The sequence below is a fragment of the Sylvia atricapilla genome, chromosome 1, assembly GCF_009819655.1.
Source record: "Sylvia atricapilla isolate bSylAtr1 chromosome 1, bSylAtr1.pri, whole genome shotgun sequence".
NCBI lineage: Eukaryota > Metazoa > Chordata > Aves > Passeriformes > Sylviidae > Sylvia > Sylvia atricapilla.
This window is the reverse complement of record NC_089140.1, coordinates 66,967,441-67,111,619: the sequence shown is the minus strand read 5'-3', so window position 1 is coordinate 67,111,619 and position 144,179 is coordinate 66,967,441. Positions and strand designations below refer to the sequence as shown.

Here is a 144,179-nt window from a genome sequence, read left to right as displayed (position 1 = left end):
TAAGATCAGGCCCTATATATATAAGTTTGGGATAATAAGTAAGATTTTCCAAAATTAATAGTAATACAACAAGATTTGAGCAATTTATAATGATTGTAAAGCCTTCTGAAGGCAATCGAATTTTTGTATGTTAATTTCTAAGCAAAGTAACAGTAAAAACCCAAAGATAACCTAAAACCATTTTTGTCCTTTCAATTGCTCAGTCTCCCAGAAATATTGCCAAATTAGTGCTACCCAGTTCTTTAGAACTCGTAAAAACAAGCTTTTACAAAAATCTGAAGTATATAAAAATATTTCCTTTCACATTCAAGCAAAACTTGAATTATTAAAGTGAAATAGTCCTTTTTAACTGTTGCTACTCTAATTAAGAACCTTTCAATTGGCATCATTCCTTCAAATTGAACAAAAAGGTCGTTTTTCTATTTCTCATTTTCAAACATATTTGTATGTATAAAGAGGAGTGAGCAGGAAAAAAATGCCAAAAAATGCCTCAAAAATTTAAAGAGTTTAAATTTTGTATTATTTTTTTCTGAGAAAGGCAATTTTTTAACTGATTCTGCATATAAATACCCGAAGATATAGAAAGGACAAGACCTACAGTCCAACATGTTATGTGAAAGAGCATGAAATATTTTCACTTCACCCTGTCAAATGCTTTTTAAGATTCTTTGTAAGGTTCCCAATGTAGGCCATTACTGAAAATGGCTCTTTAATATAAGGTTGGCTATACCAAGCAGAAGTTCTACCCTGTATAAGCAAGAATATCAAAAATTATGGTACACACACTGCTCAGCTTTAGCTACAGCAAAGAGGTAAAGAGGGCTCTGACATGTGACACTTCAGAGCTGAGAGTATGGCTTGACATGAGGGAAAAGAGTGACATACTGTATTAAGGAAAGCATTTCAGGATAACGCCTGGAATGTGCCAAAACTAGAAGAGTATAAGTTGAGAAAACAGAGCCACCAGGAGAGCTAGCTGGTGAGAAGCTTTTCCCTGTGCGAGCTCCAGAAGCTCTCACACGTGACCTGGCTGAGCTCAACCTTTAAGATAAGGTTTGCATCTGCTCTTGTAAGTAGAGTGGCTTTTGAAGAAGGACCAATGCACCTTTTGAATCGTGTAGTATTAAGGTGTAAAGCCTGCTGTGGCTTGGCTGCAGCTGTGGTTAGTGCTGCACAGCCATCACTCAAAATGGATTTGAAGAGCAAAGGTTCCTTTCTTCAGGGGGGGCACACCACCACTAATACATTTTTTGAACCAGTAATGGGGTGCTGCCCAAGGACACCTGACAAATGCTGCTTAAAATTTAACACTTCAGACATGAGTGTTTCCAAAGAATTCCAGAAAATCTAAGCCACCTCATTTCAAGCACCCACTTGTTTTCTTCTAAAGCCAAACAACTTTTCTGCCTGTCTGAAATTTTATAAAAATTACTTTTGATCAGAAGAGGTTGGCAAAGGTCTAGGTATTTTGTACGGTATTCCAGCAAACCATCACACTAATTTTTCTCCAGCTGTGGAATACTGTAATATTAAGCAATGCATTCTCTCACATTGTGATGGTTGAAATTTTGCCTTGTCTTTGAAGCCTGTTATTTTCTTCACTAAAAGTCCAAGAGATGCAATTTCTTTAAAGGCAACTATTTCCATTAATAAAGTATCAGCTGGTCAGCCAGAGACCAACCCTGCAAAGCTGGCCTTAACAAGCACCATTTCTCTGAATAATCTGTAGTCTCTTACTAACAGATCACAATGATAAATTTACCCAGTGACTATTGCTCCAGTGTGCATTTACAAGAGATATGTCAAAGAAAACTCCAGTTTGACTTATTACATAAACATATTTTCCTCATGTGGACCTCCAAGTAAGATTGTGATTGCCATTACAGCCAGCATTGTTTAAAAGAGATATTTTAAGGAACACTTCAGCGGTCTGTATTGGGATTTCAGGCTGTTATTATCAAATTAAGAATTGGCCTAGTGGTGCTTCCTAACCTAGTTACAACATTCTGTAAAAATAATAAATACTTGATACAAGAAGTTGAAATTGAATGGGATATACTCAGACATTTCTGATGCAATAAATGTGTTTTTAAATTTGTCTTCTCAGAGAAAATATCTCTACTTTAAGTTGGCTGCTCTCAAAATTATTTATAACCTTCATCTTCAATAATACCAAGATCTTTAAAAGATTTGAAACTTGGTGAATCGTGGCTATTCCATGGGCTGATGCAGCGTGATGCTGCTTGACCTTCCATGGTTTGCATTACTTGGAGATACACTGCCATGGTGGAACAAGAGTTTGAGGATAGTCATTGTTTTGCTTCAGCAGTGAGAAAATGCCAGGACTGTGAAGGTATGCTTTGAAATGAGTAAAGGCTCATTGCTTCTAACTCTTTTCAAAAGCATGGCAATCCATCTTTGCATCTCTTGTCCCTTGGGACTCCACCTTGTATTCCAGTAATGGCCAGGACTCTTTACACAAGCTATTCAGGTAATCTATTAGAGATTACCAAGGAGTTCTTCATCGCAAATTCTGTTGACCAAACTGGTCAACAAAAATTATTTCAAAGAAAAATGCTGATTCTGAAAAAGAATCATCTTCCTGGTTTCTCACATGAGACTTCTTGACTACTACAGCAGCAGTTATTTGATGATTTTCCAAGATGTCATCCAAGACATAAGAGAACAACAGTGCAGGAACTTTATCATGTGTCTCCTTCATAAGCACTTTAGTCCAACAAGCTAAGTTCTTTAACTTAGCTAAGTTCTTTGACTTCAAGTCCAAGTTCTTTACCTGGAGAGCATAAGGGATGTTGGTTTCTCCTTTCCAACATGAGAAATAAATAATTTCTATCCAGCCATAACATACTTAAATAATCAATCAGTTTAATTACAGTCATGCCTCAAATGCAATCAGCTTCTCATGTAAGGTTAAAGCAAAGACCTTGGAATGCCTATCACATGCCTCAGGTTTCAAGGAAGTTTCAGACTGAGGAAATATATCTCTGACTCCTAGTAATTTGACATCTTGAGAATGAGGCCTGGGTCTGTGACTGGTGTGAACCAAAGGAGACCTGGCAACAAAAGAAGAAGACCCTGATACACTGAAGGACAGAAATCCTTCTTTTTATGACCTCTGTCATCTAGGCTTCATTTTAATAGGCACTTCTTAAGCCTTGAAGTTGTTGGCTGAACTTCAGTGTAACCCATGACTGAAGCTGAAATTAAGCCCTGAAAGTACTGACTCCACTAACTAGAATTCCTCACATTATTACAGCACTAACAGTGTCCTCCATTATGACAGCTATAAAATAATTTTATAAATTATTTATAAATTTATCAAAAAATAAAAAAATTGCATCCGCTCAGCATTGTACCATTTTGGGAAAGAAGACTGGGCAACCAAAATGGGAATTTGAACTTGGCTTGACTTGAGGTTCACCATAATAGAGAGAATTAGAAGAAGTATATGTTCTGTAAAAGAAAATACCTCTCTTCATATATCTAGCATATCATCAGATACCTCAGCAAAACTACAGATTCATATCAAGACCCAAACCACAAGTTTGTTTAGAAAGACAGGCAGTATGCCTTTTTTTTTTAATTCACCCTTTTACTCTCAAAAATAAAGTGTTTCTTTACAGAGAGAGTGTATTCCAGAGAGACTGCAATATTCTCACTGCTGAAAACCCCAGCACAGCAGATTAAAAGGAAAGCTGTGCAGAGGCAGCAATGTGTTGTACCACCTAGAGAGAGTTTGGGTACACATCAAATGAGCCCAACCTTCAGCGTGTGGGTGTGCTGAGATCTTAAAGAGGTTCCCAGTCGAGGAGAAAGGGGAGTCTCCATTTAGGCTAAGTGCTACATTCCACAAATGCTAAGGAAGGTGAATTTCTGGATATCAGGGAGCCTGCCTAAGATGAAGTTAAGGTATTCCAACAGATAAAATCCTCTCTGCGTGCTGCATTAAAACACAACTAGCTGAGAGACTGAACTCCACTCTGCCCATTGTTCTTGATATCAGTGGAACGGAGGACAGTCTGGAGACTACAAGGTGGAAAAAAAAGGAATACAGGACACAAGGCACCGTTTGTTCACAGGGTAGCTGGAACAACGGTGCTGAGAGTAATTTATGATATAGAATCATACATTATCAACCTATTTTGGCAAAAGCATGGTCTAGACAAGACAGCCCAGCACCCGTTCCAGCTGAATTCTAAAAGTGGCCAATACCAGGGAATGCACATTTTCCTGTGAAAAATCATTCCAACGGCTGTTTGCTCTCATTGTGAAAAAATTCCCTGTTTTGTCCAATTGTAATTTTCCTGAGAATAATTTGTTCCCCTTATGTTTTCCATGTTACTCCTTGTAAAAGGGAATATCCATCTTTGAAATACTAGAACATGGTGATGAGGTCTCCCTAAGCCTCTTTTCCCAAGGCTGAACACATCCATTTCTCTCTCAGCCTTTGCTCACATGACAGGCTGCCCAGACCTTAGATCGTCTTTGTGACTTTCCTCTGGACCCTCCCCAGCCTGTGCAAAACTTTTTGCTATGTGGGGACCAAAACTGAACACAGTATTCCAGGTTTAGCCCGAGAAGTGCCAATTAGAGAGGGGCAATGACTTCTCCATCTTTACTGATGATGCCCTTGTTGATGCAGCAAGCATCCTGCTGGCTTTCTTTGCTGCAGCAGCAGCACACTGCTCACCCAGACTGAGCTGTTTGTCCACCAGTTCCACCAGAACTGAACCCAAGTCTCTTTCCACAGAGCTCCTCCCCAGGTCTCATTCATTTATTAGCCTCAGGTGTAAATCATGATGCTCTGAGAAATCTGACTTTAGCATACAGCCAGAGCCATGCCCACTTTCCTCCATGGCTTCCAGAAAGCCCCCACACCCACCCACTGTGCAGCAGTTTGGACACAGTTTGTCTGCCTGCATAAATGACTGCACAGGCAGGGAAGGAAGGGGCACATGGGTACTCTCAGACCTGGCTTGCTGCCCCACGACGAAATGTTGCTCTGCCAGCTGGGACCCCACACTGCAGCAAGGCTGGGAAGATCACCCAGAGTGCATCCTGCCAGACCAAAGGGAAAATCAGTCCTATGCTGCTGGGGAGAAAATTGGCAAAGCAGGGACCTCGGCCTACTCATTTATACACTTGTAGCTGCAATGGTTTTATAGAATTATGTCACAACAAGAGACTAGGAACATTACTGACCTTAGATCTGAGAGCCAGGAAGATGCTTGATGGAAATCTTCCCTTATCTCAGGACTGCGTGAAAGATAAGACGTGTAAGTGCTTTTAAACCTTCACTGGCACACAAGTAGGGATGTAACGAGCCTATACATCTGTCAAAACTAGGAACGTTTTCTTTTTAAAACCAAACCAAATACCTTCTGAGGGCAAAATAAAGGTTAACTACTTCAGGAAGTTTAGAGAAATGAGACTGATGTTTCAGGGTAGCACAGAATGTAGTTGTGTGACTTTAAAATAAAGCTGTTGATGTAAGGTAACAGAGTCTCAGAGTCATTTCCTATAAGTATATGATCCCCTAAGCAATATTTTCCAGTTCTCATTCGTGATTAAATCAATGCATCTGATGCAAAAAATAACAGATAGAAAATGTTTCAAAATGTTTGTGGCCAAAATTTATCCGACATCTTAACATCCCACTTGACAGGCACTACAGGTCTGTTCAATGTCAGACTTTTTGCACTAATGTATCTTTGATCTCATTTTATCACAAAGAATGGGATCTGCCAGCAGCCCTGCAAACCTGTTCCAGCAAACACACAATTTCTGGGTTTTTCTTTACCTCAAAGGCTATAGATGGCCGCTGGTTTATTGGTAGGAAGATGCAGTTTTTCACAATGTTCAGGTGTGAATCCCATTAATGTTGAGCAACTTTATCATTCAGGCCTCCTCCCTGCCCCCATGGGGATGGCATGTTGGTGACGTCTTGAAAATACAGGAGAAAGAGAGGGGAAAATCCCACTCCTGTAGCAACTCCACCAACTCCTTCACTTGTCTGAGGGATTTTCTCCTTCCAGCCCAGCACTCTGATGCCTTTATGTCCATGTGCATGGAAGTCCCTGCCCACCCACCTCAGAGAAGAGTGCTGTGGTAGCAAAATGCTGTGTACTCTTTTCCGAAACCACAAGCTGAGCATGGGTCAGCACCTGAAAACATCACTTCCTCCACCTGCTGCTCCACGGGGTGACTGACACCAGGACAGACGCCTGTGTCTCAGCTTTTGCAAACATTTGCAGAAAAACTGCCCACAGAGGAAAACCCTGAACTTGGGGCACATGAAAAAACTGTGCTTTCACATGCTAATAAAAATGCACTAAAATCGTCTGAATGGAGGCACCTTGATGAACAGTAAATTGTTGTATCTTAACAGCTGTAAAAAAGAAAAGCTATTAAAAACCTTAGTCTAAGTAGTTTTAAAGAGATGAAAAAATACAGCACAGAACCCCTCCCCAATCCAATATTTGTTGCTTTACATCTTCATTTAACACTTGCTTGGAAACTTTCAAAAGTTTAGACTGTAATATGGATCTAAGCACCACTTAAAGACTTGGCTCCAGCTGAATATATCTTCATTAGGCAAATGTGTCTTATTTTGTTCTGATTAAGCAACAGTTATTGTTCTTTGCCACTGTTATTTGAAACAACACCTAGAATGGTCCCCAGTAAAGCAACCATTCCAGCTAAGCACATTCCCCTCAGAATTAACCCAGGAAGTTCAGGAACCCAGGGTTCCTTCTTTGATGCCCACTAAGTGTTTAATCTGATCCAATGATTATTTGTAAAAATCCCATACTGCCAGTGGTAACATCTCACACCCAAATTATTTGCCACAGATAAAGCAAAAGGAACTTCTTGAAATCTTTATATTGTTCTCAGTAAAGACAATAGGGTAGATCTTTTCAAGGCTGAGGAAGAGTTAATCCTCATAAGTCCTATTAAAACCAGTAGGCAAATCCCTAGGAGGCATTTGAAAATTTCAGCCCTGACTTGTTTTCTTGTTGCTCTCACACGGGACAAGCTGCAGACCATGAGGGATAGCTCACTGTCACAGACAGGCATTCTCACCAGCCAGGAGAACGCTGTTACTTGGCACAATGATATTACTCAACATGCAAATTAAATATGGGTAATATGCCACGGGATGAAGGCCCTGTAATAAACTGTCCAAGGAAAGAAACGCCTCCCGCTGTGTTTCCAGAGTACCATGTAATTTACAGTCACTGCTGTGAGTTCTGCATGAGAATATTAATGACTACATTTCTCAGCCAGAAATATTAAAATCATTATTACCATCTGAGACTGCAGACTACAGGCTGAAAAGAAAAGGGGTTCACTGAAGAGGACATTATTTCCTAGCTAGGAAAGAGAAATTATGATCTTGATCCAGAATCTGCTTTACTAGCATACCCTAAAAGTAAGAACAGAAACAACTGCTTAAGTAAAGCATAGCTAAATGTGAGTCAAGTCCTAGGACTACATTTTTTTCTTCAGTAGGGTAACACTTTCAGATTTCCACTGGCTTCTGGGAACCTCGGGCAACTTCATCAATCACAAGGGGAGTTTGTGTTTCTGTTCAGACATTTCTCTCAGTAAGCAGAATACTACCTCACAATTCAGACCATCCTTACATGATCAGCAAGTGTGATAATGGCAGCCAATTTGAGAGTGTTCTCAACAATAAACTTCTGTGCTTCTACTGTGTCACTGTTGTGAAAGGTGACAATAAGATATGCCCTCTGTGTGTCGTGCAGCAACTCCATGCTGCTGATTAACTTGGCCACACACTCCAGTGAAGAAGGAAAATTTACTTTAACATCTTAATTTCAGCTATGACCACAGAGTCATATTTTTAATCTCAGCTGTGACCACACAGTCGTAATATGGGAGAACTAATCAGCCTGGCACAGCAGCAGACCTCCGCTCTGAAGAAACTTTGCTATCTTGTTAAGTCAGCCACCAACTATACCATCAGAATTCGATATTCCCAACTACTTTAAAAAGAAAGATGTTTTAATGAGGTCTCTCTATTTTATTACGGATGCTGACATACACATGTAGTGAGCTGGGAACCCAGTAGGAAAAAGTTTTTAAGGTGATACAAACAGACAAACAAACCCCTCCAGAAATAAATGTCGCAACTAAGAACTGAAGCAGTCAACTGATATCTTTACAAAAATACACATCAGCCATATGAAATTGAAATGTGGGGACCATCCCAGTCCCAAAGCTGTTTTACATTACTGTGTTAATTTCTGTATTCTATCAGTAATGGACCAGACTATGCCAAAAACTGTGGGTCTCTCCTGTGACAAGATGCTAACAACTAGTCAGAGAATTCTGGCCCCGGAGAAATCAGACATGAAAACAGGTATTTCTAGAAAAGGGTAGAAGTAGAGAGTGAGCCTCAGGTCTTGTCTGACCAAGGTGATAAGCTGTTCTTCTGAAGAAGAATCTGGTGGAAGCAGATGGCTGAGCAAAGCTCCGTGAACTGCCAAGTGCATGCATGACCAAGGACAGTTTGTACAGTTTGTGCAGTGGGATTCAACATGTTTTACCCAAACTGTGAGGGTCAAAACTGTCTCACAAGAAGATGATATTGGGATTTCCAGAACTGCAAGAAGCCACAACTAACAACAGAAGACACATCTTCTGGACATCTAAAACCTTTAATGGAATAATGGGTCACTGAGGGGCTGACAGCAGCTTTGCAAGAGACACCCAAGCCTCAGGGGTAACTGGAAAAAGTTGAAGGGTACATGTAAACAGCCTGGCACAGACTCAGACTTTTCCCTGTTCATGCTCCATGTTGGCTGGATGTGGAGCAGTGGGGAATTTGCGTAAATCCCAGAGTGTGGGAAGAGAAGGTGAGGCTGTCAGCCTCAATTTATATAGGTGTGCCTTCAGACACTCTGCTTCATTCAACATTTTGCTCTCTGATTGCAAAAAAAATGCATTAGAAAAACAGGGCATGCTGTGGTCATCTGTCCTTTAACTAAATATACGTTCATAAATCATTCAGCTTAGAGATACTTGGTTCCTGATTCCTATGCATGTCAAAACCCATTGTAGCATTCCTGCAAGGGCGAAGGAACTTTTCTGTTGCTGATGGCACAACAAGGGCATAAAAAGGGGTCTGAGTACCAATAAGAACTGAGTCTACAGCTTTTTAAGGTTAGACTTGGTTCCTGACCTGTGATGAAGCACTCATTTTTGCTGTAGCAGTTAAAATATGAGAAAACAAATTTATAATAGGTGACGGTTGCTGTTTACAGCTCAGATTATTGAGAGAGGGGGTGGGAGGGCAGAGAAAAAGACACAACTGAAGAACCTAAAGGTAGAGTTCCATTAGCCAAGGAGTACATCCAAGCATTAATCCAAAAAGCTAACAGCCCTGATTGAGGGAGAGCAGGAGAGGAGGATTTTGATTTTTTTTATTTTCTGTGAACAAAATAGCAGAGTAGAAATCCTCAGTGACTTGCAGAAATCCCATCTGGTCCAATGGTAAAATCGAGATTCCCACCACTTACAGTGGCTGAGGGCAGGAACAGAATATAATGAGCAAGAAATGAGAAAGTTTTTGAGAATTTTTACCTCAAGCTGCCAGCATTTTGGTTGCTGTTTTGAGGGGTCCTTTGTTGTTCTCATATGGCATAAGGTACTGAACATCAAATATATTTAAAAGGACTAAAATTCAGAGGAGCTAAGGTTTATCACCCTTAATGTTCCTCTTTAAAGTGTCCCTGCAGTGCAGAAGGTGACTTTGTAAACACAGAGTTTTTGTGAGGCATTCATTTTCCCTTTCACTTTCATGACAGCTTCACTGCATTTAACACAGCTACACTTCTAGGTAGCCCTCAGCATGGCCATACCAGTGTGGCTTAAAAAATCCAACCCGTAATTTTTTCTTTTTTTTTTTTCCTGAAGTATTTTTACCTTCTTTAGAGATCATTTCAATAGCCCAAGATAATTCCTAATTCTATACCTAGCAGTTGAACTTATTTATGTACAAAAGAGCAAGGATAGACTACAAACAGCCAGTCAAGCAGTGCAGAAGGCTAAAGAAACAGTTCTGGAAAAAATGCTTCAGGAAAAAGAAGCCTCCCCTGGTAATGATATTAACCTGAACAGCCAAAGGGACATTTTGCTTAAGTATCAGGTTGCGAAACTTAATTTAGTTTTCACTCACCACTCTCATCACCTGTTGTCAAAGTCACGTGTTTGAAGCAAGTTACCTAACTCCACATCTGGGCTCACAAATAACTGGAATTAATGACAGAAGCGCTAAACCCCACCACATTTACAAAAGAACACAGAGGGTTAGATACAATAAAAGCTGTAATGATAGAGTCTTAGCTGAAATATTCAAAAGTGAGTTGAGGTACTTAATGACCATCTTTATTTTCTGTAAGTGCAGAGCATTTGCCTTAAGTAAAGCAGGCTCTTTGGAGAGCATAAGTTGAGCAGTTGATATCACAGATGGTTTTTAACATGTTGGTCCATAGCCTGAAAAATGTGGTTTATATTTTTAAAACATGGCCGTATCTAATGAACTTGTTTCAATATTAGGCAGAACGGCAAACATGAGTTGGAAGTCACGGAAGAGAATATTACAGGATGCAGACACAGGAGCCCATGGTGGGAACGTAGTACAAGCCAACTCATACATTTTGGTACGAAAGTTAGTATTGCCCCAAGCCAGAGTTTTCATTTGGCCCATTAAAAAGACGCACAATGCTAACAAATATCACAGGTAGATGTAAAGCTGTGAGAAGGGGTGAACTTGCATCAGATTTAGCGGATAACAGGATCTGGTTTTCAGCCCTGGTCTCTTACAAACAAATATATGTACAGTAAATATATATGCACTGTTACATATTCACTTTTCACAGCTTTATCTTAAAGTAGGAGTATGCTTTAAAAAATGCATTAAGCTTGACAGCTGGAAAAAAAATTAATAATAATAAGGCTGATCTATCATGTCAGAGTACAGAAGATTTTATTTCAACTTGAGAGAGATATGGAACTCATATCACCACGGAAGATCAAGACCATCAGTGCCAAGAAGTGGAAAAGCTGGTAGACAAAAGCAGAGTGTGTTTGAAATGTTGCTAGAGCATTAAAATGTTAACTATAGATGACCCACATGCTCAAATCTAGAACTTTGCATTGTGTTGCAAGAACAGCATACTTTGTTTCAAACAAGGCTTGGTGTTATTGCCCTGCCTGTGGACTGGTAAATTAGTCACACTGTTCCAGTAAGAGTTCGACCAAAAAAAAATGTTCTTGCAAAACTGAGGATTTTTTGTCTTGTCACTTATGGAATCAGAAGCTTGCTCTCCCACCACTGTGAACTATGCCAGCCACATCACTCCATCACTCCATGGAGTTCTGCCCTCAAGGTCACAGTGGTTTTTTGCTCTATTGTGGGGCAATGCATCCAGGTTTTCCTGCTGCACAGTTAAGGCCAGAACACAGAAATGTGCTGTGGCAGCACATCACAAAAGAATCACTCATTCCCTGGTTTAAGTACCAAAAAGTCTTTATCTCAGGAGTTGGGTCTACTAGGACCAAACACTGGCAAGCAAGTTATTGCCTTATTCCCCTGCAAAGCAGAGAATATGTTTAGTAGATTTGTCTCATCCCTCATCTGCTTGTCACAGAAGCTGAGCACAAGGTAGTACCCTTCAAATCTTCTGATGCTCAGACCGGAGATAAGAGGATCAGAAGCATGGCAATCCAAATTCAGAGAGACAGAGCCGGAAAATGCATGCACACAGCCTTTACCTTAGGTGCACTCCTTTCCAAAGCAAAATTTTCAATACTGCAGACACCAAACTCAAAACACACTTTGAAAACAATTCTAAATAGCAACATTATATCACTGCAGCTATTCCTGTGCTGTGAGATGCAAAAAAAGGAAACGATTCAGAAATATCACTATCAAACCTATTCATTAAAATGCCTTTTTCTTACCTCACCATGTTGTCCCACTTGGAACTCATAAAAGCAGTGAGGTTGACAGGATTAGGACACTGCCTTGGAACATGACTATTCTGTTTGAGCAAACACCATGCAGTGTTCCCTTTACCTCATGCACAGTTTCTTGGCATGTGTCTTAAGCACAAGTCAGCTGCTCTTCACATTAGTGTAGAGCAGGGACAGAAGCATTGAAATGCAGCCATTCCATTTTCAGATTTCTGATCCATACAAGACAATCAAGACAGGCTTTATATTGCTTGTGAGGCCTGCTGATTTCATGTACTACTGCAGATACATGTAGCCCAGAGATGCTCCGAACCCATCAGCCCATGTAAAGGACATGAGTTGCTCCTGTTTGCCTTCAATTTCGGCACCAAAGGAAATCACAGGTAGATGCTGAGGGTATCCCACCTGACTTCTCAGAAGGGTATCCAAAACAACACAAATGACCAAGTCCACTAGCAGGCTTTCAGGATTTTTCATCAGCCTTGGGCCAGATGGTATGACTAGGAACTGAAGTTCCATGGGTAACAGCAAATTGCCACTATGTGAAAATGAAATTCTCCTCTGACAGGGCCAGAAGAAGCAGTGCTAACTCCTGGGAATGGCCAAAGCTCAGAAATTTCACCCCTGTTACAAGAGGCAACAGCTGTGGGTGTGCTTTGGGGCAGCAGCATACCAGGATGGAGTCAGCACTCCCTAAGCTACCACCACCAGTCTGGATGGAGTCTGAATCGGTGAGAAAGCCATACCATTCACCAGAGAACTGTGTCTAACTGGAAAATTAGGTCTTATCTGTTTATGACTAGGAATGTAGACATTTTCCCTAGAAACCACCTTCTGGTGGTGGGAAGACACCTTGCTGCAGTCACCTGCACGAACTGATTTAAAATAGTGCATGGGTTCCTTCCAGTGTCACTCTGATACTTGATCCCACAGTTTTAACAGGTCTTCAAGACATGACTTCTCTGCATATCTGTAACACGCACATTCCAGTTCCACATATCTGTTTTCTTTCAGTTGCCATCAAACAGCCCTTCTCCACACCTCCAAAAAAATAAAAATAACAAAGCCAACCCCACTTATCTTAAATGGCAACTTCATGCAAGGTTTCAACCCAAGGTTATTTTTTTCTACCAGTTGTTTCTTTGAGAACAGATGGCATTTGCAATGGTTGAGGATATATCCTATTTTTAAGTGTCATATGTTTTTACTCTTCTGCAGTGGACCCCGCAAGCAGAGGAAAATGCCACAAGAGATGGGCTTTTTGCATGATATACAAACCACACTGTCTCATGCCACTCAGGAAATTATCTCCTATAATTTCCTGCAAGTGCCCAGCAGCCAGGGTGCCTGTATCCACCCTTCTGGTGCAACATTTCCTGCCAGTAATGGATAAGGAAGAACCAGCATCCGGCAGTGCCAACTCAGCAGAGCACCCAAATATTAACACAACAAAACTGGGTGTTGAGAGAGTTTAAACTTACATGCCATGCCATGCCATGATCTCTAGTACACGGTGTCCCAGAGAACAGTCCCATCTTCCACCACAAAATTCAGTATGATGAGAATACCTAATATGTTGCTTGATTTTCTTTTTGGTATTTTCTTCTGCACATATCATATTTTGACAAGGTAGAAGCCTCCCTAGAACAGAAGAAGCAACGAAAAATGGAGTTAAGACCTGGCATGCTGTTTGGGTTTGCTGTTTCTTATACTGCAAATTCGCAGGATAAAGTCAGTCTGACTTTGCAAGTAACTGCAAGATCAGTCTCCCTCTATTTTGATCCATCTGCACAAGAACCCACTCTTATAATGGAAAGCCACCTAAAAAAATCCATGCTTTAACTTTTAAAACCTGCCAGAGAGATTAGACTGTGTTTTGGACATTTCTAACATGGATAACAGCTTCTGGGTCAAAACTGTCTTCTCCCCAGCAGAGGAGAGTTCATATCAACTTGCAAAGGCCTGGGTCTACCTGAAGTTAGTATTTGAAAGCAGCCACACAAACAGGGAAAAAATGCTGCTGTGAATGCTTAAAAGGCATTTTAAGGATTTAAGTACAGCCACAGTGACTCATTCACGGAGGAAACACAAAAGTTGACATCTATAAACCTCTGCCAAAGGCCTCTGGGATGCCACTGGTACCACGAGCACCTCCACTTTGGTTCATGCTCCTGAATAATTTCCATCTTGCTTCTCTGGCAGGCTGAGCACTGAAGCAGCAGCAGCTCAAAGGCGGCGCTGCCTAAGGCGTCTCTGGCTGCCTCCCTCTCTCACTGCCACCCCCTCGGGGCTCAGCAAGCCCGGCAAGGAACTGCCAGGCAAAGGCTGGTGTCAGTGGCTTGAGGGAGTGATAGTCGATGGCACTGGGATGGATCCCCTTCCAAAAGGCTGAAATTCAGGAGAAAGGAAAATTAAATCAATCTGGAATCAAACTTCTCGTGTGAATTCAAGCATAAGGAGAATGAGGAAGGGGGACTTTCCACCTGCATGATCCACACCAAGTCAGTGAGAGTTAGGTGTGGAGAGTCTCTTACTGTATACAACTGGGCCACTGGAGACCAGGGTTCTCCTTTCTGATGAAACAGGAGCAGGATTTGATCTTTAGAGAATTTCTCACCCACAAACTATTTTGAAATCAAAAGCTAGAGGACTTTTGAGTCTCTCCTGGTTCCTCTTCTTCTAATAAATTGTGGGTGACTGTTCCCTGGCTGCTGTGATGCCAAGTTATTCTCACTGTCTTTGGCCCCATGAATATGCACTGTTTGCCAAAACCCCAAAGTGATCTTCTGCTCTGCTTTCCTGTCACATGGAACAATGACAGATTTTTAGATGCCTACAACATTTGGAAAAACAGAATGGAAACATTTCTGAGAAATTTACTGTTTGCTTACTTCTGCATAGTTTTAAATCAACAACTTCTTGTAACAGAGAAGTCTCAGAAGGAAACAAAATAATATGTATCCCTAGAAAAATGAAGCTGCTTTACCATAAATACCATAGGCAAAAAATAATCAAACCTCTTGGGAACCCTTCCAGCCAACTTAGAGAGTCCACTCCCTTAATGCCAAAGTTTAATGTCTCTGCCATTAGGCTGGGTCCTCAGAGTATGTCACAGTAAGTTTGAGTGAGCACATGTGAGACTTGCAAGTAGGATAAATGTCCTTCGGTCTCACATACATTTATTTTCTTGCTATTTTTCAACAGCACTTTAAAAGCCAGTCTTGCTAGATACTGATCTCCATACTAGTGCTATTTTGTAGCACATTGCTTTGAACTTATGAGGCTGTTTATCAAAGAAGGTGCTCAATAAAGTCAGTCTTAAGAAATCACATAACTGCAAAAAGAAAAATCTGAACAAAACTTCCCATTTCAGGCAAGTTGCAGAAGCTAGTTCCCTTCCTTCTGAAAGACCAAGAGCATGGTCCAAAACCCTCAGTTCAAAGACGAAAATTGCTGCAAATCCTATACTCAAAACAGCCAGGAGATGCCTGTAAAAACCCTGATTCTTTCCCATGACTTTTATACTCCAGGATCCAATGCCCAGTTACACAGTGTTTTCACACCGTTTCCAGCCTCCTTCAATTTATAGGATGAATTCAACTTTGGACACAAAGGGGCCATGTTAAAGCAGACTTTGGTCTGATAGGACTTACAATCACAGAAGCTGAGAGATGTGTGGTGCTTCCCTTTGATGATAAACCTGGAGATAAGATACCTAGCCAAATGAAAGGTGTCATGGACTGCTTTCCTGCATACTCACACAGATCTAGAAGCTTCATAGGATAAAGCAAGACGCCCTCCTGTTTCCCTAAATCCTTTCCTGTTAGGTCATTAGGAGAGTGCAGCAGCAGAAAGGAAAAAACACCTTTGTGCCAAGTCCTGTATATGGGAACCTCTGGAGCTGCGACTGAAGTCCACAGGGAAATTATGGAAATGCTTCAGGTTCTGTGGAGAAACTTCTCTTGTTCAGGCCCAGAGGTCCTCACCCTAGAGCTGAGCAGTGCAGAGAGGGGCTGATACTCAAAAGTGCCCATGGTCAACATCAAAGAGGGGCGACGCCAAAACAGCCGACCTGGAGAAGAGCTGTAATTCCAGCAATAAATTTGATGGAGAGATGGAGCAGTTTCCCAAATTGCCTTGAAAGGGTAGGCTTGTAGTAGTGGCAATTCTGTGCCACTCTGAAAAAAAATCTTTTACCCATCTCTGGGCTCAGCTTTTCTACATCACAGAGATGCCCCAAACCCCTTCTAATCCCGCATCCTCAATGTAATAATGTTTCATTTTCCATTTTGGGACATGTGGTACATAGACAACACAGGAATTCCCACCTTCCACTGAAGGTCAGTATGAACTGTGCTTTTAATGTGAATGCAAGAAGAGAAAAAATAATATAAGTACCTTGGTCCCCCATATCCCAGATAGAAAATCAAAGACCAGTGAGTACATCAGGCAGTAACAGCTGTAACATCTGCATCTCAGTGGCTCACATACCAGGACATCCCACATCAGGGGAGAGCTAGCTGTGGGCAGAAATCCACTTGTGTCCATGAACAGCTTACAGACTATGATCAGAGCACTTCCAGTCCCCTGAGGAAGGCCTGTATTCAGTGCAGGGTTCAGAGGATGTGTATGAAGCAATATGAAGGAGAACAAATGGGAATGAAAAAGCACAATCCACCTGGACTGAGGTGAGAAGTCCAAAGAGAGAAAATACAACCTACATGAAGACTGGTTTAATTCAAACATATATGCAGAGCAGAGGAAGAGAATGAGGGGACAAATCAGGGGTTTCAACAACTGAATTTAAACCAGGCACATCTAAACATTTACCATTTGGTCTTTAGAAGACATATAAACATACACATACCTGTACTGAAAACTGATTCAAACAACTCTTACCACTATCAAATAAAAATATATGTTTACATTTTCACAAATTTTCAGCCAGGGCTACTCTAACTTAAGCTCCTTTCCCCTGTGGACATAACTCATACGTGGTATACTTAAACAGCCCTAGGCAGTGAATTAAAAACACTGTTTTATTTACAATTCTGTAGCAAATGATTCACTGTAGATATACGTCAACCTTTCCGTTAAATATTCATCATTCGGTGCTTTGCTCCTGCTGCCATAAGGAAATGCCATGGCAGTACCAGGGCTTAGATAACAGCAACGACTTCCTTAAGATTACTTAGAGTATCCACCTCTGCAATAATGCAACCTATTTAGCAAGAACATACATTTTGAGAATGACTTGATTTTCCTTTCAAGCAGCACTTTGACCTAAAGTGCATCATCAGGTGCTGAAGCCTCCATGATGCCACAGGCATCTGGTTCACTCCTAGGATTGGTCAAGTTCAGTGGGTGGATGGGCAGAGGTCAGTTGTACAAGGTTCAACAAGGTGAAATGCCCATTCCTGCCTGTGAGTCACAACAACCTCATGCTGTGCTACAGGCTTGGGGAGTAGTGGCTGGAAAGCTGCCCAGTGGAAAAGGACCTGGGGGTGCTAGTTAACAGAAGAAGGCCAACAAGAAGGCCAATCCTGGCTTCCTGGCCAATGTGGCCAGGAATGGACCAGGAAATAGTGTGGTCAGCAAGACTAGGGCAGTGATCATCCCTCTGTACTCAGCACTGGTGAGGCTACACCTCAGGTCCTGGGCTCAGTTTTGGGGGCCTCACTACAAGAAAGACATTGAGGTGCTGGAGCACATCCAGGGATAAACCCAAAATGTTTGTAGATAATAACATATACTGCCTCAGTCACTGCTGAAGTGCCAGTGAATGCACACACATTTTATACAGTAACAATGGGAGACACTGCTTTTGTTCTGAACATGGAGTTAACTATGCAGCTGGAAAGCCTAGAAACATTTCTGCCAGGTTTCAGATTTTCTACATAGATATATTTTCCAAAGAGTCTTGCTTTTCTTTCTTTTTCCCTTGTTGGTCTTGCTCAGTCATACACAAAAGTAGGGAGGTTTATTTCAGTTGAAAACTGAACAAGATCTTATTTCAGGCACTTAAATACAAGTGATTGGAAGCAGTTGCCTCTGAAACCTCACCACAAACAGCCACATAGCTCCAATGACCTGGATTTTCTCTTAGCTGATTCTATAGCACATACATGGTTTATCACACTAATGTGTCCTCCTGAGCTGTTGGGACAGGTTACGAGAAGGCATGTGTTCAGCAGCCAGCCACACATCAGCTGACTGATGAGAGCTCTCTGGGTCAGCCACACTGAACTAGCAATTTCTAGCTGTACAGAAATATCTGCTAAAACAAATGCATAAGATGGATAAGGTTCATGCTGGCTTTAATATTGGCTTTTAGAATAACAATAAAGAAGAAACTTTTACAACTACTAGAAGAAATTCACTTATAACTGTGTATTTGCCAGTCTTTGGTACCCTGCCACCACTTTTTGTCAGTGTTAGATGACGGTTGTGGCATTATTTTGTGGAATCTGGGTTAAAAATGGTTAACATATTGCCCCATACAAATACTTCTATGAATATGTAAGAAAGGGGAATGAAGTGGTTAGAAATATCTCCACCTAAGCAAGCACTGCTCGGAATGTTTGTTCCAAGCCAGTCACACTGCCCTGTGCTTCTGCTTTCAGAAGTAATGGTATCCATCCTACAGCCAACTGCAAAATGAATTCTGGCTTTCAGACTCTCAAAGGAAATACCTTCCTTTCTGTTCCTGAAACCAGTCAATACTGCAGTACACACAATTACTTCTAACACAACTTCATGAATAGCATGTGTAGGCACTAGGTGAGGGTTACCAGAAAATTACCCCTTTCCACCTAGAACATAACATTTTTTGCCCAGAAAACTGTTTAGTTCTCTGCTGAAGGCACTGCTGGGACTGTATTTCTGCTTCAGTAAGAATCCTTAGTGAAGAAAGAAGTCATGAAATGAAATGAAATTATGAATGTTGAACACATCTTTTAGAAAGTCACGCTGAACTGATGTGTGTGTTGGGCAGAGGATTCTGTATCCAGAGGTTTCCCTAACTCTAGTTTGCTGTGCAATTCCAGCCTTGTGGAATATCATGGAAGACACCACCATTTTGTAAAGGGGAGCCAAATAGTTAATAATCAAGATTTATCTGCAGGGACAAAGAGGGTCAAAGCAAAAAGGAGCCTGTCAGCCACAAGCAACACTGACCGCAGAACATCAGGTCCATGTCTCCGGGGGCCTGAGCTTTAAATGAAGTGGGTTTTTTTTTTTCTTTTCCTCATGACAAAAATTCTATGTACTGTAATAAAATCTACTTTACTTTCTCTTTGAAATGTACAAAAAAAAAATGGAAAATATAACCACCCTGTGTTCACTGCAGAGCTGTCAGAGCTCCAAATTCCATCATCACTTGCCATCATGGGAACACCAGGCACCCAATCAAAATCCAGCTGGGAGAACAGAGGAGGATGGGGAGCCAGGCTGCAGCACAGACCAGTAGTAGGGACATAGCAGAGACTCTACCCTTGCTCACACAGGGCACAAATCTTTCAGGATTTGAAAAAGCCACCCGGGAAAAGCATGCCCTTAAACCGTAATACAGCCCATGACAGGCAGCTCCTGCTGTCAGAAGGGAGCTCGCCAGGCAGGGGCAGTGGTCGCTGAGAGCAGCTGGCCCCAATCTGCGCACACTCACCCTGATCCCTGCCCTGGCACCGCAGCAAACCTGATTTCCCCAGGCACTGGCAGAGGCAGAGCAGGCAATGAAGACATGACCATTGTGCTGTGCCCTTGGAAGGCTGCTGCTGCCCGAGGCAACAGCCCGCATCACCTATGCTCCCAGCTGGCCCTCTTTGGAAGTCCGTTCTCTGTTATGTCTTCAAATGACTCTATTAACACCTCAAAGTAAGTCATTTGGGCCCCACCCAAGGTTTGGAGAGATTTTAACAGTTGCCTTGACTCATGGATCTGCAGACTAAATGCAAGAATCATCCAGGAACAGTAAATCCCACACACAATTGTGACAACTTTGATATTATTGCTTAGAACAGTGCCCACTTGAGTCATGCTTTAATTCAGTCATTAGTGTTTTCATGGAAAAAGGCATATTTCCCCCAACCCTGTTTCACAGAGTGGAAAGCACACAGGAAGGATTTATTGCACATAAAAATAAATTCTTATTTGCATGTCAGAAAATGACTGTGGAAAACAGAAATACTTCAATTACTCAGAGCAGAAAATAAACAAAAGTGATTTTTTTCCAATTTTTAAAAATAAATAGGTTATCTGCAAGTGATAGCTCCATTTCCCCCTCACAAAACAATTGCCATGTCCTTTTCCTGTATGGAGTATAACTATCAAGTCTGACACACTGATTTGATTATTGTGAGAATGTGCAAAGCAATGAGCTTTTATAGCCAAAGAGCCTTGAATTCAATCTAACCTGGAGAGAGATACTCCACCGTGTCTTTGAAAACTTGCCCAAAAATATATTTTTTTTAAAAAAGGAGAAAAATAGTCTTTCACACTTTGTTTTGAGAGAAAAAGAGATGTTTTCCCCTTTTAATCAACGACCTGAAGATGTCAGCAACCTCTCTTACACATTACCATGCCATCAGAACACAAGGTCAGGGCAATTATCCTGCTAAATGTGACTAAATGCAATCTAAGACACCACAGTGGGAAAGAAGCCCATAAATCTCACTGTTAAATTATTTACATAGCTTTTGCAGCTAGACGTGCCTGTTGGGTGGGGATGACACTGCTGCTCTGTAGCCTGTGTGCTCGGTTTGGGAACATGGGTCAGTGTCTTGGCCTGTCTTCTCCACCACTTTTTCCCATATACAGTGGAAGGAATAATCCATCCTGCGCCTATCGATGTTCCAGCACAATTATTGCTCCCATTGAATGAATAGGGTCCAGCCTTGACTTGACCACCACTGGGAGGAGCAGCCTCCCCCACTTCCCAGACAGAATGAGCTCACTGTGGATTTAGCTCATTCTTTCTTATTCTGGCAGATTTTAATGATGATGGGAAAAAATAGCGAGCACAGATAATGAAAATGGTGTTTTGTGCTGAAAGTGAGTTTGGTATTAGTTTGATGGAAGAATAAAGCAGTAGACTCTGAATGGTGGAGTTTTCTGCTTCATCATCTATTTTTCTTAAGATAACAAACAGCTAGCCAAGTGCTCATTAATGGATAGTGACAAGTAGTTTCCTGTGGTCTTAAAACAAAACATGAGTTATAGAGAGTGTTTTCAGTTCTAGAGGCCAAAACCCGTTCAATACCATTCAGCTGGTAGCACATTTTTTGGGTGATGAGAAAATAAAGTTGGGGGGGGGAACAAACAAACAAACAAACAAACAAAAACACAACTATTGTGTTTTCTTCCCACCAGTGGGCTGCAAAATAGCCCAGACATTCAGTGTCCCTGCAAAAAAAATGGCCCTTTAAAGAGCTGTAGCCTGATATCTGACCTGGTCATCTTTGTTTGGCAGGTCAGTAAAGGCTCAGGTCCCATAGATCAAAGCATAGAGCAGCAAGAAGGCCAGGCCACAGCTTTAGTGGATACTCCCAAGAAGGTTCATTCTTATCACCTTTTCTTTCCATTTCGACCCTTCTGCACTGACAAGTCAAGGCAGAGGAGATTTCAAACTGGTTACAAAAACAATCACCTATGAAAGACAGGACTTTTCCCACCACTCGAGACTCCTAAACAGGCCCATTTTTTCCTTCACTTGAAATGATCCTAGTGAAAAAGCAGACATTGTGCTGGCAAATGTTATAAGGCTGGTTCCTCACTGTAATAGATAGAAAGAGGAACTGGTTGCACCACTGGAACATGCAAAATAACAGCAACCTAAAGCTGTATCCCACAACAGAACATTGGACATTTGGGGGCTAATAATCTGAGAAGAGCTAAGAAATCTTCCTAGATGCCCTTGCAGAAAGATTTTAGGGTTGCAGATAAAATAGTTACTGTATTTAAAATGGTCAGAGAAACACGCTGCTGAGATGTGGGCACAGAGTGGGCCCCCATAGTCTGGCTGTACAAACAAATCTACATTAGTCAGTAGATGTGAGGTTTGGAAAACTTGGTTGTAGAAAGCACAGAGTCATACCCAAGCATGTCCTGCTATTACAAGCTCCATGAAACACTTCCAGTGGAAGAACTAGTTCTGATTTGCTTTTCACAAGCAGCATGTTATAGAGATGGTCTAAGAGGCCTCTGTGTTAGGCATTAGCCACTGTCACACAGCACATCTGATTTTGTGGATCTCCAGTAGAGTGCTAGAGCACGCAAGACCCAGGGCCTCAGACATTTCCAGTGTTCCATGGGGGTTGTATCCAAAGGTCCAGTTTAGGATGAATCTCTAGTCCCTCATCCCCTCCTTCACCAACAAAGACACACCTGTACAATGGGGGAGCAGTACAACTGTATCCCAACTAACATAAAGAGGGTTCAACACACACAAAAGACCCTCCAGCATAAGCAAGAAAGCTTTCTCTGGACAAGACATATCCTTTTTAAACACGCTACATCCAGCTCCAGCAGGACAAGGGCTACCAGCCTCTTGCGCCCACTCAGGTGCTCAGAGACAAAAGTCCTGCCCTTGTTGCTCACAGCCAAGCATCAGACAGCCACTACAGACTGCTGTGCTAGCACAAAATAGTCAGTGCACACACAGCCATAGACGCTGGGCTGAGTTGTGTGCAAGGCAGCTCATTGCTCGTGAAAGCTTTCTCTGTCTCCACAATGCAACAGCAGGGTCTGATTTTGTCTTTGCATGTGTGCGCTTGTTGAACTTACAGAGAATGTGAAAACAAGAAACGCGGCAAAAGGTGGCTTTCTGTAAGTGGAAAGCTCTCTCCAGAATCCTGACTTCTCATGACAACAGAGGTGATTGTTTGCTTCTGCTGTTGTATTTCCACTGCATCCTCATATGATTCGACCCCCCTCCATCCCAGCTGTGTGGTCATGCCATGACCAATAAAATAAGTCCTGTCAAGCCATTTCAGGCTCAGACTATGCTTATTATTCACCCCTGCAGATATTGTGCCTTTTAGATAGACGGGTGGTTTCACAGGAACTGCATGGGTTATCTTGCTATAGTGTAACCACAGTGGCAACCACAAAGAAAATATTTCCGCCCACATGAATATTTAATACAAGAGTTTTCTTCATGTAGAAGGGAGGATAGCAGGGACCCCTGTGAGACTATCCTGAACCACACCAACTACAGCAGAAACACTTCACTCCAGTAAACATTGTCCACAGCTGATATCTCTCAGAGGCAAGACTTATCAATGTAAGTTTTATAACCTCATTCAGGGTATTTTTACTGAAATCAGAAATGAAATATAAAGACTCCTATTAGCGTGACCTCTCCACATCTTGGGTCAGATACCAGTGAAAAAAATGCTCTCCCTTTTCAGTCATAAATTATGTGCTTAATTATCCAAATGTCAAACCATGCTTGCAAATAACTAGGAAGGTCAGATCAGAGTGAGAAAGACCTTTGAAAGCCAGTTTCAGGAGCCAGTCCTTTTACACAGCAGACGTGAGTGCATTACAGTTAGGGCTCACTGACACTTCTTGAAAGTTGCTCCTACAAGGGCCATAAGCACAGAAAGAATCCTTCCTCCTGCCTGGAAACGTTTAGGGGCTTGGGATATCAGGATCTGTTCCATGCACTTGAAGGCAGACAGAATTTCAGTTCCAGCAGTCTCCTATGTGAGCATGTAACATATGGAGCAGGAGGTAATCAACTGTCTCTCATTGTGGAAAACTGTTTGGACTCCTCATGACTAACTACCTTTCACATTCAGGACAGTCTCAAGGGGAATAAACCCAACAGAGTGTGGAACAGAGGATGGGTTAAGGCATGGGGTGTTTTCTTTGAAGTATTAGTCACAGTAGGAAACTAAAAAATCAGTGCTGGATTGCAAAGGGCTCCACACAGGGATCACGGGCCAAATTATCCCAGCTGTACGAAGAGACTTACTGAATGAAATTTTTAATGGGAGAATTTACAGTATCAGAATTTAGGTATTGGGAGAATTAATGGGAGAATTTAGGTATTAGAGTTTAAGGGAGACTCATCCTGAATTTTGATATTTGTTGGGTGTTTTTAATTAACTGTAAACAGTCCAGGCCCATCTTCACAAACTCAAAAGAAAGCAGCAGACCTCAGCGTGATTTGGATGGAGGCCGAGGTGCTTATAGAAAACATGAGTCTTCAATACACTGACACACACATTCCCTGACTTCTTCTCCTCTTGGCATGATGTGCCTGGAAGCAACTCAGACGGAAACCACTGGCGAGATGCGTGGCCTTGGCAGCAGGCAGACAGCCGTGGTCACCACCCTGCTATAAGCTCAGGGAATCAGGACTGCTCCATACACAGGCACATAGCACAGCTGAACCGAGGAGCATCCCAGTGGGGCAGGGATCAGATGCACTGTCTGGCAAGGCTGCCAAAAAAGCCCCAGATCTTCCCCACACAGATTGCACATTTGTTTTGCCAGGTATGCCAGGCCTAAGCAAACACTGAAGACCATCGGGTAGTAAGAGGAAGGCTACAATACAAAGCTTCCGAGCCCTGATGTCACTGGAAGATGCCAGCTTCCCTGCCTGGGTAAAATCAAGCCGACAGGTGTTGCAGCAAACTGTTTTTCATCTCCAGAAAACACAGATGCAATAGCTTTTCCACCCAATGCTGTTCTTACTCTCTTTTCTCATAGTGGGGAGGCAGCACTCCTGGTTTTTATTCCATCTGCATGAGCTTCTTCTGCTCTCTCCCAAAGTAGGTCACTACATAATGTTCTCTACATCTCAAATCATCAGCTAATTTTCTGTATAACTCTCCTATCCTCTCCGGGCTGTTTTTTGCCCCAATGAAACCCCACCCTTTTGATAGTAAGACTAGCAGCAGTCCCCAGATGTGGCAGCCCCTTGGCATTCATAAAGAAGTGGCCCTTGAGTTCTGCATGCCACCACACAGAGGTGCAGAGGCTGCTTCTGCAGAGCAGAATTGGCACCCTGAACAGGACTGTGACTGCACCATTTCTCCTCCAGCATCAGCTCGACTTATCCCCACACAGAAAGAGCAAATGAGGTCTTGGTAAACCCAAATCAAACATCCCATTTCCCAGGGTGCTTTAAGGGACCATATGATTGACTGAAGGGATTTCATTGTGGCTGAAAGGAAGAATAACATCCCTTCACCAAGGAAAAATCACTACGTTCAACCATTTCATGTGTAAATAGTTGCCGCCTGTGCTTTCACTAAACCTCCAAGCTCATTAGAGCTTAAATGCTAACTCATGAGAAAAGTCTAGAACACAGAAACATGGCAAAGAGACATCACAGCTTTAATCCTTCCTAGGACTAAGTTGTTTCAATTTGATGAGATAGAAGGAAAAATAAAGGATACACATGAAAAGACACCTGGTTATATCACCTCAGCAGTTCCGTAAGTGTCTTTTCTTGTACTATTTTCTTCTCTTTCTTTTTTTAACATTTCTAGGGATCTCAAGTGAGTCAAAATGTCCTTTACTCTCACGCACAAGAGGATCTGGAAAACATGTCACAGAAGTTACATCTTTGAAGAGCCAGGCACAAAAACCAGATTCTGCTGTAGCATTAAACATAAATTACACAGCACAAACCTTGAGCTTTCACCTAGTGCTGGCACCTTGCTTTTCTTGTCTCCAAACCTGCAAGCATTGCTTGGATATGTGTTGTGCACCCCTGTCATCCATTCTCCAGGAAAAGAAAAAAAACCTCAGGGCAGAAAAGTTCATTTAGCAATTGAACAAAGAGAAGAAACTGGATGAGAAATGCTGGTGTCAGATATGGACAAATGAGAAGACAAAAGAAGCCAAAAGGGAAGTATTTTGCAAAGTGCTTTGAGTGGCTGGGAGTGGTCAAAGAAAGTTGTGCAAGACTAAAAAGCAGGAAGAAACATGTCCATGTATTGGGAGAGGAAACAGATGATCACCAAAGACACAAACATTTGTCAAATAGAACAGCTTGAACTCCTCGATATTTTTTTTTATATATAACTTTTAATTTCCCCTCCCTACCATGAGTTTCTCTACATGCTTGACTGGACCACTCAGTCCAAAACCAGACCCGAGTGCTTACAACTCACATTTCTGTATGTGACCCTTTTCTCATAGATGTCAGGCATACGACTTTTCCTAAAGATAGGCGGTAGATATTCGCTATTTGTAACCATTGCTTTTCCAATTAAACTGAATGTAAGTGTTCATCTCTGAAAGTTTAACCTAGAGGCTTTCATTCCACTCCCCACCAATAAAATGCATACAGGGAAGAGTTTCTTCAGGGATGAGTGAGCTAAAAAATAGCTGGATTTATCACATCCTTCTTCTCTTTTTAATTAGGGAAAAATTAGAAGAAAGACACTGAAAGCAAAATCAATTAGCTGCTCTTCATTTGGCTTTTTGTTTAGTGACAATTTGACTCCTAGGACCAAATTATCCCTGGGGAAATAATTTCTCTTACTTGAAGGCAATTTCTCCAATAGACAAGATGCTTACCATCCTTTCGTGTGTCTGTGTGCTTCCCTCCTTTTTTCTCTGAAATATCTTTTATTTCAGGGTGTTTCTCCATTGGCCTTTCAAATGAGATCTTCAAAGTGAGGACATTTCCTCTATACAACTAAGATTCTCTTCATACTTATAATTTTAAAGCAAATTAGAAATTATCAGCGAAACACCAGGGAAAAGACATTTTGGATTATGCAGCATTCCAATTAGAAGAAAGAGCAAGGGAGATACAGTGACTGATTTGAAGTCTATGTGACAGAAGAAGAATGACCTTTCATCAGAGCCATAATTCATTATTACAGATCCCCCCCTCCCATCTGGAAGCCAGTCATATTGCTGGGTATATTGTACATCAGCGCAACTATTCAAGTATTCTTAATCCAAATCATGATTGAAAAATCATCATTTATTTCTGGGTTGTTTTTTCTTTTTTCTTCCTTTACCCTAAAAGATCTTTAACTTTATTTGAAACTTATGTGAAAATAAATTTTGAGGGTTGTGGGTTTAGTGGAATCCAAGCTGTTTGGAATTTATGTTCTGCTTCTCATTTTCAGCCCTGATATTCCTCTATAAGATTTGCCACTAGGAACTAACCAGGAAACCATTTCCGGATTTTTGGATTTTGGGGGGCCGGGGGTGTTTGGGTTGTTGTGGTTTTTTGTTTGTTTTTTGGAGGGGAGGAAGGGGGTGGGCATTGAGGATCTTAAAAGTCATGTAAGAAAGATGAAATGACCATCAATAGTTCCCAAGGGAAGACTGGAAATAGATCTTAATGCATCAGCTTTTCCCACACATTCAAAACCCACATGAAAATGGGAACCCACGCAGTAAAAGCCCTTATGAGCTTGTGCACCACTTAAAAATTTAAACAGTCCTTTAATGGAAAAAGACAACCTATTAAAGGCAAGAGTGCCCACCTAACAACGTAATGTTCACACTGCTCAGATTGTTGCGCCTCTCTATTCTCCTATTAAAGTCCTTTCTGCTTTTTTTTCTTGTTGTGTAGCAGCAACAGAGAGGCCTAACAAAGGTGTTCTTTCCCAGGATATACCTCAGTTTCCTTGCTTGTCTGTACCAAGGGAACTGGGAGACACACAGATGTGACTGCTAGGCCATGGGGATGAAGGGCTGACAGCCTGGCAAAAGTAATTTTAAAAGGGAGCTGATCCGCTGGCATTGTATTTCACAACTCTTCAGTCCTTTGTGATTTGCATACACTAATCCAACTTTCTACTTCCAGCGTGGGCAGCTCTCTTCTTCCAAATTTTCCTTTGATTAGCATCACCTCAAGGCTAATCATGGACCAACCATTATAAAAAAAACTTCTGAAAGGACAAAATCCACACCTCTTTTTACCCTGAGAATGCCCTGAAGGAATACAATCCACAGCAAGGGAAGACACTGCTGCTGGAGAGTAGCTGCGGTAAGTGCAGCCCTCATGCTGGTGAAATGTGGCTTGAGAGACAGGGGGAACACTCGTCCCACCGAACATTCAGGAGAGGATTTCTGTGTGAGCACATCCGTCTTTCATTCTGGAGGCAGGCTGAGAGGTCACATACTGTGGGTTATGGTGGCTCAAGTGGTGAGTAACTCCAGCTTGGTGGAGAAACAGCACAAAATGACTGAACTCATCTAACATTTCTCTGCTGCTGTTGAAACATGGTAGTCCCACAGACCCTACATCACTCCTAGACACTTGCCTACCTACCACCGGTTCTGATGCTTGCTGGGAACTCCTGGGAATAGATACCATCCAGAAATCCAGCAGAAAATTATCTCAGAAAAAAAGCAATCTTGTTTTCTTCCAGGATAGAGACAAAGTTGCTTCAGTAAAAAGTTTTACCAGCTGCAGACTCAGCATGAGACTGTACAGCCAAAAGCAAGAGCAGGAGTGGAGAGAACAAGGAAGAAGAGGATCTCTCCTACTCAATAGATATAAGTTGTTTATAAAAACTTGGACAAGACAAGGAATTTCACCTTTGGCATCACATAGATAGCTTCTCCCATCACTACAAAGGCATCCAAGCCAAGTGGTGACAAAGGAAGGGTAAAAATTCTTCGGTGTAGTCTGACAGAAAAAGAGAAACATGTATTAATAGAGTTGTCCAAACATTTTTGTAGGAGAAAATTGCAGGGTGAGTATTTTAGTAAAGAGAATATTTTAAGAAGATATTTTAATCTTCTTTCTTTATTTTTTTTAAATCTTTTTTTTTTTAAAAATCTGTTTACCGGTAATCACAAACAAACATTTGGCACAAAGCATTGCCTTGTTAATGATTCAGTGCCTTGATTCTTCCAGCGATGGGAAGTACTGATATTCAGTGTTTACAGTCTGGATAACAAGCTGCCTAAGAGTAGCTAGGAAAACTCCTAACCTTTCTAGGGAGAAATAGAAAAGAGAAAGGGAAGGGGAGACGGAAAAGGAAGAAAAATTAATAGATCATTATACAGCATGAAAATAGATCACAAACCTCATTCTTTTTAGTTCTTTGCAGGTTCCTTTTCAAATAAAACACGTGACTTTTACAAAGCCTGAAACAGCACAGCTTGCGCTTCTCATAAAGACTTCTAAAAGACATTAAATTCCATGTGGCCCACAAACTTTTCCTATGGGGGAGACATCAAATGTCTATTGTGTCAGTGAAAGCTGCTCCCCCTGTAAATCTCCCCCTGTAACCAGTCACAGCTGGGTGTTTGCCCAGGAGCAGCACCCCAGGCCACCTCTTACCACTGCCATTGGCGAGGCATCAACTACAAACAGCTGCTGCCACCACACCAGTGAAGTCCTCAGCCCTCCAGTCTGGGAAGCAGGCCTGTGAGGGCAGAAATTGCATCACCCAACAGTATGTTACTCCTCATACTCAGGAAAAAAAAAAAAGAAAAAATCACAATAGCAGGTCAGAAACAGAGATGGATAGCCAAAAGTTTCCTTCTGGGTACCTAGTACAACATTGAACGATTTCCTCCTCCCATGGACCAAAGACTCGCTATGCAGCAGCACTCAAAATGCCCACGGTGGCCTGCAGGTATTTATTATTTACTGCAGTCTCAGGAGGTCCACACTAAAAGCAGCCCGGGGAAGCAGGCAATGTTTTATCCACCACATGACCCACTTTCCAGCAGCTCTGTCAGGCACTTCTGTCACCAGCGACAGGGCTGACTAATGCTCAGTGAAGTAGGTGATGAGTTACGTGGAACTAGCTTCCAGAGGAAATTAATTTCCACGGAGAGGCTCTGGCTACTTGAACTTTGTTTCAAGAAGGCTGTGCTTTATTGCAGTCTAAGTTAATGAAGAAAGGTAGCTGTCAGGCTGCTGCACTGTCGGTGTTATGTCCCAGCCACCTTTCTTGCAGCAGCAGAAGCAGTGGAATGTGAACAACCACTGAAATGAGCTTCCATTTGTACTCATTTTAATGTTTCTCTTCCTACTGCCACATCTACTGCTCTACTATTACCATGGGAAATAATCAAACCTACTTTTAATACAATGCTGTGCATATGGCATCTCTGCCATATGCAGAGATTCTTGAGCAGAGGAACAAATTGCAAAAAGTACCACATGCTCAGCCTTCTGCCTGGGAACTTAGGTAGGAGATAACATCCATGTAATGCTCAGCACTCCTTAGGAGCACCCAGTATCAAAAAAACCCTTATTTTTTTCCTGCTTTTATTCTGCCAGACTTGCTACAAAGGATCACCCTCCAGGGTTTCCATGTCTTTGCTCCATGCTTAATCTAGTCTTTGCATGCTTGAAGATATTGGAGGCCTTCAGTTGAAATTTTAATCCAGAGAGAAAGATAAAGACAGTATTAAGTGCATCAATCTGAAGAATATGTTCTCCATACTACATCAATACTACAAAATGTACCCTAAAATTTAGGATAAATTGCTTTGTGTGTGCCTGTGTACCTCAACCCCTGCATTCACACCCAGGTAGGTTCCTGCTTCTTATAGCAATTACCTCAAATATCTCAGTTACAACATCTTTCGGCTCTCAACATGTTCAAAAGTATGACTTTCTACATTTCAGTCATGTGGATAATGTGGGAAAAATGCAAAAAGAATCTTTTACTGTGCAGTGGCTGTTATTCCACACTGTTAATCTTGGCACAGAAAATCAGGAACACACAGCTCTGCTCGGGATCCTTTGCATGAACATTGCTGGAAAACACACTTTGGTGCAATCAGATCCTTCGCAGTAGTTCTTCACCAAATGAGTTAAAAAGCAGCACGAGTTAAAGCAGACTACACAAGATGGAATTTTCTTGTGGTATTTTAGGTTGTTTCAAAGGAAAAAATGATGAAAGACAAGAAGAACTTGAAGATGCTTTAGTTTACATTAGTTTATATTTAGTTTGCATCTCTTTGAGGCCCCACATGTTTGCAAAGAATCAGGTAAAAGCACATACAAACTGTAAAAATAATTGTAAAACCAATGCTTAAAAATACCAGAAACTGAGACATGTTTAGGCATATGGCTAGTCACAGGCCAGAACAAAAAAAAAAAAAAAAAAAATCTCCCAGGTACCTTTCAGCTGGTCTAGGAAATGTAGACACAAGACTAACAACTTCTCAGTCTTTATCTATCTTTACCTTCCTCCTTCATAAAGTATTTTACCTGTTTGGCTAGATGCCGTGAAGATATGCCATGAAGAGATGCCATGCACTTCATTACCTGAAAAGCTTCTCAATAGTGCAATGGCAGGAGTTTCTACAGTAAAACCTAAATGTGCAGCTGCTTTCCTTAACATTTCAAGATCCTCTTATCAGTATTAAACTCAGCCATGTATGGTTCATTGAAGCGTGTACCCAGCCTCCTCACCAGTACTCCCTAACTCCTAGCATTCAAAATTAATGACTCAGTTTCTCATCAGACTGCTGTAGAAATAAAGTAGGTTTTTTTAAACAATTATGAATTTTAGGGATATTTGTCTTCAGATTTGTGATGTTGATGATTTTTGCTTCTCAGATTTTCTATGTGATCACCATTATCTTACTTTTTAAAAACAGACACATGAAGATCGTGTGAAATAACATGATTCTAGAAGTCCATGATATAATCAAAATAAATTTTTTATTTGTTAGCTTCACAGACTTTGTACACAATCTAGAGCAAAGGAGTCTGGACTAGACAAAGGCAGTCCTTGTTTACTGGAGGGAAAAGAGGAAGTGGGGTGAGAGATTGCTGCCCTCAGGAGCAGGGAAACCAGCAGGTAAGAGCAGAACTGTGACTTCACACGAGCAACCCATGGAGGTGCAGGAGATGAGCTGCACCTTTTGCAGCAGTGGCATGAGGTAAATAAACAACACACATGGTCCTTAAATTTCAATTGCAATGAAATTAAAAGCAAGAGCCAGAAGCTGCTAAGGGAGGGACAAAATTTTGATCGTCTCCTTTGAGTGTAAGTGGAAATGTGCACACAGACCTAAGTCTTGATGTTTCACAAAACACAGCAGATGCACACATAGTAAAACTCTACTACACAAAACTACCTTCAGACCTTGGGGTAGTATTCTTCCAAGAATATAAGTATGCCAAGTCATTTTTTCCTCCTAAAATATTTTGCCTGCTAGAAAGTCAAAGGGCAGAAGAGAGCAAAACTTGTTTCATAAAACAAAGAGAAGTTTTTCTTCTCCTTTCCACTTCTAACTAGAAACATTTGACCACTGTTGCTCAAAATAGACTATACTTAGTTCCAAGAAAAAGATCAAGTGAGATTTTCACTGGCAGCATAAATGATCTCAGAAAAATACATATATGACAAAAACAAATTAAAAACCTGAAAAGACACAGAGGACTAGAATCAAAATGCTTATGTTGCTTCAGCCTTCAAAGGTTTTGCTTTCCTTCTGTGGGCTCATCTCAATTTTCTCAGCATTTCACTGGAATTGCCATGAAGAGGGGATCTGTTCTGCGGGAGAATGGTGTCACGGCAAAAAAGATTCCTAAGAATTTTACATCTGATGTGACAAGAGGTGCTATTCTCCAGGTGCAATGGGCACCAGGCTGTAGTCCTGCTGCCTGCCCTGTTCATCTACAGAACAGTGGTGGGCAAGACAGCTCCAAAAAACCAACGTAATTCCAGCTGGGAACTGTAACCAGGCAGGATGCTACAACAAAACAGCAGCCCAAAGTAGAGGAGGGAATGAAAACTGTACTGTTACGTGGGTAGATCAGGGGGCCTTTTGTGTCAGAAGGAAGTGGAAGCCCATTGTGTGCAGGCATGTGTATAGCCATCAGAAATGAACTTATGCCCCAAAAATGAATCCCCTGTCATAGTGAAACAAAGTGGAAGTTCTTGTGCGTGTCTATGTGCTTATTTCCATGATCTTAACCACACTCTTGTGCTGTGCATTGACTCTGGTCTGCACAGTGGGGGCAGGTCACACAAATAAAATCCCTGACATTTTACTGCTCCTTTTAAAAGTCTGCATCCATGCAGGGATCGTGACAGCTGCTGGACAGACAACCCTGAAGCAGCACACTGCTGCAGGTTGGAGCAGCTGTGGCACAGTGGGCAGTGCTGTGTGTCCCCTCTGCGCCAGCCTGATGCAAAGGGGCCACAGCAGGGGGGAGTCAGACTTCGAGCCAGTGCTTTAGCTTCTTTGGTGAAAGGTGCCAAGTTTACAGTCATCAATTAATTTTATTCAGGGTCTCCCACCCGGGGAGGGGCAGGAGTCACCACCTCATGTCACCAGCTGGTGAGCAGGCACTGCGAATTTGTACCAACAGTCAAGACGTGCAAGGGCAGATTCTGCTCTCCGCTGCACGAGTAGAGGACAGCTCTGATCTGCAAAGCAGCCTCCGCCTGTCCCTCCCATTCAAGTAGTTCAGAGCCTTTTTTCCAAGGAGACAAATGTTTCATTTGCATTTCCCTTTCCCACGTTGGGTACTAGGAACAAATCGCTGATGGCAATCACACAGACTGTACATCACACAGCACTTCTGAAATCTCCTTTTGTGTGTTTCACAATAAAAATACTACAAAAATCCACAGTGGCACAGGTCATCCTCCAAGTCACAGTATCTGCTAAGTGAAGAGAAACAGGCAGGGCTCAAAGTTGTGTCATCTGACTGCATGTTGGAAGCTTCCTCAGCACAGTAATTGCTAACACTTGAGTTCTTTTACAAAGTATTGCAACTGCAGTTTAAGTGAAACACATCTGCTAGCAAAGATACAAGCCATTTCTGAAAACTCCAGATATATTATAGAGCTAGAATTTACCACCGCTGTACTCCTACCCTTCTTTGAAAGGTAGGTAAAGGAAAGGGTCATACTTCCAGATATAGCCACAGAGTGAAATCTTCATTTTTCGTGTACCAATCTCCTATTGCTTGATCTGCCTCCCTCAGCCAGGACCTCATCCTCAAACACCTCCATGTCTGAAAGCCTGGATCCATCCCCAAACCTCTCTGTACCCAAGGGCCTGGAGCACCCCAGCCCTGCCACAGGTCTCACCCAAGGTTCTGTCTGCCCCTCTGAGAGCAGACAGCAGCCACACTTTGCTCTCCCTCACAGAAGACTCTTCTCCCTCCTTTGCTGGGCAGAAGAGCTACATATCAATGACTTGAACTCCCTGGAATCCCTGATGTAGCTTCTTGCCCACCTGGAGACTGGATAGCATTAACAATAGGCACAGACTGTCTTTCTTTTTATAAATGCACGGGTTTGAATCTTGTCATCTTTTCATTTGCTTCCAACTCAAAAATTACCCCATTACTTTGAAAGCTAATGGAGAAAGAGTGAAAGAGTGCAAATATCATACAACCCCTAACATCGCCCATGAGCAGCCAGTTGGAAAGGAATACGAGTAAAATAGATCTTCTGGGCCTGGGAATCTGTGTCCAAGCAAGCCGTTTCCCAAAGGGCCCTTTGCATGCAAGTTTAAAAGGATGGGGCTGAAAATCAGCATAGGCAAAGGAATCTTTTTGACAGAATAGTCCCTCAGGTCTGGAGGACTAGGGATACTCTTCTCTGACTTAATTTTCCTGAATTCCATTTCACAGGAGCACCCTGCATTTTTTTAAGGAGATTTCATAGACTGTTGAGCTTAATATAATCTCCCACAAATGTTTATAGGGAGAGTTTTATTTAACACAGTCTGTGATCTGTATAAACATCACCATGGTTTTAGGTCAGCCAAAGTCTGAGCTGATCTGGAAGTCGTGTGGGAGCTTTATTTGGTATACTAAAGTAGCACAGTTCAAAGTATGATCTTGCTTGCAGTAGACTTTTGGGAATTGGAGATTAGTCATATGAGGATTTTTACAGTTGTGTAGTTATGAGAGGTGGACTCAATGGCTTTTGTCTTGTCACCAAGCTGTCTTGTTACTTCAAATTACAAGATTAAGTAGTTAAATACTTAAATCCCCAAAGAAAGATTTGAAGTTTTGGGATGGGGATGGCAGGAGAAAAGTCAAAAAGTACCTGCAAAGAAAATCCCCACAAAGAAATTCACTGTTCTTACAACTAGAAAAATGGCACTATAGCTTCCAAATGTAATTTGCTCTCATGACCCTGTGTCAGATTCATTCAGTTTACAAGTCAATTTTCTATTATTAATTGTCAGCCTTGAAAACTCCACTTGGGATCCACAAATCAAGTTGCATCTCTTCATGCCTCCTACATCACCAGTAATAAAGATTCTGCCCTTTGTAATTTACCTGTCAGTGCTTTGGAGATCTAGACTCAAATCCATCTTACTCCTGTAGTGCCTGCATGTGCTGGCTCCGGATTTTTTTCTAAAGAAGCACTTTTGTTTCAGCATGGAGGAGACCAAGACAGACATTTCCTAGATTGCCTCACGGTTTTTTTCCCCTCTACTGTCTGCAAACAACATATATGGTTTTTATGCATGTTTCTGAGATGCTCAGAATATTTGCAGAAGATAGGTCTTTAAATATTGGAAAAGACAAACTAAGTGAAGGGGAAGTTGTGAATATCTGTTCTGTTGCCCTAATGTATTTGCTACTGATATCAGTAGAAGAACAGGCAGAAAAGGAAAACAAAAAATGATAGGGACAACTGGACCACTATGCCAGAGTTTCAGTATGCCCTGCATTCACTAGGTTTTATTTCATGTGCACACAAGAACACAGGTTTTTCAGACATCAAACTCCTGGACATTTTGGCACCAGTATCAGCAGGGAGCAGAGTCCTAGAGTGATTTTATGATGCTTGTATCCTCAATCGTCTGTTCTGTTTGTGCTGTATATTGAGTTCTGTGCCTTCAAGACTGGTTCTGAGACCAAAGGGGGAGCAAGAAGAAGAGTAGAATTTGTTTCAAAAACAGCATTCACTCCTTGCATTCCTTCTCCAGAGTGTGTTCAGCAGAGGCTCAGACAGACTGCAGCACAGAGATCTGCTTTGCTTTCAGTTTAAGCTAGCCGAGACAGAAAAGCTCTCTGGACTGTTTTTTTCTTTTTTTCTTAGGACTGTTTAAACCTGCTCTAGACTAAAAGACCCAAAAGAGCACCAAGAGCTTACACCTGCAGTCCACCAGGGCCTGGACTTTGGCATTTTCCAGCAGCACTGGAGGGACTGAAACTAATAAGAGACTGAGAGAGCCAAACTACACCCACAGCAAGGACTTTCTCAATTTACCATCTCACTCCAAAACAAAAAGTTTTATTGTTTCATATTATTCATTCTTTATTCTTTTGAGCACTTTGTTTGTTAGATAAATAGTTTTTTCCACTTTTTCTCCAAAGAAGTTCTTTCCCAAACCAATTAGGGGAAGGGGCCATTTAAGTTTGCTCCCCAAAGGGACCCTATTTAAGAGTTTCTCCCAAATTTACCCTAAACGAGAACAAGCACTTGTCCTATTAAAAGTCCATCCTTCTTCACTTTACAGACTTGGCATTGATTTAATTTGCCCCATCATGCCATTTATTTAAGCTTGTACTTTTAGGAAAAAGTGATAGTGCTTTAGATGAGGAAGTGTCACTTGCTAGATTCACATATGGCAATTGCATGGTGAGTTGAAAAAGAAGCAATCAAGGGCTGTGTGTGGGAGTTTCTGATTTGTGCCTTGGAATTACTGCCTCTCTGCCAGGTATAAAGGCAGAGACAGAACAAACTCTTCTAGCAAAAATATCACTATTTTTGACTTATCTCACATAACCAAGATCAGAGACCAATCATGATGTCTCAGCTAACTCTAGACCCAGTGTACTTAGACCTGTGTTATTCTGTCTGCAGTCCAGTTTCTGCTGACCTAGAATGAATCTCCAGATGGGCAGAGGTAATCTGATCACATACTTACTCCCCCAAAGATCAAACCAACTCCAAAATCCATATAAGCTTAAATTTTTGTATCATATTGCTTTGGAGGATAGAAAAGTGCCAATGGTCCATGACTTAATTCCATTCATTCATCAAATTCTTAGGGTGGTGGAGCCAGGAGGAAGAGAATCACCATGCAGACATCAAACAAATGCCATGGAAAGCTACTACCTGTTAAGAAAAGTCGGCTATACAAGACTTCAGCAAGTATTAAATGTAGTTTATTCTCTACTGAAGAGTGTCCTTGCAAAACCACCTTTACCTTAATATGTTGCTTGAAAGTGAACCAAATACAGGGTATTTAAATAGTTGCAGAACTGAGGCCTCATATATATTCTTACCATCTTGTCTGCATCTCATTTTTTCCCTACTCTTGTTTCCAATTTACAGGGCCCTAAAATAGCCACTATACTTAAGTAGAACAAGACTTGTGTATCTTCCATCTCAGGAATTCCCAAAGAACATGACTTAAAGGATGCAGGGAAAGCATGTCAGGATAGGCATCAACCTCTGACACACCATGGCAGTTTTCATTTTCTCAGTCTTTTCAAACAGGTAGAGTTATGATGACGGTCTTCCTCTATGATAAAATACACCTCAGCCAGTAGCATATTGGGTCTTTCTCCCTTGATCTTCAAAGCTTATCTTAAGAATTTACATTGTGTAGAATGGTAGATTTGCAGTCACAGGTAAGATTACTAAGTCACAGGTAAGTTACTAAGAGACATCTTAGTAACTACAATTACCTAGTGGGTCATCCAGTGATGCCACAACTACTCCTAGAAACACCAATAATAATAATTTGTTATTCTTTCCTTGAGAGGAATAACCCAGCCTTACTTTCCTGATTTCCCTTCATCACTGATGAACAACCATCAAAGGAATCCTTGTCTTTATTTTAACTCTTTTAAAATATTTGAGCTTGCCCATGCACTGTCCCACTGCTTATCAGCCACTGAGAGGAGGCTTCTTCCTTGAAGGCTTCCAAACCTATTCCTTCAGAGAATTTCACCCTATTTTGTAACACAATAGCAGCCCTTAGCAGTTCCTTACTCGCCTTCTCCATGCTGTTCACAGCAGACCTCTATGGCAGCCCTCCACCATCTCCCCACAGACTGGAGAATGTGACTTACTCTCATGCTATATAACCCACAACATCTATCATCCTTGCCCTTTCCTGAGCATTTTCCAGTCCTACTGTGTCTTATTTGAGATAGTGTGATCAGAACTGCACAGATTTATGAAGGAACATAATTATGTTAGATCTCTATTCCTTTTCTGATTGTGTCTAGCCTTCTATCATGAGGTCACGAGGGAACTGAAATGATCGGTTTTATAATATAGAGGCAGTATCTTCTGTGCCCAGCTGAAACAACTTTTGGTTACAGGGGATCTGGGCTCTGATGAATGAGAGGATGCTGCCAATAAAAGCAAAAAAAATAAAATTACATAAAATTAGGTAGTCAGGTTACAATTTATTTTGAAAGAGATGATAGTGAGATAATAAAAAAGGAAAATGTATGCAAGATTTCCTAGCACAGTGATCTGGAGGGGTGAAAAAACCTCATATTTTATTTTCAAGCCGTTATTTGAAAAAACATCACCGAGGAAACCATAACAGAAATTTAGGATATATCTTATGCTGCACAATGCTAATTTACCTAGCTGAGCTCTGGGCTAATGCAGCTATATTGTTTACTGTGCTTACAGCTAAATAGTTTAGGGCTCTCTCTGAAATCTCTTCACCAAATTGCCCTGTGCAATGGAGAAATACTCTTTCTAGTCTTCACCACTGCAGGGCACCTTGAAAAGCCACATGTCACATTACTGTGTCCTTTACACAAGTAGAATAGTGGTTTTGCTACCCCTGCAGACTTAACATATTAAACATACCTTGCAGTAAGACCCCAGCCAAGACAACCCACGTAATTTAAATGTGCCTAGATGAACATGCCTACAAATTTCAACAGAAATGCTCTCAGGCACTAAATCAAATCCAGAGGTCTTCTGCAACAAGAGAGCCCAAGACCTGTATCCCCCAGCTCCATGAAAATCAGCCCTTCAGCAGAGCCTGTAGAAGACACTGTGCTATCGAGGTGACAGTGCCACACACAAATGAGGGTTTTACCTTGGATACAGCACCTACCACACACTTTATTGCACCTTACTCTACACAGGCTCAAAATGAACAGCTGGACTGTGTCTTGCCCAGTCAAAAATGCCCCTGGAACAGGGAGACTTACTGCTTTAAGTCTGATCTAGAGTTAAAGCTCTTTCTGCCCATAACAGCACAGCAACACGAAGTTGTGCAGAGGTTGGTACTCACTGAGACCAAAGGTCTTTTTCCAGAGAGGAGTCCCATGCTGTAACAGCCTCGTTGCTGCTTTTACCTACAGCCCTTAGCCACACACAAGCCCATAGAGGCAGCTCCACTGCCTCGTGTACAGATGTTTGGTGTGCCCCCAAGCCCACAGAGAACAAAAAATCCTCAGGCCACCAAGCCCCTTCTGACAACACCCAGCAACACTCAGCACTCAGTGGTGCTTGGAGGGGACAGACACAAACATTTCCAAGTAGCTCTTCACTGAAACAGGCACCAAAGAATCTTAACTCTTGGACACCAGAGTAGCTATCTCCAAGGATCTCCTGGTCTGGGAGAAATGTAATACTAAATTAACAGCTACCCATGAAACACACAACTGACATGATGGCTGATGTATTTTTGGCCTCATTCCTGTCTGCCAGCACCCTTTCATGAATTTTCTCCTCAGCTAATTTTAACCAGATTTGAAAGAAGGGCTGGACTATCACAGATAATTATATTTATATAAGTTTCAGGGATCTGACAGCTGGAGAGAGAATTAAGACCAAAATTAGTGCTTTCTATTAAGGGAAAGCAGGCAAAATTCAGCCACTATATATTCTAGCAAACCTGAGGCAGCCATCAGACTTGTACACATTTGGTAGCAGAGTAGCATTGCTGGCATTTGCTCTTGCCAGAGCTGGTAGTTTTGCAGTAATGCATGGTTTAGGACACAAACTCTTAAATGTCCATGTTTAATTATTTCTGATATTGTCATAACAGTTTCTATAATTCTGTTGAGGTATTTGTAATAGCAGAGCATCAACTGCAATTAGGCTAATTTGTGAAGGAGCAGTCAAAAATATCTATTTTATTGTAGGAAAAAAAATGCAATTACAACACCTCAGAAATTACTTTTATTCCTCTTGAACAGCCCATTGTTCACCTTTAATCTTCCAGTTACTAGAAAGTAAGATTGGACAGTGAAATTTGTATTTATTAGAAAAGGAATCCAAGGCATGTCAGGCCAATCTTCTGTTATGTGTCAAATTAAGGGAAATTGTGTTTTGCCTCCAAATTAGAAAAGAAAAACATTTCTTGAGGAATAAAAATGTCATTGTTCAAGGAAGAGTAATAAAGTATGAATGCCTTTCCTTCAGCTGACTCTCTTTGTAAATGAGCAAGAACACAGAGGTCAATAAGTTGTCATTGCCCAAGCTTCATAAATTCTCAGTGGTTGGATTTGACCGCATAGTTTAAGTTACAAGACCTTAAAAGAGGCCAAGAAAGATTCATTTGGAGTATTTATAGGCAAAGACGAGGTCTCCAAACTTTGTGGTTGTTACTTGCAGTGTCAACATGGGAAAAGCTGCTTGTCTTGGAAACTGTTGGTTCTAAAACACATATCTCTGCACATGAAACCATTAATAGAGGACTATGGCCACTGAGTAGAATCAGAGAGTTTACCTGTTCATTATAAAGCACAGCTTTTGGTAGCAAATCAGTTGCAAAAGAGAACCTAATTTCCTATTGCTTTTTTGGTTAAAAGTAGGGCCAGCACAGATACAAATAGCAAATATCCCTGAAACTTGAAGCACAACACAGACAGGAAAAAGCAGGAAAGTTAATTAGAACAGGAGGTAAAATATGACCACCTGTGCACTAAGTTGCATGAATCTTACGGGGAACTACCCAAGGACTGCAGATGGGTTCCTCTCATAAGGATTCAGTCCCTACACCGAACAATATATTGAGCTGTAAAGGATATATAGCAGCACAGTTTGAAAGGGAAAAGCAGAAAAAACCTCCACAGAACGTCTAGTATACACTCCAAAATTAAAAGACTGATGAAAAGCACTTTCTGCCTTGTGGAAAACAAGTCTCAACTTATCTGAATTGTTCTGTGACTAAAGTGTGAAGGAAATGTGTATATTTGAGTACAACATCCTGAAGAAAATCTGAGGGTGTATATTCAATTAACTATGAGTAAAATTTAGGCTTCTGGGTACCCTAATCTGCTTAAATTTGAAGCTTGTGTTACTTGCACTTTTCAGATGATTTTTACCCCTTCACTCCCATTGAGTGAAGCTCAGCATGTCAGGCCCTGTCTTACATGTTTCTCTCTGTAATGATCCCAAAATACAAGCCATAGCTTGCCATGCTTCTCTAGCAGGACAAAGAGAGAGGCCTCTGTGGCAGTGTACAAATGTGAGAAAGCCACCACGACTGAGCTTTGAGCCAGACCAGAGGGGGACAAGGGACCATAGGAAAGCTGTTAATTAGGCACTACTTCTACAGTGAATAGGCTGATGGAGGGCATCATTATCAAAAGGAAACATGCATCACTTCAAACAAGCTGTTTCTTGTCCTTGCTTAGTTAACAAAGAAGCCATTTGAGTATGTCAGGTTAAGATTACTATTACACACTGCCATGGGAAGTCCTTGAAAGCAACCTACGAACCTAACAAGAGACAGCATGTGATCACATTCAGAGCACAGCTTTTACTGCTCCCATGCCTTTGTGCAGCTCTTGGTGACCTTGGGTACTCTGAGCAGGGACACAGGAAGTATATTATGAAGGAATTATTAAACATTGATTTTTTTTTTTCCTGGCATTGGGTATCAAAATAAATGCCAGAAATTCATCTGTCCTGTTGAAACTGACCCAGAAACGATGCTTCATCAAGTCCGTGGAAAAGGAAACAGGGACAATGAAGCAAGAAACTTTCCATCTTACCCTCATAGATCGCTCATGAGAACTCATGAAAGTGGCCTGAATATTGAGATCATATCTGGCAGAAGGGACTTTGCAAGTGCTCAGGTTGTATATACCTCACAGTTGTCTGTCTTCCCACATAGTTCTTCATAGTTCCCACATAGGCCATAATCTCTCAGTCAGGAATTCCTTGGACATACTCAGTAACCTGTGCCATCTTTCTGCTCAGCTGCCATACACTGCCATTTACCCAGGCTGTAGCTGCCTCTGCAAAGAAGACTAAGTACCATATAATTGTATCAGATCTTAGCCAGAGACCCTGAACTGTCTTCATTAACATCTAATAACGGAGTACCCTTCAGCAACTGTTTTTCTCATTCACACCAAATTAACAAAAAACCCCATGTTTCTTCCGGAGTTCAGCACTGGATTTTAAGGCCGGTGTGACTTTGTCCAGAACTGGATGAGTTCCAGGGCTGAAGGCAAGGAAGGTGCCAGCACTAATGATGGCATTGAAGCTCAGCTGCAACTCGAACCAGGATACAGTCTTTCTGGCAGCTCCAGTGCCACCAGATCCACTTTACTAAGGGAAGGCTGGAGGACATTTAATGACTTATTCAGGCCGTAGTCAGGTTGTTCTCTGCTGACAATGCAACATGCTCCTTTGAACTAGGGCTTCAGCTTACCAGTGTTTTTCCACAAAATTTGGAGCAATTGACCTCTTTGGAAGAGTCATAGCCCAAGGGGGTTATGAAGTTTTTGTCCTTGAGGACCTGACTGAGTAAAATCCTTAGTAACCTGGTCTAACCTCTCTGCCTATCCTACTTTCAGCAAGAGGTGGGACTACAGATTTCCCAAGTTCAATTCCAACCTGAACTGTCCTATAATCCTGAAAAAACATAGAAAACTTGTGGATAAATAGTCTTCTGAAATTTTTTTTTTCTCACTTAGAGTAAGAGATTAATTTTTTTCAAAACTTAACTTATAGAAAAATTCCTGTGTACCTTGTGTCTTACTCGGAATTGCTGGTATGGACTAAACAACATTTGGGTGATCCAAAGCCTCGATCCTCATTTCAACCTCTTGAAACTGAAACCAATTTCTCAGTTTCATTTTGCATGTTGATATAGTGCTTATTTGCAGTCTGTTTAGGCCTGGTAGCCTGGAACTTTAGGGGGGAACAAGAGGAGAGAGCTCAATTAAATTCATATCCAAAAAGAGAAGAACTCTCTCATACAAATCCCCCCTTAGCAACATCTGCCAGAGAAAGAAACTTTCCATGGGAATCTGCTGAGAAGCACAGGGAGATGCCTAGAAAGCTGTTTGGCTGAAGTAAGCCTAATTTTTTGGTGTGTTTTCATGTACATTTCAGTTTATCATTAAAGCAGATGTTTTCAGTCAAAGATGGGTCTAAAAGCCATTTTCACATACAGGAAGATAAAGGCAAAACCGAAGTTAATTGTGCTTGGGGTGAGGGGTGGCAGCCTGCAAAGCTGTAGAAAATTGATCGTGATATGGAGAGTCTTGAGGGAGTTTTGTTTCTGAAAGGGGTACAAGATACTTGCCTGGGAGTCTTTCTGGTGCCTTACACAGCCAATATGGATTGTGTAAGACCCTTGCTCCAAACTCTTACACAAAATCAGGGAAGCACAGAATAACCAGCACAAAAGAACCTCTGGAGGTCATCTAATCTCACTTCCAAAAATGAGATATCACAGTGTTTCTGAACAACTTCTTCCAGCGTTTGGCCATCTTACCTGTGAAAATTTTCTTCCTTATATCCAGCTGTAATTTCTCACACTGCGACTTGTGCCTGTTGCCTCCTGTCCTTCCTCTGCTACACCAAAATCTAAACTATACTTGATGGTTCTCACAGTCCAAGCTTCCTTAAGAGATGGACAAGCAAAGACATCAGCTGGCAGAACATATAGTAACCATGTCTGGTGACAAAAGTGACTAATGGGTGACACAGAGAGGTGCAGCAACTACTTTTTAAGTAAAAAAGTGAAATCTGCTATATTTACTCTTTCATGCAAAGTCTGAACTTACTTAACTCATGGCTGAATTACTGTAAAATCATAGTGTGAAATACTGGGAAATGTCAGCTATGGTGCTGAGAAAACCTACCCTGAACCAAAATTTAGACACTGCCTTAAATAGCAATTTCCATTGTAATTGCCCTCCCTTCACCAAGCTGATCTAGAACGGCAAACATTGTTCTCCTAGATCCTAATACAAGTTCATTAATTTGCTCTCCACTTTGGAAACTAACCAAGTGCTACTAAAAATGACCATTCAGGTACAATTTCTGTAATTTGCATTTGTAGCAAGTCATGTTTTGCCCTATGACTAGTCCTGTTTATTTCTGGGTTGACAGAAGTGGCAAATCTAGCCCATAATATCTGTGCCTCAAAAATAGAGAATGGAAGAGAGACAGTGAGAAGAGATTAGAGTACCATGTATGCTCAGTAACCACCCACACATGCCTGCACCCCCACAGAAAAGAAATCTCACTCTGCAAAAAGTTATTAATTGTATTTTAAAGATCGACAGGTTAATTGAGCTGTTTTGGAAAAACTGACTACATAATCAGTTTCATTCTGTCATTACATTTTGTCAAATTAAAAATCCAAGTATATTTTTTTAAAAATCTACTATAAAGCCCAATAAAGACTATCATGGAGCCTAGGACACCCTCACATTCTTTTCCACACTGCCTGCTTTGATTGCATATCATGAATATTGGCATCAAGTTCCCATACATCTAACTTCCAGACATTATCCTCCTTTTTACAAGCTGGCTTTCACTTTGTATTGTAGGGTATGAGCCTGAAAAAACATGAAGAGATGAGTCAAGTTTAAAGAGAATAAAACACAAACAAAACCCTTCCAAAACATATTCACAAAAAATAGAGATGAAGAACAGAGGGGTTTAAGGAGTCAAAAAGATTTATTTTCCCAGACATATAAGTGAAGGGTCTGGCAGAATAGTGATTAAAGTTTGCAGTCACAAAAAAAAATACATCCTACCTGACCCTATTTTTTCAGTAAATGCCTTCACAGTGTTTGGGCCCTTTTGAGGGGAATGAACCAAAGGACAGCTATGAGATTGTGCCTCAGAAAACCAGAGCTCTCTGGGGGTTCTTCCAAAACATGCAATAATAGAAGGCATACTGTACATCTATACATACACAAGCAGCTATGAATAGCACAGTGGTGGGCTGTCCATGCTCTACAGACTTCTAGTCTCTACAGACTTCACAAAATCTTATAAAGAAAAGGGAAAAAAAAAAAAAAAAAAACCAAAAACAAAAAAAAAACCACCACCAACAACAACCACCACCAAACCCTGAAGCAAAAACCCTACTGATCATTAAAGCTAGTTCCAGGTAGTTTGGTGCTGTGAGCTAGTGTGTATACCAAAAGTACATAGGATACCTCTTTGAATAGCAGTCTAGACAGTGTCACCAGCACAAAACTCGCCCTGTCTCAAAAATTTCCCACCTCTGTTCTGCACAGTGTGTGTCAAGAGCTTCACACAAAGCAGAGCATTCAGGTTTGCAAGACCTGGCTGCTGCAGTGCAGCATCAGGTGGCCTGTTGCACAGGCACACACTGTGCCAGGCAAACTGCAATATTGACATATTAACATCAATATTGATATATTAAGATTGACAAGCTGAGATGAAAAAGTGTAAAGATGAGAGTCTATCTCATTTTTCACTCAGAGGAACTGTGGAGCTTGGTTCCAAACAACCAGCTTTTCTCCTCTGCATATGTCAAGATGACCCCCTACTTCCCACACAGCTACCAAATTTTGTCTATTCACAACTTCTCTCCTTCACTCTAGCTCAGAAGCAGCAGAAAACCATCCAGCATTAAATAAAGAACAGGCAGATTTTGCAGCCCATCCCTGGGGTCTGGGCACCAGAGAGAGGGTTCTGAGTGTACAGGGATGTAGACAGCTTTCAGGTACACATGGCCTCTTTTCCCCGTGCAGTATCTGACAGTCACAATAACATTTGTTCCTTTAGACCCCCAGGGTTGCCACCAACAGCACCAAAGGAGAGGGCTGAAGAAGCATGGATGGTTACAGGGCCCTGTTGGCTGGATTATTTTCTCACTAGTGAAACACAGTGCTTCACAGCCCTGGTTATCAGTGTGGGACTTCAATCACCATGAACACCACACAATCCAGAAAATCCAGGAGTGCGGTACTGGTTTACACTGGTGTAAACACCACCATTACAGACGACACCTTCCCACTGGCTTTTCCTCAGCCAGCAGGTGAGGAGGGAGGCACTGCCACCAGCACATCTGCGTCATGCAGCTGGGACATTCTGCTGCCACTCCATCAACAGAACAAGATACTCCCTCTCAGCTGCAGGGAACTAAAAAATCTAAACTACCTTTACAGACCCCGCTGTCAACCTTGGTACTCTATCCCAGACTGATTTTTTCAGTTGGTTCAGCAATAAAACACCTAATGATGCTGGTGCCTGAATCATCGTTGGTCTCTGAGACAAACAGCTTGGGTATCCCTCTGCAGAACGATTGCTCCAGGCTCTTTACAGTCTCAAGCAGGCATTAATACGGGCATGTGTCCCCTGCACACTGTGCCCTGCTTCCATTAGAATGTTTTGCAGCAAGATAAATTGGTCTCACCACCTCCTCTGCTGCAAGTGCCTATTCTAAAGAGGGAGTCTCTGATTCCAGCAGAGCCTCCCTCCCGGAGGTGTGGCACTGCGGGAAGGAAAGGAAGACCGGGTACTGCACTCACAGTGAATGGGATTAGATTGCTGCTCTTGCTATTTCATCGAAAGAGCCCTTTCCCCAAGCAACACTGATTCCACGGATATTTAAGTAGAATCAAGGTGAGATAAAGAGTGTTGTATTAATACATATACGTATTCCTCCCTCTTCCAAACGTCAGCAGTTAGCATGCCTGATGAGAGATGCTGCAACGAAATGATTTCAGGTTGACTGCATCACATACTTACTCACTGCCATGAAGCTCTACACTTCAACAGAATTCCTGGTGAACGATGATGAAATATTCATCAGTTCATATTTGTAAATGGCCCAGCAGCATACTGAGTAAATGACCTCCGACGAAGTGCCTCACATTAAAATGGAACAGCAACCAGCTGAAATGAGGGAACTACAAACTATGCATGTGTTTTGTCAGCACAAACAAGCAGCAAACACAAACAGAAAGAAATCTAGTTGGACTCATCATCCTGACAGCAAGAAACAAATGAGAAGCCAGCCTGTTCGCTTCAGCAAGACCCACTGGTGGTGCTGCCTGTGGCAGGAGTGAGTAGGGCAACCTGGGCTAAGCATTTCTTCCTGCCCTCTGTCACAAGCAGAAAGTGAACCAGGCAAGGCAGGAGGTTGAGCTGCTTGTTCTCCCCACATGCTGGCCCTGATTGTTCCTCACCTCAAGCCCTTAACTGCAGGTCTTAGTCCCTAAAATGGAAAACACAAGCCGATACTCTCCAGAGGAACTGGGGAGCCTGGCACCCCCAAATAGATACGCGATGCTGGGCAGGAGCATCCCCACAGTTTGCATTTCTTGCCTTGCCTGAGTGCTTTGATGGGAGCCCCTGTAGAGAGTGAGCCAGGTTTGCAAGGGGGGGCAGGCTGTGGGAACGGGAGTGCCACCCAGCACTGCTCTTTGTCTGGGGCGCCGCTAGCCAGTGCTGATTTAAGGAGCAGAAGGGTGGATTTTCTGTCCTGCTTTCAGCAGTCATCATTATTCAGGATGCGTGTTTTCCAGGGAGGTTGCCAGAGCTGCACTGCACCGCTTGTGATGGTTAATCCTTGTAGGGGGAAAGCTCCACAATGGAAACTGTGAGGAGAATGCAAAATAAATTAGGAGAACCTAGCGAGCCATCGTCAGCCTTTATAAAATGCAGAGACACCCAGGCCTGGCCTCCCCCAGACCTTTTCCAAGGTACTTTCTTGACACTGAGCTTAAAAAACCCATCTGTTGTTGCCCCAGGGCCTCACAGAGAGGTGAACTCCCCCTGCCAGAGCCAGGTGGGCGATGCAGCCCTTTTTTTACCATTTATTTATTAATTAAACGCCCTGTGATAAGGCAGATCTACATGCAGGTCCACACACAGCTCTGCAGGCTCGGAGGGGCCGCGGCGGCCGGGAACTTGAACAAACAGCACCATCAGGTGGCTCTCCGGGAAATAGATGAGTGGGAGCACCCAGGACATCTCCAGGCGGACCTGGCCATCCCTCCGCTCTCCTCTTCCAGCCCTCCCAGCACAGAGGGCTCACAGCCCTTCCTGGCAAAATCTACCTCCAAAATTGTTAAAGAAAGCTCCAACGGCAGCAAGACACGTCCAGAAAAAGTGTTAAGAGAAAACTTTCCATTCCCTTCCTTTCCCCCTGGCGTGCAAGTCTCTTTCGTCCCGTTGTTTCCATTGCTGTCAGCTGTGTGTATCCTAGCTGTAAAGACGTGGTTTAATTGACTCCTTAACAGACCACCCAGAGCACTCCTCTGAGCATGGTACAAGTCTTAATTCTCTCCTTTAGCTTCTTCAGTTTTTGAGGGCACTGGCAAATCTATGCTTTCACCTTGAAAATCATTCCTGGTGTACAAACCCCCTCTTTGGGGCACTGCTAGCTAGCACCCACCTCCCCCAGCCAGCATAGGGAAGGAGGAGGGGGAGGATGCCTCCCTCTTTCAGCCTCATGCAGGTGCCCTTTCACCAAAGACTGCCTTTGAAATAAGTTGGCTCCTGCAGCCTCTTTGCTGCTTTGTCCTGCTGCTCACATATTTGGTCAGTGCAAAGTGGGAGCAGAAGCCTTCCCCAGTAACTAACCACAGCAGCTTCGATCCCCTGGGAATTGCAGAGCAGATATAACCCCAACACCCGTAAAGACAACAGATTCAGCTTCTAGAATCCAGACCTCAGCCATTTCACAAACTCTGCTCTCAGGCTCCTGCTTGTCACCTTTACCTATCCCCCCAAAGAGAGGAGAGCACTGGATAAGACAATCTGAAGGAAAGCAAAATGCTGTTGCACCCACAGTGCTGCAGTGGCTGCAGCCATACCCACTCTATTTCCATGATTACCAAGGGAGGGATCAATGCCATCAGTCTCAGTTGCTTTTCTCATGCCTGGATTTTAAAAGAATTTTCTTCAGGTTGTTCTCCACTTCAGTGAATAATCGGATATTTCTATTTGTTTCCTAGCAGAACTAAGGTAATTTAAACATAAATGTATATAAAGAACACGTTTAGTTGTCTGTATATTTATTTGTTTATACATACATGTCTTCTAAAAGTAAATATATGTATGCCTTACATTTATATAAGATATAGAAATCAATAGGCACATAAACACATACACAGTCACATTCACAAACCTAAAGGAAAATTATTCAGAAGTGTAGTTATTCAGTTCCTCTAGAAAACACCTCTGTTCACAGTTTCAGTCTTGAGTGCCCACAGTTACATCTTACAGCACAGCTCTGAAAATCAGGACCTTCCATTGTTATGTTTGTGCCTATGTATACAGAAGGACTGATTTACATATCTAATTTCAGGCCTCTGATTTTCAAAAATTTGTGGCCTGAAGAGACAATCCAGTGTTCCCAGTTATACTGTCCCCAGGGGCACTTCTGTACCAAGCACATCATCCAGTCACCTTGAAGGGATGTCAAAGCATTGCAAGTTGTTGACAGCCCATCTCAAAAACCTCTGCTTTCTGTAATAAAGAGACCTCCCAATTCCCAAATATGCTCAATGCAATAAAATTTTTGAACATCCCATATAAAGTTGATGATAGAGTACCTATCACAAAAGACAAAAAAAAAAAGAGGAAATGAGATTATATTTCCCATCATGGCATCTGCATTAAGCTCAATAGCTGCTTGTTTCTGCTATAATTGTGCCAAAGTCACTTTGAATTTCATTTTCTTTATGCACCTTGCTCTGAAGCCGAGATATTTTGGAAAAACAATGTACAAGACAGTACTTAAATGCAACGACAACATCTCACCAGTTGCAACTAATGATGTCAGAGGAGGTCAGGTGGGCACAGAAGTATGAATTGTCCCTACATTTGTACACTTTTTGAGTGGCTAAATAGCACCCAGGAGAACTGAGGTCTTCCTAGGACAGTAGGAACATAGAACACTAAGACAAAGGGATGTGTTTCTCCTGCCACCTTAATTCTCTTTACTTGCAAGCTCTTTCTCAGCCCTTGCCTTTTCTTTTTCTGTAAAAGGAGAATGCAGCGCTAGGGGAAGTCAGCTTGCAGCAGCACTGGAACATGGGAGAGCCTGCACAAGCCACCTCCAGGCACTTCTATAAGTACCTCTTTTCTACACTGGGCTGTCAGTTGTGCTGCTCTATTCTTGTAGAGCCATGGAGCAAGATGCTTGGGGTGGATTTGTTGGCAGATCAGTAGGGAATCATAATATTCCTGCCAAATTCATTTTCTCATGTGACCTGAGCTTGACTTAGAACATGGATTTCCTACAGAGACAAGTTTGAGCAGTGCCAGGAATTTGAAAGCCAGGTGGTCTGCAAAGCTTCTCCCCAGGCTCTGAGATCCTATTTCCTTGCGTCATTCTTTCCAGACAGCATAGAGTGCGGGCTGGGGTGCTCACAGCAAACTGAGTCCTCAAAACCAATGCAACTGCTCCTTCCCACCACCATAATCCTCTGCAATGAGACTGTTACAGAAGTGGGAGGAAAGATGAGCACGTTTTCTGCTAGGAAACAGATTCAGACAGGCTTTGACCAAGAATGCTAGTGAAAGTTTTCTCTGCCAGAGGAAACTCTAAAAAAAAAAAAAAATCCCACTTTTTCATCTCGGCAGTATCCAAATCTGGCTTAGCTAGTCCAAACTGTCATGTCCTTGCTAACTCAGAAAGCCTTTATTTGCCTATTTGGAAAGGAAAGCTACCACACAAAAGCAGATAGGCTTTTCTGAAGAAAGCTATCCATAGGCTCACTGATCTCTTGGGACAAGAAGGTCCATACATTAATTTTAGATTTCTGGAAATCTGCATACTAGAAATACCGTATGGCTCTGATCCATCGTGACTACTATTAAGGAAACAAAAGCTAGAATGAGCTGGAAATTCTCCCAGATGATGATCTCTGAATATCCATTGAGAAAAAGCAGCCTACCCTAATATATTACTCGCCCCATCCCTAAGAAACTCTCATTAAAGAAAGTATGTTTGGCTCCTTGAGGAGGCACAATAGCGGTGTTAGCATTGTAATGGGATATCAAACCAGGACCTGCACCAAATCTCACAGTCACAGAATTGTTAAGGCTGCAAGGCAGCACTGGAGATCATCTAGTCCAACCTGCCTAGTCAAACATAACTCCCCACAGCACATTATTCAGGATTCTGTCCAGATGGCTTTTGAGTGTCTACAGAGAAAGAGACTCTTCAGCTTCTATGGGCGATCTGTCCTAATGCCCAGTCACTTAAAAAGTAAAGAAGTTTTTACTCATGCTCAGGTGAAACTTCCTGTACATCAGTTTCTGCCCATTGCCTCTGTCCTACTGCTTGGCACAACTGAGAGAATCTGCTTTTCTCACTGTTTTGTCTCAGCACGAACCAGGAGTAATGCACAGATTACAGCTGTTTGCTCCTGGACTTCTTAATCTTCTTGCACAGCTACAGAAGGATCCCTGGCACAGAGCAAGGAGGTGCAGCCTCATCTTAAAATGGCTCCTGTCATTCTCTCCAGAAACATTACAGAAGTGGCAATGGCCCATCACACATATAATCCCATATCTATAATTGCTGCCTTGTTGGCAAATTTCTGTCACAGATTGCACTCAGTTCTATCCCACCCTCACATCAGATGCAATCCACACCAACCTGTGCCTGCTGGAGCGCCTGGCTGAGGTAGCAGGATGGAGAACAGCTCTCTGCACTGGCACTCTTGGGAGACAGTGAACTCAGACTTGGGCAAGTCTGAACCCTTGCTGAAGCCACCTCTGCTGAAGCCACCCCTGTACCCTGAGGGCCCAAGGAAGGGATGCATGTAGCATCCTCTACTCTCTCCACTCTCTCCCACTCCCCCACTCCTTTCTGTCTGCCTTAGATGCAGTCACAGAAGCCAAGCTCTCCATGCACAATCACAAAAATGCTCGACGTGGAGGGAGTGATGTCTTCCATTGAAGCAGCATTTGAAACAGCACAAGTCACTGAGAAAGCAAAGTCCCTGTTGGCATTGCATTGATGGCTAGGGGACAGTCAGAAAACCTCTGTTTCTACAGTCAGAGAACAGCTGGATAAACTCAAGAATATCTTTGCTGAGAGCAACTGCAAACTCCCTTAGCATACTTCAGGAAGAACGTAGCTGGGAGAGTGTCAGCAGAAACTATGAAATTCATTTGCATCAGACTCACAACTTTCTGGCATTAGGCTGACCAGTTTGAAATTCATTCCTTAAACCCATGAGAATCTAGTTTAAACTCAGTTTTTCTTCAGCTTTAGTTCCTCTTCCTCCTTTTTCTAGTGTGCATCCAACCAAACCCAACATCCCCACACATCAGTCAGAAAGGAGAGGAGAAACACAGGCTAGGGAACACTCATATACCAAAAGGGAACAAATGGAGTAGTAGGTCAAAGAAATCCCAAATTACTGCCTAATTTAAGCCCTGCTTTCTTGCCTGGAAGGGCTGAGCTGCTTGTTCACAATGTCTGTTACTGGTAAGAGAATTCCACTTTCAATTGCTCTCCTTTTTACAGTTCTGTCTCTGAACCAGCACTTCTTTACATATCTCCCAGCACACAATTATGAGACCATTTTTAAAGATTTAGCATCAGGCCTCTGTGGAAATCAATTGGATCATTTTAGGGAAGGAAGACTATCAGTGCCAGGTGATCCAGGAGCAGAAGGGCAGCTATTTTGGACATTTATCCCTGCTTGCAGATGACTGGTCAATCCAAAACCCTGCTGAGTTGCCAAGTTCCCCCAACATAATTCTTGTGCGACTACAAAATTCCATACTACTGCACTGTGTGCATTGGCTGTAGATACTTGATACTCATAGGTATCACTTCCTGCCCTGTTGAGTCACCTGCAAACAGAATTTGTCTGAAGAGCCAGGAACTCTGCTCCTTAGATCAAACATTAACTAGCCCTTGGCTGAGTCTGCTCTGTCACAAGATCCCAGGGCATATTATGAAAGGAGTGTCTGGACACTGCTGAACATTTCCCAGGCAGGAAACTGAGCTTATTCTACAGAGTCACTTCCCCATGAACACAGAGGAAACTGTATTAGCCAAGATGGAGAAGCACTTCCACCAGGAATGGAGAAACAATTGCACCAGGTTGCAAAACTAGACGGATACCACGTGACTCAATGCAACTGTCCTTGTGTGCTGTTCCTTACTGCCTAACGTGCACTGATCTGCATTGATCCAAAATTACACTCCGGCACCTCAGTGTTGGCAAACACATTCAGTCTGTCCAGGAAGGCCACTGGGTTTTGACAGAGGCCATTGATCCACCCTGATCCTGATTCAACATCAATTTAAACACATATTGCCTGGCTGAAGACCTGCTCACGAGCACTGTCATGAGGTAACACAGGAGAGACTGGCTTCTGACATAATGACACCTGCCAAGTTCATGTTAAACCAAAGGCTGTCTCCATACCTAATTGAAGGTGCCTCACCAAAGCCATGCACTGAGAGGCAGTTTGTGGAAGGGAGAATACAGCAGTGTGAAACACCTTTTCTCACTCCTTTAAGGTCGAGGTTTCAAAGCTTAAGTTCAGAAACTCCCATTCTGAGCTTAATCTGAAGAGGAAGCCACCTCCAAGGCAGGTCAGAGCTCTTAGCCCTGGAGAAGTCCCCACATTTTGAGCTCCAGCTCTTAAGAAGTAAAAAAGTCCCTTAACCTATAGAGGCCATTCTGTAAGTGAAGCTTTCTTCTAATTGCAGTGCTTGGTCCTGGTGCTGAGAAAATTCCTCTTCTGGTAAGGCACATTTCCACAATATTGTACCAGCGCTTTCATAAGAAGCTTTGAATTTGAAGGGAAGTGGTATTTTCTAAGGAGAACAGTATCCACTAGAAAATTCCCACCCACCTTAAAACCTAACTGCTGCAGCAATAATTCTGCACAGCTACTGAGACTGGTTGGCGGAACTGAGGAGACGAGAGGCAGAAATAAATGAATACTTTTTCTTTGCAGCAAAGCTGTTTTTGCCACTATTATCCTGACTATGATTTTGTAGCCCACATGACTCGAAGGCCAGAATTCCTTTTCAGTCCTAGACCACGTACATTTGCATCATGAACATGCATGTAAACCCCAAATAAATGTATGCCTGTGTCATGTCTCTGCTCTGTGTTACTAAGTCTGCTTTCCTCCTCCCTGTGCCCTTATGCAAAGGTGCACACTGAGGACAAGTTGACAAACATGACAACACTAGTCCAAGAATAACATCTAAAACTCTCAGTCAATCTCACTTTTCATGGACATATGTCACCTTAGGTGCATCACAAGCATGGCTGTCCTCTCCAGACAGCACCAGAACAAACTTATCCTACATTTTCTCCTTGCATGCAAACAAATGGCAAAGGCAATTGCATATAAAACTTACCTTCCTGCTCTAGGATCATGAAATGGTTTGGGGACAGTTTAAAGTCATCCAGTCCAACCCCTTGCAATAGGCAGGTACATCTTCAACTGGATCAGGTTGCTCAGAGCCGGATCTAACCTGGCCTTAAATGTTTCCAGGCTCTTCAGGCCACCTGATCCAGTGTTTCATCAACCTCATCATAGAAAACTTCTTCCTTATACTTAATCTAAACTTACTCTTACAGTTCTCAAGCAATAATTGTCATCTTATTCCTACAGATGTAATTAAAAACCCTGCCCCCATATTTCTTGTAAGCTCTCTTTAACCATTGACAAGATTCTGCAATAAGATGTCCCTGGAACTTTTTCTTCTCCAGGCTGAACAATCCCCACTCTGTCAGCCTTTCTTCACAGGAGAGGTCTTCTATCCCTCTGATCATTTCTGTGGCTCTCCTCTGAACATGAGAAGCATAGCTGCTCCATGACAGCAGCCTAATTTCACCATTTTTTCCATGACTGCCCACCAGTTTATTCCAGGAAAGACTAGTTTTTAACAAGAGGGAAAGGCATTACATTGCACACATCAATTACAGCTGCACAGCCTAAGGTGTGTATGTTGGTGCAAGCACACACCCTCTCCATTTGGCAGCAGATGAACCAAGAAACTTTAGGCTGTTGCACAGGCTGTAGACTCCAGATGGAATCCTGAAAAGTTATAACAACACAAAAACTTCATTTTCTGAATGTTTAATATAAACAATAAAGAGAAGAAAGTTCTTTCCTTTTCTCCACACTACATTCCCTTTTCCTTAAAGCTTTTATTTTAAAATGAGCTGTTAAAATTAAAAAAGTAGCTAACAGAGTAGTCTGCTACTATATAAGGTGTCAAAGTGAAATTAAAACCTTTATAAAATCATGTAGACTTACACTACATATTCCAAACAGCATCAGTGTTCCATGAAGAGCAGACAGGTCTAAAAAGCAATTCAGTCCCAGGCAGCCACTAAGGGCTTGTGCTGGGAGCATGCCAGGGCTCAGCAAAGCTCAGCTTTACAGTGGTTACAAAAATCACAGAATATCAGCCCCCTCTGCAAGTCCTGCTTGCATCAAATTTTGTCACTTTGCAACGCTCTCCACCCCTTGGTTTGGTCTTGGAGCTCTTAAAATGGCAAGAGATGATTGGAGTAGCTGGGCTCCCACCCCAGGTGCTGGGTTGGCAGCTAAGGGCCAGTGCATCCCAGGAACTTTCGTGCCCTGTGGAAGGAAGAAGCCTTGAGAGCCCCAGGCTCCAGTGGTCTCTGCTCCTGGCAGGGCTCAGAAGGTGCATGAGCCCCATCAAGCATGCTGCTAAGCACCTCAAATATCACCACTGGAAATCTCAAAAACCAAAACTCACCTTCCCTCAGACACAGCTGGAAAGAGGGTAAGGGGGTGGCACATTAGCTTGTATTGCATTTCTGGGTCCTGTTCTTTTTGAACTAAAATATTAAATACACTATTACAGGCACAGTAGGAAAATTTTACTTTTATGGAGAGAAAAGGTATCAGCTTCGGAAAGTCTTGTCTGTTTGCTGAGAAATTTTCACTCATTGTTTTTGTCTAGAAGGAGATCCATGCTGAGAAACATGAGGCAGAAAGCTTTTGTTCAGAGCAAATTGCAAGAGAAAGAAAGATAAACCAGTGAAGCTTTTAATATGAAGTTTTCCCTCTGGCAACATTTCATTGTATGATACAGGCATGCAAAGATGCCAATGGCAAGAACAAAAGATTTTGGCTTGAAAGAACGAACTTAAACTTTGGTTAGGGCCCACCTGATACTGGACTTGCTCATTAGAGGAAAAAAAATCCTTAAATAAAACACACTCTTGAGAGCAAAACCCACTGCTGAGGTGAAGCACTATACAGGTCTACATTTAAAAAGTTTTGCAAACACAAGTAACTTGCCTAGGAGGACAGGAAAAACAACGTACCTATAACTAACTTGGCAAAAGTCACAGTGTAGGTGCAGCTGCATGAGTGCAAGCAAGAGGCCCCCTCTAGACCCCCAAGCCCTATGACTAGCTAAGCCTCTGTGGGGAGCCCAGAGTAATTAAGCCATTCTAGGCCAAGGATGGTGTGTGAGCACAAACCATCCATTTGGAGGTGGGGTGATTTTCTGTATCAGCAATCTTTTTTCAGACAGCCCAAGAAGTCACAGACATTAATGTAACCTTATCTGCTTACCAATGTGCCTTTTACCTCTTTACTCTTCCCAATTACATTACAGATAAAATAATCTTCTTGACAGGGAACAAGAGATCCAATCAAGGTCAAGAGTCCTCTAGGTATATGAAGCCATTGCCCCCTAGGTAAATAACTTTCTTTGCAGACATTTTTGACCTGTTTATCGCCATGGTCAAAACCTTCAGTCAGGCAGATAAAGAAATATGCTTGTTGGTCAGATAAGCAATGTGCCAAAACAGAATTCCCCCTGCCAGAATTGATACCACTTCATTTAGATGTAGTTTCTCATCCCACAGGCTTTGGCTGTTTGAAAGGAAAGTAGTTCTCGGAACATATGGAGTTGGTAATAAAGCTCTTTCTAGGAGATACAAGGATTACACAGAGAATAAATGGAGAAACAGTATTTGCAGTACATGCTGTAAAACTTGAACCACTCCAAGTAAAATTCCCTTCCCGCTGAGAAAGAACAACATGGTGGGACAAAGTGGAAGCGGCAACATGGCTCTCCAAAACATTAGCTATTATCATGGCTGTTTCCCCTCAGAACATTGGCTACCCAAAACCTACTTGAGACACACATTCCAACCTCGCATTCACAAAAAAAAAAAAAAAAAAAATCTTGTGACTTGTCATTTTGAGTCAGTGTCAGGAGCACTGCCAAAAAAAAAAAAGGAATGAAAGAGCAAGAAAGAGCCTATGCACCAGACGGGGAAACAGTGCCTGTGTATATCAGAGCTCCCAAGCTCAGCTACAAAGTCCTATTTGGTTTCTGCTAGATCTACCCCTGGCATCCTACTTCCAGTGAAGCAGGAAGACTTGCATCCCACAAGTCCAGTGTTGTTCCATGTTCCCAGGCTGTCTACTTGTTCTGAGACTAAAATGTCTACAAGGCAAGGCAAAGACACTGAGATATGTGGAGAGAAGCTGCCTTCTGCCAAGAGGACAGCTTGGAGTCAGACTGCAAAATCCACAATCAGTGGCAACACTGTTCCAGTCAGATGGGGCAGGCAGAGGGCATGCTGGTAAAGAAAAGCCCATTGTCCAGGAAAACCATTCTAGTCCAGATCAAAGTGCCATTTAACCCAGTGAATTGTTCCCAGAGGTGTGGACAAGCAGGCATGCAGAGAAGAGTAAAAGCAGGCCAAGCAAGCTTGCTTTCTCCAATGTATTTTTGCAACTTCCAGTGTTTTCACCACAGGGAGAGTCCAAATCCTGATTTGGTTTGTTTATTGAATGATCCTCAGTGGGTCTCTCTTTGAAGCATTTATCCTATCTTTTCGTTTGCTTTGTTCATTGCTATTGAGCATTAGCCTAACATTTTAAGTGAAAGACCATGATGATGTCTTTCCTAAAAAAACCCCAACCAACTAACCAACCAACCTGGAAGTTACGTTCCCAAGGTCCTGATCTGAAGTACTTTATGCTTTGTAATATATTGCTATATACAATTTTCACTATCTTTCTAGAGCTTTGTGGGAAGAGGCTTTCATTTTCGGCGATTTTAGTTTAAATGTATTACAGTAATTGTAGTCATTATCTCTCCCTATTATTCCCTTTTCAATTGCTCTTGCTTTTGTCAACTATCTGCAGGGTACAACCCAAGTCCAGTCAAATCAGATCTGCAATTCAGATCTCATTATGTGACTCATATATGTTCCATGCCTAAGGACAGTTGCCTGGGTTCTTACTCTGGCCCTGGACATAAAATTTACCATTAGGATAACATCCAAAAATATGAAGCAAGCCTTAACCTCATTATTTAAAGCAAGGTCTCTTGGATTGCACTGAACTGAACTGGCTTTCAAATCTAATACATCACGGTTGAAATCTTGGCTGCCTCTTTAATCTGTGGGGTTACTTTTACTACCGTCATTGAGGCCAGGTTATTGCCTGAAGAATAGCTCAACCATTTAGGATTATTTCATAATTACCTTGTTAGGTGCTTTCCTGTTTACTAAACAACATAAGTTTTCCCCTGTTCAGCTTTACTCAGTGGCAGAGCAAATGACACTTGCAGCCTTCAGAGCAAGAAAGACTGAGATGGCCAAAGGGATCTTTTACCCAACTCTGTTACAGTACAGAGCCAATTTCTCCTTGTCTTGAGCTCAGAGAAGACTATTGCAGACATTTGCTTTAGGGTTGAATTCAGCTTGTAGAATTTTTCCAGTTGGTGCTCTGTCCAGAAAAAGACCTTTCTGGCAACTACAGTTTCAAATTCTATTCCAGCCCTGGATTTTAAACTGAATGAGAGAATTTTACTGGAGGAATTCTCCCTCCTTCCCTTACTGATAAATCCCTGCCATCTGCACCAGTCACTAATTTCTGCATAAACCACAGCTTTAAAAGAGCTAGTGCAAATAACAAATGCACATTTTCACTAGAGGGCCATTAAGTAACCAGGAAGACAGGAGGAAAAAATTAAGTCTAGGTTTACCCGACTGGCTATACTGCTAAATTGTATATTCCCAAAAAACACTGAACAAAATCAATGTAGTGAAGGATTTAGCATAGTGAAGCAGAAAGAATTCGTTCCCAAAAGTTTCAAGACTTGCTTATGTGGTGTCAGCTTTATCAGACACACCTCCTTTCCCTCCAGATGACAGATTTGTTACTAGGAAAAACAGAGAGATCAAACTGTTCATCTTCCAAAATTTGGGCTGACTTTGTGTGATTAAGATGGGGCAATTTGGATTGCAACTTTTTTCAGCCAGAAGGCTGCCAAACAAGGCTGTCTGAAGTCTTGTCCCAAATGCTTTGACTTCAAGAGGAGAAACTGGCAGCAAGAGGAGAAATAAACACATTGCTGCATTGTTCCAGCAGGCACCAAGGCAGGGCTATGCCGGGCAGTGAGTAGGTGTGATTAGCTCATTTGTCATTAGTTTAACACCAAGCAGAAAGCAGAAGTCTAAGTACACGGAAATAACACCCTCCGATTCTGATTAGCCACTTGTTTATACCACATCGTGGGAAGCTGAGGCTGCACTGGCTCAGTGAACCCTTCCGCAGGCACAAATGCTCTAAGTCCTGTGTCCCTCGGAGAAAGGAAGGAACATCTCCCTCCAGACTGTCAGCAAGAGACAGACGTGACCCTGCAAGCTACCACCACCACCATGAAGACATCAAATGCTCTTCTTTTCATCTTAGTCCTGGTTTACATCAATGCTAGCACAGAATGGCCTACACACACAGTCTGCAAAGAGGACAACTTGGAAATATATTACAAAAGCTGTGGTGAGATTTTTTACATTTCCATTTTCCTTTCAGCTGCTCAATAGAGTTGTTCTTGTGCAGTGAATGATGCTTATGAACTAGGCAGTGAATGGAAGGGTTACACTCCCAAACCTGCACTGGGTTTCACATCTAAAATATTTTTTGTGATTAAAGTACAGCTGGTTTTGGTTCACACACACACATCTCTAACTGTATTTGGAAGATAATAAAGAGGAAATAATGTAACTTAATTCAGAATAGTAAACCGCTGTGAAAAACCCAGTTTAGCATGAAAGAGATGACTAAGATTTTTATCTTGAAGTTAGATTAAAGAAAAAAATAGGAAGACCCTAGATCTTTAACTTTTTAACCCCTGGGATGAAACAGGCTCTTCAAAGCACTGTTCTGCTGCTTTCCTAATGTGCGATGAGGCTGTGGTGATGCGCTTTTCTGTCCTCCCACTTGGAATGACAGGGGACCCAGTGTGACAGTGGGAAGGATTCATGTTCTCTGCCATTACCACCGTGCTTAGTGAGACTTCAGCAGCGGCCCTTACCAGAGGCATTTCCCAGGGATCACAGGGTTTTGTTTGTTCTTTAAATCTGTAGAGAAGAAAAGGAGCAAGCGACACTGGAATTAACTGAAAATGAATTCACTGAATGGTGCCTGCTTTCCACCTCTTGCCTTGCTGGCCGTGTGCCTCGCCTATTGTGCTGATCTTCTTTACAACTGGGACAAAGGGAATTAGATTCACAGACGCCTCATTCATTTTCCGCACGTGATTTGAAAAGCTATTCATGGCAAATGAGCACCCTAGAGTTTGTTTTTCCAATTCATCCAGTTACAAAGGGTTTTCCCGGGGGCTTTTCCTCGCCTGTAGCTTTCATGCGTTTTTGCACACCCATTAAAATAAAGCCAGTGAGGGACAAGAGAAGTAAATAAATATTTGTAATGCTATTCTTTACTGGCCTGCTCCCAGGGGACTAAAGTCAGGCTTCACAATCTATAAATGGGTATAATGCATTAAGAAAATATTTAATTGGATATTGAATACAGACTTCGATATTGCCTTCATTTTAGTCAGAATTTATTGCATAAGTGAATTCTGTTCCCTCAACAGGTCTCAGTCAGCATGAGATGCCTTGACACAGAGGCACAGGCTACAGTCTGAGTGAATTCAAAGTATGATGAATTTGTCTGCTGGCATGTGCCAGTTTAATGTTGCTTCTTACTGTGCACATCACTGACCTAGCTAACCATATGCATTTGTTTAGAGTCATTTGTTTCTGCCACTTCCTTTGGTTTGCCATGAACAGAAAGATAAGAGGTATAGTCATTCAAGGGGAATTCACAGCATGAGAAGCACGAGCCAGAGATCATAAAGGTCAGGTCCCATCACTTAGAGTGGTCTTCTGTCCTCCTGGGCACAGCTATGGGAGATGAAAAGATTACACAGATGTGGAAACAATGCAAGAATTAAACGAGATTCCTTGTTTGAAGTCCAGGTTCCTTTCTCCCTTACTGCTCAGATTAGGGTTGAGGCAACTCACAACTGCCATCACAATGTCCTGCTTTGCCTTTTTCCAGGGGCTACCACACGTGTAGCATCAGCCCAGGATACACCACCTTCATTGCTACTGATGCAGTTCATAATCCATCAGTTTGCAAAAAGGAGAAGAATAAAAGGTGTTTGGGGTCAAGCCCAAAATCTATAGGTCAGGAGGATTAGTCCAAATTCACTAATCCACATTTGCTTCGGAGCTACTGAGCTCACTGGCAAGCTCATAGTGGTGCCCAAGGTGCTGATCACCCTTTCAGGAGAAAGGACCTTTGTCCCTACTTCATTTCATTGTAAATCATAACTAGATGGGCAGAACATAACTGTTTTTCATCTGTGTCCTGCCAACTGTTCTCACCCAGGAGGGCACAGACCTAAGTGTTTGACAAGACCCTTTCCCAACAAACCTCCTCATTACAAATTTATAATGGCAACAAACTCAGAGCTGATATTAGGCAACTGCCCATTCGCTTTAGCTGCTTCAGAGGAACACTGCCTCCTATGTCCCTCCAGTCTGAGAAATTCCTTTGGTATTTCCTGCTCCAATGAAGATATCAGAGGATGTTCCATTTGAGGGATAACAGGAGCCACAGTGAGGTAATAAGTACAAAATCCTGGGTAAAGGATTGTCTGTTGGCTTCAAGAGGGTGAGGATTTCACCTCTAATGTTGTTACTATAGACTCTAAGATGTTATCAGTGAATTAGGATTGAATCAAGTAAAATACAAGGATGTTAAAAGAATTTTAACTAAGTATTTCACAACTTGTTTCTGGAGCTTAATGTCCTCTCTCAACAAATTATTAGAAGTCAGTTTAAGCATTTAAGGAGGAGCCAAGTACTCATTTTTGCTTTGCTGTTTATCAGATTCTCTCCTATAATGCAGTAAAAATCTGACTAAAGTAAAAAATATTGGCTGATATAACTGTGATTAATGCAACAAAGAAGTTTAGGTAGATAACTGAGAAAGTGTAACCATCTCCTGTACCCAGGAGTAAATTGCAATTGCTGGTCACTAGCAATTGTTCTAGCTGCATCCTCCTCCTATAGCAGGTAAAAGATACAGGTGTGCATCAGGCCTTCAGCCTCAGCCCATGCTCTGAATCCTATAGAGAGCATCCCCATCCCACTCAGCCACATCAGACTAAATGTTCTGTAACCAGGACTCCAAGTCATGCATCAAACGAACGGGCTAGATTAGATCCTAGTGATCAGTACAATGCAACTGTAAAAATGTAGTCTAAAAGAAATCAGACAAAAATTCTCAGCACCAAGTCCATGGTAAGAAAATCAAGCTGAGAGACAGGTGGTCTAAAAGTAGAGTAAATAGATAGTGTGCTGCCTCCTCTATGTAACCACAGGAGACATAACACTGAGACAGTCTATAAATAGCAAGACATTTCCTATTAGGGCCACTCTTCCTCCCAGGAACAAGTGACAAAAATGAAGGAATATCTCAAATGACCACAAATCACTTTAGAAACCTGGGCAGAGATCCTGAAATAAAAGCAGCACAGGTTAACATCTCTGACTGAGAAAAGAGAACCGTAATTGGCAAGTCTATGCACAGACATGAAAAGAACCGGCTACATAAATGGCCAATTTCTACCCCTTTTAATTTGACCGTAATAATGCTTTTGATCTTTCCACCTACATTTTAAAAGGCAATTGTCTGGGAAGGGAAGGGCAGGTAGGCAATGGTAACAAAGTGCCCTGGGCAGATTCCAGTGTTATTTGAGTAACAGGCATCCACTTGGAAGTGCAAAGTGCAATGCAGTCAGAAACAACAGAACATGACTCCTGAACACGCACCTGCTTCTAGATCATTCAAGTAAAGCCTAATTGTCTTAATTAGCCATGAAAACATTCTTACTATGTTGTGTTCAAATGGGACCCCCTTCATAGGGAAAAGCAGGTGATTGTTCCTGCAGACACATGAAAAATATTTTCCAACTATTTTTACAGCTCCTTCTTGAAATGTTAGGTGGGCCTGTATTAATACTTTAGTGCTTCAGAGTGCCTGCTTTTGTCTTGACCAGCAACTTTGATGATTATTTAATTAAATTATTTAAATTAGAACCTGGGAGATTTCAGAGCTGCCCACTGCCTGGAACTGTGGGTTTCTTTACAGTGCAGAAATGAACACTGAGAAGGCAGAAGGTTCTAAAAAAGGAAATGGACATCATCAACCATTAAGGACTTCATTTTCTGTGCACTGGAGTGAATAACAGGGAATTTCAGGGAGATCTTCAAAAGGGTCCAAGCAGTAGAATTCCAAGATGACATCTTCAGAAACACTCCCAAGACTATATAAAACACTGCTTGGACCACATGATATTTTTAAATACAGACAAACATATTTCCCCAATTTGTATCTGATTTTGTTTTCTTTTCCTTCTGTTTTTCATCTGAAGCAAGGTTAATAGCCATTAAAGTTTCAGAAGAAGGAGCAAACAATCAGTATTCATTTCAACCTTCTGAATTAAATATGAAATTGGCTGCACACCTCATAAGTTTTCTATCTGTATATCTACAAATTTTAAAATAATAAAACATATATAGGGATATGGGTAAACATCTGCCATAATCCACATCTTCTGCTAGACAAAGAAACAGGGCAATCTGGTCATGTAGAAAATTATTTTTACGTGACAGTGCCTCTTCCAAAAGAGAGGAAAGTCATGCTGAACTTATGTCAAATGAGCTCCATGTTTGCTTGCATAGTTCTATGTCACACTTGAAGCAGTGTCATTTATATAAACCTTTTTCCTGGCCTCCAGTGGCACAAGAAGAGAGAGCAGCACTGCCCACTGCAGTACACACTTGCATTAAATTGCATTCGTAGATAGAGAAACTCTCATTTTTATGGCTTTACTTTAAATGTGTGAGCCCAGATTTGTATCTCTGTTAAAACGGCCCCTTGAAATCAGCACAGTGTAGAACCTGCTCTGGTCAGATAGTGCACGATAGACACGCTCTTGTTAAACTCTGTACTGAGGGAACTTTTTTAGGGCTTAAAACAAGTGGAGACAGAGAGCAATTTGCTACAATTTCCTGATGATTTGTCTGTCCTTTCCGAAGGATTTCAGGCTTACTAGGGACCCTCTCACGCACTCATTATACTTTCTCCTACATACTGAGATCAAAGATACTACTTGCTTAAATTCCACTTGTTCCTTTTTTAAAAATACACCTGTAACATGCAGCCCTGATCAATCACCAACACCTGCTTGTAAAAACTACAGTTAAATTGGCATCGCTGCAGCACTAATTTTACAGCATATCACCTTTTGTTCTCTGCGTCAACCAGTGTAACTAGTCCTTTTCCCTCCCTGACCACACACTTATCTTCTTTATTTAAAGGATATAAGTAATCTGATAGCTTCAGCTGGGAAAGAAAGGTCTGCAAAAAAGTTCTCACTCATGCCTCTTCAGGGCAAAAATTCTTTTAGACACTTGGTAAAAAGAGGTTCTTTTTCCACTGTTCTTTGGGGTTTTGGCAGACAGATTGAGCCAGATGCTTCTCTTGGACTTATTTATTTATTTCTCTCAGTCTCCAGCAATTGCTTCTGCTTCTAAATTATTTAAAGCCACACGACACCAACTCCCTTCTGATCTTTTGTTGCACAGATTGCTAATGGGCAAACAATCAAAGAACTGAAGAATTCCACTTGAAAACAATTTTTTTTTGTTTGTTTACTCTGTCCAAGCCATCTTACTGTCATAGCTTTGCTGTTGTACTCATCTGGTATAACTTACTTATTCCAAAGAGAAGACCAGATGTGTACATGTATATTTCTGGCACCAGATCCTAACAAACTGAAGCTATCATCAGAATCAAGGTGGCATAGTTATGAGTGCACAAGCAAATCTTCTTTTAAAATTTTGGTCCCGTCATGAATTAAAACTATCCCATCTATTTCATTCTCCACATCTCATTTATACTTTCTTTTTTCTATGTGAACTCTTGAGGTGATCCTGAACATCATTTTACCCTTCTTTCAGGAGGGGGAGAGTACTTAGTAAGTTTTAAAATGTAAATGGCATAACGGAGCAGGAGACGATGTCATACCTCCAAGGTACTCTGGCAGAAACATTAGATTCTGTACCTAGACTTTAAATTTTCAGTAAAATCAATATTAATGTTTTCAGTGAGACTAGCAGTGGAGAGAATTAACCTCAGCTGAACTTCTCCCACCAGGCTCTAAATTTTCCCATCTAATTTAGTTCTCAGTGGTTTCCTCACAGAGCCAAATTCTTCACCAAATCAATTAAGGTCCTGCACCATGGACTGCAAAAGAGGGTTGTTTATGTGTGACAGCCTCTCCTGCTCTGTCTCCAGCTGATAAATCTAAACTGTTCGGCATGTTTTTCACCTACTCACTTTTGCCACATTTTTTGTTGCAGTAGCCACTGAGTCACTAAGGTAAATGTAAGGATGAGTGGTAACAGTTCAGAAGGCAAGCCGTAGAAAAAATATGTTCTCTCCTTTGGAAACATAGAGGAGAGACATACCTAAAAAATGGTATATTACATTACAGTCAAAAAATACTGTGGGCAAGGTAATACAATCATTTGCTATTGAATGATAGCTGAAGTGGAGCCTGTGAAGGGAGCACTTTAATACATTAAACAGGTGAGTCACAGCCATTTTAACAATTGATAAAAATTTGAGATTAGGTCCTGTATTACATAAAGCAGGAATTATCAAAAGGCACATTAACTACATAAAGTCAGGAGCAAGAACAAGCCACAGTTGATGATTATTGTTCCTATGCAAAGCTTTCTCTGTAAGCCTCTGAACAATAAAGCATTGCTACACTTTCTTGATATTGCCACATCATCTCATCTAGAGCTGTCATCAAGGCTCAAAATATCTCTGGGTCCTACTATGCTTGCATCTTAGCAGAGAAAATAGAGGCAGGAGATCAGATGCTCACAGCAAATTAATATCCATCAGAAAAAACATCCAAAGTATTCTAAGAAATATTAACACCTCAAAAGGAAAAAACTATGTCAGCATTATTGTGTGTTGGTGTCACTGAATCAACTTTAAGGAGGCAACCTAAAACTAGGGAGGAACATTGGCCATCAGGGACAAGATGTCCAAATGCCCTTTACAGATTCACCACGTACCGAATCAAAACCCTTTGATCTGTTCCAGATGCTGTCTTTAGACTCAAGAGAGCTTCTAGCTGCCAAAAGCTAGCATTTTGAGAACTACCACAAATTAATTCAATGCTTCAGTTTCCTCTTCATCTGAGGATGGATGGCTCCTGTCAAATGATGCAGCAGTGATCAGGCAGGTGGGAACCCAGCTAGTTTCCTCAGCAGAGGGAGCATGCCATTCCAACTGTAGCTTACTGCCATGCTCCTGTAGTGGATTTAAACCCATCCTGGGAAAACAGGAGCATTTAGCCCATTTATATGCTGCTGATTACTGTTCTGTATAATCAGCGGTATAGCTGCTATCCCAGAGCATGGCATGTGTCTGACAGCAGGGCAGTTTCCAGCAACGTTTGCTTCTATTTCTGACACGAGTCTGAAAGTCTCCTGTGAATCCCCAGTTATTCTGGCAAGCACTGATGTCCAGAGATCTCAGTCTCAAATAGGGCACTATGAAAAAATTATTAAAAAAAAAACCCCACCACACTGAAGAGGGAAGAGACAGCTCTGATTAGGAATACAGGCAGTTACTGTAAGCATCTTATTCATCCAGTGCATGGTGTTTTCTTACCAACAGAAGAACAAAGACTTTCTCTCTCTAATACAGTCCCTGCTGGGCCCAAATTAATGCAGTATTTTCTTGTTACACTGCTGTAGTTGAAGCCTGGCCTGCCTGCCTTTCTCTCTCAAGCTAACTAGGACAAATCAGGATTATCAAGTACAGATCTATATGTGCTGTCTCTCAAAGCCTGTATCTTTCAGCTTTGTCCTCTTAAACACACTTGGATAAAACTGTCATACCACACAAAGCACAGAAACCCCTCTTTCCAAATACCACCTCTGGCAAAAGTAAGGAAGGAGTCCAAGAGCCTTCAGATACTGAGCCTCCCCTCAAGCCTCAGCCAACAGCTTTAACAAGCCTGCTCTCAGGAAATGTGGTTCAGGCAGGAAAAGGCAGGGAGACTCAGGGCATGTCTTTGACAAGGCTGCTTTATGCATGCTAGTGACAGCCCCATCTCCAAATATGGCCTTGCAGCTGCAGAAAGCCCCTCACACCTTCTGTCTTCACAGGGCCTTCCCTCCACCTAATCACATCAGCCTAGTGCCAAAAAATCTCTTCTCTCTTCTCCACCTGGCATTTGGAGAAGCCTTCTAAGTCACTGTTTCTTAATATTTGCACATTTGGACATCAGTTATACTCTGCAATGAGTTTTATTTGAAATAGCAGGCGACAAAATCCTTGTCTTTTATTTAAACTGATTTTGTAAGATACTGAAATCACCTTCCTCCAAAACTAAGGCCATAAGCATAAGCACCATCCAGTAATGCCTGTGCCTTAATTTAACCAAGAAATATATACCTGCTCTGTGCATTACTAATGTTCAGTATTATTGGGAGATGACTAGAAATTATTTAACTTGCACAAACTTTTTTTTTTTTTTAATCATGTTTTAAGTTTCTTTTATTAGTGTCATGGGCTTTTTAGTTTATAGATTATACTGAAATCAAATCTTCAGGCTTCCCTCTACAGCCATGTAGCTTTATCAGAAAGAAAAGAGTTATTCTCTGCATTGGACATCTCCAAAAGCTCCGGAAGTTTGGGTTTAAGCAACCTCAAAGACCACAAGTTGGTAACACAGTTTGCAAAAGGGAACTCCCACAATCTGTAACCCCAGGACATGAAGGATACATGAACTGTAATCTTCCCTATTCCCTCTCCTCTATGTTGCCTAAGCAAGCCAGAAAAGTTCAGGGGATAAAACAAACAGTGACTTCTGCAAATGGGGCCAGAGTGACTGAACTAAACTAGGCCAGAGTTCCAGTCTGAATTAGGCAGAATCCTGGAGCTGGTCAAATGGTCAAACGGCTAAGGCAAATGTCTTATGATGAAGAAGCATTCTCATGGTAAAGTAGGCACAGCCAGTGCAAGTCTCACGATTTATTCTGCTCTCCTCTGAACAGAGGGTCACTCTGCCCCTCCCAGACACGTCTGGATGTGGCAGTAGCATGCAGGGAAAGCAGCCCCAAAGGGAAGTTCATTGAACCGAAGGTGCTCAGGGAAATGCAGATGCATAACCAGAGAGCTGCTAATTCACCTGATGCTTCTTCTTCATCAGCTTATAAGTAGATTCCAGTGTCAAATATAACCTTGAGCATTCAGGTTAATTTATTTAAATAGACATTAAAGGGAAATTGTTGAACGAATACATAAAATCTGAAATCCCAAACAGTTCCTCATTCTTTCCCTCTCCTTTTATCACCTTGAATGTTGTAAAGACTAATGATTTAATTTTATTAAGAGCTTTGAAGGTGAGGAGTATTGGGTAATTGCTAAATGTTTCTTCCTTGTGCTAATTTCCATCTCCTCTAGCACCAGCTTGTCCTTATATGACCCTAGCCAAGTGCAGTTGTGCCATTTCATTCCATTCTGTGGCATATTTGCTCCTAAAAGTATTATTTTGAAACACTCAAAGCTTACCAGTTTGGAGAGTCTTCTTACCACTCCAAGGCTTATACATGTGGACTTTTACGAGCAAAGCTCATCTCCTCACTGCTGCTATTCACTCATACCACTGATTTTCATGCTCATATGGAAACAATGTGATTTTAGAGCAGAGTCAGAAGAGAAGGAAGCCAATACAGGATAGTTAAAATGATGGGGGGGTGGGGAAGGGGGAGAGAGGGGAGACGGGGGAGGGAAGAATAAAAGACAGAGGCTGTTGTACACCAGCACAGCAAAATTCCTAGAACAGGTGCTTCCCATCTGGCCAAGCAGTTTCTGTAATGCCCAGTTAGTCATCTAGCAGCTCAGGCTCTGAGGGACACTGCCACAGTGGGTTGGCACATTATCATTCCCAGCTGTCCACTCCATCCTGTGCTCTGGGGATCCCCTCCCAAGAGGGATGCAAAGGCAGCCCCAGCCCACAGCCCTGTGCCTTTGGGCACACCCATGTTCAGCAGGGGCAGGAGACACTGGCCCCACAGCTGCAGTACCCAGACCACAGAAGGGAGTTCCCATTTGTTGTCCTTGTCACTGAGGTTACACTGCTGTAAATATGTCTGAGCTAATTTACCTAAGACCCTTCTGCCAAGAACAAAAGCCGGGGGTGGGGGGGAAACTCCAGAAAGAAAAGTTCAGGAACTCCGCTGAGCCTCTAGGCTGTACTACACACACCTGCTCAGTGTTCTAAGAAAAACCCAGCCAAACTCATCACTGTGAGCACCTCGAAATAGTAAGTCAGGCTGAAATCTTGCACTGTGGTGCCAGTGCACATGGAAAACCACACCCCAAGTCAATACAGGAACAGATCTCTATCAGGGTACTTGGGTAAGGGGGAAATGGGCAGTCGGATGCATGAGCTCAGCTGACACTAAGCCACGTAAGGGGTGATTGGTAGCAAGATGCCAGGTACATCCCAAATTGACCTCTCACAAAGCAGGATTGTACTACAGAAGACAGTCTTCAGCGAAAGTTGGACATTCAGTGCTAGATACAGTTGGGAGCTCAGCATCAGCCACAGCATCAGGTTCAAATAACAGGTCTGAAAGATCTTGGAGTGCATTGATTGTTTACAAAAGCCAAAGATTTTCCCATTTCGCAGAGCAGTTGCCCAAAATTTAGTACTGCCTAGAGAGAAACTTGAGTCAAAACTCTGCTTCCAGACACCTTTCATGCTAGCTGTAAATATGTTGCAGCCCAAGTCCTTCTCACTAGATACACAAAAAGTGCCCTTTTCCCCCTCAGTAAGCAGATTTTCACTGATAAACCTCAATGTGTTTGCAAAATTTCCAACAACATTATGAGTGTTGGTGATATATCAAAGCTGAACTGGAAAAGCAAAATTCTGCAACCAGTTAAAGAGTTTCTAGCTTTAATTATGGTAGAGGGACCAGATTGAAGGGAGTAGGTGGAGGGAAGTCTGGGAACATACAGTACTGTGCACCATGAAATGTTGGAGGGAAGTGGAAGGCTGAAGGGCAGCCCCACGTATTTTAGAGATCTAACAGTAAATGTTATTGCTCTGCACATGTGAAAGACATAACATGTATTTTTTTTCAGTCTAACCAGCTCACTTCAGACTGAGGCAAACAAGGAAGAATAAGTATTAAACCCCCATAGGAGACACACAGTGACTCACAGTTGTACATCTAAGATGAAAAACAAAAACGGCGATTGCCTTGAGTTGCCTTGGCCACAGGAGGGACTCCCCACAATTTAAGGCAAGAGGGCTATGGTACAATCCCTTAGTGCATAAAGCCCAGCTGAATTTACAGACTCCTTCACTTCTCATGTGGCTAAACCCCACCAATTTCATTAATTTCCTTGTAGTAGCAATGTTTCTCTCTACACGTTTGGGAAACTAGACTCCCTGGCACCAAAGCTTTAGCAACACCACCGTTCTTTCAGTTGATTTCAGCAGGAGGCATCCATATATACCACAGTAGCTAAGATTGCAAAGTTGAATTGCTAAATCTGAGCAGGAATTAACAAAGGGATGGTCTGAAAATTAATTTGGGTGCTTTTGGTAGTGGAAAATTTCACATTTCTCAGCAACAGAATAACAACACAAAATCCAGGTGCTCCAATTCTCTATTTTTTCTGGAATTTCTCATGTGAGTTCTTCCACATTCTTCTTCTCTGAGGACCCAACAACACTTCCTGCATATGTCAGGATCCTGTGCTGCATCACTAGCAGTGCAGTAAAAGACATCCATGGCTACAATGCCCTATGAAATCTGTCATCTGTCAAAGGAGCTCAACCCATAGAAATAAACAGACATCCAAACTAAAATAACCGTGAGATCAGGGTTTTGTAAGAAGCCCAAGCTTTCCAAAAAAGCTTGGTTTCATAAACATATGCTTTCCACTCAGTTACTGATGAGAAATTCTAAACTAAAAGTTGAAATTTTAACCCTAACACCACGATTTAATTTGTTAATTAAAGCCTAGTCTCTTTGAAAAGAGAAGAGCATCATATATGTTCTCTTGTCATGTTTGACCATAACACCCCCTTGAAAATGCAGAACGAACAATTTTAGTAACTTGACAACCAGCACTATTTGTAGGCATCAATGCCCAAATTGCTCTGAATCTGAGCAGCTGCTTCCTGAACCTTATCATCACACCATACACCAAACAGAAACAAGAGGGGCTGTAGCAGAAGTCCAGAGGAAAGCGGAAACCAAGCCCTAGAGACGGTAGAAACCAGAGGGGAAGCAGGAGTAAACGGTCCTGGAGAAAAGAGAAGTTTGACATGCTTTCCAACCGATTCCAACAGCTTCTGAAGCTGCAAAAGCAAAGCTGGAACTGAGAGGCATAAGAAAAAAAACCAAAAAACTCTCTGATTGTGGTCACAGTTGTTAAACAACTCCAGGCACTAACTTTTTGTCCCAAGAAGATTATGCAACTGCAGAGACTGTTTAGTGGTGTGGAGGTGTCCTGGTTTAGGGCAAATTTGGGAGGGAACTTCCAAAGGGGTCCCTCTAGAAGGCAGATTCAAGCGGCCCCTCTCCCAGCTGGTTCAGGAAAATATTTCCTTGAAGAGAAGTGGACAAAATCCAGCACAAGGACACAGAGCTTTGGAAAAAAACAGTGCTTTTTATTTATCTCTCTCCTTTGAACAGTAATTTTAATTTACTGGAATTTAGGGCTCGAGTACTCCTGTTAAACTACACTGATAATCTGTGGGCTCACAAAACCTGGCTTAGTTAAAGCCCTCCAGGTTCTTTCAACATTGTCATTCATTCTGTGATCCCCTCTAAGCAATCAGGTTTTGCTCACACAGGTTTGCTGATTGCCAGCAGCTGCAGATGTGGGGCCCTGCTGCAAAAACAGGGTTAGACTTTGGGGATGCTGACTCGGCCTCACAGAGGACACTTGTGACTCAAATTTCACCACAGCATCAAAGGAAAATTCTCTCAGCCTGTTATTTTCAACTCAGTGAGAAGGTTAGCTCAAGCAACAATAACTCAGAAACAGAACTCAGTTCCCAAGTCTATATTTGTCACTACTGGATCTGTGTAAACCAAGGAGCCTATGGCTGCTTCTGCACATGCCACCGTTGCTCCTCTTCTCCTCTTTTTTCCACAGTGAATGATGTTGGATGTACAGGCTGGCTGGAAAGCCATAATGAGGGACAAAACTATGCCTAAAGCAAGCTTGAGGCTCAAGATACTTTTCCAAATTGGCCAAATCTTTCCCTTCCTGCCACATCTTTGGAAAACAAACGCACATACTATTGGTTGTGGCAGCTGAGCTGTCAGAGGTTGCTGCTGCTTGTCATCAGAGAGTGACGTGTCAGCAAGCCTTCAGGCACAGCATCAAGTCTCATGGAGGCTAGCAAGGAAGAATGTAGAAGTGGAAGGAAAACAATTATGGTTTTGCAAGAGTTTTAGAGCTTTTTGCAGAGAAAGGCATACTGCAGGAATTGGAAAGAATCACATTCATGACAATTATCAGGCAAAGAGCTCCCTTTGGCCCCACAGCTCTGCTAAAGTCTCCCAGAAAAGGAGAAATGTAGAATATTTTCTGGTTTAGAAATATCACAAGATGGTGGACTCAGAAAAAAAGTGCTGCAGTATCTCAGTTAACACAATTTTTTTTCAGTTTTGGACTTTCCACCCCACTCCAGAATTCAGTTTCCTAATCAGTTTCACCAAGCCATCTTGGGATTCAAATTAGTTAATAAACATCTTCATAACCAATTGCTCATCAGTGCTGAGGGAGGAATGGCAATAGGCAGAGTCTGGGAAGAGCAGTTGTGATGAGACTTCACCATTGCATAAGTATTGGCGACTCATCATTTTGGGGAACTTGCTTTCTTTGAACTTGGCTAATTTTCCTACACAATAGATTCTAGCCTCACACAGGTTATCATCTGAGTGTGCTTCAGACTGAAGGAGCAGGAAGGACAGAAGTAGCTATTGAATGCAGAGTATGGGAGCTTTGAGCACTTCTTGGAGAACTTTTAAGGAATATGTAATTTGTTTTTTATAAAACATCTGTATTTTATTTTGTTCTGCAGTCAGTATATCACTAAAGATCCAACTTGTAACCCACTGCTTTGTGTCTTCAAACAGATCCCCAGCAAGATTTTGCTTTCAGCATTGACCATTGTTCCGACATTGCAACCTATACCTTTAACATCAGAGCTGCAATGGTCCTAAGTAAGTGAATTGCTATTTTCTCATGTGTAGGTGCTGATATTAAGAAGGAAGCAAGGGTGACAATCACCTATAAAATACGAATGGACTTCATTTCTTAAAAATTTCAAAACCTGTGCAGGATTACAAAAATGTCAGTTCTGTTACCAGCTCCGCCTTGGACTACATATGTCACCCTAAACAGGTCATATCAGCCTTTAACCCCTATTCGGCTCCTACTCTTCATTTGTACACATGGACAGCCAAGGGTGGGGGAGCTGCTCTAGAGCTTCATAGCTAAGTCTTCTGGGGACAGTCTTGTTGAATGAGACAGCTGCAGCACCTGCACTCTTCTGTCAGTACCTCACCAAATTTCCGGAGCTGTGACCCTTGCAGGTAGGGGACTGAATGGACTCCCAGAGAGCAACGTGGGGTCACTCCTCTCTCCCTCCTGGGAATACAGAGAACCATGCTGGGAGAGTGCTGGCCTCAGGCAACAGTCATGCCATCAGTTTTCCACCTGCACTAGCCAAAATTATACCCTTCAGCATTTGACTAATCAGCAATAAAAGGCAAAAATTTGGTGCACAATTTAATATTAGCCATAGCTTGCTTTGTGATTCTCTCACAGGAAAGCCACCTCTTGCAAACCTGAGCCCCAAGCCCATCTAGATCCTGTACTACCACAGCATAAATATGAAAGTGCTTCTGTATGCTCTTGGTGCTGAAAATAAATTTGTGTGCCAAGTGTCTTTTAGCACCTGGGAATGCTTCCTCGAATGCTAAAGGTCTCCCTTCCTGTGAGACATGCAGCCTATTTGTCCAGAGAGCATCAGTTTTCAGGTGGCTGCAAAGGTAAACAAGCCTGAAAAAATCACACTACAGACATTTGGAAGTATCTTTCTCACAAGTCAAAGTACAGGACCTCGGTCTAAATTCAGTAGCCTCACTGGCTCTGCCTGTGTCAGCAAGCCAGGCATAAGCAGACAACCTCCTAGCACTGCCAAGCTGCTGTGCTGTTCCATGGCACATTTGGCTCAGGCCAGTTACTGATTTCCCAGGCAGCAGTAACCGGTCACAGGCTGCTCCCAGGGGGCCATTGGATATGATCCCTCTGCTAAGAACACAAGAAAAGTTTAGATGTAAGGACGCGAGATTTGCTACACCATTTGACCCCAGAGTCAAAGAATGGTCACGGGCATAGTTTATTTAGCAATCAAGATAACTGTTATCATGTCCCCTGTCATGTACCTTGAGGGGCCTAGAGACTTGTTCCTGAAGCACAGATTTCTATGCATCAGGAGTCCTCTGTGAAGAGAAAATGTCTAATGGTTCAAACTGCAAGGAGGAAAAAATAGAATCTTTTTTTAAAATAAAGTAATAAACCTGTTTATCCTTGCACTTTCTCTGAGCTCTCTTTCTGTTTTGTGTGCAGGACACAGCATCAAGGAACTCTATGTCAAGCTGGACATGATCATAAACGGAAAGACTGTCTTAACTTACTCAGAGACGCTTTGTGGGCCTGGTCATTCTAAGCTTATTTTCTGTGGAAAGAAGAAAGGAGGTAATTTAGGTAGCACTCTAAGTGTTTGATGGCTACTGAATACTCCAAGCAGGATGCACCCGCTGTGCTGTTGACTGCACCAATAGATCGTAATGTTCTGTTTACTTCACCAGCATGTTAATGGGTGACAGGAACACAGTAGGACAGAGACATTTTAATTTAAGGGCCTGCTTTTCGCCCCAACCCATTTGTTTGCTTTACTTTTAATCACAGATCATTGCACTCACATGGGATTAAAAATAACTGTGGTTATGTGACCCCCATCCACCAGCAGAATGGTTCATAAGCCCTATTTAGAGGCACGTGCTTGTCATGTGAGCAAAAAGTATGACAAAAATAAAGGCTAGTTCTGTAAAAGAAATGGCTAAGCAAACAACCATTCTGAACATGCTCTTCACTATTAAGCAAGTCACATTTCCTGTCCTTAAAGGCAATTCTTTAATCACTTTATGAGAACATACACTTGAATAAGGATATTTAGAACAAGATACTATTTGCTACCATCTATGGTTTGCATCTTGTTTCTGTTCAACATGTGCCTATGAAGCAGTCAGATACAATTCAGCTCGTATCAGTCACACTGCCAGCTGGTGAAGACTCACTCCAGTTGGTTTAGAGTGCCTTTTCTTGCCCTCAGAAAACAGGCATCTTTGGGCCCAGGTGAGCCTGGACACCTCAAGGTCCCTTCTGCCACCACCCAGGCCAGGTCGTCCCAGGTTAGCTGTGCCATTTCTGGAAGAGCTAGGGTCATGCTTCTGGACTGCTGTAGCCACGTATCCAGTAATTTTCAAATCCCTCTTATATCATGATCTATTTAGGCTGATTTTATATAAAACAGGTAAAGCCATAGAGAAGTTTGAGTTGTCAGAGGACCAGTTAGTTACAGAAGCTCTACTTTCCTTCCATTCACTTGCATCTACAAGCTGATAACACTGCAATAAGTCATGTGCAAGGGCCATGAGTTTAAAGACCATTCACAGCACTACTGTTAAGACAGCCCCTGGAAAATTACTAAGGCATTTCCCACTGCACAAAACTATCACAAAGAATAATAGAGAAATGCTGCATGAGCAACCAATTATGTAAATCCTGTAAGCCAGATAGACAAAAAAATTAAATTCAGAAGTTTCTTCAATTGTGTATTAAATTACAAGAGGAGAAAACCCACCCACAGACCTAATGAAAAACTATCTTATTCTGATGAAGTACTTAATAACATCCTTTAGTGAATACATTAGGGAGAAGTAGAGTCAGTCCCAAGCTGAGCACAATAATCTACAAAGCCAAAACCTCCTGGGGTTTCCAAGTTTCTTAATCTTAAACTGACAGGCGATTGTTTCTGCTAATTGAAGCACATTATGAAATAAACACGTAGTTGGTTGTTTAAATAATACTATATATCTTCATTTAGAAGTATCCCTACTTTAGTGCAATGACGTCTGTCATGCACTTTTTAATACACACCCTCTCAATTCAGTAGCTGTTTTTATTTAGTCGTTAAGTCACAGCGGGAAAGAAGTGAACTTTCTCAGACAGGTTCAAACCAAAAATGGAGTATTTCTTAATTAGTTGGCAGTTGAATCTACCCCATGTTTTAGGACAGAGGATTGAGCTGAAGACCAATTTAAGGGAGTTCAGGCATAATTTACCATATTAGCACAGCTGTAAATCTGACATAATGCTGGTGCAGGAAGGACAACTTGTGAATGCCCAAGTATGCAGACTGCTAAGACGCAGGAGAGCAGAGACTCCTTTCAACTGAAGCTTTTCATGGAGAGCCTGTTTTTCCCTGTTTTATGGGCAACATTTCCAACATCTGGCCAGACCTGACCTGAGTTTAAACATAGTTTCACACAGAATTTGCTTGCCTTCCACAAGGAGGCCAAAAATTGCCTGCTCCTCCCTCTCCCAAAATTAGACAGAACATCATCCTTCGACAGGTTTTGCTGATCCACTTACTTGTGGGGAAAAGCAGAGCAGAAGTTACAAGAAAAAGAGACTCTTAAGAGACGGATGTGGCAAAGTCTTACTTATTTGAGGGAAGTCTTTTTTTCTTTATTTATATTTGCTCTCCTATAAGGCTACAGTTTTTTCATGACTGGAAATGCTCTCTGTGCTGAAAAGACTTAATATAGCTGGAGACTTCATGTTCATCATAATAATATAGTATTTACTATATTTGTTAACCAAAGGTCATGTCTGGCACTGCTCACTCAGACTCATAAATAGGATTCCAAGATTTTTTTTTTTTTCTTTGAGCTGTGTATCTGTTGTGAAGTTGTTAGCTCAAAGCTTACAAGGAAATTTGCCATTATCTATTTAGAACAATAGCAACGAATTGCTAAATTCTTGGTGGCATAACATGAACTCAGGCCTTCCTCTTTTTTAGTAGGAAGTGCTGGTTATTCCCCATTTCATCGAAAGAAAAGAGTTACATAAGATTTAACAGATTTCCCAATACAATCACTAAAATCGGAGTGGAAGATCTACCAGGGTAATATTAAGTAACATGCCAACCACAGCTTGCAGGCTTAAGCAAAGCTACCTGACAAAAACACAGCTGCATCCTCTGCAAGTTTTCTTTCAGGCCCAACTGACAGGGGCACCATCAGAGCACTTGCACAATTCCTTGCGCACACTTCCCAAACCATAGAGAAACCTCCACCTTGCTTCAGACCTCTATTCTTTTACATTATCGTCCCTTTCAATAGGTGTTACAGTGAGCAAGTTTCTAAAATTGTATTTGTGAATAAAAGTAGAGAACATAACATGAATTAAAAGACTGGCTATCACATTGAGAATGTAAGTAGCTGTTTCTGAGAAAGCTGCTATATCACAAAGCTGGGTCTTTGGGCTGACACAGTGCCATTTTGCTTAACTCCTTCATCTCACCTTTTCCCCACCTGTAAAAAGAGTGAATCTCTCTCACTTGGCCATATATTTACATATAAAAAAAACCATATATATATGTTTTTTCCCACTCAACTATACATCTATATCTGGCAGTTATTCACATCATTCCTACATCCATAGCACCCACAGAAGCTGTGTGTCAGTTGCAAGATTGTGTCCTAGAAGAACTCCAACATGGAGCATTGAAGTTCTAAAAATATTTAAAACATAGAAAAAGGAAGAGGTGGGTGCAGATGTACAGGGCCTTTATATAGTACAAGAGTGTGAGAACATATAAAGATTTTCAGTGAAAGGAAGATTTGAGAAAGAGGAATGAGAATTTCATTATAGGTGTTTAGTCAGGAAGGAGAGGCATCTTCATGACAAATGACAACTAGTAATTTGAAGTAATCTCAGGAAGCTATTACTTACACATTTGAAAGCTCTGCCTCAGACTGGAAGCTACTAAAGGTATGCTCACTAGCAGTGCAAAGGACTAAGTCACTTTTGGTAGAAACAATAGCAAAAAGCTGTGACAAAAATACAGAAGTATCACCTTGATTCAGTGGTCCATTAGAAATATTTTCTAGGAGCTCTACAAAAATCACTTTCAGATAAATCTGTATGAAAAAGGGCTGGAAGAACATCACTGATTACAGAATGCTTGACAGGTACCATAAATTACCAGCAGACCAAAAAAAAAAAAAAAAGGGGGGGAGTATCTAAATGGAAAAATGCACTCGTGGTTTATGTTCTTCCAAATGTGTGAGCATTTTTTGCAACTATGTTTGGGCTTTTCTCTAGGAAGACCACAGAATTCTTTCAATGAGATAGGCTCAGTGTTTGTGACAGCTACACTTACTGCAGCAGATGTGTTCATCCTCTTTCAATGGAGGAATGTAAAAATGTATGAATATGTGGAGAAAAAAGTCATATTAAGGATGCTGTGATAACTGCAGTCCTTCAAGCCTTGGAGGATGTTTACAATTCTGGATTTTAGCAGAAATCCCCATGCAACTGGAGCACTGAATGCTCTTTGAAAAGCCTGATCCACTGAGGAGGTTCCCATGGTCCAAAGTGAATATGAATTATAAAATTCAGCAGATTTATTAATCCATAGTATTTCCTGACAGGTCTCAACTAGCTGAAAATGAAAGCTACCCTTGCTTTCCTATAAGGACATACTTTCAAAAGCAGCATAGTTTTGCCCTCCCCATTGAAGCAAGGAAGGTCACAGGAGTTTTCCAAAGGACTGGTTGCAGAGCCACAGAATTGTTGAGGTTGGAAAGGGCATTTGAAGGTCATCTAATCCAGTTCCACCTACTTCAAACAGGGCCATATGACAGTCAGTTGCCCAGAACCATGTCCAGGCCAAGGTTTTTAAATATATCCAAGCCTGGATGCTCTACAACACCTCTGGGCAATCTCTGCCAGTGGTCAGATACCCTCACAGTAAAAAAGTCTTTCCTGATGTTCAGGACAAACCTTCTGTGTTTTAGTTTGTGCCCATTGTCTCTTTGCCCTGCCACTAGGCACCAGTAGAGAGAACCTGGCTCCATCCTCTCATACAGCCCTACTTCATGTATTTGTACATATTGATATGCTGACCCCTAAAGCTTTTGCTCTCTAGGCTGAACCATCCCAGCCCTTCAGTCTCCTCTTCAGAAAGATGTTCTAGTCCCTTAATATAGTCCCTATATCAGTGGCCTTTCACTGGACTCTCTCCAATAGCTCCACATGATTCAGCTGTGAACCTGGTTAAAAAGAGCTAAATTAGGCTAAAGCTGAAGCATAAAGCAGTAAATGTGAACTTCAAACTGGACAAGCAGCACCTGCTGCTTTGCATGTGAAGGCTCCCTAAAAGATAATATGCTCCATGACAGTGATTTCTTTGATAACTGAGCAAAGACATAGCTACAACACATCAGAGCAATCAAGGAAAACTTCTCAGAGTGGGCTGAGGCAGAGCCCTGAGACTGCATTCATCTAGTTACTTTATCGCAGTGAAGTGTGTGGGGAAAAATAGCTTCTACCTACACTAGATGAGAGATTAGCATTGCCATCATTTCAGAAGCAAATTTATGGCCTGATGACACCTACTTCATTTTAAAATACAGGCTTTGCAGAGCCTGAATGCTGCATCTATGTTTTTTAATTCTGGATAGCTTTCTGAGAGCCTAGATGAGATCCTAACAAGCCACACAATCCAAAAGAAACTTTCATGTCCCTGTGCAGAAGGACTTTGGTGTTTGTTCACAGCCCAGTTTCCTCTCCACTCTCCTCTGCTGTCATCCAAGATTTGCTAGGCTGTGAGTTGACTGAAGAAAAGGTAGGCCTAGAGGGGTCTCTGCTGAACAAAAGGAGAGGCAAAGCATGAGCCTAACCACTGCATGGTCCACACTGCCCTGTGGGGGCAGCTCCCAATATGCCTTAGATCACATCACACACAGAGCTCAAGTCCCAGGGGAGTCACTCATCACCTATGTTACGCAGTCTTCAGTGCCTTTAATTCCCATTTAGAGCCTATTAAAGCTGTGAACCGAGAGGTGGGCTGTACTGTATTTTTAAAAGATTTGAGTCACCACTCTCTGCAGTGGAGATGTGTCAGACTCCTGGGCTCTTGCTTCATGCACAGAAGCGAGTGGTGATGTTGACTTCTCTCCGAAAACAACAAGACTTCTTGCTGTCCACATGAATTAGCCAGGGATGCAGAAGGGAATTAGTACAGTACAATTGCTGTAGCATAGTTGGATCAGTTTGAGATTGACAAGCCAGGACATACTTATTCTGTTCTCTGTTTTGGGATTAGATTTTTCAGAGCAATGCTGAGTTGTTTTGCATCTTCTCTACCTCCCAGGATCATCAGGGCATTACATTAAACAAACTTCTCATTAATGCAGAAGTGTAGAACATTGGTGATATCTCATGTTTCTCATTTTCCTAGTTTATTTTATTGTCGTGATTCTTTCATATAATTTTGTTACAAGACTAACATTTCATATCATGTGTGGGAAGAACTTTTGTGGACTGTTTTCCAAGTCCGTGCATGGTGAGATGAACCATATTATCTAAAGATGTTACAAAGGTTTTATCCAACCTTTCACAAGAAACAGTTTAAACCAACAGTGAGACTAGACTAAAACAACTCTCTAGAAGTGACAAGCATCAAAATGCCAGCACACACTCATATAAACATGATGAAACACTTACTCCTCTGTCACTGTCAAAGTAAGGAATATCTCATGACACCTACAAAAAAGAATCCTTAAACAGTTCTTAGACTTTTCCATGACTTGTGTGGGGCAAGTTGTGCAAGAAATTCTGAAATACTGAAACATCTACAAGTTTTATTTTCAGTCAAGTCTGCACAGTTTGGCCCAGTAAGCTATGAAAAAGTAGGAGGAACTGCAGAACAGCTTGCTAATTCTCTCCATTAATGCCAAAGTTGCCCTTTCTTCAACAGCCAAGAGCAGGCATGCCTTATATGATTAGGGAGATGAGGATTGGAAGGTGGAACTCCCAGGCTCTATTCCAGTAACCAACACAGTTGTAATGACTTTAATCCCTCATGTAACTTCTTGATGAACGCTCCCTCAGCAGAGAGACAGACATGTTCTTATTACTTTAAAGTCATGTTCAGCAAGCAGTCAGAAGTCCACACCTACACAAACACTCAGCTCAGACTGGTTTTTCTGAAAGTTACCGAAACAGTACAGTTTGACTACTGAAGCTGCAGGACATGCTAAAGGACTTGAGTCCAGCAGGCCCCCGTCCCCTTTCATTTTCAGGATGTGTGATGACATAGGAATGCCCACCTGGTTGTGCAAAGACATGTCCCCCTTTTCTATTCACATGGGCTGCAGATGCTTCTTGAGCCCAAGCTCTGCCTTGCTTTCCCCATAAGGCAGTATACATCCTGATATTTCCCTCAAGAGGGCTGTCGCAGGACTGTGTATGGAGCATTTTGCAGTTCCATAATACTTGTCACTGGAGGCTTTGAAATGCCATTACCAAAAGAGCACCTATGATCAGCTGACTTTTTTCTTCATGTGCTGCATGTCTAACTATCCATCACCATTGTTATTTTTCCAGAACATCTCTATTATGAGGGACCAGTCACACTGGGAATCAAAGAAATCCCTCAGGTAAGTTGGTCACAGCTGTGTTCCCAAGCAGAAGGGCTTTCTGGATGAGGTATGGTCAGTGTTCTACCAGCAATTCCACCAGCACATTCCACACTTCTCCAGCTGGCACACTGGATCTGATAGTGTTTTATATGAATAATCCTTTTCAATATGAAATTAAGTGGCTTTGTTTATGAAGGGTCACAGAGGCGCCACTATCCAGAGGCGAAGTTTTTTTCAGGATAGCAGATGTCTGTACCAGCATTGTCAGACAGCCATAGAGTTCTTTAGTAGGCTCTCCCTCCCTTACTCTTAAAACAGCAAGAAAAGAAGCAGTTCCAGAGGACTCCCAAGAGACCAAAGCTGCAATTTTGCTCAGTCCTTAGTGAACTGAACAATTTGGAGAAGCTCATTCATCCTCTCTGGCTATAAAGGCAATTGAGATAGCTACTGCAATTGAACGTGTTCCACTGTACATACATGGTGTCAGGCAGAGAGACCAAGGTCATCTAGGTGGCAACTGAAGGTACAAGTCATTAGGCCAAGAACACTTTCTCTGGATTTATGGAGCCTTAAAATAAGAAAATAATTTCTTAGGAAGGTGAGAAAACAGGCAGTATTCCAGGCACTGCTCTGAATTTCCTAGTCATCCAGTACAGATGCTTTTTACTGGCGGCCTTCTCCAGACACAGCTAAGCCTCCTTCTAGAAGTTCAACCAAACCACACTGCAAAAAAAGGTAGATCTCAAATGCTGAATGCAACAGTCTCTTAACTGGGCACAGCATGAAGATATATTTGATCAGTACATAACAAAGGATTTTTGAGACATACAACGAAGAGATTGGATTGAAGGGAAGAAGGCAAAGTCTTTGATTATCAAGGCATCTTGTTGAGAATGTGGCAAAGAAAGGATCACAGTCACCACTGCAAAAGGATAGAGTTCAGGTGGTCAGTCAAATACTCCTTAGATTTACTCAGAGAGGCACAGCATGAGCTCTCAGTTCTTCAGCAGCAGACATAAAACGTATGTCAGAGGCTCAAAGATGAGGTCTGGGATCAGCTCAGCACTGGATTGCTCCAGGCAGGAAAAGAAAACAGGATCAGAACAGGGAGACAGAACAAAGACATGAGTCCCAAAAGAAGTGGGCTTGCCAAGATACCTGCAGAGGTGATAACAAGGATAGCTGACTTCTGGGAGGATCAAGCCTCCCTTCGTAAGCGTTACCATCTCATATGTCTCAATCCTCCTTTGGTGATAGCAGCAACCAGCATCTTCATTTTCCCAAGGCTTTCACATAGGAAGCTGGACTCCCTTTATACAGGCTGTTATCCCACCCTAACCAGCCTGCTTCCCTAAAGGCTATACCTACAGAGGCTGTATTGGGTATTGCCTTTTGATGTCTCACACAGGAGTAGTGCTTGAGCTCACAACAATCGGCGTCCTGCTCCAGGAGCAGCTTTACTAACATACTTATGTAGTAAAGCCCCAAGACAAACTGAAGAATAGGTATTTAAACCAAAAAAAAAAAAAAAAAGCCATAGAAATGTGCACACAGATCAGTAAAACTCCAACTCCAGTTCTGGGAAAATTAGCTGAATTTTCAACTAGTTTCTGGAGCCAGAATCTCCAAGACTGATCACAAGCCTCTTTTAATAACATTTTTCACCACAAGCAAAAAATTATTCAGAAGGAGAAAAAAGAAATCTAATCCCTAAGAAGCAATGGAAATTTGGTACTGTGAAGTCTCTTCCATGAATTAAACTATAAGCTTTTAGAGAATTAACGTTCTTATGGAAAAAGGAATAGGAAGCCTCTTTTGCTAATTAATAAATCAGGCAAATAACACCATCTTCCCATGATGACAAAAAGAAATTATTCCATACATCAATCATCTTCTGCTCATTGCAAAGAACAGCCTCATCTGAGAAACCTGAGAGATATTTGCACAGCCCACTCAGGAATTACAACCAGGCTCTATTTTCAAGAGTATGTTGCCATTGGGCTTCTCTCTAAACTGAGATTTTACTCTTAACTTGAACCTCTCTGTGAGGACACAGACCAGATATTGCTCTAAAAATCCCATTGTAAAAGGGAAATGCCAAGAAACCTGACTCATTCTAGCCACACCTCCTTCTACTCCAGAATCAGAAGGGCTCTAAATGGGACAAGAGCATCCTGTGGTTCAAAGCGAGGAGGTCACTGCTGCCAACCTCTCCTACTCCACATTTTGCTCCCCTGTGTGCTACAGTAAAAAAAACCAGAAATAATTACTGCAGTGCCAGCAACATAAAGTGAATAAAATCTAGTTCACCTCTTCATCCAAATCTGTTAAATCTGCCTTGGTCACCTCCATGCACAGTGCTTCTCCTAGTGCCTGGAGAGAGCCATTTTGACCAATACAAGAGAGCCATGGCTTCTTTAAGGTTCAGATTTTTTTTTTTACTGTAATGACATAAGTTCTCCTCAAAGCCTGAATTCATCCTTTTAACTACACAATTGGAAATTAGACTACTTCTTGTTTCATTATATAGGAATTTGTTAGAGATTGAGTCATCTATACACACACTTCCCCCAGTGTGCTGTTATAAAAATTCATATCAATAACACTGAACAACAAGATCCATGTAAGAGAACAGCCAGAGAGCTGAGCACCTTCTTTCCCAGTTACTGGACAGCACAGGCCGTACTGTGCTTGCTTATAAGAATAATGAGAATCTACACAGATTTGAAGGGATTTTTTTAATGCAGCAAAACATGTTTAATTTTCAATTGTGCTGTCAGCATTGATATCCCTGAGGAGAGCGTTTTGGCAGAAAATATGGGCATGTCCTTTACCACCTCCAAAACATTTGGACCAGGAAGGTTTTGGAGGAACTTGATGGGAAAGGCATTGTTCTGTTTCTAGAATGAGGAGTCAAACTTAAGCAGTTGTATAGTACTGATGGGCTAATCTCTTGGTTTGCATTTGTCTCATACAGGGAGATTACACTCTTTCAGCAAAGCTGACTAATGAAGATCACGTCACTGTTGCTTGTGCTGATTTCACTGTGAAAAATTATTTAGACTATTATTAGCAACAAACCAATTTCATGAAAGCTACAGACTACCAACACTATCCAAGACAAGTAGGCTGCTTGCATGCTACAATGATTCTGAAGAAAATAATCCTCATATGGTGATTCTTATGCTGTTCCTCTCTATAATTTGCTATTTTCAAGAAGTTACTAGATCCTCTAGGGGTAATTTTATCTCTAAATGCACACTGTAGCCTACTTTTTTCTTCTAATATATACAGCTGTAAGAAGAAAGTATCCAATACCAACACTCTCATCCTAGGATAAAAATAGCAAGAAGCAGAACAGGCGAGAGCCTAAACACTTTTTTGCAGTAAGTTATGGAGGTATCCATTTCTAACACAGGCTAGAAGATGACTTTCACATATATCACATATTATGCAGTTACAGAACTCAACATCTTAAATCTTCTCTGGAGCCTGTCTGGAGATTCCACTAGCACAGCTTTTGTTATAACCACAGCACAAAAGCAAATAGGATGAACGTGCCTTTTTTCTAGTGATCGATGTCCTGTCACTGGATTAATATCATTCTAGTCTTCTGGAGTCTACCTGGAATTTTTTGTTTTGTAATGTCTTTTAAGTGATGTGCGAATCATTCTGTACCTAGGCTATGTGCTCTTCTTGCTTCTCAATAAATTCATAATGAAAGACTGGGTTTTTTCTCATGTTTTGTCATGATTCTAGGATCTCTCCAAAGCTTAATGGGGGAAGGTGAAGGTGATGATGAGTGAAATAAGTTCAAAGAGCACATTTTAAATATGAAGAATCAGTCATGTTTACGCATGTTTTATATTCACAAAGGACAAACTGTTCTTTGCTTTGAAGCCCCAGGAGAAGTAACACAAATTATATTCCAAGTGCAGCACATCCCCAAACCATCTCATTCCAGGAGCCTTTGTAGCTGGCATAGCTGATGGGTAGATAGATAACCAAGCACAGGGCAGCACATGGGATTAGGATCTTGGGTTGGAGAGTGTAGGGACCTGTTTGGGATCCTGCCCTGGAGTAGGGTTGAGTTATGGTTTGAAAAGGTATGGGCAGGAATCAGAGACACAGGAGGCTCCTGAAGCTGAGCACAAGTTTACAAAGGCAGGTCACAAACAATGAGCTGCACGCCTCATGTTGGAGGGGTTCAGCATGTACAGCTACAGCAGCTGAGGCTCACATCTGGCCACCCAAGAGCTCTGACATATGGCCTGCATCCTACACAGTCACATTCTGCAGCTCAAATTCCTGAGCAGCCAAAGAATCCCCAGTGCACAGATGACCAACACCTCAGAGCAGCCAAAAGCTAGCAGCAAGGGAGAATCTCTTGTTTTCTTCTTGTGCAGCAAAACTCTCACCTGCTATCCCAGCCACAGAGACCAGGTCCGAGACCTGCTACACAGGGAGGCTTACCACAGCTGATTGTGAGCCAGCAGGCACAGAAGATGGGATAGAGCACATCAAATACACTGCACTTTCAGCCCATTTCTATTACACCTTGGTTTGAAGAGGGGGGGAAAAAAGAAAAGAGAAAAGAGAGAAGGCCAAGGTGTTCATCACAGCTTTGACCACATCTCCCCAAATCAAGTTTCAAATTATGCTGTTTTGGGAACAATTCATCCAAGACACCATCACTGCTGCATTTAAGGTCCACATAAACAATAAAATAGTATCACTATACAGACACAGGAACTGTTTTTCTCCTCATGCCAGCAGCTTTTCAAATTCATCTGGCTCCCGTGATTCCCATGAGATATCAGAAGAGCCACACCTTGAGGAGAAACTAACAAAACTCCAGCAGCAGCATTCACAAAAGAGTCCACTTGCTCAGCTCTGTTTCACTGCAATCACACAATAAAAGGAGGACTAAAACCCAAATTCTTGCCACCAAGCTTCTTGGTCTGTTATCTGATGAAAGACTCAGCAGATTAAAAACAGACACAGTGCTAGTCCAAGCAGCTGTATTTGAAACTGATCCCATAATAGCCAAGATCCTCTTAGCCAAATTCACCAGGCTCCCTATAGCCTTGGGCACATTCTGAAGGGGCCCCCAGGCCCACCACAGCAAAGAAGCCAGCCTTCACCGCCCAGTAGAGAGGCTCCCTCAGAGTGTCTGTAGCAGAACCTGCTGTAAGATATCTCAGCTGACCAAAAAATAGGAATTCAATCTCTAAAGCATCAGACTTCTGGCCCTTGAGATTTTCTGACCCTTCACTGTCCACCTCACACATGAACGCTGTGGAGCCTCACTCCCAACACCAGCTGAACAGCATTTGGTTTCCTAACACAGAAACTGCTTGCCTTTTTTCTATGGGCATTAAACTGAAAAACCAAGACTACATCTTAAACCCACATTCCACCACTTAACCTGGAGCTTTCTCCATAGCAGGAGAAAGGTATGTTTGTCATACCACAGCGACAGAGAGTTTTGTGGTCTAAAGACCATTCAGGGGTTGGCAGCTCAAGATCTTTGCTGTCCTCTAAATTAAAAAGGGCTTTACTCCTTCAGCCTAAAAATTGCCTTGGTTTCTTCCTTGAATTAGTGTTTCTAATCAGACACCTTTTTGGCATGGTCAAGCAACAAAATCAGAGTTCCTCTTTACTGATCCCAGCACAGCAAAAGAACACCTTGCTGTCCCAGATCTGTGGTATATTCACACCATCACATCTGAATTCTAGTACATCTCGTAACTACTGCAGTTACCTTTCTGAAGGAGCCTAAAAAAGCTTCATAAGGGCTCTCTACCTACAGCCAGGGTCTGAACACAGCTCAGCTGTTCACAGGTGAGAGCAATATCCTCCAGGGATGTGCAGCCTGAGCAAGAAGGTGGTGGGGTTTTGCTAAAACAAAGATCTCCACATTTCCACACCAATCTCCTTGAAGTGAGGGGTATGAGGCACAACTGAACCTCATGGTCAGATTCTGGGCCAGATTCTCAGCCCTTTCTGGCAAAATTGACTGGATTGGAAGTGTCTTTATGCTGTTACTTCTGTTATGTTGAGAGAGACTTCTCTTTCCATAAAGATCCATTGCTTAAATTTCTCGTCTACTATCTCCTACGCTCTCCAGAGCAGCCCTAAAATAATCCCAGTGTGGCTGCATTTTGTTATTTTGATAGTGTTCTGCAGCATGAGAATAGAGTATGGGGAGCAGGATCATCTAAATGGTGTTATTCTAAGTGAAATCAAGCTTTTGTCCCAAAAGACACAGAGAAAGTAAAGCATGAGCTTATCTTTACCTTCAGCTCTCATGTAATGGACTGTGATGAAGAATCCACCTAGAGCACAAACTCCAATCTCTTTCGTGGATCATTCTGAAGTAACCTTCCCAGGACTGACAAATGCTTCAGTGAGACAGATGGGATAAGAGTCTGCTCCTCAGGAGCTCCCACAGGGCTCAGGCAAACACAATGATCAGTGTGATACAAATACACTCACTGATCAGCTAAAGCTGAGATAAAACAGCTACTACTATGTTTCTACCAAGTCATGCACACTCCAGTCACAGTGACTTCTGTGTCCCAGCAGGCAAAGTCCCAGACTGCCAGACATGAACAGATCTCTCACCACTCCTTCATACCAGCACATCCCTGGTTCAGTGTGAAGGTCCCCCCACAAAGGCAGCTCTCACCCAGCCTCCTTACAGGGCTGTGACTGCTGAGACCCTCATTTCTGTGCAGCAGCAGGATGCAGCAGCATATGCTACAGGGATCAACCAGCCAGAACAGGAAAGCCTTCCCAGACCTCACATATGGATGCAGGACCTTCCTCATGCAGTGCAAGAATGCTGACTGTGGCAGATATGAGGGCAGAAAGTCACACATTCTACCCTGGGAGAGCAAGGGGGAAGTCTTACTTGAATTGCTCTCTCAGCCTTACAGATTGCTTCCATTTCCCCTCAACACCCACACCTCCAGGAGGCCTCAAAAACAAGTACTCTGGCCTCACATTGGCTGGATAATGTGGAGCTATTTAAAAATTAGAATTGTAAAAAAAAATATATGAAGCAATCCTTTGCAGTCTAACACCCACAGGGTTAACTTCCTGCTGCCTGGTCTCTTCCCTTGCTGCTCAGCCCAGTCTCCTCTTGGAGGCAGGGACTCTGGTACTTCAGCACTGCCCTGACCCAGGAAGAAGAGCTGTTCACATCATGAGAGCTACATTCAAGATCAGCTTCCCTTTTGCCTCTCTAGTCCAAACATATTATGAGTTGGCCTTAAAATGAATCTGAACTCAAGCATGCAGGTGTCTACAACAATCCTCCCAACAGAGTACAAAATAAATAAAAGAAATACAGAATGGACAAAACAGGCAAGGATGAAAAAAAAAAAAAAAAAAAACCACCATGGAAAGAAAGTTAGAGGTAAACCTGCCTTTGTTCTGCCCTTAACATAAAATGAGATGGAAGATATTTGCAGAGCAAGATGCCATTCCTGAGGACTTAAAAACCTTCTCTTCCATTTCTCTTATGAGACTACTCTGTTTCTCACCCCTGTACTTCCTCCCAGAGGCTCTTTATGTATTTCCCCATCCAGCGAGACTGAACAAGAACACCACATTCACCAAGTGAGCCCCCACCACTAGACATCAACCACGGAGCCTGACACGATCAGAGGGGAGATGTTTGTTTCAGCCAAGAGACTCATTGCCAAGAGGGATTCAAGCAGCTCTTGTTGGAGGAGAAAGGGGGAACCCTGAACAAAGGGATCAGTCAGAGAAGAGGCTCCAGAAGGGAAGAGCCTGGGGCTCAAGGTGATTTCTGCCAGAGGGCTATTTTGTTGATAAGGATTACACAGCTACTCAGTCTGCCAGACATGAGCCTGCAAATGGTAAAGCATTCCCTCTTGGCCCTGTGATAATACCTATGCCATCTAGTTATACAATAAGCCTAAGGTTGTTTTCCTAAACCAGGCAGTTGCTCGCAAAGCTAAAATAAGATACTGTTGTCTCACACTGCAGTAAAGCAGCCTCACACAATTTCCCTCTCCCTCCTGATACTTTCCTTCTTCCACACAGCTGCACAGACGATACTGATGCCATCAATGCAAGATCAGGGCACTCCCAGTCCAAGCAAGGAACAACTTAAAAGAGGTTCAAACTCCAACTGCTTTGATCAGGGGAGTGGCTCCACCAGAGCCAAAATAAATGTTTGCTGATAATCCCATGCCCTCTGTTTGCTTGTATGGCTCCCATTTTATTAGCCTTCCTATGGTAAATTTTACAGCTGGGGTTAGCAGAGTGATAAAATGCACAGATTATATTCTCCACTGTTGCCGGTCTGCTTCTCCCCAATTTAACACAGCTTTAGCTTGAAAAAAACAAACACTTTGATCCAGGATTCTCTCTTGCCCCTTGCAAACCTTCACCTCCTTCTACTACTTGACAGCCATCAGTTCAGAGAACAACAGCTTGCTCCAGGGTGGGAGGAGAGCAAGTCACAATCAGATTTCCCTACCAAATGCTTGAGATGCTCTTTACAAGAGCACTCAAATCAGAGATCTTCCTCAATCACTGCACCACTGACAGTGATTTACCCCTTCCCTCCCTGCAATGCTCTGCCTGGGCTCCAACATGACCCCTCAGATGTTGAAATACAAATAAACACAGGATCCAGACCATACAAACATATTGGCATCTTATGATTTGACTTCTCACACCATCATCACTGAAGCAGAAACTTCAGTGTCTATGCAGTAAGTTTTGATTCAGCCCTAAACACAATACCATAACTTTCAGCTCCTCCTTCTTGATTTATTCAAGTTATGCCCCAGCTATTTCTCATTCTGAAAGCCAAGAGAGAAGCCAGCAGAAGAAAGGCACTTGCTTTGCCTTTATTTTTCCAAGTTCAAACTCCTCAGATTGGAAACTACACTAACTTGCATCACTTAGCTGGAGACACCTTTGTTCTATCTACATAAAAATCAAACATGAACCAGTTTATTAACTGTGGCACAGCAAAAGCTGAAGAAGCTGTCAGTAGTCCCAACATGGATTTCCTATCGCTTGGCAGCAAGCTAAGAAATTACTGTTCAGTCTTTAATGCTGAATTTTATGAATGGAAAATGGTTTTGCCCCAGAGCTTTTATTTATTATTCATAACTTGGTCTGCTCCCTAAAAACAGGAAAGCAACATCAAATTCAAGGCCTCCCTGGATTCCTAGGGAACTACAAGCCTAGATCAGGAACGCGCAATATTTTTTCATTCCTAAATCTTTTGTCAGCATCTCCAAGGGTAAACACATAACAAGAAGCATAAGAGTTCAGGAAAACATTGGTACCTTGTGGATGATGAGTACAAACAAACAGGCCTAGAGCCACTACTACAATGAGCTTTGGTACTGCAATTGCAGAAGGTGGGAAGCAAATAACACTACAGGATTCTTTCATGTCCAAGTCACTGCTGCTTGCTCACACAGTCCTCTTCTACAGTGTTGTCTACAATAGCAAACTGCTCCCACTGGCCAACAAAAAAAAAGCAATATGAACAAAAACCCCAAGAACAGCCAAGCTAAGAAAAAGATTAAAGTAGACTCTTGGGTATATCTGGATTTAACCTCATCAGAGTATTCTGTAGGGGGAGAAAAAAATTTTAAAAGATCACTCTTAGTCCAACAGCGGTAACAATTCAGGGAAATTCTTCTATGTCGGCTTGACTGACATAAACTCTGTGCAGACCTTCATATAACTGATCTCAGCCTCAGTATTGAGAGCTATTTTCTCTACTAATTTTCTGGGGTTTACATTCCCCTAAGGATGAAACCCCCAAACACAGGTAAAACTGAGCTAACAGACAAATATTAAATTTTGAAGACTTTCTGCTTGAAGTCAGGAGATGCAACCAGATGCAACTAGATCCAGCAAAGCACTTTTGTCTGGAAAGAGCAGTGACTAAAGTGGATTAAATGAAGGAACCTTCCAGACACAGGCTAGGACCACACAGCAGAGAGGACTGGTAAGACAAAGACTCACCACAAGCTATTTGAAAGAAAGTCTAAACTATAAAGTTTTGTCTTGACAATATGAGGTCTTCAGCAGCAAAATTAGCTGAAGGAATTCCTGGTTGTGTCAAGACACTGGACTTGTGTTGTAGTTGTCTTTATTTATTTTAGGCTCAGAAAATTCTCTGGCTTGGCTCATACCACAAAACCTTCAGCTGGGCTGAAGGATCAAGGTCCTGGGGCACAGCATTGCTCACATCAAAATCACTGCTAAAGTTTCTGCGTTGCCCCACCACAGTGCTGCTCAGGAGGCACTACCACACTGCCAGGTTTTTCCACCACAGTGATTTCAAGATGTTCCTGCCTCCTCTTCTTCAATAGTAATTATACCCATAGAAACACCATAGAATGAGATGAAAGCAAGGAGGATGGGGAACACCGTGAAATACAGATATAAATCCAAAGTACTTGCCAAAGTGGTACATCAGAGGGAAGCTTAGGAAGCCAGTCTGCTGGATTGCGTAAGTGATTACATTTTGAACCATCTAGAGAAAATAAAACCGAACACTCATGCTGTTACTGAAACGCCTGCAATCGTTTCCTTAGAGAGGGAAATGCTGCCTGTACCTATAAGGTCCTGAACATTTCTAAGTGCTCTTGAGACTATGTTGAAGAAGCTGATGTGCCTCAGGAGGTGCACCCTGCTTATGAAGGCTTGCCCCAGCTGCACTGGGAGCCATAGCAAACACAGCATTCACATACAGAATCACTAGGCTGGAAGAGACCTTCAAGATTGTTGAGTCCAACCCAGCCCTAACACCTCAACTAGATCATGGCACCAAGTGCCATACCCAGTCTTTCTCTAAACATATCCAGGGACAGTGACTCCGCCACCTCCCCGGGCAGACTATTCCAGCATTTAATCACTCTTCTGGTGAAAAACTTTTTCCTAATATCCAACCTATATTTCCCTTGGTGCAGCTTAAGGCTGTGTCCTCCCACTCCATCAGTTGCTGCCTGGAGAAAGAGACCAACCTCCAGCTGACTACAGCCACCTTTCAGGAAGTTGTAGAGACTGATAAGGTCACCTCTGAGTCTCCTTTTCTCCAGGCTAAACACCCCCAGGTCTCTCACAGGTTTGTGTTCCAAGCCCCTCACTAGCGTTGTTGCCTCCTCTGGATGTGCTCAAGCATCTCAACATCCTTCCTAAACTGAGGGCCCAGAACTGGAAACAGCACTCAAGGTGAGGCCTCACCAGAGCTGAGCATAGGAGAAGAATGACCTCCCTGCTCCTGCTGGCCACACCATTCCTGATACTGGCCAGGATGCCATTGGCCTTCTTGGTCACCAGGGCACACTGCTGGCTCATGTTCAGCTGCTGTCACCAGAACCCCCAGGTCCCTTTCTGCCTTGGCACTGTCCAGCCACACCGCCCCCAGTCTATAGTATTGCAGGAGGTTATTGCGGCCAAAATGCAGGACTCAGCACTTGGACTTATTAAACTTCATCCTATTGGACTCTGCCCAGCCATCCAACTGTTCCAGGTCTCTCTGCAGAGCCCTCCTACCTTCCAACATATTGACATACGCTCCCAGCTTAGCGTCATCTGCAAATTTACTAATGAAAGTCTCAATACCCTCATCCATGTCATCAATAAAATATTGAACAGAACTGGCCCCAATATAGACACCTGAGGGACACCCCTTGTGACTGTCCCCAGCTGGATGCAGCACTGTTTACCATCACTCTCTGGGCCCAGCCATCCAGCCAGTTCTTAACCCAGCAAAGAGTGCTCCTGTCCAAACCATGGGCGGCCAGCTTTTCCAGGAGTGTGCTGTGGGAGACAGTGTCATAGGCTTTGCTGTAGTCCAGGTACACAGCATGCACAGCCTTTCCCACATCCACCAGGCAGGTCACCTGGTCATAAAAGGAGATCAAGTTGGTCAAACACGACCTACCCCTTCTAAACCCGTGCTGGCTGGGTCTGATACCCTGGCTATCCTGAAAGTACTGAGTGATGACACTTAGTATAAACTGCTCCATTATCAGGTACTGAGGTGAGGCTGACTGGCCTTTAATTACCAGGATCCTCCTTCCCACCCTTTTTGTGGATGGATGTCACATTGGCCAGTTTCCAACCATCCAGAACCTGACCAGTGAGCCAGGACTGATTGTAAATTATGCTGAATGTGTTTGCGAGCTCCCTCATCTTCCAGCTCCATCATCACCCTGGGATGGATCCCATCTGGGCCCAGAGATTTATGAACATCCAAGTGGCCCAGCAGTTCTCTGACAGCCTTCTCCTGGATAACAGGGGGACTATTCTGCTCCCTGACACCATCTACCAACCCAGGAGGACAGTTGTCCTGAGGACAAGCTGTCTTCCCACTAAAGACTGAGGCAAAGAACGTATTAAGCTCTTCTGCTTTCTCCTCATCTGCACTTACTAAGTTCCCTCCTGCATCCAGTAGAGAACAAAGGTTGGTCTTACCCTTCCTTTTACAATTAACATATTTGTAAAAACATCTTTTATTATCCTTTGCAAAAGTTGCCAAATTCAGTTCAAACTGAGCTTTGGCCTCCTAAATTTTTTTCCTACATATCCTAGCAACCCCCTTAAATACTTTTTGAGAAACCTGACCCTCCTTCCAAAGATGATACATCCTCTTTTTATTCCTAAGTTCCTTCAAAATTTTGTTGCCCATCCAGGCTGGATGCTTGCCTCATCGACTCATCTTTCAGCACACAGGGTCAGTCTGTTCCTGCGCCCTCAAGATCCCTGTTTTGAAGCACACCCACCTTTCCTGGACTCCTTTGTTTTTAAGGGCTGCTTCCCAAGGAACTCTCTGAATAAGTCTCCTAAACAGAACAAAGTCTGCCCTCTAGAAGTCCAACGTAAGAGTCTTATTGTTGTTCCTCCTGATTTAACCAAATATTGAGAACTCTATAATTTCGTGATCACTGTGCCTCAAGTGGTCTCCTACCACCACATCTCCTACCAGCCCATCTCTATTTGCAAACAACAGGTCTAACATAGTCCCTCCCCTCGTGGGACTATGACAAAGTTGTCCTCCTCCACACTCTAAAAATTTCCTGGACAGCTCTTTTCTGCTTTATTAAATTCCCAGCAGATGTCTGGTAGTTAAAGTCACTTACAAGAACAAGGGCTGGCGATCCTGAAACATTCTCTAGCTGCTCATAGAATAAATTGACCGCCTCTTCTTCCTGTTTGGGTGGACAACAACAGACTCCCAGTAGGATGTCAGCCTTGTTGGCCTTCCCCTTAATTCATAACTATAGGCATTCAACCTCATTTTCATTAGTTTCAATACCCATGGCATCAAAAGCCTCCCTAATATAAAGGGCCACACCTCCATCTTTTCTCTCTTTCCTGTCTCTTCTGAAGAGCTTGTAGCCATTGAGTGCAGCACCCCAGCTATGTGAGTCATTCCACCACGCTTCTGTGATGGTGACTACATCATAGCTCTGCTATTGTACCATGGCCTCCAGATCCTCTTGTGTCACAGCAGAGCAGAGCATCGAGGCCCCTGGGGCTGTGCTCACGCCTGTGCCATCTCAGCTGTGCACTGCCCTTCCCTCCCTTGCACCCACACAAGGTTCATTCTGCTCTGCTGCACACCTGCTCACAAACCACACCAGCAGAAAGCTGCTCATCCCTGCCTTGGCCTTTCTTCTTGGACTGGCTCTGCAAGGGTCATAGAACTTCTGTAGCCACGAGTGGGGAAACAAGGTGGGAGGTTAAGAGATTCCTAAACCGCTGTGGGACTGCTGCTCACATGCAGGGCAGTCCTGAATCCTGCTCACCAACATGGAAACTGCAATGCAACAGCAAAAATAATTTTGTGAACCCATTTCTCTAGGGAAACCAAGGTGCCCTCCAAAGCTGAGGCCCTGTTCTACTGGCATCCCTAAAGGCACCCTTCTCCACCGTACCCAAGCTACAGCTCCTCAGTCCCAGGCAAGTCCTAGCTCTCCAGCTGATCCCCTCCCCATCTCGAGGAGGAGCCGAGCTATGTCATCCTCAACTCATCCTGGCTGAGGAGGTGTTTGCAGCAGTACTCAGTGCAGTCCCAGCCCGGCTGCCTGCCTACATCCATGCTGCCTTGTCCTGTGCAGCAGCCCAGGTCCTGTGCTAATTGATGCCAATGGATCACACACCAAGAGGATGGGACAATGGCTACTCCCTTAAACTGGGAAAAGCCGACCTGTTATAAGGAGAAATCTTTACAAGAATGCCACAAAAAAGGTGACTTCATTTCAAAGTACCTTCTTAATTTTTTTTGCCTTTAATTAACATGAGATTTAAATATCAGCTTTAGGAGAATTGATCCGACCTTACCAGAGAGGATCTGCCCTGCCATGCCCACCCCACTGTGAATCAAAACATTTTATATCCTGCTCCCCCTAATCTGGGGGTGGAGGTGAGATGGGGACTTCTTTTCAGCAATGCAAAAGCAAGCAAACAAACCAAAAAAAAGGGTGTTTGCATGAAGTTGAAAAATCCTGTTTGGCCAGCCTTTAGAAGACCGTTCCTGGCTGCTGCACTGACCAGGCCTAAAGCTGCAGCTGATTTCTCCCTTTGCAGCCCCGCAGCGTCCCTCGCTTGGCGAGAAATCCGTGCGTGGGACTCCACGGCTGCAGCTGACCGCGAGTAGGTGTGGGACACGTCAGTGGGGACCCGGGACATCCCTCCCTGCCAGGGCCAGCCAGGAGGTGGCACTGTTAAACTGCTGAGCCTTCCCACTGCACTGGATTTGTGTCGGGTTGGGGTTTTTTCCGCTCCTACCTCCCCCCAGTAATCTATTTTCCTGCCTTGAGGCTGGCGATACAGCATAGCAAAAACTCGTCTAAAAAAAAAAAAAAAAGGCAATGGCTTTGTGATTTCACGACTGGTTCCCTCTCACAAAAAGGGCTGGCCGGCTGAGAGGAAGAGGTTTACTCGGTGTAAGGTGATGTTATACAACTTTCTCCCTCTAGCAAGTGCCGGAACTGTTCTGGTTTAACCCTCTGACACCTTGACCCAGCCCATTCAAAGTCCCTTTTTTAATTTCTTTTAAGCGGTCTACACCCTTAACGCACAGCAATGCAGAACACCTACCGAGCCCTGACCCAGCACGCAAACAACAAAAGCGCTTTATCTCGAGGGACGCCTTATCGCCCAACTCCCGCTCCCTGAGCAAACAGCAGCGATGGCCGGGGACAGCCAGGCTCCTCTGCCCGGTGCCCGGGCTGCTGGACACTGAAACAGCCCTGACCTGCCCCTCCCAGCAGTCTGTACCACGCTTTCCTGAGCTGGGGGAGCACTCTTTCCTCATCGGGCTCAACAAGTCCCTAATCCCCAGGGAGGAGGCAGCGATGCTGCAAGGTTTTCCAGAATGCGTGTCGGCACTTTCATGTCCCAGCAAGGCCCCGCGGGAGCACGGCTTGTTCACTGAAGGGAGATGACTGAACAAGCTGCTGCAGTTCACAGCAGTGCTTCCAGTCTCTGTGAATCTGTAATAAAGTTCCAAATGGGAAAAACATTGTCAGAACGTCCTGAAAATATCTCCACTCACACTTTGATAAGGCAGACACCCGCTTTCCTCATAGACGCTCGATCAGCAACGCTCACTACAGAGCAAAGCCCCATCATCCAGGAATTATTGATATTGCAGCAACTATTTCATCATCTGTTTTCAAGAGAGAAGAATGAGAATATATATGCTGGATTTTTACATCTCAAACTGGTTTAGCAGCAGTGGGAGCAACAGGTGGGAAGTAACCAGCCAGCCGTGACCTGCTAGCTCTCCCTAAGCTGCATCTGGCCGTGGTTGGAGGGAAATCAGTGGTCGGAGGCTCAGCATGGGAACTGCTCACCTACACCATTTCTACTTTCAGGGCTTCAGAGAGTTCACAAATGAGTGCTGCTCCCTTGAGTAAGGAGGTCCTCACCTGCTCAGCCTGCCTTTTTCAAGTAACAGCCCAGATGAGTCATAGCAAAGATTGCAGTGTCTGTGTCTTTTTTTAGTGAGTTATAAGTTCTCATGGCCACTCTTTTCCTCCCTGAAACTTGTCCCTTCTCTACCACAACTGCAGAAACTACCAGCAAATGTGGCTTTGTGAGCCTGGTACTCCATGACAGCAGTGCCCCAGTTGCTGGCTAGACAGGCCACAGGTTCTTCTTGCCACACGAGTATTACACACCTCACCTTTCCTGAACGTCACACGCAGATGGAAGAGCCACCCTGTGTACGTGCAGACAGCTCAACACTTCTCAGAAACACTGCCTCTGTTGCAGGCACTCAGGCAAGCCTGTGCCCACCCTGCTTTCCAGTAAGGCCATCAGAAGGATGATGCTGAGCTGGTGGTACCAGAGAAAATAATTTTCCAAGAGCTCCTGGGATTCATTATAGAAACTACCCACAAGCACTGATTTTTCTGGAAACCAAGCCAATTGCCAGCTTTCCTGAGGGCCTGGCAGCCTCTCCTCTCCCACTGAGAGAGCTCACACCTGGCCTCCTGGTACAGAAAAGACCATCATAAAACACAGATGGGGCTGCAGTGCCTCAGCTGCGAGGGCACTGACAGGACCAGCATTGAGGAGTAGCCCACTGCCTGCTTTGAAGGGCTCTTTAAACAGGCGACAAGGACCAAGCCAGACGCCTTAGAAATTGCCCCACTGGGGCCTTACTTGCCAGAGTAAATCTAGTGTCATACACCAACACAGTCTAAGTGCCTTGAAAATAGAAAGTTTCCAGTTGACAACGATCTTGATTTTTATCAAAGCCACTTTTCTAGGACTTTACTAAATGAGGAGATATTTATCACTAAAGTGTTAATGGCTTAAATATAATTTGTGTCCACAGTAAGAGATTATTTCAGCCTACATTGACAAGACAAAATTTCCTCCTCAGAAGCAGCGCAACAGTAACCCCAGCACAGTACTACTGTTACCCCTTCTGACCTCTGCAGCCAGCCAAAAATGTAGGGAGTGGTAGGCTTCCATTACAAGCAGATTTGGTAGCTGAATGGGGTGTTCCCGCCATTCCTTGCAAAGAATGCACAAATTCCTTTTTTCAACCCCCCAACGATGAACACAGGAGAGATCAAACAAGCAATGTATTTGCTCACATTCTCATGTCACCTTTTGAAATTCATTTTAACTCTGTTTAAAAGCCTCTTCAAACTTTGACAGTGGCCCTGGCTATTCCTGCTGCAGGACTCAAGGACACTGCCAGTTGTGGGCCACTGACCCTTTCTGTGCCAGAAATTACTGCCCTGCAGAGTGGACAGCTGAGCACAGCATACATTGCTCCCAAGCCACCTCCAGCAACAAGCTGGTGTGCTAGCAAGCCTGACACTACCAGGCATTAACAGATCTGCTCAGTTCCTGCAGCAGATACACAGCCCCTTCATTAACTGCTTCAGCTGCCAACACAAGAGTCAGCAGATTTTGTCTCCCTGAGAATCACCCTCAGATCACTGGCTCTTACATCCTCACAACCCCTGTATGCAGCTGAGCTTCTCCCTCAGGCCAGCCCGACCATCCCTGCTATGCCAGTTCAAGCTCATACTACTGGGGGTAAAAGAAAAAGAAGGGAAAGAAAAATGAGGGAATGACAGAGACAGGCAAAAAGGGGAAAAGGGGGGTGAGGGGAAAGTGGAAAAAAAAAAAAAAGGAAAAAGGGAAGGGAGGGAGGAAAAACAAGGAAAAAGAGGAGGAAAGGGGGTGGGGGGAAGAGGGGGAGGGAAAGGAATGACTGTCAGGGGAAATGAAGGATACTGGGTTTGTGTCTCCTCAGGCAGCTCACTTCAGAGTCAGGAAGGAGGTACAGAGGAAAGGGGAGAGCTGGAAAGCATGTTCAGTAGCAGCTAGCCATTAGGACAGACTTCTTCAATCATTAGAAGAACATCATAATTTTTCCTTCCTCGATGTTTTCGCACTTGAAAGGTCAATAGCCAGCTGAAGCCCCTACTGTCCATCGTTTGTGAGGGAGGCGTTCCAGTATTTCCACCTTCAGGTAGCATTAAGGGACCTAACTCTTTCCTACTTCTGCCACTAAAGGGGAGCAGTGTGTGCAGATTCTCCCTCCACTACCAGTTTCAGTGAGGTTTAGTCTGTTTGCAGTCTGACCTCAGTCTATTCGTGTCTGCAGCAGCCCTCGCTGAAATCGATAGAAAAGATCCCCAATTAAGGTGGGAATTAAATTCCTTCTCTTTCCAAGCAGCCTTGAAATATTTCTTTCTGTTCTTTAACACTGCTGCATCCTTCCTGCAAGGAGAGGGCTGAAATGGCCCCTTCTACTTCTACTCATTTTCGCCAAAGTGAAAATCGAGGAGGATGAGCCTGATCTGAAAATTGTACTCCAATCTGTGTTGCCCCAAATAAGACCAAGAGATGTTTTCAAGAGGTTTAATTGTCTTCTTTTGTTGGGATTTTAAGGCTGCTAACAAAAGTATCATAATTAAGTAGGGTTTCTGGTTTTTTACAGGGTAGATGCTTGTGGCTTGAGAAATACTTGATCTTTTCCCATGAAGGGGAGAAATTAGGTGCTCTTCCTTCAGGTATGGGATAGGATTAGCCCCCCTGCCACCCCAGCTCTAGGAATACAAACTAAAAATGGCCTTATCTGGTTTTGCAGAGATCAAGATGTTTTCAAGGCTGAGTACCACGTGCTGTCATGACTTTCGTGAAAAAGAAGAGTACTGAATGCTTAGGAAAGCAATGCTCCTAAATACTCTTAAACACTTGGGCTCTAAAAGTACTTACTGCATTGGTTTCTTCATTTTTATGATGCCTTTTAGGCTGGTTAAAACCTCTCTGTTAAGACATAATATAAGGACTTGTTTAGTGTAATCTAACAAAAAAGAGAACTCTCTCTTTCTTTTTCCCCCTACATTACAGTACTTTTTAAAAATCTTAATCATGCTTGCTTTTACACTGCACTAACAGCTGACTCAGAAGACCCTGAACTATTTTGCTTGTTGGCTGGGCTCAGTAAAGGAAAAAGCAAACGGCTACATTATGAAGAGTCTGTTAGATACCCAGATTATTCTCATTTTTGCCAGTGTTGCTAATAAAAACACAAAAGTGATAGGCCCATGAATACTCCCTTAAGTAATGTTCAGTATTCCAGGGTCTGAAATCCATGACAGAGTAATTATTATCTCTGTTTTGTTTCCCAGGGAAGCTGAGGCCAGTAGCACAGCTGGGAATCTCCTACACTTCCAGACTGCCAGCCCAGCATCCCCACTAGAATCTGTCCCTTTCCTGTCTCCGACATGCCTCTGGATCCTCAAGCAAGAGGCTGCCTCAGGAGGAAGCAAGGAGCCAGCCCATGACTCACCTGCTCCCAGACTGGTTTCAGCCATCTCTCTCCTCCAGCAGGGAGGGAGAGGGGCTGTGCCGGCTCCCCACCCGCACAGGCTGGGGCAGTGCGAGACCCCAAAGCCTTGTGAGCGCACAGGGCTGGTTCGGCTGCAGCCGGGGTCAGCCAGAGGCACGGTGTGAGGGGCTGTGCCGGCACACACCAGTGTCTTCCCAAGCCCTGCTGAAGCGGACAGCACCAGGTGTGCTCCTGAACCAGAGCGGGCGCGGCTCTGGCCCATTAGAGCCAGTCTCCAGGAGCCTCCACCTTGAGTCAGCCGCTGGCAGCGCTCCCGGAGAGGCAGTCTGCTTTGCGTCTTCTGTCCCAGGGCAGCCTTGGCAGCTGGGAGAGGATGGGCACACAGGGCTACGCCTCTGTTCTAGGACAGCATTACAAATCCTTTTGGCTAGTCTACACTTCTATAGGAGGGAATAAACAGTGTCTAGAAGCCATTGAATCAAAACAGGGTTTGAACTGCTGGGATAAACATGCACCAATCCATATGAACGCACTGCTATGAGCTGACAACCGGGTTTTATCTGGTTAGCACTGCGCTCTTCAATTAATTACAGACCAGCATGTCCACACCATGGTTTCTCTGTGATTTAGTCAAGTCAATTTTCCAAAACACTTTTAACGAACCCAGTCACAACCGAATATGTAGAAACATATTTCATGATCAGGGACAGCAGAGTACAGTCAGGACTCTCAGGCACACAGTGCACATAAACCCTTCCAAATGCATTACAGACACTCGCTGGGGCTGCTTACACTACCCATGCCCACCCCACCCCTCTTGAAGGGGCTGCTGCACTCCCCAGTGCTGCTGAGGGAAAGGGGTACATGCCTGGGTCTCTTATTTGCCTTCTGTTAGAAAGGGTAACATTAAGTCTAAACTGCTGAGGAAGGTTTGTGTTCAGCCTCCAGCCTGCAAAAGGAAGGTAACAAACAGCTGAGGAGCAGTAGCATCTTAAACAGCTGCAGCTGTTTCCCCAGTGAACGTGATTCAGAGCCACAGTGTTCAAGAGCTAAAGCTCAGAACATAGCAACGATTCTTGCAAAATATTTTGCTTCTTGTCTTTTTTTTTTCTTTTTTTTTTTTTTTTAATTTCTTCTCCCCCACACAACTTTTTAACCTCTTGGTGCCTATGCTGAGTTCCTCCCAAAAATAGGTTTCAGGGTGGAACATACTTGCCACTTGATCCATAGCTTGCTAAATTTAGCCAAACACAGACTGCCTGTATAAGATGGGTCTCTTGAAATGTCAGTAGCCACAAGTAAAGTTGCCAATGTCATCCAGGAAGTGGGAGACCACGGCAGTTTTATTTTTTACTTAAAATAATAATAAAAAGAAACTTTCATACTCTGTGGAGATGCAACCATAAATTTGATTCCAAAAAGGAGAGAGAGTAAAGAAAAGACAGACTTCAACAAAGCAACACTTGAGCCAGGAGAAAACCTTTGTTTTAACATATGTAGAAGAGATTAACTCTTCGTATTTGACTAGAATCACTAAAAGCTGAGAAAGAGAACAACCCATCTCAACTGGCTTTTGGCATTACAGAATTAAAGTAGAAAACACACTGATAGTCTAGAGGAAGGAAGGACTTGGAAGGAAAAGAATACACCAACATAATACACAATTCCACCTTCTTAAGTTATTAAGTGTTTGAGGTCAACCACTAACTTTATAAATACGTGACTTCTGAAAAAATGTCAAATACCCAAATGGTCCTTCATTCAACAAGGCAGTGTGATCCACAAAAACAGTTTTCCCAGGAGAAACATGGAAAATTTAGCAGGGGTAACACCACAGGGCTGCTAAAGAGCCTTTCTTTTGCAATCCCTAGGCAGTTTTTCTCCCTCTGCTCCTTGCAGTATCTCAGAGAGCCAAGTTCTGACACTCAGCATCAGCCTAACTATGAGTATTCCCACAGTAGCTTTAAAAAAAAGTATGTATATGTATATATATATATATATATGTATATATATATGTATATATATAAAGGGACAGTTATCCATGAACTTAAGCCAATGGCTAAGGAATTAAAAATAAACAATATACTTCTTTAAAAATTATCTGGCAACAGTACCTTTAGAACCAGAGAACCTCCTGTACATGGAGAGTCAGATTAGTTTATCTCTCCATGAAGGAGAAGGCAGGAACCTGAAGCAGGAATAATGCTTCCAGCCTCTTCTTCTCCCACTTCCATCCTTCCTAAAGGGAAAGTAAGAGCTACTAGTGAGGTAAAGTCAGTCAAGGGTCAGACCCTAAGGCAAGCAAGTTCTGAACGAATACCTTCAGCTCTGTTTCCAAATTCCCTCCTGCTTCCACAGACAGCACCACCTAGGCTCTGTTAGGTCTCACAGCTTAGAAACTACCCTCGTGGTAAATAAGCCCCTCTGTATCAGCATGTAACACTGGTCACCTGCTACACATTCAGAAACATGAACCACTTGCTGCAGCACAGCTCAGCTCAGCAGGAATCTAAACACAGGTACAATGACTTCTTAACACGCAAAATCATCATGGTCCTCACCCAAAGTATATAGAAAAGATAAGCAACAGCAGAGCTCAGTTTGCCCAGGGCTGCTGAGGTTCCCATACCAGGATGTACAAACAAATGAGGGCCTAAAACCTGGAGGAGGTTAGGAAGCATGTCTGAATGTGGGGCTCTGAGAGGAGGCTGGGGCATGGGTACATCCAGGCTCAAGAACTGTCTTGTGTTGGCAGAAGTGATGTCTCATATGTCAGCCAGTAAAATGTGATATTGCACTCTCTTGGCAAACAGAGACCCTAGCCTTTAAGATGTCTTTGGGGAATAACCTGTTGCATGTCAAATTTAGCTTACTGTCTGGGTGACACAGAGCTATTTTCAGTAGGAAGATGCCTGAACTCATCCTCCCAAAGACTGAGGCAAAGGAACGAGAGATTAACTGTGAAAAATGTATGCATATGGAGAAATAGAGCTGTTATTCAATATCATGCAACATTTTCCCATTTGAAGAGCTGCCTGACTCTTCAGATAGATAAGCTTCTGGCTGCGATGGGATAGTTGTGGGAAGGGAAAATGCAGGGCTCCAGACAGCTGTGGGACAAGAAAGTGTTCACTATGCAACCAGTGGTAGAGATGCTTCAGTGTTTTGTCATCAGTGTTTTGCAGAACGCTCCATAAACTGTTGACCTATTTGCCCAAAGTCACAGGTCATTTATCTTCATATCCAATATAAATTTGTAAGATGTGTGTGTCACTGATACTGTGACAGTGTAACTTGCATCCTTTCTGGCCTTCAGTGATCAGTAAAACAATCCTAACTATGTGCACAGAATGATTATGGCAGGAAAAAGGGGAAAATGCATTATTAAAACTGGTGGGTGGAGTCAACATCCTCAAAACTTTGCTGATTCGTCTTCACCTTATTTTATATTTTAAATTTGAGCTGTTTTCCTCCCTCTGCTAAATATCTCTAGGGTCAACTGAAGATCCAGCAGGTATATAGTTTCACAGTCCCCAAGGCAGCAACATAAAAACATTCACCTTTTTTTTCAGCTTGCTTAGAACATTTGGAGTCCTGATGACTGCAGCACAAATCAGAAAACTCAACAGAATTGCTTGGAGATGCTCACCAGCGTAAAAGCTGCAAGCTAAAAGGGAAGCAGGGCCTTTACTCCTAAATAATTCTTATTTAATTCTAATATCTAGCAATCAGTTGGATGAAAATCTCTCTTTGTTTAACATTCAAGAGCTTCTGTTCTATTAATGCCTCCATAAACTACTAATCTGGGTTCCCCAAGGAAAACCTCCAGCAAGAAAACTCTGAAAGAAATATCAGATCTTAAAAACTGTGGGTCTTTTTTCTGTAAAACATGGGAGAAGGGGATGGAGAAGAGGGTTCAGAATCACTTCCCAAAGTTTTCAGAGGCTTTGCACAGTTGCACACTCTCTTTGGTTTCAGAGTTCCTGCCCAGCAACTTCCACTTTACACTGCAGCTACAAGGCTGTGCAGGTGCATAAACTCCCCAAGCAGCATGAGGAGGACAAACCCAGCAGGGAAATGCAGGGCATAGTTTGAGCAGATCCTGTCAGATTTGTACACCTGCAAACTTCCAATCATAAGAAACAGAGCTGAAGCATCATACTAGGCCGGAGTTCCTCTGGGTGCTAATGGCTTCAGAACCTGAGGCAGAGCCTTTGACTGCAAAGGCTCTTCCTGTTTGTTGTGTAAATGTCACTGTCTGTTAAGAAGAGATAGAACTGCCCAAGCCATGGCAGCATCACTCAGGTTACACTACTGTCTTGGCCGGCAGTGGGGTAAAACAACCATCATTTAGTCCAGTGCAAATGTTATTCTCATTAAGCTTGTGCCAAGTGATTTGCTAGTTCAGCTAATCTGAATTGGCTGTGGGTACCCGAATGCCAAATAAGCACTTTCCCCTCTTTAATTATAGTCTTCATGTTTCATGATTTAGGTTGCTCCTGTCATTGTTTGCAAGGAGGATGGGGTTGCATAACAGTGTGAAACACGATACAGCTGCAGACGGGGCTGCTCAACCAGCACAAGCCCAAATAGAGAACAGCTTCTTCTGTTAACCAGCAGCTGAACAACAGCAGGGAAATCTCACCCATCCCTTTTCCACTGGTAGGGGAACGGGAAGGCCTGTGGGCTGTCTCTTTAGTCTGTTTATGTCCAGCTCATTACAGCCATCAGCATATCAGTGACATTCAACATAATTCTCTCTGCTGAGTTCTGCCTAGGAAAAAAACCCAAACTGTTTCTGTGTGGAGAGTGCTTTTAGTGAGAGTTTTACCAACTTTATTTGAAGAAAATGGGAAAGCCACCCCAACAATTTCACTTTTTACTCACCAAGTGTCAAAGCTAGTAGGTCTCCCTCAGGGAAAAATCCAACCTGTGTCAGCAGGACATTTTTTGTTTTGTTTTGTTTTGTTTTGTTTTGTTTTGTTTTGTTTTGTACGAGGCCTGTAGGATCAAGTCCAGCAACTCTTCAGCCATCATGTTTGGGTCCAGGATTAGTCCTAACTTGACCAGATCTTTGTACTTCTGAGGGAAAATCTCTGGGAAGGAGGGACAGTATTACTTTACACTCTTCTGTGGCCTACAGGAGGATCTGAGATCAGAGCCTGGGACCAAATTTTTTCCTTGCATTCTTCAACGTAGTCCCTCTGAAGTCACTGTGACCAGATAAGCTATGGAGCATAGCACAGCCTTATGTGGACGCTTGGACAGAGCAACTTATTTTTAGCTCAAAGCTCTACCTTAAGGGTTGTCTGTTTTAACAATCCAGAATAGCCCTTGCTGGTACATGGGAAAAAAAATGAGTTTGAAATCATACAACCACTTTAGAGTGTTGCAGATGTGTGTGGATGTTCGTCTTAGTTTCTAAGGCATCTTGCATGCCAGTGTTTTAACAAAGGAAGTGCACAGATGTTGCCATTCTAAAATCAGTGCAGTTTCTGAGGTAAAAACTACGCTGCAACTTAGTGGTTGCACTGTTCTACTCAAAATAGAAATTTTAAGTATGTTCACTGTGATTCTGGAACATAAGGTGTAGGATTTGTCAAATGAAATGAACAGCTGCACATGCTCTTTGCTGTACAGACACAGACTGAGGAATTTAGAAGCTGATGAGTGCTACTAGATTTAGAAAGACCACCTGAAAACCCCACGAGTGCAAATGCTCAGCAACAGAGATGTGACCTAGAAATCCTTTTCACACATGGCCCCTAGTCCAGTGTGTTGCACTGACCTATAATGGCAGCTTAGGAAAAGCAACCCATGTAACAGAGCAGTTTTTTAACTTGGTGCGTGCCCAAACCTGATCCAAGCACATCCCATAACACTTTGGCTACCGAGTGCAGATTGCTATTAAACAGACTGCTGCCTACATTAGTCAGGAACATTGCTTACTAAGTATGTTCAGACTTCTGGTTGTCTTGCACCAGCCTATTATCTGATCTTAAAAAGCTACCCGGCATTCCCCTGCTGGTGAAGGCTTTGCAGATGGCTACGTGTCAGAACTGCAGCCATCTGCAGATCAGGTTGGTCTGCAGCTCATCATTCGCAGCTCAGGCAGCGAGAGAGGAGATGGAGAGCACAACAAAAGCATCCAAAACACGGCCAGCTAAACATGACTTCTATGCCAGTTCAATTTCCTTGGGACTTTCCCAGCATTCTTACCCCAACTGTTCGCAGCAGTGTTAAGATTCAAGATTTCTTTTTCTGGCCCAGGCATCTTAAGGGTTCTTCAGCCTGGCTGCAAAACTATATAAACAAGGATGAAATTCTGGCCCATGTAAATCATGGCAAAACTCCCACTGATTTGAATGAAGCCAGGCTTTCCCCCCACCACCCCCCTCCACCTTCCAAAATGTATGAACCCAGATTTTAAATATATTACATAAATAGAGCACTAAAACTGTACTTTCCAGACTGAATAGAAAAGAGAATAACAAAGATTGTAGCCTTGCTGTTTTCATTAAAATTTCAATGAGGATGATTAACTGTGATGGAACAACTGTTGTGATCCTGTATTCTCACTGAGATTGTTATCAAAATTAGCAAAAGTAGTTAAGTCAAAAGAGAGAATGCTGTGAACAAAGTCAGGCCCCAGCTCCTGGAACTTTCTTCCAAGTGTTCTCAGAGATCCTGTTTGTGTGCTTAACTGCAATTCATCTTTCATTCTCCCCCGTTGCTTATGGACTCCAGCCCTCAGTAGGATGCTAGATTCTTTGGCAAAGAGATGCAGGCTGTGTCGGTACCATTCTTCAAACTTCACTGATCATTAACTCATCTGCAAAATTCCTTCCAGATATCTTACTGCTTCCCCAGCGCTGCTCCAATCAGCTTACCTCCAGGCAGCCTTAAAGATTTTGGTTCTGAGGAAAGAAACAGAACTCCACAACACTCAATGAGCACCAAGCTTTTCAGAGAAAAGCCCTGTGTTGATTCAGGGAATGCTCCCAAGGGAACAACATGTTGTACCTTGCCCGCTGATATCAGCAGCAAGCCGTTCAGCAGGGAACTGCATGGTCCCACTTCCCAAGAAATGTAATCCCTCTAAGTCAACAAGGCAGGCAGGGCACCGATAATTTTTCTCCAAACAGAGCAGACATTATTACGGGTCTAGTAGTGAGCGAGCAGAAGTTGACGCTATGTGTCTTCGTTACTACAGAAAAACTTTTCACAAACAGAACTGTTGGAACTCTCTCCAGGTGTTTGGGCAAAGTCCAGAGCAGTGTCTTACTGACCAGGTCTCCTGTGGTCTGCAGAAAGCTGATGGAGTTCAAGGGCTACACTATTGCTATTCTTTGTCCACCCTCTAAATCACATCTAAAGCTGTTAGGAAAGGCACGTACTTCCCTAACAGGAGCCAAAGCAGAACAGAATAGGGCAGAAGCAAGGAGCAAACGATGGGGTTTGCGCCAAGTGCAGGGAAGAAGTGCATTAAACCATAGAGTCGTGAAGAGAGCTCACCACACTTTCTCTCCAGAGATTTGTCCCATGCTATAAAAACACTGGGTAAAGTTCTGAACTAAGCAGATTTTTCACTGAATGCACAAAATCCGTGCTGTCCCGAGGCTCACGGGGACCGACAGCCATTAGAGGGCAGCAGGTATCTAACACATGCATTGATGGATCCTTTTTGATACAGGATATCCCAGCCTACAGAACTCACTGGGCAAAACAAGACAAAAGATATTTACCTTGAAAAAAAAAATCTCCTTAAAGAAGCACAGTCAGCCAAGCACCTTGCCACAGGCAGTACAGCCACATGCCATCCTATGCCAGGAATAAAAGTGTTGTAATGTCTCATCCTGAATGAGCCATCCACCATCCTACCCAGCTATTATCCTGGAGATATAAGAAAGAATTGCATTTCTGGCAAACATCCTGATTTAACAGCTGAATGGAAGTCTGGAGTGAAATATTCATCCCATGGGCTGCCCTCAGCTTCCAGCAATGAAAATAGAATGGGGAGGAAGGGAAAGCCCCAAACAAAAGGCCCGAAATACTTGAGCTCTGATACTTGTGGGTTGAACTGAGTTACTTGTGACTCGGACCTTATTTGTTTCGCAAGGAGCAATAAAAGCTGACCCTGCCACATAGGTACAATCCCCATTGCCTTATGCCACCTGTCCTCAGGTGAGTGGCCTGGCCACTGAAGGCAGGGTGTGCTCAGAAGACTCTGCCAGCACAGCATCCCAAGAGCAAGCAGCAGCAGATGCCTGGGAAGGAGACGCAGGCTCTCTCCTTTGCTGAGCACTTTTCAGCATGAGGCACAGTTTCACTGGCAGCTCCTCTCCATCCCACTGATCCAAAGGTGAAGCCTCTCAGCAAGCATATGGCATGGAGTGGAAACAAAACTGGCCTCGCACGGCAGCAGCCACTCAACTCTCATCACTGAGAACAACTCACTCATCTGCTCCCATTGCCAACACTGAGGTAGCAAGGGCTGAAGCCCAAGTCAGAGACTTGAAGCACAACATGATGCCAGTGATTTCAAGCGACAGACACACCCAGAGAGCTCCTCGGCCATGGACTAACTCCAGCAGCCAGACACGCACAGGCACAAAATGTCTGCAGGGCCCTGGGGAGCCCTGAGCTGCTGCAGCACCGCCCTGGGGAGCCAACCACACTCCCGGGCCCCAGCCCCAGAGCCAGCAGCCACCGGGGAGCTGCCTCCTTACATGCCCTGAGGTTACCCTGGTTAGAACAGGGGAAACTTCTCCTCCCCTGGCCACAAAACAAAATGGGTGCCCTGTCTCCATGGTGCCTCCTTGCTCTCCAGGAGGGCAAACTGAGACTGCTATGGCTGCTGTAACCTGTGGGCTGGTGAGAGCCCTGAGCAGAGATCAGGAGGGCCCTGCCAGCAGGGCGAACATGGTTCAGGGGGGTTTGCCCACGACAGCTGTGCCAGCCCCAGGCGTCTCCTGTCAGGCAGGCAGGGCAGGGCTGTGCGGAGACGGAGACAGGCCCTGCTGCCAGTTGTTTGGGTCAGAGCTGATGGCTCTGGGAGCTGACACAGGGTTCTGGCTGTGAGGGAGCCCTGGTCAGCCAGGCGGGACCTCAGGGCTGGCGCTGCCCTCAGGGTCCGAGCGGAGCTTTGGTCCGCTGGGCATCCTGCCCAGCACGGCACAGAACGGGCTTGGGCAGATGTCTCCTGCGCGACCTGGCAAGGCCACGGCTGCTGTGCCCTGTCTCCTTGCACAGGCAGTGACAGCCATGCACCCTTCCCAAGAGCTGCCCGAGCCCCCTGCCCACAGCCTGCCAGCAGCAATGCCTGACATCGACCCCACTTCCCATCTCGGTTTCTGCGTGCCAGGTTTATGATGGCCATTTGCCTTTGTGTCAGCATTGTCCTTTAACTGAAATAGCTCCTCTTCCTCCTTAGCATTAGCCTCCAGGATGTATTTATAGAGAGCGATCATATCCCTCTCTCAGCCTTTGTGGTGCTGGACTAAATAAGCCAGACTCTTTCAGTCTACTTTTATAACCTCAGCTCTCCAACATGCTAATCCTCCTGCTGCCTTTCTTTGCACCTGTTCCAGCATGAATCAATCTTTTTGAACATGAATGACCATAACTACCCCTCATTGTGCACATGGCATGTCACATTGCTTTCTACAACAGAATTAGTATTTCCCTCTCTTGAGCACCAGAGCTCTGCATCAGGCAGCTGGGGACCTTGCCTGCCTTCCTTCCTCATGGATGCAGAGTCATCCGGAATAACAAACTAAGTTCTGAGAAGACCACGATATGCTGGGGCAAAATACCACTTGGGTAACAATGAGACAGGGAAGCACATGATATAAACCCAGGAGCATCATATTTTAACAACTAGGAAAAAATACTTTGGAGCAATGCTGTGGACAAAGATTTTTTTATAAGTTCAGGAGATGGAAAAATCCAAAAGTCTTCCTGTGACAATCTCACACTTTAAAAACCTATTAAACATATTAACCAAGATTAATACGGAACAAAATATTGTGAAAGGCCTGCATGGAACAGGACTGTCATAAAAACCATTCACAGGTGGTAAAATTATCCTTACAACAGAAGAACTAACCAAGTAAAATGTGTCCTATAGAAAGCAAATTATGGCCACTGTCCCACATGTTTTTTGCAGCATCTCTGAGTGCTTGTATTACTGTTCCTGTGCAGCTGCTGTGCTCCTTTATCTCCCAGCATCCCCTTTGATACCCATGACAATCAATCCCAGTATTTCTATCTTTAATCCTTCCACATCCTGACTGCTTAAAGGAGACATTTTGATCTCTGTATGTGCAAGATTCTGAAAACCCATTAATTAGAGCAACTCCAGGGCTTTTCTGTACTCCAGTCTCCTGTAGTGACCAGCTAAGGATCCCAGTCACAGCCCAGATGCGCCACACTAGAGCCCATATCACATCTGACCACACAGCTCCATTCCTTTCTGAGCCTCCCAAACACCAGATGCCTCTACTGATAAAGGACGATGACCGTTCCGTGTGCTTTCAGCTGCTGTCTTTATGCCATCCATCAGGATGTTTTCAAAGTCATGCAACACATGGACTTTGTTCTCCAACAGTTCTGGGGAGGAAATGGGGCAAGGGAACTTCTGCCCAGCCTCCTGGAGACCTCCTTGCACCAGGAAATGGCCTTAGTGCCACCAAAAGCATTTAAAGGTAAAGAAAAAAGCCACAAATCTTCAGGCTCTTCAGTTGAATAATCAACCCTTGTGTTTCACTTCTCCTATTTGTTTTCTGTGCTCCGTTTACAGAAGGTGACCCCAGGGAGCGGGCACTGACCTCCCGAGGGGAGGCCGGTGTCCCGCCGTGTGGCCATCCGTGCCCAATGCACTCTGCTGCTGGGCACTAGGGGCCACTCTCAGAGCTGCTGAGCGCGGCCAGCAGCTGTGTCTTGTCACTGTCCTCCCCTCCCGCCCCTGCCTGCTGCCCTGCTCACTGGAGCTTAGCTGGGAACGGAGGGGAGAGCTAGGAGGGAGACAGAGACAACTGGCAGGAATGAGGAGCCGGGCTGGTACTGGCTGGGAGCGGTGGGAGGGGGGAAAGGAGATGAGCTGAGCCTGGGAGAGGAAGAAGAAAAACATGCTGCTGCAAGTCCTTCCCCTGTGGAGTCTGAAGAGAAGAAAGCTGATTGCTGACAGAGAAGATTAGGAAGCCCTCCCTTGCTCATGCCAGCCCATCCCTATGAAAAGCTGCCACTTGGGTCCTGCCCTGGGACTTGGTGTCAGAACACAGAGCTGGACCAGAGCGTGGGAATAGAGGGGCCTCCAGCTAGCTTGAAACAGATGGGGCACAACTTCATACACCCAGGATTCATCTTCCCCGAGATTCCAGCTGGAGGTAGCACTCCTTGGGCTTTGCATTACCCCACAGCTTCCTCGGTGAGGGGAAGACGAAGGGATAGAAGAAGAGGAGGTGCCGGGGAAGGCAGAGAGCAAGTGAGGCCAAGACGGACCCTTGTGCCTGGAGAATCCCAGCAGACAGCTCTGAGATGCTCTCCCCTTAATATAGCACCATCTGCCCAGCTATTTTCTCCTCTGGCTTGCTCACAGGGATCTCCACATTGCAATCGGTGTGCCTGGCATACTTGAGCTAGCTGCAGCCCAGCAGGGTCAGGCAGGGAGCGATCGCAGCAGGGACACAGCAGCCAGCCCTTCAGCCTGCTCTCACAAAGGCAGCCAGTTCTCCGGGTCCCTGAACTGGTTTTTGCTGAAGGCCATGTTGCTCCCTCTCCCCTGCTTTGACCTGTACTGACTAGACCAGCCAGTATGTGCTGCCTTGCAACAATTTCAGAGCAGCCTGGTCCCTGGGGAGCATGGCTCCATGCAGCAGGGGGCTGGTATGCTGGATAAAGAAGGAGAATAGGTGCACCTGGGCACTGGTCTGAGAAACAGTTGGGCAGGTCTCATGATTTTGTCACAAGTCACATTATTCCGTATTTTTTCATCACACCTCAGAGACAAGAGCTTCATTCTTCAACACAAACCTGACCTTGCATAAGAAACCAGTAAGAATACCACTTTTGTACTCACTGCTTGTTTGCTTCTCTGATCCTTGCAGTTTGGAAGATAAATTCATTTTTCTCTGGATCAGGATGGTGGTAGAAGGAATTTTAAGAGTCTACACATTTGTTCTCAAAGGATGTGCTTGCCTACATCTTTTTTCATCTTTTTGTGGTTTTTACCTACACAGACTTTGTGGTCTCTGTTGCAGAACTAGATTCCATTTTTCACAAAGTTTGAGCTGCCATGCAAATAATAAGTTCAATAATTTATATGGCTGAGCAAAAGCCTTATTTTTTTCTTTTCCCTGAAATGGGTGTGACACAGGGGACAGACTGGGCAAAGTTTGCGAAACATTTTGTACTCTATGCTGATTGCTCCATCTTTTAGACCAAGTTAAGGCTCCCGAGCAGAGAGGGAATTTGCCAGGGAAGATCCAGCAAGGACCAGTGGCTTGCTTGGCACAGTAGAGACTTGTGCTTTCCCTGAAAAGATAGCATGATGTCCATCTACGTACCCTGAAACCAAACCCAATGATAAATTTCCTCCCCTATGAAGCAATCCTACAGCACAAATCAAGATAAATTGACATCCTCGTGCCTTCCACAGCTGCACAAAGGGTTGGTACAGCACAAGTGAGGCCTGTTCGCTAATCGTGAAGTAGCTAAGAGCAGACCTTGGATTACTGTGGTCTATAGTAATATATCACTTTCCATAAAAAGAAAAGAACATTGTGCTCTCTTTCCCAACACTCTTTCACCCCAGCCCATCAGTTGCCCAGCAATCACTCTCCTCTCCCAACACTTGCATAGCAGACAGTGGCTTTTAATCCTGGAGAAGTTCTGCTGTGCTGAACTAAAGTAAAAGAAGCAGGGAGAAGCAGCTGGGTGCAGGGGGAGGAGTTTTTTTGACAAGAGCAAAAAGAATGCAGTACTAGAGGAGTTTTCAGGTTAACAGAAGTCTAAAGGCCACCCTGCCTTTCCTAATGGCCCCAAAGTGCTGAACTGCTACAGGAAAAGGGAAAATATCTGGTGGAAGCAGCAGACTCCTCTCTCTTCAGACTAATTCCATCTCTCACTGCACAATCAAAGGTGCTGTTGAGTTATGCTCTGTTTCAGTTGCAGGAGCCTCCTAAGGCACATACATTATGTTTTCTGTTGTGAAACCTGTCATTTCGCAAACTGGCTGAAGTTTTCAGTCATTTTGCAAAATGCCAGGAGATGATAGGTATGCACATGAAATCCTCACCCTCTGGCTATTACTAACTCCCTAACTCAAAGAGATGCAAAACTATTCTTATGTTCATTTCTACAACCAGGCAATCTTTTGTAATTACTTTTAAAGCCAGTCAGCAACACCCATCCCCTGACAAAGCTAACTAGTATTTTCACAACTCAGTATTGTAACATCAGCCATTACATTTCAGTCTTGACAGTACCATCTGCCTCTGACTCCCAGTGCTCTGGCCCACCACAACTCTATCACCCAAGGCAGCCTCCCTCAAATGAATATTGATCAACTATTTGAGTTCAATAATAAAAGTTTCTTTCCATTAACCAAAGGAAAAAAATAAAGAAATGGTCACAGATACAATTTCAAGTGGCACAGCACTATATGCTATGGGAAATATATCAGTTCCCAGATCCAGGATTGTGACACCACTGTCTCAGTACACATTCTGCAGAGAAAGATCAGGGTCATATGCAGAAAGTCAGTGAACAGTGAACACCATTAGGAAAAAGGCAAACAACATGCTGGATGTATAAACAGGAGAAAAACCCTCAGGACGAGTGAAGTAATTATTCCATCCAGGACTATCCAGGCTGGAGCTGGACTGCTTTCTGGTTTTGGAGGCAATTCTTCAACACCAACCAACTGGAAAAAGTCTGGAAGAGAGGTGTGAGATAGACAAGAAGCCTAGAAAACATGATTAGGGACAAAGGACCAGAAGAACTCTGTCTGTCTGAGAGCATCCCAGTCAATACAAAGTTCATGCAAGCACAACTGCCCTCAGACTAACCTATTTCTGATAGCTGTAACAGCTGTAGAGCACCAGGGTGCCCAGGATGCCAATTTTAGCAAAGCAGTGCAACAGCAGTGCCAGGCAGATGGAGAAGAGAAAGAAGGCAGTGAGGTAAAATGTCTGCAATTCCTATTCCAAAAAGACTAAACTTTTAGTCACCGTGTGAATAAAACATGTTGGGAAAAAAAAAAAAAAAAAAAAAAAAAAAAAAAAAAAAAAAAAAAAAAAAAAAAACCAAACACCCACACCTGCAGTTATTCCATGAAATATTTTTAAAAATCATTCTAACCAATTGGGCCACACTGTCATAATACCTGAACAGTGTGCAGTCTCAGGCCCCTATAGATTACAAAGGGCTGCTCACTTCTTCTGAAAAAGGGCAGAAGGCTCCAGGAATGGTTTACATTATTTGACCTCAGAACCCACAGGAGTCTTTGGCTGAAAACAAGGTCTTATAAGTCCAAGGCCATAGGCCTGTCTGTGCATTCCCCATTTTTCATGCTGGTTTTGCTCTTGGTCACCCATTAGTACAAGTAGAGCTATAACTATATACTAACTAGCACAGCAAACTACTTGAATCCTATGGCAAGTAACACAGTTTATTCACAAAAAATGGGGCTAAACCTAGTCACTTTTGATCTTGCAGGGAAATTCAGATTCAGAATCCAGGCTTGTGGCTGAAATGACCTCCCAAGCTAGGCCCTGTAAGGCTGAAGTCACCTGCCACTCCATAAAGTCTGCATCAGATCATGGAAAGCCTTTTCCCTCTGTAAACAGATAGGCAGAAACTAAGCATGGAAATATCAAGAAATATCAAGCAGAAATACCAGTTATCACAGTCCTTGTTGTACAGGGCAGAGAAGGCCTGGCTGCTTTCTGTAAAAATCCTTGTTTGGCTCAAGGCCTGTGTGCACACAACTTTCACTTCCTCTCCTCCATCTTTGTGCTCACTCAAGCTCACATTTCCCTGGAACAAGGCTGCCTGGCACTCCTTGTAGTTGTTTTATGATTACCACAAGCAGCTTCTCCTATACAAAAAGGGTAGGACTGGAGTCAGACTTTTCCTAGCAGCTCTCCTCTGGTGCCAGCTGGACCCTCTGATCAGAACTCCTTCTCCGTGCTGCTGGCACTACACTGCGGTGCAGCAGTACCCAGGTCATGTGTGAGAGGTGTCAGGGAGGTGTAGCTGCCGTGGCACAGGGCAGCAAGAGCTGCAAAACCCTGTCTGGAAAGTCAGGTGAATGCCCTGGCAGCAGGTCCTCACCCCAGTGCTGTGCTGCCCTGGCTGTGCTGGCAGCTGAGCGTGTTCTGGGGAGGATGAAGTTCACTCCCTTGGCACAGTGGCATAGACTGCCGTGCAAACGCAGCCCAAATTTCTAAGCCTGCTGGTCAGCCTCAGGACTTGGCACTGATGCATCCCCAGAGAAATCCGAAAAAATAACTGATTCCATAAAAGTAGCCTATCAGTGTTAACTTCTCAAAGGCTTTTTCCTCCAGTTTCCTCCATTTGCTGACAAATCTGAAGATTCTTCCCCCTCAGCTATTGCAACGGCCTTGTGCAGTCAGGACCCTCAGCTGCTGAGGCAGAGATGTGGATTTATAGCACTGGCTTTTGCATACTATAATGCTGAGCCTCAGGGATCAAGGGTTATGACATTTTTATGGCTTCTCTTCTCCTCCCTCATATGAATATGAAGCAACTGTAAGGAAAAACATCTGGTTTCACTTTTCTTTTCTCCACCACTGTTCCCATCTGACAAAACCTTAAAAACTTGCCAGTGTTCTAGCAAGCTGTGTGTGCCAGCAGCCTGCAAGGAGCCAAGGATTTTTTTGTGTCATCACAAGCGAGAGTACACTGGTCTGGAAGTACTGGCTCCATCATTGCTAGAAGGCAAGACTACCCAGATCTTGTCCCACTGACAGATGCACTGGCAGCCCTCCTCCTTTGCTAGAGCAGGCTGAAGGGTTGCTAAAAGACTGTCCCTCCATCTTGATCTCATTACAAGCAGCATCTCCAGGGGGAAATGTGGGCCACTGTGGAGAACACTGTGAGAGGCACCAACCCCTGCTAAGGGCAGGGAAAATGAGATGCAAGGAGTTCTGCCTCACCTCAGAGTCTTCAGAGGGATTCTTCTGGGGTACAAAACCAGTCTTGCTTCATTTCTCAACAGTGTCATGCTGAGAAAGGCTTGTGCCTGTCTCTGTGCTCAGGGCTAGTCTGCACCAGAAAAGAAAGATGAGCCCAAAAATCCCAGAGGCACTTAGGTCCAGGTGAGACTCACACTGTCAGTAGGAGGAGAAGAACAAAATACTACAGACTCCGAGGCCAGTCTGGCAAAGGTGGCCAATAGCTGGCCAATAGGCTGTTCCCACAGCTGGACACTAAGAAATATAATCAGTTCCCTCATGTTATCTTATTTATCCAAGGAAACACAAAATTAAACTATTTCCAGGAATTTGAAAGCATTTCTCTTTTATCTATAGCAAAGGAAGGCATCTCTGCAGTGTTGTGGCTCTGGATAACCTCCAGAAATAATCTCTTCTCAGGATCCCCCATCTTCAGACCTCCAGAGGAAACCAAGTGGACTGTTTGGACACATCTTACAAAAGACGGACAACTGCTGAGTGCTGGCCCCAGGGATATGCTGCTGAGTACTACTGCCATGGAGGCCATGAGATGTGAAGGTGCTTCACAGGGATGAAGTGTCAGGATTCTGTGGCAAACAGGGTCATATTTTAGGCATCCTAAGACCAAAGCACCCAAATAAACAACACTGGCCTCCAAGAAAGGTCTCTGAGGGACAGGAACCAAAAGTGCTCATGGCAAAGGATATTGGACATGTAGGAACACAAAGAAAATGTTCTGTGCTCTGGGCTGCAAGAGAAGACCCACGGTATTGTTTTCCAGTTTCTTCCTCCTTTTTGACTGTCCTTCTTGACTATGCCAATAAAAAAAAAAAAAAAAAAACCACTCCCTCCTCTTATTCTTTTTCTTTGTTTACTTAACTTCTTTTCCTCATAGCAACTGCATAAAGCTGAAGCCATCTGATATTTCCAAGTAACCAAGACCATTATTCACTGAAGGCACTGGCCTGGATCCTAATTGCTGCTGGTTTCATACTCAACACAAGCCTTGCAAACAGCTGTAAATATCTCTATACAGTACTCCTCTCATGTCAAGCTGACCCTAATTCTTACAAGTCCCCTGAGATGCAAATAAAAGTGCTGCCAGAGAAAATAGGTGTGCTAGGTAGACTTTGGAAGGACAAACAGCAGCAAAAGAGGAGACACTGTAGAAATACCATTTTACACCCTTTTCCAAGGCATGCAAAAGAGAAGCAGGTGAAAGGAGTTGGTGGTGACCGGTATTTGCAGGCCATGTGACGGGATGAAGAGGCCTTACATCTGTGTGAAACTAGGACAATGAGGACTTTCTGGATCATGTCCCAGCACCCAGAGGATGTTTGAGAAGGAAGCTGGAGCATCCCCTTCCCACTTACCCTTCCAAGCCTTTGTTCCAGGCATGCTATTATTCTGGCATTACCCAATTTCTTCATCTTATTTCCCTCTGTTCACACAAAAGGCCTCTGTTTCATGTGAACCTTTGTTTAAGGTTAAAGAGCATCATAACTGCCAGGTAGCAACATTGCATTACATGGGTGAAAAGGTCAGGGTAAAACCCCTGCTAAGGAAGAGAAGAAGTCTGTGCTTTGCACCTCTCCTTGCCAAAGTCACAGAAAGGAGAAAAGGACAGGTCAGCAAAGCATGTGACAAAAGTGCAAAATATGGTACTTTTGGTTTGGTGTAAAAAAAAAAAAAACCAAAAACAAACCAACCCCCCCAAAAAAAAAACCAAAAACAAAAACAAACAAACAAACAAAAACACCAAACACACACACACACACACACATACACCAAAAAAAAAAAACACCACACACCACCATGGTGCAACAACCTAATTATTTCACTATCCCCCCCCCCCCCCCCCAAAAAAAAAAAAATCACTAAGTTTCTTTTGGGTCTCTTTTCCTTTGAAAATACAGTTCAGATCCAGTCTTTTACAAGCTCCTGAGAGTTAGGTACTTATAACACTCCCTCACCTTTTATTGCCCCTGTTCCTCAAATCCTGCCCATCCCCTGTGTGATTTTATGCTGCCCTTCTGCTCTCCTTCCCATCTATCACACAGTATCTCCCTTTTCCGCTCATTTCCTCCTCTTCTCTGATCCACTCATACATTCCAGCTTCCCTCAGTCATCCTAAAGTTTGTCATAACATCCTCCAGTGCCTTCAGCCCCTCATCCCACATGGCTGGTTGCATCCTGCCAAGGGGCTCCTCTCCTGGCAGCAGGGCTGCAGGGGGCTAAATCTGCTGCTCCTCATGGCCAAGCAAGTTCCACCACAAAGAGCAAAAACTGTGGGGAGAAAACTGGGGGAGGCGAAGAAGGCACAGTGTGAAAGTCCACAGCTACATACCAGGAGATGTAAATCAGTACAGCTGGTACTGTGTGTTCAGCTCGCAGCCAAAGTCCTTTCTCTCAAGGTTGTGCTGACAGACTACAAAAACAACGGCTGAAAGCACAGCATGAAAGCCAGCAATGGAGAACTTGCCCCAGCAGAAAGAAACCGTGAAGAGGGAGGTTAAACATCCTTGTTTAGATGTCAAGGCCTTGGCAGGGACTTGTCAGGAGAGGTAACGAAAGGTGTTCATCCAATGCACACCTAGTGCTTCTTGATGCATATGTGTATTTCTCCCAGCCTTTCCACCTAAGTGCTTTCCTTAAGACTCAGCCCTTTCAGAGTGATATTTAAGAAGGACACTGCTCCAAGACATGAGATATGCTGCAAATGAAGACATGTAGCAAGCAAATTTTTACCAGGAACAAATATTTGCCATCATTCTGTATGGCTGTTAGGCCACACTACATTCCTCCTGGCACACTAGAGTGGACAAATATTCTTGGAAAAGTAGATTTCTGCCATCAGAAAGGGCTGACAAACACTTCAGGCCACTGCACCCTGAGTCTTCATCTCTTGTCAAGTTGGGGGCCTGTGCACACAGCTGGCTTCTCTCATGTGCTGGCAAGATGAAAGAGCCAGGAGGTCAGGTAAATACTAATTTTTAGAAAGATGTGGACACCCAGCACAGTGAAAACTGCACAAAGGGTTGCAGATACATGCCCTGTGCTAACCAGCCACCTCTTAAGATCTCTCAAGATTTCTACTGCCATTTCATTTATCCTCTTGCTCAAGTGCCACGTCTACCTTGCAAACGAATTCCCTCTATTCCTTTATGCCAAGTTTCACTCCAGCATGTCAAAACCACTGCCCTACACTGCAGCATTCCTTTCCAAGTGAACTATTCCCCCCCTCCCTCCCACAGGTCCTGCTGATGGCAGCTCGAGGTTGTATAACTGCACGCTCCCTTCTTGATAATAGCGAGAACCAGGATTTCCTGGTATGCCAGAAATGGTTTTGCCACTCCTGCCTGTGTGAAAGGGGTGGGACAGGAGGCGAAGCAGCCATTGTGTGTCACAGCTCTGGGTCGTGTCTGTGCACCTTGACATCCCGCCAGGCTATAATAAGAGAGACCTGCAGGGAGCAACATATGTCAAAGTTGGTAATTTTCCTTCCTGCCTTCACTCCTCGAAACCGCCTCAGCTGGATCAATGCCCGCCCAGTTCCTTCTTTGGACAGCCAACGAAGCATGCACACTGCAGGAGCAGCTGCCAGCTCTGCTGGAAAATGTACAGACCAAAAGATCACCTGTGAGAGTGCAGCCTTGGTGTGAGCTGTTCTGCACGTCTGCAGCTCAACAATGCTGCTGTGGCTTTGGGAGGCAGCAGCAGCCGACCGCAGTGCTGGCCGACCACTCACAATCCACAGCCAGAGGCACCTCTGAAAACATGCTCCCTGCAGCAGGGAAACCTCGCAGAAGCCTCACAAACCTCCCCTCATTTTTCAGCTGAACCAGGTTAATAGTCCTCCCCCTCTCCCTCCCCCAGCAATTTTCAGCTTCCCTGGACTGCCACAGTGTTAGTACACATCTGGAAAGGGCATCGCTGGGCCATTTACAGCTGGCTTGGAGCCAGCTGCAAGAAAATATTTTAAAGAAATCAAAAGATTTGCACTGTCTTCCTTCAAGATTTCCTTGGTGCTGTAACACCAAGACCACTAGTGACTTCAAGCGGTGCCTGCCTGTGCTCCCTGCCATGCCAGGCATTCGGCTGAGATGCAGCCCTGGCACTGGGCAGCCAGGCTTGGAGAACTAAATGGGGCCTACAAAGCTGGCCTCCCTCACAAGAAGAATCATCAAAATATGAAGAGAAAAAAAAAAAAAAAAAAAAAAAGCCCCAGTTTGCAGAGGTTTTGATAACTTTTAAAGCAGCCAGGTTTTTAACTGCTTCTGTGAACATAATTCAGATGCTGCATTGATTGAGGCTGTCCCATCCCTCATCAGGGTGAATCTGGTTTAAGATCCTTGCTGAAGAAAAACTGTAAACTCACCTGACCAGTGATCTTTGAGCTCCCAGAATTGCTAAAGTAGTTCTGCTTTGCCTTTCCTCCTTCCTCCTGCCTCCCTTCCCCCCAGCTATTTCACAGATGCATGTGCCCCACTTCACACTTTCTAAACCCCTACCTGAATATGGGATTTGCAGGCTGTTTATTTTTGTGACATTCGTTTCAGGGAAAATGGGAGCATCAGTGTCATCACATTACCAAACTCACCACATTTTCTGCATTGAATGCAACCAGGCTGGCAGCACTGCTAGACACTGGGGCACTCCTTTGACAGGAGCAGGAAAGACCATGTACTCACACCAACTAATTCAGCTGATTTATTTTTAGATGCTGTAATAAGGCAGGCACTGAGTGAATGGAGAAGTGCAAACCCACTGAGATCTAGAAGGCTCTCAGAGCTGTGTGTTGCTTTATGCCTCTGCCTGCCTCTCAGTTGTCTCTGGGAATGATTCAGAAAACCCTGTTTAATCAGATTCAGCTCCTGCCATCTGTTAAGTGAGACACTATAGGGACTGAGTATTGTAACAAACTGCATATCAGAATTGCCCTTGATTTAGCACACTTTGTGCAACATGTCCCCTTGCCCTCATTCACAGCAATCAGAGCAAGGCTTTAAGGCTCCTTTTCTCTTTGGGGTGTAATGACTCACTGCAGTGGGTGAGCAGACCACATCGACCCTCTGCATCCCCCCAGCTCTGAGTCACAGGCTGGGATTAGAGGGACATTTTAGGATTACAGACAAGCACTCTCCCAGAAATCTCCTTCTCTTCCACCTTTGCCAGTACCTTGCTTAACAGAGGCTGTGTATGCTCTCTGATGTGGCAGAAAGGATGGAAATTCAGGGAATTCCCGGGCAGCTTGTGATTGTATCAGGTGTCTGATCAAAGGTACATATCGATCAGCTTGGTCAGTGACACCCAGCACACATAAAGATGGGATCGCTTAAATCCATCCATCCTTGTGCCAGGAAGTCTCTTAACAGTGAAACGAAAGTGTGTATTGGCAGCTGGCAGAGATGGGTGTTTTGCAGGATACCTGGTACTTCTGAGTGGCCGCTCCAGATGGCATTGGAGCAGGGGATTAATTTTGCACACCTTTGAGATGATGTGCTTTGTGCTTTTTCAAGCAGTCACAGGTGTGTTGTGGTGGGACAGCAACTTTATTTCTTGAAGACAACCCAGCAAGATGCATTACAATGCCATGGGAACAGAGCTGAATATCTCCTTTTGGTAAGGTGGTTTAGCTTTGCCTCTCACAAAATCCCTGGCTAGGCAGTACCTGCCATTTTGGAAGAACATCTGCAGCAGCTGGAGGGGGATGCATATCCCACTGTGCTTGGGAAACACCTTCCCACATGCATTAGTGTGTCGCTCAGGCTGCTGAAATATCTGACCTGGTTTTTAAGGGATGGATACAGACACGAACATCAATGTTTGGAGAGTGACTCAGAGAGTCAGGGACTTTAATGAAATACATTTAAAAAAAAAAAAAAAAAAAGAAGAAGAAGAAAGAAGAAAATGAAAGAGGTGCAGCTGACATCAAAGTGAGCAACAGAGGACACAGAAATTGATGGATTTCACACTCGGTCGATTGTTGCAATTAATTACATAGAAGGAGTTGTGACAGTGTGTATCAAACTGCTCCCCCCACACAGCTGGAAACTCCACAGTTAGTGAGGCCAGGGGAATCAGATGTTGCAGAGGATCCAGTTGCACCATGTATTTCCACATCTTGCTCAAGCTCCCCAGGTAAGTGTCTGGATTTGGTTTCTGCGGTACCACACCATGTGCCCAAATTCGTCAGGACGAGCGTGTTTATGCCTGCTACCAGCCTGCTGGGTTTGCCTCCCCGCGGGGGAAGCAGGGAGGAAGCAGAGAAATTGTTGGGTTTGCATTTCACAACCGCCTGCATAATCCAGGTTGCTGTGCACATCCAGTGGCTCAGCCTTTCAGGCCCAGTGTGATGGGAAGCGGGAGGGAGTGTTTACACAGCCCGCTGGCCGCTCTGCAGTCGCTATAGCAACCCCAAGGGTCAGTTTATAGTAGGAGAGGAAGTTCACTTTTGGGGAGTTCAGCTTTCCAACACCAGCATCAAGCATGGCTGAAAAACAAAAGGCCAGGCTGTGGGAGGAAACACATTTAAAGAGCTTCCTATGTGCAAAACCACCCGAGCTTTCTCAGTCACAGGGAGATGCTGCATTCCTTTCCTCTTGGTCAAAAGCACGCTTGCCATCCGGCTGATGCCTGAGCCAGAGGGGTACCTCCCCTCTCCCGCAGATGCCTGTGTGTGTTTGAGAGCAGGGCAGCTGTGGAAGACTGCAGCCTGGTGCCCCACTTTCAGAAACACCCCTGTGCTGGCAGCCTCAAGCTGAGAGCCACAGGACTGATGTCCCAAGTGTACTTGCTGCCAGCTCTGGCTCTGCAGAGGCTGCTTGTAGACCTTCACAATATCTCCTGTGGCAGGAAGAATTAACAGGCACTGTCTTTTCTGGCCTGGATGTAAACCAGCAAAAGTCTGTGCGTGCAGACTTTTGAGCTTTGAGCTTATCATGCTGAGACTTAGTCTGTGTCAGTGCTGCCAGTGGTACCATGATTAAATCTGAAAAAAAATTACAGTCATCTCTGAGGTGATGCCTAGGGAAACACCCTCTTTCCAAACACTGCCATCTACCCCAGAAAGTTTTCTTGGACCTGTACAGCTCCTTGCTCTGTTGTACCTCGTGACTAAAATGACCTGAATACTGACCAAGAGCTAAAAGAGCATCTCTCAGCCACTGTTAAAACAGTGGGACAGTGTCAGAGTGCAGTCACCCTGGGGAATTGTGTTTTCTCAGGGAAAGAGGTAATAAACACAGCATCCCCTCAGCCACAAGGGAAAACAGCCTGCAGCCTGAATTCTTCTCTCTCCCAGCAGTTTCCGTCGCCTGGATCTGAAGCAGCAGAAGATAAAGAGTTCATTGTGGCATGGGGGCAGGGGGCTACTTTAAAGAAAGGCCCACCCCTAGATGAACAAGTCCAACACTAGATGGGAGAACAGGCCACAAACTTGTTGAGCTCCCAGCTGAGCTCCCCACTGTGCATCATACTCCAGGGTTTCACAGCAGGGTGTCGGTTTACCTACCCTGCAGCTAGCTCTCTGTGGTGGATATAAGGTTATAAAAGGACCCCTGCACTCAGCAGCTGCTGGAAAAAGAGCCCTGAGTAGTCTTGTGCTTGATCAACAACTGAGGACATGCAATGGGTACTGCTGTGCCTGGTCTGGGCTGCAGTGTGGAACACAGGGAGAAGAAAGCCTGGTGAATCCCAGGGAGGTGAACTGACTGCAGAGTGTCAGAGCGAGCATTCCAAGGCCTGTTTTCCCTTCTAACATGACAATTTACATCAGTGAAGTATCATTCCAATAAAGCTCCTTCTGTCCATGAAGATCTGACCACTAGTAGTTGGCTGCTGGCTGGCTGGGAGGTAAACAAGGTAATGGCAATGTTAATGGTTGTGCTGGAGCCTGCTGTGCAGGCAGAGCTTGGGCCAGCTCCATTTTCCCAAAGAATGGAGTTCAACAAAAAGGCAGCAAGCCATGGCCCAGAGGAAGAGAGAGGAGTAAAGAGAGGATATGGGAAGGAGAGACTGCAAAACTCTGTGTGTAGGAAGACTGGGAATTGTGATACATTATGCCAGAGAAAATATGCAGAAAGACACAGCATCATGGAGAGACACAGGTTCCAAGGAGATGAGAGGAGAGAATTATACCATGGGGCACTGTACAGGAAAATTAAGGACCACATGGATGGGAAGGAATGACCCATAGCTGAGGCCTTCAAAACCAAAGTGATAAAAAGAGAGGAAAGATGATGAAAATGAGTGTGGGTACTTCAGGGGTGGAATGGCAATGAAAGCTACATAGATGAGAGAGGTGGCTGACTGAGGGGAAGGAATTCATCTGGCAATACAAAAATGTCAGATTCACTTGAGAAACAGATATATTGAAGATGCTACTCATCCCAAAGCAGATGTCAAATATATCATGCATCTACTTCTCTCTGAAAAGGGGGAGCTACAGTAATGATTCCAGAAGAAGACATCTACCCCAAACAGGTCAGATTTCAATGAAAGAAACCTTCATGCCTAATAATCGTCTGCTCTTGGGTGGCAAGCGGAAGGGCAGAGCTTTGGGATGAGGGCTGTATGTGTGTGTGTGTGTTTGAGGGTGATCTCCTGGGAGATTTTCCCCAGGGCTGGGTGTTACCTAGGGAAATATGAGTCGGTTTCAGTGCTGCTTCACTGCTGAACTCCTCAGCAGAGAGGACTTTCCCAAGGAGCTCCACAGGTGGGTTTCCCTTTTGCTGGCAACACCCTTCTCGCACATTTAACCCCATAGGCTTTGAGCGGGGAGATGCATCTAGGGCCAGCAAGCAACAATATGTCCAGGAGGAATGAGCCAGCCTGCAGGACAAACTGCAAGAGATGAAGGAACAGCTTGTGCACTGGCATGGCCCCTCACCCTGCCCGTGGCTATGGCACGGCAAGGATGCCCACAGGATTAGGCCTCTGTGTGTCCACAGCAAGCAGGCTTTGGCATCTTTCAAACAGGCTGCAGTTCAGGCCCTAGCCTGGGAAGCCCTTTCTCCATTGTCCTCTCCTTCCTGCCCAGCATGTGGATGAGTCAAAGCAACCCCTGATGTCTCAGGGTCACCACACAGCCTGCTATCCTGTAGCCCTGGTTACAGGATAGACCTGCCTGATCTCCTTACAGTAATTAACAACAGCCCTTCAGAAGGTTTAATGTCACCAGGAGTCTTTCCACAAGCTCAGTTCATGTCCTAGAACAGTGCTTCCCACTCCTTTTTCCATGTCAGTGAGCAAAGAGGGCTCTGCCCTGGGTTCCATCCTGCAGCACACCCAACAGCTCCCTGCATCTGCCTCACTGAACAGCCCACGCACAGCACCCGAGGATGCTGCAATATCAGCTGAACTGGGCCACAGAGCATGGAAAAAGCAGGGCACCCAGGTGACTGAGACACCAGCAGCACACACAATAATGGCTCAAAACCTTGGCATGGCTCTTTGGAAATATTACTCGTGGGCAGGGGGGACAGGGAGGTGGAGGAAGTGTTGTCAGCATTCTTTTATTCATACTGCATGAAGAAAAATACCCTGAAACAATGCAGTTGGGATTGGCAGCAGTTGTGAGTCACTTGCCACAGAGGCAGAGGTCTGTGTGAAGCCCCAAGCAGGGCAGGAATTTAATCCAGCTCCCCAGATGCTGCATAAAGGTGTAAAAATGTGAGCTTTGGTACTGGTTCACCATCTGCTCCAAGGTACATGTAACAACACAGTAAATACCATTTGCATGTATTTGCAGATTTACTGGTCAGATAAGTGGTAAGGGTGGTATGAAAAAGGCCCTGCTTGAAAACAAGGAAGGTTAAAAAGAGGTGTCTTCATCTTTGTTGCTACCACTACTTTGTATGAAAATAATGCTTATATTCATTAGACTGGAAGTGGTCATCACAGAGGGTAAAAATAATTAGGGAGGAAATAATAGGAAGGATGTTATTTAACACTGTAAATGTTTCTATATCCTCACCTGTGCCTGCATATTGCCACTGCACACACCTCAAAGGGAGTTTATTCAAAGAGAAAGAAAAAATTAGTGATAGAGAAGACAAAAATTGTATTGAAAGGGGTTGAAAAGTCAAATGGGAAAACTTTGTACCCCATAAAATCCTCCGGCTTGTTAGAAAATGTTTATCCCCCTTAAGTCTAAAGGAAACAAAAACTTCCAGTTCTAAAAAAAAAAAAAAGGGAAAATATTTCTATTTGCCCACTCTCACCACTTCTGCCCCAGGGACATCCTCACCATTTTAAGCTGATTTTCTAACCCTGCAGTGGTAACCTCCCCCAAAGCACACATGTCTGGTGATCAGCTTCGAATCACAGAAGGACAAAAAATCCACTTCACTTCTCCCTCATCGCTGTCCCACTCAGTCTCCTCTGAAGACAAAACCTAAGGGGGCTATTTCTGTTTTCTCTGAGATGCTGATCCTGGGGAAACAATGAAGTCAACTTTCCACAAACATCTCAAGCCTAAGACAGCTTTTAGAAAGGAGATCAGGCACCACCAACACACCTGAATGAGGGACCTGACCTTCTGAAAGGCTGGGAGGCAGGTCACCAGCATCCCAGTGGGAGGTGACATAGGTGAATCCTTGTGAAAATGCAGCATCCTCAGTTCCTTCAGCTTACTCTAAAAGGCAGAGCTTCAAAATGAGTCATGTTCGAGACTCCAAGTGGGAGATGGAGAGAGTCATGTTTTAATGTCTTTGATGCAGGACCCAGACAGCACTTCCTTGTGATGACGAGGTCTTGTACTAGGCTTTTTTCTTAACATATGATCAAGAGAAATGGAGTCATATACCAGGAGAGAGAGATTTATCTACACTAATAACTGCAATAATTCCTGTTCACTTTTGTCTTCTTTTGCAAAGCTGCCCTGCATACAGAAAGGCTTCCTTATGCAATATGTCTGATAGAGCCTACAATTTCAAAATGCACTTCTCTGCATCTAGTCAAATCATCAGAGAAGTCATTTTTTGCTCATCTTTTATATCACACTGAAGGTTCTAACTGCTGCCTGGCTCCTCCTGCCCTCTGAAGCAGTCACATTTCCCCTAGGAAAATTGCAGTGAGGCCAATCCCAGGCACATCCCTTACGGCTGAAGTGCTCTAGAGCAGAGGAGATGCTTTAACTTTTGCATTTTTTTCCAGCTTTCTTATGACTGTTCTCTTTATGCTTGCCTGAGCCCGTTTTCTAAATAGGCAGGACCACTTCCCTTCTTGTTTGGGGACAGTGCCACTTTCTCACTCTCATCTGCTGGCATGCTGTTGGTGTACTGAGGTGTTTAGCTCTCTCCAGGAGAGAGGTTTAACAATCATAAGATGTCCCTGTGGAAAATGCACCAGTTTTCAAGCATGTCAATATTCACAGAAGGCAGGAAAACCCTTACTAAAAGAGAAGAATTTACTACATTTTTGTTCATTCTTCCTGAGGGTGTCCCTTCAACAGCACTCAACAGCTGTTAAATGGGATAATCTCCTGCTATCCTCACGTCACTAATTCAAATGCTAATGGCTCTCAGTGCATGAGAGGTTATTCAGCCATCCGGCACTCCAGGTACATTTTGCATGAGGAGGATGATGAAGGGATTAAGGTCCCTTATGAGATTCTAGAAACATTGGAAAGAAATGCTTTCAGATTAATTTGGAGAGGAGGTGATGTCCAAGACAGTGTACTTGGTTTGTATGGCAAGGTTTTTGTAGGGGAGTGCTCTAAGGGTGACCTCTGTCAGAGGCTGCCAGAAGTTTCTCCCATGTCCAATAGAACCATTGCCAGCTAGACCTAAGATGGACCTGAAGCTGGCCAAAGCTGAACCCATCACTGATGGTGTTAGCCGCTCTGAGATAATGCGTTTAAGGAGAAAAAGTTGCCGCACAAGAGCAATTGCAGCTGGAGAGAGGAGTGAGAATATGTGAGAGAAACAGCCCTGCAGACACCAAGGTCAGGGAAGGAGGAGGGGGAGGAGGACCTCCAGATGCCAGAGCAGAGATTCCCGTGCTGCTGGCCCAGGAGGTTCACAGCGGAGCAGAGATCCACCTGCAGCCCACGGAGGATCAGGTGGAAGTGCACAAAGGAGGATGTGACCCCATGGGAAGCACATGCTGCAGCAGGCTCCTGGCAGGATCTGCGGCCCTGTGGAGAGAGGAGCCCACCCTGGAACAGGTTTGCTGGCAGGACTTGTGACCCTGTGGGAGACCCACACTGGAGCAGGCTGTTCCTGAAGGACTGCACCCTGTGGAAGGGACCCATGGCGGGGAAGATCATCAAGAACTTCAGCCTGTCGGAAGGACTCACCTTGCAGAAATTCATGGAGAATTGTATTCCATGGGAGAGTCCCTTGGCTAGAACAGAGAAAGAATGTGAGGAGTCCCCTCCCTGAGGAAGGAGCAGCAGATGTGTGATGAACTGACCACAGCTCCAGCTCCCTGTCGCCCCTGCACTGTAGCCCCAGTTCCCCATCCCCCTGCCCCATGGGGAGCAGGTAAAAAATCTGGAAGTGAAGTCAAGTCCAGGAAGAATGAAGGAGTGGGTGGAAGATGTTTTCAAGGTTTTATTTCTCATTATCATACTCTGATTTGATTGATCATAAATTCAACTAATTCCCTCAAGTCTAGTCTGTTTTGCCCATGACTGTAATTGTTGAGTGATCTCTACCTGACCTTATCTCAATCAAGGAGCCTTTTCTCTCTCCTGTCCACCTAAGGAGGGGAGTGATAGAGCAGGTTGGGTGGGCACCTTGCATCCAGACAGGGTCAAAGACAGGAAAACCAGGCAGGGATGAGGCCAGCAGGAAGGATTTGCATGTTTTGATGCCTCAGAGGGACTCCAACATTGAAAGACCCTGAGCCCAGCCCAGCCGACAGAGCCAGGGCTTTTTTGATCTCAGAAAAGTGCTGCTTGTGCAATGGTAGTGCTCAGCAAGCACAGGTCATCATTCTGTTGCCATGGCTAAACCACTGTCCCAGCAGTGGCTACCTGCAGAGAAACAGAGGCACCTTTTCCAAAGGCTCGGGGTCACTGCCACAACTCTGCTTCTGGCCAGGTAATGCCAGGCTCAGTGACCCTCCAGCCATACAGTGCAAAGTGCCAAGCTGTCAGTGCCCCGTGGGGCAAACCCTCTTGTGCTCCTTGCCTCTGTGACAGGAAAAGGGCTGCAAAAGGCAGCATCAAAACCTTCAAAATCATCACCACTTTTATGGAGCAAACTTCGCAGTTTGATCCATGATTTTGTGTGTGTGCATGTGTGTGTGTGTGTACAAAAGTCAGGCAGTTCAGTGCAGCAATTTATATTTCACATGGGTAATTCCCCAAAAATCTCCTGATCTCTACAAAAGTATGTATTTTCTTTTACATGGAAATAACCACAGAGTCACACTATTAAACAGGTCACACCATTACCTGTCAGTGGTATCTACAAAAAAGCAGAGCTGGAGATAAGCCTAAAACTACTCCGTTATGAAACTGCTGATAATACATGACCAATGGGAGGACCATCCATGTGGTGCTTCCATCTGTGTCTGTCCTTCTGCACAGAATTATGGTGATGACAAAAGAGAGGAACAACGGTGACCTTGGCTTCCACTGCAGGGACTGTTTGATGTGCCTTACCCGTCCCTTCTTTTCTTCAAGGAGGGTACCCAGATTCCTGGACTTCTGACTCACAAGTGGCAAGTAGGAAGAGAAAAGGAGAATTAACAGATCGATATAATTGATACTGAGGAGGATAACATAGACAGTGAGGTGGGTAAAAGGCTGGAACAAAAGGATAGATCTTCCACAGTTCTCAGCAATGCTCCCCTGAAACACTTGTGACCATATTTTCCAAAGGGATCAATAATCAATGAACATGCACTTTTATCAGTTGAAAAACCTTCTTTGACGTGAAACCAATGATGTGTTTCATAGCTGGTCTTGAGTCTATGGAGGAGGACACAATAACAAGGAATTGTACTGGCCAAAGCACTTTCTTAGCCTCACCATTCATCCTTGACTTTCTTTCTAATTTTGAAATGATCCTGTATTCAGTTCTACTGGCTTGATATCTCCAGTCCCCTCAGTATGTTATTCCTAATTCTAGTTTCTCAGCATCTTCTCAGAAGAGTTACTTATGCACCAGAAAATCTGCTCTCATTTCATGTTCCAAAAAAAATGTGCCATGTATCTGTTGCCATGGCAGTGGTGTGGGGTTCCAACCAACCATTTTAGCCACACTAACTTTAAAATGGTAACCAAGTTTGAAACTCTTTGGTTTCTGCCCAGAAAATGCAGAACCAGTGCAGTCAGCCCAGTAATGAGAGCTGGAACACATCTGGGCCTGTGAGTGACCACCAGGCAGCCATGACTGGTCCCCTCCACTGGCTGCAGGGCTGACCCAGTTTCTCCTTGGAGCTGTCATGGCAACCTCCATAGTCACTTTTGTCGCTTTGCATGGAGCAACTGGCTATGGAAAAGCAAGAACTCAATGCCAGTGGCAGTGCAAAGTGTGAAAGCCGCTCAGCCCTTCAGCCTAGGTCCTGATCCTTAACAAAACTCATGTCATGTAGTAGCAAAGAAGTTGGACACAGAAGGAAAAGCAACCTGTCTCTTTTCCATTCTGGTGCTGCTCTGTTCCTCATCAGGAAGCACATTCAGGCTGGCTTGATAAAGAAATGAGGCACATGGAGACATTTCATGTATGCACACCATGAGGCAGAGCCTGCCCCTCCCTGAACTCAAGGTCATTGCCCACACAGACCTACCTCAGCAGAGGTTTAATATCCTCAGACCCACAAAATCCATGAGAAGAGTGCAAACAAGGGAGAGTGATCATGACTCTACACAGAGGAAGGCAACAGTGGGAGCTCAGTCTGTAGTGGAGAGTTTGCATGAGCATGGCACAGGTGGAGAGGCACCTGTCTGGGCTGCTCCCAGGACCTCTGGTTGTGCATTTACCTGTTCCCGGCCATTCATTACTCTGAGAGGGAGCTGCTCACAGCAACAAAGAAATGTCAGCACTTTATATTAAAACTGTTGCCAGTGAAAGTAGAGAGAAAAATGTTCTGAATCATGGGGCAGACACCCAAAAATCCCTCCTGTATGGGGGGGAGAAGGGAAAAGAAGAAGGAAAAAAGAAAGAAAAAAAAAAAGTAAAAGAAAGAACTAGAAAAAAAATAGGAAAATGCCTGGGAGGTTTGATTTATAAAGGGAAATGAGCTGTAAGATAATGTGCTTGGACTGGCCAAGCTGAGGCGGGTGCGAGAAAAGTGGGTGACAGCCAGCAAGCACCAGAAAGAGCCCAGGCAGTGGAGAGGGAAAAGCACAGCCTGCTCAGAGGGAGTGAGACACACAGAAAGTGCATTCTAAGTAGGAGTGCCAGGATGACATTTGAAAAGGGGAAAATTTAGGCTGAGTGTCAGGAAAAGCTTCCTGACAGTGAGATGCATGCATTGGAGCCATCCCGTGGGAGAAGCCCTGGAAGCCTCATCACTTGGCTTGCAAGGGCTGAGCTGGAGGAAAGCTGCAAGTCCTGGAAAGGCCTTGCAGAAATCCAGAGCTTGCAGAAAGTCAAGAGCAAGGCTTGCTTTAATTATGGGAGGCCTGACTCAGAGATGAGCTCCAAAGCCAGGAAGATTGTCCTGGAAGAAGGGAACTCCCAGCAGGTGACTGAGAGGCAGCAGGTCCCAGGCACAAGCATCGCTCTCCCCAGGGGAGCCTAGAAACAAACGGGTGAGCAAGATAGGGAAACAGATAGGGAAATAAAAAATCCCTTCTCCTTTAAGGCAACATTATCTCTCAGCAAAGAGTTGTTCTGCTCTGGCCAAGGCACAGTCAGTCAGGGCTCAGGCTTCTGTTAGTCTGGGCCCCTGGGAAGGCCAGCTGCCAAAAAAAGAGGGAAATTTTGCTTTAGTCAGGGGGTAGGGCATGGGTGTATTGGGAGGGGAATTAGGGAGAGAGTGAGGGAACTCACACAAGAGAGAGAGGGAGAGATGGGGCACATATGTATTCACTGTATCTCTGGATGTGCAGCAAGGCAAGAAGCCCAGCAGGATGGCTTGGGAGAAGGCTGCAGGCAGAAGCCAAGGCAGAGAAACTCCAGGAATTATGCTCTTTCTCTCCTATTAAGAAGGGGCTTTGTCCATAGAAATCCGTGTTAAAAACAGCCAGGGCATGGACTCTGTCCCCAGAGCTCCCTGAGCCATCAGCCTTCCCCATCACAGAAGGAGGAGTAACTTCTTCAGGGCACTATCCCTGTGCCACATCCCTGGGCACGCTGCTGGGCCAGCTGTGCCCAGCCTGGCCAGGAGGAGCCTCTCCATCGTGGCACATGAAGACCTAGAGCACACAGCTCCAGAGCTGTGAGCCAAGTTCACAAGCAGCCTGGTGTGAGCTGAACATCATGCCACCAATTCCAGTGGCCATACTGGGAGGTGAGATCACAATGTCACTTTCACAGCATAAAACCGAATTTGGAACTCTGACTCCTTGTGAGCTCCTTCACTCCCCAAGGAAATCATCTCTGTGCCAAAGGTAGCCACACATTGATGCAGGACATAGTCAGGCATGGGCAGTTATAGCAATAAGTGAGCTGTGGCACAGCTGCCCTGGGAGTGCCATCCCCCTCCCATCCCAGCTTTTACTGCTGTATTCCTTTATTCGGATACACCGCCCTCTCCATTTAACAGCAAACCCAGCAGGGCAGGAAATGACAGCCCATGCTCTTGCCGAGCCAACAGAAACGGAGCTAAAGTGGAAAGCCTATTTTAAGAGTGAAGTACAATATAAAGAGGTTGCATTTATTTCCAGACCAGACATTACAAACCCAGGGAATTCAGAGTTAAAGTTATGCTTAAAATAAATTCAAACTTGTTGAAGTGTGGCAGTGTGCTACCAAGGCATACAAATAGCCTTAATTCTGCCCTGCAGTGACACACAGCCGTATGACTGTGATTAAAATGTTTTAGTACTTGTGCTCCTAAACTAGATTACCCTGATAAATACAATATTTTTTCCATATTCCCTTGTTTTTCTCCTCCTCCAACAACCCTGTGACCCAGATATAGCCACTAGCACAGATTTCACTGCCTACCAGGGGAAAAAAAAAAATATATATATATATATATATGTATCACAGGTCCTTCACATCTGTAACGGGAGCCCCGGGCTAAGTGTTGTCTTGGAAATACCCTCCCTCTCGTTGTCAGATCCGCAGCCGCCCCTGCCCAAGGCTCTGGAGAGCACAGCTGAAGTGTGCACCAAGTGATCATTTAGCCCTGCTGAGAAGAAGGGAAGGGCTTTCCTCACACTTTTGATACCACGTATTTATGTATTAATAGTAAAATAAATCATGTATTTATTTCACAAGCCCATTAAAACCTGGGGTTTAAAGTGTAGAGAAAATAAAAGAGAGAGAAAGAAACATCATCTGGATAAACAATTATGGCTTTTTGTCAAGGCTTCAGGAGCTAATCGAGTCCAGATCTGTTCCACATTCACATTTACATGTGAAATTGTACTTACTGAGCTAGAAAAAGTCAGATTAGCATCGAGAGTCAGCTCTGCCCTTCAGCTACATAGTGCAAACTCTGGAGAGAATGGGGGCTCCCAGGGTGCAACAGAAGGCAAAGTTTGGCCCCAAATACTTAAGGACCATTTGGCCGAGATGCACATGAAAGTGACTGCTCTGCACTTCAGCCCAGTTTGAAATGATTCTCCAGAAGTTGTATTTACTTAAGAGAGTGGGTGGCCTGAATTGTCACGATGTGTTCAAATATTTGGCACTAAATCACAGCTGTCCACTTATTTGCACTTTTGCTGCTGGGCAGCAGGAACACCCCTGGAATTAGTCAGCATCAGATGCATTAATGAGCAAACAGATGTATTATGGTTTACAGTTTGGACTTCTTTTGTTCACATAAATACACACCTCCTCTCCGCTTGTTTCCCAGAACAGCATATCTTCTTGAACATGTTGACTTTCCAAGCTTTATTTTATCTGGCCTCTATTAATGAGCTTGCAGAGCTTTCTGTTAGACACAGAAAAGCACCTTGCCCCTAAGCAGTCTTTCTGAGCATCACAATCTTGGAGAGACTCAGGAGTGTGAGGGGAAAGGGTCCAGCCTCTGAGAAGTTCCTCTTCACAAACCAAAAGCCATCCTCTGCATGCAAAGATCCCAAGTAAATATGGAATCAATAACAACCAGGAGCAAAGACCTTTACATAAGGAAAATATTTACAAAGTCCGTGTTACAAGTCACATCATCTGGAGGAGAATGCTTGCACCTTTGCTCTACAGAAAGCAAGTAATTTGTTGCACCAAAGGAAAGAAAATCTCGTTATCTGGTTTAACACTCCCATGATTGATTCATCCCACTTCTCCACTGCCAGAAACCTTTTATAAATCACGGATATAGCATAGGTCATGATATAATAACTTGCCAAGAAAATTTATCCCATTCAAGAGGACTTCAGGACTGGTATCAATTCTTTGCAACTTATACGCCTAATAGATGCTAATAGCAAACCACAATATGTTTTATTAAACAAATCAACAGAGTTTTTAGCAGGGTAATGCTCTAGCCTGGAATCAGTGGGAGCCAGGTTTTTGTGTGTGTGAATAAAATAGGTTTTTCAGGAAAAAAAATGCTTATTTGCTGACATTGAACTTTCTTGTGGGAATACATCACTTTTATGATTAAATTTTCATCTGGAAGATTTTTCAGGTCAAAAATGGAATTTCTGGTCAGAATCATAGCAGCGAGGAGCACACAGGAAGCCAGGCTCTCAACCGAGCACAGCCAAGCCTCTTGCATCCCCAGCACTTGGCTTAATTACGGAGCCAGCAGCTCATCTGCCATATGGCTGCTCCTTACCTGGGCTTGACCATTTTTGGCTATACTTTTCCTACAGCATTTCCTGGTTCTTCTTCCAGCCCCTCCCAGGAGCAGGAAGTGCAAAGCTTCTGGACATAAAGCATCTGCTCACTGTACAATTGTATTTTCCGGGAAGCATCCCCAAATGGGTGCTTGCCTCCAGCCGGAGGAGCACAAAGGAGCAACCCCTCTGCCAGCAGCCGCTCTCACCCACGCAACATGATCTGGGAGAGGATGTCTGGCCATATCTGCCTTCCCCTCCATGTGCAGGAACACACCATATCAACAGAAAACACCTTTGGTAAGGGCATGAATGCACCTCCCTCCCCGGGAGGCTGCACGGCGTTATCTGCAGCAGTGGAAGGAAGCAGGAGAGCCGAGCTGCTGGCACGCCTCCCTGCCCTCACAGCCTGATTCACCAGAACAGCCCGGCTGCTTTTTGCCACCATAATGACCACACACACCAGAGCTGCAAGCCTGGTTTCACCAGCCAGTTGGTGACACTCTTTGTGCCCACAGAGTGTTAATGAATAGCTGGAAGGAGCTGGTGAGCCCCTCCACGAACTCCTCTGCATTGCATACCTCAGGCAGGCTGCTGCAGCAGAGGTTGAAACCGAATTGTCACCAGCACCACCGCACAGCCTTGTCCTCCGTTCACCTTCAGGAGGGCAAGTCAGAAGTGGTTCGGCTCAGCCACCACAGTCAAATGAGTCTGAAACACTGCTAGGAGGGATTAAAATCACATGTGAGTGTGTGTGTGTGTGTGTGGTTTCACAACACCTCCCTCTCCCCACCGCCAGCCACACCAGTTTCCTCAAAGAAAAGCAGAACAGCAGAGCACAGACCCAAAGTTATGCCGTGATGCATTAAAGCCTTGTTTTCCCACTGCTTAAAGAACTGACCCAACCCCCTCAAATGTTCCCAGCATACTTGAATTGTGAGTCAGAGACCACAATGGAGATACTTGCCTAGCTTGACAATGTATCTCCTGCCAAATAGCAATCACTGATTTTTTTGCTCTGTCACTCATGAGTCCTGTTCCTGCTGCTCTAACCATACAAAACACACTGCCTCATTGTGGAAGCCAGGATTACTGTTTGGATGCTTACCTGTAGCATCTCCAACTTTTCATAATCCCCTTCATGAGGAGTGCTGCTAACAAACCAGATGGAAATTTGCAGGTATTGAAAACTCTTGTCTCTGTACCCTCTTTGGAACCAATAGAGGATGGAAAGAACAGCAATACTGAAAAGTGAGGCCAGGAAACATTTCATCTTTGCAGGTGGGGTCTAATATTTAAAAGGAATCATAATTCAAGAACAAGATTTCTGCAGACTGGTCTGGCACCTCACTTAGCAAAACACCCTAAGGCTTAGGAGTTAATCTGTGATGGACCTTTCCTTGGGCTTCATTCACCATAGCTAAAGCAATTGCCAGTCATGAGTTAACATCCAGAGTGGCAAAATAAGTTTTGACTCTTTCACTTGCAGTGGCAAAAGGCCTGCAGCACTGAGAAGGGCTTCATTTTCTTCCACACCCCTGCTCCGCCACATGTCATCCAAACAGCTCATACAGCCCTGCTCAGGGCAAAAAGATTATTATTTTACTCACTGTAGGTCACACTCATTTCCTATTTGTTAATTTTCCTACACAACCCTGAGTGCCAGAAACATTTTTTCTAAATTAGTTCCCCCCCCACTCCCCGCCCCTTTTTCTCCCACCAAAAGGCACAGCTCTCACACAATCTGAGCACTCTGGCAGAGAGGCAGGAGGGCTTCAAGGAAATCCCCCAGTAACAGAGTGCAAGGCTTAATCTGCAGTGAGGAGAGCTGGCAGCCCTGCAGTGCACCTCAGCACACCAGCTGTTCCTCCAGTGGTGGAACCACACTGGGAGGAGTTCAAGGACCAGCAGCTGAGAAAGAAAGTCAGACACAACCAAACCCTCAAACGTTACATGAGGTCGAGGTTGTATGTGTGCACGTGTACATTTGCTTTATTTTTCTTTTTTTTTTTTTTTTTTTTTTCCCACCGCAACTAGACTTCGTATTTCTTCAGAGGATTCATGCTTGTACTTGTACCAAGAAATCATTCCCATTATCTCCTTCATCGCCTGGGCTGCAGTGCAGAGAGCAGCCTGCTGTTATCCATCCCTGGGCTGTCTGGGGTTTGGGACAGCTGGGCTGCAAGGCTGGAGAGATGAGGGAGTTTCTGGGCTCTGGGGTGCACAAGGAGGAGAGAGATCATTTTGCACACTGCTAATCTGCCTCTACAGAAGTGCTGGTTTTTGCCTCTGTAGAACCTGCCATGAGGCACCCAGGGGTGGGACACAGGAGCAGAAAGAAAAATAAGTTCAAGCAAGATTTATTCCCTTCCTTATTAGTTAATGCTTGCCAAAAAAAAGTTATGTAGAGGCAGGGGGTTGAATAGGTCTGGGAGGACCTCACTTAACTGATGTAAACATTACACTTGGACACCTCTCTCCTTTCAGGAAGGGAGAATCTTTGACTGAAGCTGCGTCCAAAGTCTTAGACAGAAACCCAAGAGCTCTAGGATGTTCTTCCCAGCTCTGCCTCAGGCTTGAAATTTCAGGACCATGGTGTTTTGCTGACAAACCTGAGCCATGCTAAACTGAAGATAAAATACCAGTGACGGTTTCAAACCTCCCATCCCGCCCACCCCCATCCGAGCACAGTACACATTGCTCCGAGCTGTGCGCATGTACTGACCTCTCCCAGCTTGGTCCTGGTGACAGGGTGATACACGGCCCAGACCTGCTCTCCTTGAACTCCCCACAGGCTCTCATCTAGCACAGAGACAGGCACTGGAGGTGCCTAACAGGGAACAAGGAAGAAAAAGAAGTTGTTTCACTGTGCAACTAATACAGATCTTAATATGAATCTCATCTGAGCTGAATGAAAAACCCTGTTGTATGGTCACAGTAGGTCGGACCAGCTAGTGCAGGGGGATGCAGTGCATTTTTAGAGCACACTATTCTGGACAACAAGCTTTGGAAAGTGTTTCTGGAGGTTGAGCCAACCTCACAGGGCTGTCCCAAAAAATATTTAATGTGTGCTCTTCTCAAAAAAGGCATTTCAAAAGAGTCTGGATTGCAATCTGAATGCAAGCAGCTTCTGTCAGCTTTCCATCCTCAGAGACAGTGCAAGTAAATCAGGCAATTCAGGAGGCAAAAGTCTCAGCCCTAGCCTGCTCCTTAGGCCAAAAATAAAGAATATGTTGGCAAAACCATTGCATATTCACCTGGTAAGTTTCTAGTGCTGTTTGTCGAGCAGTGGCTGCCACCAGTGCACACCACAGCCCTCTCCCTGGTTTCGTGCCACCACCAAGCCATCAGCTGGGCTGTCAGAGTGTCAGCTGCTGCTTGCATTACAAAATCTGGAAGGGATGGACCCTGAAACCAGAGAAGCAGCAAACAAGAACCTCAGCAGAGCAGGACAGGCCGTTCACCAGAAGTATCTCCAGCACTTAGATGTCAGATTTTCTGGGCACTCAGAAAACCTACATAAGCACATACATTTGCACAATGTGCAATGAACCACTGGCTCTGCTCTTTTGACAAGGGCATGTAGTGATGGGACAAGAGGTAATGCCTTTAACTGGAAGTAGATTTAGATTAGATACAAGGAAGAAATTCTTTACTGTAAGCATGGTGAGACACTGGAACTGGTTGTTCAGACAAGCTGTAGATGCTCCATTCCTGGAAGTGTTCAAGGCCAGGGCTTTGAGTAACCTTGTCTGGTGGCAGGTGTCCCTGCCTATGGCAAGGGGCTTGGAATTTGATGATCCTTAAGGTCCCTTCCAACCCAAACCATTCTGTAATTCTATGATGGCACATGAGACTATGAGAGCACCATCTCCTCACATCTGACATTCAGACCTGAGGACTTCAGAGGCCTAAAACAAGGGGTGCACCTCTCCCTTGCCCCTGGTAACTCACAGCAGTTGCAAGGGAGGCAGCAGCACATGTCCTCACTCCAACCCACTGGTGGAATCACCCGCAATCCGCCAGGCTGTTACGCCCTTACAAGAGGGCTTGGCAGCGCAGCTTCCCCAGACAAGGCAAGGTTTGTATCAGGGGCTAAAGATCAAACTGTATCTATCTCTGAACACACCTTTGTTAGTTTTGGCTGCACCCTTTCAGGTATCACCTGCCTCCCCAGGCAAACATGTTCCTATCCTGGGTGCCACAGGCCTGCTGCGCTCCTCCAAGAGCCTGCCAGGAATCTGTGCCCCTACTGCATCCACATCAGCAGCCAGCAGCCAGGGAGGAAGAGCCCCAGCACTAACATGGCTGCAACAAGGATGTTGCAGGGAGCAGAGGAAGGAGCTGGAAGCAGATTCCTGGTCAGGCTGCTGCTTGGTTTTGCTGGAAACTGGAGTGGAAAACTGGCACCGGCATCCCTCCACGCCAACAAACATTGCATTCATATGCAGAGCTACAGAGCAAATGATCTGTCAGTTGTTCATCTGGAGAACAGGTTTCACCAGCCTGGATTAAATGATTATGTTGCCACAGCATGTGCTTCTGGCTGCTCTTGGAGATAAAGGAAGTAAGGCACAAGGAGCCTTACAGGAGAGAGGTCCGAGCCTGCAACCCAGCTCCCAACACCTTTCTGCTTGGAGAAGGTTCAGACCAGCACAGAGCATGGGAGATGGGGAGCAAGTGTGTTTAAAAGGATGAATTTTGATGCTGAAAACGCTAATGCAAGACAAGACCTCATGCGATCGACAACAGAAGGTGCACACCTTACCTCCAATTACTGCCTCCAGATGTGCACCAGACTGGCTGTATTTCTGAGCCTGCTGCTCCTTATTCCCACAAAGCTGAAGGCAGAGCGAGTGCAGTTGGAGGTCTAACAGCACATGTGCAGCTCCACCAGAGCCTGCATCCTGCCTCCACAAAACCCCCGTTGAGTGACTCCCTTAGGATGTAATTGCAGTCGACTTCATTCCAGGCCATGAGCATATGTCTGGCTACGGACATTACTGCAAGCACACAGGGAGCAAAAAAAAAAAAAGAAACACAAAGCAGAAAGTGTGAAAAAACACTGGTAATCCAAGCCCGGTTAGGATAATGGGTGTTTTCCTCCATAGAAAAAGGTTGCTTCGCTACCTCTGGCAGTCTGGCCAGCTTCCCTGCATTAATCTTTTGCAAGGCAGAAGAGAAAGGCTGGCACCAGCTTTACAGACTCAAAACCAAAATATTGCACCAAACCCATAGGCCCCAGCAACAGCCCCTGAATCCCTCTGGAGCCCACCAGGGTAAAAAGCAGAGGCGCAAAGAGTTAAACCAGCAATTTTAGAACCATCACAGACTTCAGAGGGCCATGCAACCTTGTACCAGAGAGCCCAAGGCATCTTTTTCCACTCTGTGGCCCTCAATGTGTTTACCCCATGTCCCTATCTCTCAGGGGATGATGTGTCTATGGTGGATGTAGTGAAAGATGCAGTGATGCAGTCACAGCACAGCATGGGCAGCAGCAGCTGGAGCCACCACCCTCTGCCCTCACCGTGTTCCAGAACACAAGTAGTAGCAGCAGCACTGTTGCTTTCATATTTGCCTTTTTTTTTTTTTTTTCCTTCTGAAAGTAGAAACCCATGCTCTGAGCATTGAGAGCTGTTACAAACAGTGCTCTGGGGAGAAGTCCCTACAAATAGCCTACAGCAAGCACCCAGCACCCAACACTCCCAGCTCAAGCACCTGCAGGCTGGCATATCCCTAAGCCATCCAAAGTAAGGTCTTATCAAAGGGAAGTGCCAGCTCAGGCCCAAGGAACACTGAGCTGCCCTCCCCACCTCGAGTAGCCATGAAAACACATAGCATTTATCCAGCTGGGATGGCTCCCAGTCAGGCATTTACGTTTATGGCTCATGGACAGGTTTTTAAAAATACATCCCAGTGCATGCACGGATGTACTCCAAGATACACTTATATCCACAAGCACATGACCTAGGAGGTGGGTTAGGGCTGAAGTGACTCAGCCTCCCGGTTACAGGAACAAAATTAGCAACCACTCATAGACGTCTTGTGTCTTAGACGGGGCTAGATGGCACTGTAAGTTAGTTAATGTCCCTTTGCCTCAAGAGAATTCACTTTGGCATTAAGATCAGTGGAAAACCAGGAAAGCTGGTGCTCCCTAGGGTATATTTTCCAGAGCTGGGCTAGTAATTCACACCAACAGCCTGATTCAACACATTTTCAAGGTACCTAGTCAGGAGCTGTGTCCAACAATTTAGTAATTCTCCAGTGTGGGGGGTTTTTGGGTTTGTTTTTGTTTTGTTGTTTCTTTTTAGAAAATAATTCTTGGCTTGACAGCATTTAAACATATGTTTTCCCCAAATACTTGGCCTACATTTTCCCTTCTTTAATTTATCCCATTTCTCCTCATTAACCCCTGCCCCCCCACCCCCGTTGTTCCCATGCTGGATCCCTCTACCTCTCCCGGGAGAACAGTGATGAAATGACATTCGCCTCCCAGACCTCCTGGCACATCACTCCTTCTCTTCAGGATCAGCCCAGCGGGGCAAAGAGCCCTTTGGCCCGGAGCCCCTGAATCATTTAAGGATGCACAGCTGAAACGGAGCAAAAGCAAAGTGGTGGAGGGAGGCTAGGACCGGACTTGGAGGGACAGTGCCTGGCTGTATTCAGGTCAGAGCATTCCGGTCCCACGGCCTCGGGTGTCTGCCTGAGCTGGTTGGGAGACGAACGAGTAAGGATCTGCCCTAATCTCACACCCAGACCTTCCAGAGCCTCTGCACTCCGACGAGCACGCTGTGGCTGATGGCACCGTGCCACCGCAAGGGAACGGCATCCACGTGGCTGGGGAGGAAGAGGGACGTGCAGTCCTAGTGCAGCACATTTGCCCCTGGGGCTGGGAAGAGGGTGGCCACCTCTTTAACAGAGACCCTATCCGTGCATCTAGCACTCTGATGGGTATCTCTCTCCCATCAGTTAACAAAGGGAGGAACCCTCTAGGGGGAAAAAAAAAAATAAAAAGCACACCAAACCCCCCAAAACACTCTTCCCAGCGCAGGATCCCATCAGCTCCCTGACCGCCTGGGTCATTCATGCCTGTGAATCGTTTCCTCAAGTAACAGATTAGTCACGTACATTTGCAATGGCAGCGATTCTGCCAAATAGCTGAGGAGTGGGGCAGGAGAGCAGCAGAATGACAAAAACAGGCAGAGGAGGGGAGAGGAGAAATAAAACGTTTCTTCCTTTTCTCCCATGCCCCCTTGGTTTTCAACAGCGTTTGCATGCACAAGCTGCTAAACAGCTGCATCACGTGGCGGTGAAATCCAGGCGTTATCTGGCCAGAGACTTGGACAGCCCTGTCTTTCCTTTTTCACCCTCGGGCTGGCAGAGGCATTGCCCGGCAGCCAGAACACTGACAGCTTCTCTAAGGTTGGGACCAAAAGCCTCCAA

General features: G+C 43.9%; 1 protein-coding gene and 3 long non-coding RNA genes across 8 annotated transcripts; 2 read left to right on the top strand and 2 right to left on the bottom strand.

Moving 5' to 3' along the window:
- Positions 1-13,518: 13,518 nt before the first annotated feature.
- On the bottom strand, positions 13,519-25,905 carry LOC136364973 (uncharacterized). The gene is made up of 3 exons (XR_010744238.1): positions 25,655-25,905; positions 25,458-25,571; positions 13,519-13,665 (listed from the first exon to the last, which is right to left on the bottom strand). It is a non-coding gene; the product is annotated as an uncharacterized lncRNA (long non-coding RNA).
- Positions 25,906-59,618: 33,713 nt separating this feature from the next.
- LY86 (lymphocyte antigen 86) lies at positions 59,619-86,062 on the top strand. Its single transcript, XM_066325075.1, has 5 exons — positions 59,619-59,909; positions 73,691-73,777; positions 75,189-75,317; positions 82,302-82,354; positions 85,314-86,062. Exons 1-5 carry the CDS (start codon positions 59,789-59,791, stop codon positions 85,407-85,409), a joined length of 486 nt encoding a protein of 161 aa, XP_066181172.1. The 5' UTR covers positions 59,619-59,788; the 3' UTR covers positions 85,410-86,062.
- A 26,105-nt stretch (positions 86,063-112,167) lies between these two features.
- LOC136364902 (uncharacterized) lies at positions 112,168-119,584 on the top strand. Its single transcript, XR_010744231.1, has 2 exons — positions 112,168-112,387; positions 118,238-119,584. It is a non-coding gene; the product is annotated as an uncharacterized lncRNA (long non-coding RNA).
- Positions 119,585-128,073: 8,489 nt separating this feature from the next.
- Positions 128,074-143,734, bottom strand: LOC136364891 (uncharacterized). 5 transcript variants are annotated; one of them, XR_010744227.1, is made up of 5 exons: positions 143,191-143,734; positions 141,505-141,739; positions 139,462-139,566; positions 130,182-130,228; positions 128,074-129,214 (listed from the first exon to the last, which is right to left on the bottom strand). It is a non-coding gene; the product is annotated as an uncharacterized lncRNA (long non-coding RNA). The 5 variants fall into 5 exon arrangements; XR_010744229.1 differs by lacking the exons at positions 128,074-129,214; positions 130,182-130,228 and adding an exon at positions 131,263-131,540; XR_010744228.1 differs by lacking the exons at positions 128,074-129,214; positions 130,182-130,228 and adding an exon at positions 137,525-137,944.
- Between the last annotated feature and the right edge of the window lie 445 nt (positions 143,735-144,179).

Coding starts and splice junctions, on each gene's coding strand:
- LY86 (XM_066325075.1), top strand. CDS start 59,789: ATGAAGACATCAAATGCTCTTCTTTTCATCTTAGTCCTGGTTTACATC. Junction 75,318..82,301: donor CTGTGGAAAGAAGAAAGGAG/GTAATTTAGGTA, acceptor TTATTTTTCCAG/AACATCTCTATTATGAGGGA. Junction 82,355..85,313: donor GAATCAAAGAAATCCCTCAG/GTAAGTTGGTCA, acceptor TGTCTCATACAG/GGAGATTACACTCTTTCAGC.